General features: G+C 42.6%; 2 protein-coding genes across 5 annotated transcripts; one reads left to right on the top strand and one right to left on the bottom strand.

Annotated features, from left to right (window-relative positions):
• The first annotated feature begins 3,908 nt into the window (after positions 1 to 3,908).
• Positions 3,909 to 6,079, top strand: LOC124178025 (lysine-specific demethylase 8-like). Of its 3 annotated transcripts, none has more exons than XM_046561092.1 (6): positions 3,909 to 4,158; positions 4,268 to 4,421; positions 4,787 to 4,934; positions 5,013 to 5,196; positions 5,444 to 5,614; positions 5,694 to 6,079. In XM_046561092.1, the coding sequence occupies exons 2-6, from the start codon at positions 4,279 to 4,281 to the stop codon at positions 5,939 to 5,941; spliced, it is 894 nt and encodes a 297-aa protein (XP_046417048.1). In that variant the 5' UTR covers positions 3,909 to 4,158; positions 4,268 to 4,278; the 3' UTR covers positions 5,942 to 6,079. The 3 variants fall into 3 exon arrangements, with proteins under 3 accessions (XP_046417048.1, XP_046417047.1, XP_046417049.1); XM_046561091.1 differs by having other exon boundaries at positions 3,909 to 4,171; XM_046561093.1 differs by having other exon boundaries at positions 3,909 to 4,171; positions 4,268 to 4,465.
• A 17,450-nt stretch (positions 6,080 to 23,529) lies between these two features.
• On the bottom strand, positions 23,530 to 139,416 carry LOC124177997. 2 transcript variants are annotated; one of them, XM_046561015.1, is made up of 8 exons: positions 137,869 to 139,416; positions 117,249 to 117,284; positions 81,062 to 81,259; positions 51,884 to 51,946; positions 33,624 to 33,763; positions 31,321 to 31,680; positions 28,323 to 29,038; positions 23,530 to 27,244 (listed from the first exon to the last, which is right to left on the bottom strand). In XM_046561015.1, exons 1-8 carry the CDS (start codon positions 138,530 to 138,532, stop codon positions 26,917 to 26,919), a joined length of 2,505 nt encoding a protein of 834 aa, XP_046416971.1. In that variant the 5' UTR covers positions 138,533 to 139,416; the 3' UTR covers positions 23,530 to 26,916. The 2 variants fall into 2 exon arrangements, with proteins under 2 accessions (XP_046416971.1, XP_046416972.1); XM_046561016.1 differs by having other exon boundaries at positions 28,323 to 29,032.
• Positions 139,417 to 144,179: the final 4,763 nt, after the last annotated feature.

Below are 144,179 nucleotides of genomic sequence, written 5' to 3'. Positions count from 1 at the left end.
AACCTGAGGGAAAAAACCCAACAAAAAAAAACCCTCGCGAAGAAAACCCCGAGGAAAAAACCCTAGATGAAAAACTCTAGGGGAAAAAAAACCGTAGGGAATCAAATCCAGGGAAAACCCAGGGAAAAAACTCTAGAAAAAAAAATCGGAATAGAAAAACCCTGGAAAAAACCCCTAGGGAAAGAAAACCCAACTTCCAGAACTGTAAAAATCTTCGCGTTTGTCATCTCTAAAGCTATTTCTTCGAAAGGCGGCAATTTGTAATGTTCTCCGAGCAGGCACGAGTTCAGGTACTGACGGTCTAATCAAATTTGGAGCGAATTATCCGGTTTTTCCACAAGTACATCCGGATTCTCGAACTCTGTTGGCTCGTCTATTTGCCTGATAATTTTGTGACGTTCAATACCCTCAAGTTCAGATCGATAAGCCTCTAATACTTCAAAAGGTACCTTCGTGCAAGGTTCGATGTTCCCTATATATCCTGGTTTCATTTTGAAATCGTAAACGTAGCTGACTTAGCCGATGCCTTCGAACAAGTCTTCATTTTCCTGAATTAAACCCTTTGTTCCCTGAGCCTTATTTGAACTTATATTCGCTACTCGAGTTAACAGTTTTGACTTTACAATGCTCGGTAACCGCATGATAGGTGTCGTTTTTTTCGCAATCAACTACGTAGAATACAAGATTTTCAGTCTTACCTTCAACTTCGCACCTCGTTGAATCTTCGGTTACCGCGTCTATCTTTTGACGGCTTACACATACCTGCGCGAAGTGATTGTACCCATTGCGCGCTTTGCATTGCTTATTGAAGGCTGGACATCTATTCGCTTGATGTCGATACCCGCATCGTTCACAGGACGATTGATTCTGCTGCTGCTGATTTGGCTGTCCGTTGTTCTGCTGCTGCGTATAGTTTTGTTGTCGTCTGGATGGCTGGCCTTCGCTGCTACTCTGCTGTTGCTACTGCTGCTGTTGTGTCTGCTGCCCTCTGCCTCTGTTGCCACGCGGCTGGTTGCGTCCTCTACTGGACGGTTGTTGTTTTTCTTTTTGTTTTGTTTGGACGACATCCATTTTCTCGGTCGTTTTTAATGTCTCAATTCACTGATTGGCTAGCTCGGCTGCTCTACACAACTGCGTACACCTCTCGAAACTCAGGTTTTCTTCTTCTCGGAGGAGCCGATCCTTTAGCTGTGCGTTTCTTATGCCACTGATGATGCGATCTTTGATCAGGCTATCTTTCAAGGCCCCAAACGAACAATCTTGACTCAACTTTTTCAGGTCCGTCAAGAAACCTTCGAACGATTCATCCGGTTTTTGGTTTCCTTGGAAAAACACATGTCGGCACACACTTTCATTCTTCTTTGGCACACAAAAGTTTTCGAATGCTTTCACGACTTTGTCGTAGTTCTTCGCGTCCGCTACACTGAGCTCGAACGTGTCGTATTTTTCTTGTGCCTCTTCTCCGATGGCGTGAAGCAAGATGGCTATTTTCACTTCAGCGGCTTTGTTATTCGATTCCGTGTTTAGCAGGTATATACCGAACTTTTAGAACCACTTCTTCCAGTTTTCTGAAATATTCCCACTAAATGAGAGAGGTTCTGGCGGCTTCAGGTTGCTCGAGTGCTGTGCCATGTTTCCTTCGTCACTTTTTCTTCCAGCAAGTGCTTCATCGACTGAGCGATTCTCGTTCGTCGATTCTTCTAGATTTACCGTGACGTCTGAGGCGTCTTCGAAATCACTAGTAGTGTCTAGTCCAGACTGCGCCATTTAATAAATGTGGAGGACGCTTTTGTCGTGTTCAGCCTGCAGCCATCTTTATTTGTCTGCCTCTAGGCGTCACCGCCAGGTGGCGTATAAGCTCGATCGTGACAACCAAAGCTGCATGCTTGAATCCGAGAATTTGGATTGTCACGTTTTGTGATTTCGGCTGCTTCTTAAGTGATTCCGACTTTTTCTTTGCAGCCACCGACTTCTCTTGAAGTCTACCGGTTGTCGCTCAGGGTTGCATGTATACAATATTTACTGTCGTCATAATGTCATCGTTGTAATATTCTCTCAATTTCAATTTTATAGAACTTTCATGTGGTGTATAACCCTTGGTATGATCAGTTTATTCTTATGGCGAGAAGTGGCAATTGTGACTAATATCTGTGTAATTATCAATTATTTCTTGCCACGTGGCACTGCTAGCGCCACATATGCACAAGTTCTCGTCCGCAGCACTTGTCTACTACGCTCTGTTCGGTAAGGGTTGTGCTTGTGTTGAAGCTGACGGTACCGCGCTGCTTGTAATCCGACTTCCACGTTAGACTCTCGGTATAAGCTTGGAATAAGGTTCGCCAGAGCTTGACATTGAACGATATATACACGTATCCCTGCATAACAGGTGAGAGTCGATGTAGGTGAATGCATATTTATTATCTGTTCTACAAGATATTTCTTTAGAATGCTGTACATCTCAGCGACAATTAAGTTGTGGACAGTAAAAGTCTACATCTAACAGTAAAACACGAACCACATCTAATCAACTGTGATTGGTGTGTTACGTTCCGAGAGGAACGTTCCGAGTCGATTCTGATTCGCCGCGTGATTTAAATCGTTCTCTTGACTTACGTAGTTGGTGTATGTAGATCTCGGGAATCCGCTGATCAGCTCCTCAGATCTTCTCGTTCAACTCGCCTACAATTCTGAAAGTTCGTTAGGTAGGGCTCGTGCCAACTATCACTATGCGTGATTGAAATAATTGTTTATGACAACACTTGGGTTAATTACACATTTATTAACGGTCTTCTTCCAGTTCTCGATGGTAGGTTTACAATCGTGGTACAGATTGGTGTTAATCACTATCACAGTGATTAACTGTTACAAGTCTCGAAGGTTCTGAATGACTTATATTGATTTTATTCTAGGATTTAGGTAGAGATCTGATCTGTTCTCTATGATGTCTGAAGTTCTTCAGATCTATTCTATTTTCTGGAGAGGTTGAATTAGAGGAAAAGTAGGAGGAGTTCAAAAGGAGTTGCGATTTCTCGCGGGTCTCGGATGATTGGTCAAAGATGATGAAATAATTGAGGGTAGGATTTCTGATTCGTGCATGAGATCTCGGTGGTGGATTAGTGCGAGGTAATTGGTTTAGAGAAGCAAGCGGCGAATCGCTGATTGGTCTTGTTATCGTTAAAATAAGGGCGCTATCCTGGATTCTGGGAATAGGGGTTTCTTTATTTGTGAATTATCCGTGATTTCTCTTCCCATGTTTCCGGTGTTTAGTCTACTCGATTATCTTAATTACTGCAGGTGTTTATTACTTTGAGTTATTACGGTTGAGATCGTAAATCAAAGGTTTTATGTGAAAGCTAATGTTGAAAGGTATAACGGTTAAATGGGAAAAAATGTGCATACCATGTATGTTATGAATATGACTGATAAAATAACGGTTAATCTAGCGTGTGAGAACTATCGATATAAGGATTTGGACGTTATGATGGTAGCTATGTGTGTTAGTATTAATCTACGACTATCGGTAAGAGCACGTGAGGCTCTCTTATGATAACTGCACGCTGGTCAGGTAGGGCGCAGGGAGGGCGCCGCCGTGGATACCGGCTGGCACGTAACAGGTGTAAGCACAAAGAATATTCACGGACGCGGATTGAGAATTTAGGATGATCGATATGAGTATCCATAACGAATGCAATGCAATGTATTTATAAATGACAATATTCAATAATTATAATTATCAATAGTGGAAGCTGTTAAATTTCTAAACGCTGCTGATTACCCGATCAAAGCACTGAGAGCACCTTACCTCGAAACCGCCCGTGTTCACAGTAGAAAAATGTCGACAATTTATGACGTCACATATTTCCCTAGGATACTGCGACGGAACGAATTTCTTCCCAGTAAGAGCACTGAACAGTTCTCGCAGTGTACATCGGAACATACCCTTTATTCCCCCCTTGTACGGACTCAAAAAGCTGATTTAATACTCCGTGGAGCAGACCAAATATTTGTGTACCATTGTGAATTACAGTCTTTTTTGACAAATTAATTTTTCTTAGAAAGTAAGAGTAATATGATTTCTCAAGAGTTTCCGTCGAGTCAAAACGTTGTCATTGACTGGAATTATGTATTATTTGGCCATCTTTGTGTAGTGAAGCAGAAGTACTGAACAGCTGTTTGTATCCTGGAAATATTTACCTATAATTACATTTAGATTTCTCATTCCACGATTATTGTATTGTTTTAACATCTTTTAATCTTTATCCATCAGAATCGTTCATTATGGATATTACTTGGCTGTGTGCAAAGGATTTCCCATTATCTGAGGCTCTTTTGGTTGATATTGAGAGCAACAGCCCACTTGAAATCAAGGTTCACTTAACACTGATCTGTAGAAAATTGTGGGCTTCTATGAATTTCACCAAGTAAATATAATGGATATTTACCCGCAATTCCAATGCTTCTTCAGGTAAACGAATTGAGACGTTACATAAAAGCAAGGTTCCTGTGGTTTTCATGTTCTGGGGTACCAAGCTAGCTCGTCGGAGACATTGGCGGTACCGTATCGTTCCATTTCTTCCGCTCCTATTGGTACATTACAGTGGGATACTCTTGCGGTCTCTCTCTCGGTCGCCGGTGTGCTGTCAAGCGGCTATCAGCGTCGGGAAAAACTTGTCCCCGCACCTGCATAACACCTGTCCTTCTATGTAACATCTGAATTCGCTGTTCAGATTCACCCTATACTTGCATCATTTTGTAATGCCATACCTCTGTTCTTTCCCACCTTAAGGATTATCCTAACATACAAGTGGTTACAAGATGCGATAGTAACCGTGGAAGCTTGCCTCGATCGCACTTGGGAATCGCTAAACTCTGGTTGCTGGAAGGAAGTATCGATCCATTACAAATATTGTTACACGTTTTGTACCATTATAAAGGTATGAATGACTGATTCGTATTAGAAATTTTTTTATTATCAGTTTATTTAATACCGCATATATTTACCTCTCATCTAGTCGGTGTTATTGCTAACGCAACACAAGTGTAAGGATGTGCCGACAAAGTCAAGAATTGCACAGCTGAAAACATTTGAAGACACCATACTGCAAATTGATAAAGGTATACTACTAGGATCTCCGCCTTTATCTGATCCAGAGTTACTCACCACTGTTGCTTGCAAATTGACCTCACTTATCCATGGTACGGACAGGCATGTTGGCTTTGGTCGCTATATGTTACGATAAGTGTCACTCACATAATCTGTATAAAAATGTTCCGACAAAGTTTTATCCAATTGCAAGTAATATAGAATAAAAGGGGACTCAGAGTTTCTTGGTCAGCAACACAGTTGAAACACCAAAAATTTAGCAGATTTTACAGATAATTTCGTACAACAATCCTAGCTCAACCTTTCTGGGCTTACCTGGCTAACACGTATTAATTTTAGAACTAAAGGGGAAAAAGTGTTTAAAGGTTGAAAATCTGATGACATTTGACTGCCGTGCTCTTCAAAGGACTGAGCTTCCAGGGCTTTCTCTAGTTCTTCATTACCATCAGCCGTCCATGGAGGCATTTTATAAGGATATTTTTCATCCGAAAATACCTGCTGTTTTGAAAGGTACATTTTTTTCTTGTGACATCAATTGACATCGTCGTCATACTCGGCATTCTACTAACAGCCGTATATGCTTCGTTAGGGTGCATGGAACATTGGAAAGCCCTGGAACTTTGGAGAAATCCTGAATATTTACTAAAAATTGCCGGAGTAAGAACTGTACCAATTGAAATCGGTTCTCATTACACTGCAGAAGATTGGACTCAGCGTCTGCTCACTTTCTCAGAATTTATTGTATCATATATGACATCCGATACACCGCCAAAGCTAGGATATCTAGCGCAGCACGAATTATTCAATCAAGTTTGTAGAATATACACGTTTATCTAATTATTTATTCAACAATGTCACAACTGTCAAGTCCTATTGGAACAATATACATACATATTTCTTACTTGATGGATTAAACGTACAGACTGATTAAATATTGTGATTGATGTAATATATCATTTGTTTCTGATATTATTCTGGGGACAAAGTTAGGCTCAGTTAGGCCCGTCTACTTTTCCCAACCGGGCTTCGGAAACCCTGCCGAATCATTGCCGAAACCCTGCCGAAACTCTGCCGAAACATCGCCGAAACATTGCCAAAACCCTGCCGAAACATTGCCGAAACATTGCCGAAACCCTGCCGAAACCCTGCCGATAATTTGGTTTTCTGAAACTTTTTTGTAGAAAATTAAATTTCCTACAAATTTGTTGTACATTTTTTTTTGTAGCTCTTGTTATTTACGAGATACGGGCAAAAAGACAAGAATTTCATGAAAAAAATGGGTTTGGGTGGCCCGTACGACTTCGCCGGTGTGAGTTACGACTTCACCGCAATGAGCACTTTTGTAGAGCATTTCATTCCGAAGAAAACCTACTGACGTTCTAGACTACACCATAGAATGCCTCTGAACTGTAGATGTTTTAAAGAAAAAAATTAAAGTTTACGTGTATTTTAAGCGGGAAATCTTTACATGCCTTGGGCGAGCACTTGATATTGAGGGCTCATTCTTTCAGGGAATTTTTTTTGTTGTATTTCCAACAAAATTTCACGATGGGACCGAAAAAAAAAAAATAGTCCAAAAAAAAAGCACCCTAATGTATATGTGTGTGTGCATTACACTTTTCCCGAATAAACTAAAATCGAATTCCCGAATCTTCAGAAAGCGTCCGTTATGACGTCACATCACGGACGTAACGCTCAGTAGAAGTGCCATGATTGAGAACTGCAGACGTCGATGCTGCGGCGATACTTTCAGGGTATTCACATGAACCAGAGACGCCATCCGCCGAGACGTCCGACTGTGACGTCGGTACGGTTCCCCGTGGAAATTTCCAGATGTATGACACTGAAATCGTTCACACAGCTACAGTTAGACTAACATCAGTAGGTTGGATCACCAATGCGACTGGCACATCGGAGCAAAAACGGAACGCAGTTCGCAGTTGAGTGCGTGACGTTACGGTCGGCAGTACTGGAAGTATATTTCGGAATACACCTATTGTATAGTCCCCCCCGCCAACTATGCCTAATATCAGTATGAGAATCTCGCGGCAAATCAAAAATTACTAGATTACGCCCAGCTACTCGAATTTAACTATATGTATCGCTAAATTGTTATAGAATCTAAGTGCTTCCATAATTATAGTCTAACCTGTTTCAAAGGATTATTAGCATTGATATAGGCTGATAAAAAAAAAAACCTAGGGGAGATTTTCCGAGTGAGCATAGACTGCGCCGCATAATAGGCAACCCGACTCACACCAAGTGTCGATTGCAACGAACAATTACACTCAACTTTCAGATTTCCACTCTGATTTTGAGATCAACTGATTACACGGGTCAACATGAAATTTGACTTTGATTGCAAAGCATTAAATTTCGGTAGTTTAGGTCGTAATAAGACGGAAAAAAAATATATGGCATGAAAAACTTTGCTTTTGTGCTTAGAAGACTGATTGAACGAAATTTTTAAAAATCTCGGATTTTAATTTTTGATTGAAAATAAAACTATTGAAATAGAAATGTTTATTATTTTTATTAAGTTTTACTATCAAATTAGCTTACAGAAAAGTGGAAAATAACTTAAAAGTGCACACTTTTACTTTTTCTTTTATGTTCATAGCTACTTTCTCTCAATAAACCCCAAATATAGTCGCCCATCATGTTTTCATTGTATTGGCCTTGATAGCGTTGTTTAAAATTCATGATGTCCTGATGGAAACGTTCTCCTTGTTCTTCGGAATAGGCTCCCATATTGTTTTTAAATTTATCCAAATGAGCATGCAGCATATGTAGTTTTAATGACATCCTGCAGCCCATGGCCTTAAAATTTGTAAGCATATCCTCAACCAACTTTTCGTAGTTTTCAGCTTTATTATTTCCTAAAAATCCAGAAACTACTGCTTTAAAACTGTTCCAACTTGCTTTTGAGTACGATTCAGCAACGTTGGAAATTTTTCATCGGCGAAAATCTGTCTTATTTGCGGATCAACAAAAACCCCAGCTTTAACCTTTGCTTCCGATAACTTGGGAAAAAATTTTTTTAAGTATCCAAAAGCTTCTGAAGTTTCATCCAGTTTTTTAACAAATTGTTTCATCAACCCTAACTTAATGTGCAAAGGCGGCATTAACACTTTTTCCGCTTCAACAATCGGCCTTTTTAAAAATATTAAAATCAATTAAAATTTATGAAAAAATTGAAAAATGAGTATTATTATTATAACTATCACAAAAGCAAACTTTATACCGAAAAAAGGTATTTTCTTTTCGTTTTTGTGCATAACTAATTGGAAAATAATAGTATAAACTTTAGGACAAAGAACGAAAATTTTTTTGTAGAGTCGTGTTATTCATTAGAACTAAACCAAATAATTATACCGAATTCTCCATAAGAGCAGTGTATATTTCTCATAGCGAACCTAGTACTTATAATCTAATTCTTACTCCTGAAAATTAAAATGATCGATTTGACAACGATCTGGGAGTGATTCTTGATGCTCTACTTCTTCTCCTTGTAGTAAATTCGATGTTTTTCGCAGATATCTCTACTTACCGCGTTGGATATAATCCTATAACTTGTCAATTTTTTATTCATTGACGTTACGACGATTGTGTTACTCTTCTTCTTTCGGTCATTGCAATTTCAGACTCTTGTCTATAATATTAAAATCATTGATTCTACGACGATATTGATGTGATTCTTCGTTTTCACCTTGCGTATAGTCTCCATGGGTTAAACCTCAGTATATGTCGAACCGCTCGCACCCTTCCAAATTGCCCAAATGCCATATACTTGATTAACTCGAGCCCGCTGGTCATCGGCGGAAGATGCATCAAGTTTATAACAGTCGGCCATCGGTCTAATGGGGTAGAAAGAATTTATCCATTTCCCATTCTGATAGATTTGACAATGAGTAAAGGGAAGTAATATTTAAATGTCTAAGTCGAAATTTATTATACAGTTACAGCGTTTCTACTAATCGTATAATAATTATTTTAATAATGTTGATCGTAACAATAATAAATAGTAAATTATTCGATAATGGTACAAACTACGATTAAAATTGATCTTGCAATGCTAATAATTAAATAGTATAGTGATGATTATGCCGATGATGGTCGGATTGACGCAACTTTGTAGTATTAACAATTTTACGACTGATATGATTTTTTTATGCATGCACAAATTAATATTTCAACGATGACGTTGAAAGCGTCGTTTTTTTTTCTCGTACGGCGTCTTTTGGCAAGCGAGCGGCACGTTTACACAGATAACCCTGATTGTGTCGACTTGGTCAAGTTACCCCTTAGCAGTCACCATTGTTTTAAATGAATTTTGTTCTCTTTTACTTTTACATACGTGTATCGTTGAGTTGTGTTATTGTTGAAAATTTTTCATTTCGCACATGAGATAATTTATGCTAGTCGAATACTTATAGCTTGGTCGATGACATAAGTGTAGGCAACTAAAATGGACCGAATGAATAGATGGTCTATGTTGGTAGGATTGACCATCTGCGTAGTATACCGTTATTTAGATTACTGAAAACATTGAATTGTTCTGCTGTAAGCGGTATTGTGTCAACTATAGTTCCGCAGCGTTAGATGTTCTGGAAATGAAATTGGTATATTCATGCCTGATTGCGAAAGTGTCCCTTGATGGTTTACGGACCAGGGTTTATTGATCTTAAACTATACGCTAGACAAGTCCGATTTAAATCATGACGAATTGAGCTTGCGTGGAGTATACATACCGGGACATTACGTGGATGCGCGACATGAGGATCCTGAATTATAGGCAATCCAGGAGGAGTGTGCGTGCGCGCGCGCGCGCGCGCGCGTGTGTGTGTGTGTGTGTGTGTGTGTGAGAGAGGTATATGTTGGTCATAATCTGTCTCTTTCACTCTGCATCTGATTGAATCTCTAATATATATTGCAGGTGATGAGAGAGCTGCATTTTTCGCGAGGTTGATGGGAGCGGTAGCTCCCTTCAGTATCTAGTAGATGCTCCAAGGATTGAAGCCGCTAACGCGCGGCTGAAGTCGCCCCGGCGGAACTCGGAGCTGCTCAGAGTAGTTCTTATGTCGCACATCCACGGATGTTCCAGTATACATACGCACACGACATTCTCACCCAAGTTACGAAGATTAAGCACTTTAGGAGCAGCTGGCGAATGTAGGTATATACATACACAGATGTGCCACACGCCACTAAGGTGCTTGGATAGATTTTCTTTTCCAACCGTGTAAGATTTTGCGTAAGCATGTTCCCTTTACGAATTAAATTACCGTTCTTCTTCTGATTCCTGTCACTATCTCCACATCATTGATTCTTTCCATTACGAACATGATAAAATCATTTGTCCACAATGATATCACAGGTGTGTCGTATGTTTGACACACGGGTGACGCGCATTTTCAATACAAACAACACGGCAACTCTATGTGGTTTTTGGTACAGGTATCCTATAACATTACGATCTTTATTTATGAATAATTATTATATACCGTTTGTTTTATAAATATTGTAATGCCGTACCAATTGCCTTATATTCGATCACATTCACCATACAAGAGGTGCAGACAACTTCAGGGTATCGTACACAAGTAATTGTTATGGCGCAATATTTCAAGTTGCCCATAGTTATGTAGACCAGTCATAATACACATTCGTATTCACATAGGCGATCGAATTTTTTGAAAGTTTTTTTTGTTGTGGGATCGAACTCGGGGTACGTAATTTTGAAGAGCACGACAGAATAAATAATCTCGATATATTACAATCATACCTATTGGTAAAAGGTAGGTAAGTGGCAAGCTGATATGCATTAATTATCTGAGGGATTGAAATTCTATTGTACAATACACGTTACATCGTAGATAATCACGGCAATCTTGGTTAATGTGCCGGTTTGACCAAAGTTGCTTGGTCTGTGAAACGACTAAAATCCGTCAACTCAGCCCATAGACTTCTAGAGATAGACTGCGTGCTCTGTGCAACTGAGCCTAAGCCGTGACAAGACAGAGAGAAAATTAGCTGCAGGCATCCTTCATACTTTATTCGATGACTGGACGGGGGAAACAGATGGACTTATACAAGTCTACCTCTCCGGTCGTCTTAGCGTTTTCCCCGCCTGACGGCTCCCCCCCTCCCCCCTGCCCCCCTCCCCGCCCGACCCTGCCGCCGCCCTTTCTCTTCAGCGTGTAACAGAGAGAGGGCCACCGCAGGACCAGCTCTGTTCTTCGATCTCGGCTTCAATGGACCCGTAAGAGTGCGCGGTCTATCTCCCTAAGTAGCCTATGCCCCAGCCATGCGACACCTCCTATGCATGCATGGATGTATGTACCATGCGTTTTCACGGGTGAGCACCAGGGGACCTCTAGTTTTAGGCAATTCAGGGTATAAGTCCATTCAGAGCAGCTCCGAGTTTCGCGTCCGTGACGTACTAACAAATGAACAGCGGAGCTGCTCATAGTGGACCTCGTGTTGCGTATCCACGTAAACGCATGGTACAGAAAACCACTACATACCCAAGATAGGAATATCCTAAAAATTGGCGGTACATGTACGTGGTATGTATCGTGTATACTGCGTAAACTTTATACAAATTATACGGTATTTCTCTTCACATTTGGTGTTATACGCCGTACCTACATTTTCGTTGCACATACACTCGATGGTTGTAAGAATCATTCTATTACGGATCAAGTGTGCATTACACATATTTATACGTATCTATGCACAATGTACGTACATGCGGGAGATTCCAACAATCTTACCTATTTAGAAGGTTCCACGGTGGAAAACCCCAAATTATTTTTTTCCGAAACCCCCCCAATGTGTATTCGACAAATCGTGTCACGCGGGAAAGTATAATACGTACTTAAGAGTATGCGATAGACTCATTTTTTGAAATAAATTGGAACATCGTATCACGTTCAGTACAATTGGAACATCGAAGGTTATACAAACATTCGTGTAATAAAACAAAGAGGAATCTATGTTATATGTAATCATAATACATGTACACTTTTATATTACTTACTAAACGAGTCAGCTCCTGATGTTTGCTATGATTACGATCGTTAGAAATACTTGCTAATTCATTCTGGTCCACATCGTGCCCAGCCCGCTAATCTTAAATTAATCCGAGTACAGTTGACTCTGACACTTCGAACTTGGCGCTAGCATATGGGCATTTTCACATCGAATCAAACGATTTAAGGTGTTTTTTGACCTTGTATTTTTCAAATCAATTGAAACTTTATTACGCGAGATGTACATAAAAAACAGTACACCCGTATTTGTTCGTTGGTCCGGAATTTTTTTTTACGCTTGTTATGTATTATTGCATTTTACTGTAAAAGTAGCGCCCGAATGGCTTTGACAATAAATATCTCAGGTTTCATCTACCGTAGATACAAGCTCAAAAACGCATTTTCATGGTCATGAAAAACCTTTTTCGAAACAAATTGCTAGTTCTGAAAAAATATAGTTTTGTTGCTTTTATGAATAATTAAAATGCTTGGTAATTTTTTTACTCTAAATATTTTCCTTCGAATTAATTGGACGGTACTGCGTCGAATTTTCTGCTATACTAGATTTTATATAACTATATTTCTTTGGATTTCGCCAATTTTTTTTCCGATGTCTGTCATTATCTTCAAAACGCGATTTTGAACGTATCTCTACGGTATAAGGGAGATATTAATTCTGAAAGCCACTTGTGCGCTACTTAAACAGTAAAATGCAATAATTTATAACCGACGGAAGTAAAACAAAATTTCGACGAACGTTCAGATACATGTCCGCTTTTTTGTAAGTACATCACACGTGAAGAAAGTTGAAATCATTTAAAAAAAAAATATAGGGTCATTTCTCGGGCTATTTGAGGTGGAAACGTCTATATTCCAACGTACACCCGTTGAATAATAACACACCCCGCCGCGTTGGCGCGATGCACCACTGCCATTAGTTCAGTCACTTTAGGATTTTAAATTACAATAATTCGGAACACTAATTTTTTCTATCCGACCCCTTTAGAAATTCGTCAGTTCATGCATGTGAAGCAGGCTCGCCGTAGCGCGTTTCAGGTCAATAAGGAAGCGGGCGGACAAGGACTTTCCGCTCTCTGGCGTCGCTAGAACTGGGCGGAATGTCCTGTCCGCCTGCTTCCGAATTCGCCTGAAACGCGCTACGGCGAGCCTGCTTTACATGCATAAATTGCCACGTTTCAAAAGGGTCAGACAAAACGTACCGTTTGGACCTTATTTTCAACCTGAGACTGAAAATGATAATACCTAAACTTATTTCCCGAGGAGCGATATTTTTCGACTCAGACCCGAATAGAGGGGATGAAATTTAATTATTGCAGTTCTTCGTTTGCTGTTGACTTTCACGTGAAAATGATAATGAGTAAACTTGTAGGAAATAAAGTTTTGCTACAACTCTAACTTTCACAATTTTTACTCTAACAATAAATTTTTTCCTAACCGTGAATATTTTTCGACTCAAATCTGGAAAAGCTGGACGGGCGAGGGTGAAATTTGATTATTAAAGTATCTTGTTTGCTGTTGAATTTTACGTATGATTGATAAATTCTTGGTTTCAAGACTCGGTTAAAAAAAAAAAAAAAACCAGTCATTTTTACATTTTGTTTTTTTTTTTGTTCTTTTCTTCATGCAAGATTGATTATTATTGTTTATACGTAAAAGTAAACAGCAAACGAGATTTTTCAAGAATAATTAAATTCCCCTCGCCCCCTTTTCGGGTCTAAATCGTAAAATATGGTTCGTAGAAAAATAAACGATAACCAATCAAAATTTATTAAATTTTATTCACTACAAACTTTGCATCATTTTTACGTAAAAATCAGTAACAAATAAGATAATGCAATGATTACACTTCGCCTCCGTACAAAAAATGGTAACAATCAAAGTTGTAAGGAATAAAATTTCATTCAAGTTTGGTCCATACCATTTTCAACGTAAAGTTGAAAATAAACGGGCAATTTAATAATTCAGAAGGATGAAGGGTGAATTCCCGAAAATCTGGACTTGGACTAGCAGTGACCCTCTCCGGCCGCAACGATTCGTAAAAATTGCTGTTGCAAATTAATACAATTTTAGCACTAATTTTGGTCTAAAGTGACTGGACTACAGTAGTTGGAGACTGTCGGAGTCATACTTATTTCGGAGCCGCTAAATTTTCGGGAGTTTAGCATCAAGTTTACTCGAGTGTTCATATTTTCGGAAAAACGTTGGGCAATTCCAAGAGTGTACTACAACATCAAAGCAATTGCATTTAAACTATTGGTTTCGTAAGATATCTCTTCAACTATCAATTTATCTCTACGGGGTATCTTCAATATCATACATACCTATATTAACCACTTACATTCTATTTGGCTTTTTCTCACAGCAATATGTGCTTCGTCGTTTGCAACCGCCCACACGGGATATTCATATGGCCAATACATTACAGAAATGTAACAAATATAATGTTTCACGTTTCCGTGTCTATTCTAGTCAGGCTCTTGTAACATCATAAGATTATCACAGTGCCTTGAACCAAATGTGACATTTGAACTGATTCTTGTGAAATTTTTATTAAACTTTGGTTTGATATATTTGGAACACTTCTTCGATGTTTCCCGGGTGAAAGACAAGAAAATTTTATAAAAATTTCACAGGGCAATTCTAATTTCATAATCTTCATCGTATTATTACTCGCCGTCACATATGTTCCAAGCTTTCCGTTGATGAAAAATCAGATCAATCTTTTAATGTCTGGGCTGCAGTCTGGAGTTCTGCGGCCACTCTGGTTCGAAATCCGGCACGTTAGCCACTCGTCTAAACAAAACTAGCCCTCGTTGTTCAATGAGAAGTAAACATGGCTCACAAGTCACCGTTAACAACTTGTATTGTGATAGAGAAGCAAAATTTAATTCACGAAAGATTTTATAAGTTTTTCATCGATTGAAAGTAACTAATGAATATTTTCGGTAAAAATAAATTGGGCACTTAAAGTCGAAAATGTTGGTGCTTGGCGCGTCTTTCATCATCACCTTGATTAGTTTATCGCTTGAGTAACGATCTCGAGTTTTCAGTTGCCAAAGAAAATGTGTACGGTGATCACCCAATTCTCAAATATGAATATATGTACGTCAAAAAATTTGCGCGTGGAATATTTCTGTTACATGAAGTCCAGATATAAATAACTTTAGTAACACACAATTGAAACACTGTAATCATTTTGTGAAAAGATTGCACATATAAATTCGCAGAGTTATTATTGTATAGATGTTTTGATTAAAATACTTTTAAAATATTAAGATTGAAACATTTTGTTAATGTTACAAAATTGTGTGACAGCCAAAAAGTTTTCAATACCTCGTCAAAATATATAAAATGAAATGTTACAGAGAAAATTTGTATAAAAGCATTGAAAATTTAGTCGTAAATTGACACGAAAATCATGTCAATGTCATTGCTTCCATCATACGTGTAACATTTCGACCGTGTGAGATAATATCGAGTCACACGCGTGTGCATACCTATGTCATTAATTCTTAGCAAGCGGTAAGATGTTTTTCCCCTGTATTGACGATCGTTATTGTAAATATTTATTAACCAAAACCGAAGGTGATGTAACCCAATTGAAATCAGTAATAGCACATTTGTAGCTATACTGTTTTGTCTTTCCGAATTATTCTGTTCGTAATCCTATAACGTATTGAATAAAACCAAGGAAGCAGAAAATCGATAAAGTAATACACATAGAGATGTAAACGGATGATTAATGTTCGTACTCGAGTAAAATTATAACGGCGAACAGAAAAAAATGTAATATCTTCTAAGATAATAACAATAATAACAATAATCATAACAATGTTTATAATAGAAATAATAATGAAAAGAATGATATTGGTCACAATTTAACCAGACAAGTGATGGTGGCAACACGAAGGGTTGCGAATGTAAATGCTTGACGACATCGCGTGCAAAGGTGGGTATAAGGATTCGACGATTTGACCGTTCAATACGGTGGACAATCCGAACTGTGACAATTCGGAAATGATTGAGCCGCACCGAATATGAAGTATGAAATCAACAAGGTAAGAAAGCGAAAAAATTTGCGATTGTTGGTAATATTAGTAGTCATTGTTTAAATACCTATAAATACGGGATATCCCACGAACGTTTTCATTTTACTCATCGCAACTTCAATTTAGAAATAGGTGAAGTTAGAGCGCGCATCTCTTGCTCATGCATGGATTAATTACGTAATATATATACATATATATATATATATATATATATATATATATTTATATTATATGATAATTTTTTTTTTTGTCAATTTAGAGGCGAACAACAAAATTTGGGATTCGATATGAAATTTCTTTTTTTTTATTGAGAGTTGATAATTAATATATGAGATCTGAAGATTTAAAAAAAAAAAAATTAGTTTGGAAAAGATAAGTCAATATTTGAAGTTGTAATTTTGCATTTTGTAAATATCTTGATAAATATGCAATATATGAAAAAATCACAAGAAACTTTTTTCACGGTAAATTGAATTTCATAAAAAAGATCTTCTCAGACTTTTAGTCATATATGTTATATTTTGGGAGATTTTTAGGAAAAAGTGAAAAAAGAAATAAAAATCGATTGCGCCAGTTCGTACGTTACGTTACGGCATTTCATCGGGTAGCGTTAAGAAGAATCCAAATTTTTTTTTTCTCTTGAAACACTATTATATATATATATATATATATATGTATGTATGTATACGTATGAAAGCAGTATAGAGACCGTGCGCGTAACCGACGGGCATTTTCCCCTGTCTATGTCAACGACTCGGCCAGTCATAACCTTTTGTCATTCCGTAGCTATGACATTGCATGAAAGAATGAAACAATCGATTTGAATTGCCTTGTCGCAAGGGATAGTAAATGACGGTTTACTCGGTGTATCTCAGACTATTGAAAGATTTTGTAGCGCGCAAATTAACCTTTCCTTTTCTTACTCCGGAAGAAGGTATTTTCTGGGTACGAATATTTGTCTTTTCGGAAAAATGACTACAGATGACCATCAGACCGCCCGACACCAACGTCAGTGCAAGTCCCGTTGATAGGGAAAAGTTTGGCCACTCGTGGCGCCACCCATACTCGCGCTCGGTCCCTGTAAATCAAACACGCGATCAGCCCCCTGCAACTAGATCGAGCGAAAAAGTAAAAAGAGTAACCTAGTACGTCACATAATTTTAGTTCTTATTGAAGGCGCTAGTAGTGCAGTTGCACGGGTTGCACTCTGTAAAGGCCGTAAAGGTAATCGCGCAAACCGTGCAACTGTACTACTAACGCTCTCTACCGAGTGTGACAACATAGACTCGTTTTCTGAAATACAGAGTTGCAGGGAGCTGCACGCGATCGACCATTCTGCAATGGTGACAACGGTACAGATAATAATCGTAATCGGTAAAATATTGATATTCCCTAACGACGAAACACGCACGGAACATGATAATTGCAATAATATCGTAAAATGTAATATTGACACTGGGTATAACGAAGACAATGACTACGACGACAAAAATGATGGATATGATGATGGCCATTCTATTCTTAATAATTATAATCATAAGAAAGAAAATAATCACAACTGTGACAAGCCCCACCAAGAACGTTCGTTATAATTACATGCTGTCGACAGTGTTTTTTTTTTTTTTTTTTTTTTGTTTTCTTCTAATTAATTTTCTCATGATAATCGTATGCTGATTAATGCATGCGCGTGCTTGCCGCATTGTCAACGTGATTTAGGCGTAGGAACTTTCTGTGTTTATACAATACTTGGTCCATATTTATAATTTTTCTCCATACACTGTAGATATCGTGCACGTTCCCAACTTCCAATCATCACATTATACTGCGAAGCAGACCTTCGACACGATTCTAACGAGTGAAAATAGCTGCACTTAGGTATATAGCAAACGGTCGGCGCAAGACGTGTCAATTAGCCGCTCTAATTGTCAACAGCTTGCAGATTTCCGCGTATTGAAATGGTCGTGGTAATATATCGAACGTATAAAAACGAACATATAAAAAATTATGGTAACTTTAGTGACACGTATAACGCCGATGACAGTGATGAAACCGATTGAGCGAATGAGTGATTAATATTGGTAATTTTGTTTTATACGACAGTAAAAAATCTCCTAGGGCGTGAAACGATTGAATTAAGTTCACAAATATTTCACAAACAAGTGTTCCCCACATCTTATTTTCATGTGTCGAGACAACTATACATTATTATACAATAAGATTGCTCGTCATATTTCACTATTTACAATTACAATTTGATGTATAACACGTGGCGTGTATAATGGCACAAGGTCGTGAGGGTCAAAAATGCGATTTTAGTGGCCAAGGGGCGTATAATAATTTCTTTCACACCGTTCGCTTTAAAAATGATAAACACGTATGATTCAATCGAAATCAAGCCTTTGAAAATCCGGATATACAGAAGGTCGTAACGAACATTTTTTTTTTTTTCCCCAATTGTTCTACAAACCACTGATCGCACAGATAAGTTTGAATCTGCGAAAATCCAGAGATGTCACAAAAAATTCTTGACGATAAGAACAGAAGGTTGCAAGCGCCAATTTTTTAATTGCAAGCGTGCTAAGAACCTGTGAAACGCACATACAAGTTACATCTGCGAAAATCCAGCAATGTCATTAATAAAATTTCTCGAAGATAAGGACACAAGGGCGTGACCGTCATTTTTTTTTTTTTTTGCAAACGAAAGGCTTCTGAAACGCATAAACAATCGAAATTAACAAAGTTATAGAGTGGGGATGTCGATTTTCTGAACGTTGATCATCCAAATACTCAATTATTGAAATGATAAGAATACCAACGATAATTTTTGGCGGTTACGCCCTTGCGAAATTATCGTAATAGATAATTTTTTCAATCTTCATCAGTACCAAAAGTTCGCATCTACTGGCACATATGAATTTGTGTTTTTAGTTGGTGAATTTATACCAGAACTCAAAAAGGTCAAAAAAAATGTATTTTTTGGCAGATACTACCTTATGGAATTAATCGACATAGGTTTTTATGCTTGAATCAGTAGAAGAGGGTCGTATCTATCAGTATGTACGACCTTTTGCTCTGAATTGAACTGTTATTTAATTTCATCGTTTCTGACCATATTATCATGTCTTAAGCCTAGATGCAAAGAAAACAAAAAAATTTACGCCATTTTGCCTTTACCGAAAGCAAAAGGTCGTCATTTGGCGCATACGACGTTGTGCCATTAGAGACGGAACGTACGTGCTGTATTGCAATTACCATCGTGTGCATAATAATATGCCCATATCACTGACAATAAGTTACACATAATGGTCAATATACATATTATATCTAGATATATGCATGTATTTGATGCCGGGATCTCCAACAGTGAAATGAAACCTTCATATATATTAAGGTGATTTCGGAGTAAATAATTTGCAAATTTCCACCTTGGCAGCCTCTGAAAGAGATTGGGTTACATATTGAAACGGGACCCCGGGATACATTGAAAAATATGCGAAAAGTTGGGAAAAATCGAATGAGCACCATCTTAGACCTAACGTATAACACTCATCCTTTGAGAGAATCTTCCTGTAAGCCCAAACAAACTTTTCGGAGGGTCCGACGGTGGGGATTTGCAAATTATTTTCACCTGAAACACCCTATTGCATTTACATGACGGTACCTACATAGAATGATGTATAGGTACACTTGATCCGCAAGGTTTGGATTGAAAGAAGAATAACACTTTCGTCCCAATTCATCGTGTGGGTGGCTTCAAGAAAATGAATTGGTGTACAGGCTTGTATAACAAAAGTAGTACATTATGCAACGAGGGAACAATCAACTTTTAATTCCTATGTTACATGTAGGACTTTATTACCAACTCAACTCTGGTGACTAAAATTATAACATTGTCGAAAGTTTATAATAACACAGAGAGATGCAGTTTGAAACGAAAAGAAAGTGAGGAAACGAGAAAAACTGAATAATTAATTCGCGGAAAATATAACTTCATAGTTCCCGCTAAATTTCGAATTTTGGGAAATGTAACTTCGTATTTCCCGCTAATATGGATTTTCGGGAAATATAAGGTCATACATCCCGTAAATGCCGGAAAAAAGTAAAGAGGGAATAACATGCCACCTCCGTCCCGATTTTCGGGTCGAAAATGTGAAAATTATGGTTGGATCGGGCATGAACTTGCTTAATATATTTGGGTGACTAGAGTTGAGAAATTGTCTGGTATTTTGTTTTTTTTTTTTCGGACTTATTCCCATCGTTATTTCGTGCATTATGATAGAAGCAATGAAAACATATCGCCGTCGAGTGTTGATAACAGCGTCTAAGACATAAAATTCAACGACAAAACTGATGTTTTTCAGACGAAATGCGAATATTGGTAGCATGGTAGCCATCGGTCGAAACTCTCGAAGGAGATCTAGAATCTTATTGAAATGCATCGATATCAAACTCATTCTCTGAAAAATTCCATTCCTCATCACGTTTTCCAACGGGCGTTCATAATTTGAACGGGCAAAACTGAATCAAATGAAGACAACGTTTATGTTCCACCTCGCCCCTGTTTGAATAGTTAGCTTATAGGATTTGATAGCTTACGATTAGGCAATGATTCGTCATATCGTAGAGTAGGATTTATAAGAGCGATGAAAAATGATAAGTCCATCGTGGTTCCCCGACCCCTTTTCTGACATTCTATTACGGAATTAAAATATTTTTCATGTTCTAAAATCCGACTTTTACGGCCGAAGATCGTTTCACTGCTCGGTCACACTTTTAGGTTACACGCTGGTATACTCAAAAATGGATTCGTTGACTTTACCAAGTACAGTGATCTGGGAGGTAAAAATTTTACATATAATTTTTCACTTTCAATCACGAAAAATGCCGCGTGCATGCTTCATCCAAACAGTGACAAGCTAATATAACTGTTCGGGTCATGGAGAGAAACCCGATTCTTTTCAATCATCGATATCCTGCTTCGGCTGCATCAATACGATCGGCGTACTTCATTAATTCAACAAAGTTTATTCGTGTTTACTACGTTTGACTGTGGAAAACAGTTTGCGTGTATTGCTATGTAAAAATCTGACAGCATTACAAAAACATGAAGAAGTGAAACACATCGCCAATATTACTAGGATGAAGTGGCGAGGCGACTGTTCACTCTTATTCACGAAGCCTGAGAGATTCCCGGTACCTTCCACTACTTATCGAGAAAAGATGGGGAGGTCAAAATTAACCGCCATCGGGTGTATACACGAGGACAGTGATTCGGACACGGGTATTTTTTCGGCCGATGCGATTACGTTGGCAATGGAATCTGCCCGCAGCACCAGCATTGGCCGGCCGAAAATCTTTCCAATTTTGCATTGTAGGGTTCTGTTACGTTTAGGAATGAATGGTGGGGGCTGTTTAGTAGTTAGCCAACGTTGGCGCAATGGGCTACCTCCATTGCCAACGTAATCGGCTCAGCTGAAAAAATACCCGTCCGGATATCACTGTCCCCATGTGTATAGTCCGTCATTGCAATTTAATTGTTTAATTATTACGCACTTCATATGCTGTACGCGTTGGTCGTTGTGAACAATGGTTACATGTGATAGATAACTAGTCTGTGTTTGGAATAACCAGCAGCGTGAGAAACAAAACGCCGATAGAGGCATGAGTTTTATGCGGCCTCGTCGTCGTCGTACGAAAGTTTTCTGAATTGAAATGAAAGGGGAAATGGAACTTTTCAGAAGAAATTGTCGTAGTGAGAGTGTACAGAATTGTCTTACGAATAATATGACTCGTCGCAGAGTGAATGCGACCGAATATACCAGGTTTACCAACGCGTTTTAGAAACGTGTTGGGAAACTATTAGAGGGAAAAAATCGTTATCTGAGGTTTCGTTAACAATTGAGGATTTGTCTTGTCACATTTTCAAAAGAATCGCGGTAGCCTAAGAATGCATATATTCGGTAAATACTGAATGTTTCATCGTCTCGTGATAAAATTACGAGAAAAGTATTGATTTCCAACTAACGAACTTCCTCAACCCGTCACGGCCGACATTATTATGAAATTTTTACTACAAATTTTATTTTCTTTGTTGAAACCATGAAATAGAACATAATGAAATTAAAAAGTTACGAGTACCTATCAATCTTTGTTAAGGATAAGGTTCGTTGCTCTTTCGAGCTATGGGAAATACCGGTCCTACAGGGTTCGTGATTATTATTTTTCGGTCTTACTTGCGAACGCGAAGGACCTTCTGTCCTTCAGAACAGCCAAACATTCAAAAATATCTATGATTATTTTATATATTCTATCTTTCGACTGAATGCAGATATCATGAATCTCATGTTAAAATTTTTAGATATTGAGTCTTCATCTATGGAAACAATCGGAAGCCATGGGAAACAATCACTGGCCAGGGCGTTTTGATTTTTCGATAAAAAACTTCACATAAAAAAAGTACCCCATGGTTGATAAAAATTACGAAACTTTTGGTGGATTATTTATAGTTTATTTACTTGGTGTATATATCTCATTAAATCCATAATGCATTATTCAACGGGGAATAGGTGTGAAGTAAATGAATTATAAATAATCCACCAAAAATTTCGTCATTTTTTTATATTCGCAGGGTACTTGTTTGATGATATTTTTCATTAGATAATGTATTACATTAATATTCAATGCATTAACCCATTAAAGCCCAGGAAAAAACTGGGTCAGATAGCATCAAACTAACCATCCCATTCATAGCAAAATGGAAAAATAAAATATGGGCATTTTTTCTTGTGTCATTTGGAATTGTTTGAAAATTATTTGAATAAATTATACTGAAGGTCGTCATTTTGAGAAACTGACTGCACCAATCGATTTCACGAGAAAAATGACGAAGAAAACCTATGTAACATTTATTTGTTAGAGTTCAGTTTGTTAGTGTAAAATCATGCTGAACAAATTTACAATTCTCCATAATTTCCATCATAATAAGTGTTACGTTAACAAATTGTACCCTGACGAGAAAATGTCACATAGGTTTTCGTCATCATTTTTCCCGTAGAATCGGTGGGTTCCAACAACTGCAAGTAAATTAAGAAAAAATAGATACGTATATTTTATGTTTCCATTTTGCTATGAACGGAATATAGTTAGTTTCCTGCTACCCGATCCAGATTTTTCCTGGGCTTCAATGGGTTGATGAAAAATATGAACAAAGTAAATGAAATACGAATACTTCGACAAAAATGTTTAATTTTTTCCAATCACCGGGTACTTTTTTGATGTAAGATCAGGTGAAGTAAAAAAAAAAAAGAAGAAAATTCATGCGTCTTCTAGGGCCATTATTTTTCATAGCTAGAAAGTGAACCGGACCTTTCCCTTGACGGTCTTAGGATATCAGATTTTCAGGCAGGGGCGCAATTTCAGTACTTGCTATATGAGTTATTTTCATCCGATACGCCACTGAATGCACTTCATTGTTTATTGCCGTTCCATTACTCGCAATCAGCTTGTTTTCATGATTAGCCTTAACAACTGAGATGGTATATTGTAATTGGATTGACTGTGTGAATTTTTCTATTAATATGATACCAGTATTACGACTTGGCTACTACATCAAACCTGAAGTACGTTTCTTTTCATTCTATGCCGTAATTATACCTATTAGGAAGAAAGTTAGGCCCAGGATACTCGGCAAATAAGTATTGCCTTATTAAGTATTCGCAAGCAATGAACGTTATTGTTCTGGAACAGTTTATGAATATCACTGTCAATTTATATTTGATTTCGTCCTCTAGGAATAGTCATTTATTTTTATTTTTTTTATTTCAGTTCGTTTTTCATAATTAACAATAAATTACCAAACACCGTCACGGGTGGACGGTTTCGTGAAATTAAACCTGCGAATATGCTATGTCTAAACGTGTGTTTCAGAAGCCGAACATGTAAATCAATAAAGGTCCATCTTAACTGTTATGGAATGAATATAATCAATATCGCAATTTCTCGGGGAGGGGGGGTCGATCGAAGCGGAAAGTATATTTATCGAACATGCGCGTGTAATAGTTATTTCGCAAACTTGGATCACGTGTGCAGGTGTCTTCAAACTTGCTTTTTTTTGTATATTGAGTTTCTCTATTCGCGAAACGATGCGTGCACCTTATTGTTAATCGTACAATCGGAGTTACAGCTCTCATGCCAGGTTGAGCATCGTCTCCTGCTACGATTATCCCAACTTCAAATAGGTATCATTTGTTTCTACAACGTTTGGGATGGCCGTGGCGGGATACGATGCTCAAACTGTGAGTGCTGTAACTCTGGTGGCTTCATTAAGGCGCATGCATCGTTCCGCAGCAAAACAAACTCACTGTGCGTCCAATCAGTTAGGAAGGTTCATCACCTGTGAAATACGTTTCCTCTAATAAATCAGTCTGTTGAAAAACAGTGAACGATTAAATAAAATCAGTCCAGGTACGTCGGCAGCTGTCTCCGTAATACGGATGTCAACATTTTTCGTAGGGGACAATTTCTTTAGCTGTCAGAGGCTGTAAGAAAAATATCAATTAGTCCAAAATGGTGATAATATGCTCAAATATATGACAGCAGGTATAACGAGTATATTCCAATGTTTGTGCTCCAATTCCAACAAGCTCAGGGAAATCGTGCTGGGGTTACGAAACATTCAAAACATTATGTGTACTGTCGTAGGCGACGTGCTTCTTCGATTGCTTGCGCAATGAATTTTGCATGGGATTTACTTGTGAACGGGCACTCCAAATTTGATGTAACTTTAACGTCGACTTGTTCCTATTATGACTAACCGACGTGAGTTTTTTTTGTGAATTTTGGTTTCATCTTCACCGAAGTTACGGAAACTCCAATACTTTCACTCGTTAATACGAGATCTACATTGTCGACGAAAGATAGCGCAGGTGATTGTATGCACAATACCTATCATATTTCACGTATGGCAACCCACATTGGTGGCTGGATCGAAACTCTGATGCTAAGATGTATGCGACAGTTTCAGTAACAAACAACCGACGGTATACTATTAAAAATTGACCGGCAATTTCTCTATAATATTACGCTCTTGGATATGCTTGACCTTTTCATTATTTAGAAAGAAAAAGATAAGTACGAGTTTCGCTCGCGTATATCAATTACGTGTAGAACACTGCATGACGTCGACCGAAAATTAAATGATAATCGTACTTTGATGTAAAAGAATCCTTTTATTAAGTAACAATTTTGTTTCACACAATATCTATGTTATCACGTAATTACAGTCGTTAGCATTGACAATCATTCGTTATACTCGGACGTGCCTATGAGACTCGCGGTAAGTGTGCAGATGCATTAAGTAAATAGTGCGCGATCAGATTTTTCTCCTAAAAAAGCCTCAGTTGTAGGAGTGTCGAATTTTACTATGATTACGAATCAGCCGTGAGTTACCAAACGAGTCACGCAATGCAAGATAGTCGATTTTGTCTTCGAATATCGCTCTTACGACAAAGTCCGTTACGGGTGAACCAGAACAATTCCAGGATCACCAAAAGTAGTTGCACACACGCAAAAGTGCATCCAGATTGAAAATGCATTTCCGAAACTGGAAGCGTATTTTTTGTACCTGTGGGATGAACGTGATTCTTCTGATCCAAATGTTGTTTCACGCGAAACAGCTCGTTTCGGCTGGAACATATGTCATGTCTCAATTTAACCTGAGACAAATGGTTGTATTAAAAACAAGATTTCAGCAAGTCTGTAAGTCAAAGTATGATTCCACTTTCGCCGAAACCCCAATAACTGAGAATTACAGGTTTGCAAGTTACGCACGGAGTGCTTGCATGTATGTTTGTGCCGGTACAAGTGGTTCACTCTGCCGAAATTGATCTGGTTCCGTTTAAGAGATTGAGATGAATCTGACGGTACGAGACCTGGAATAGATAAGTCCGCGTAGGTACACGCGAGGAACACAACCGCAAACAGTTTGTCGCAGCTCAGTGTCAGCGTCTGTAGGTTGTCATTAATATATACATATACATATGTACAAATATAGTACGACATATATATGTGTATATATAACAGATACCTCAGCTTATTACTTACGCACAGTTCGGCTATAGCTATATTTACAATTACATATACATCTATATAACCTTAACTATACAACTTTCCAGAAAAAGAACAATTCTTTTGCTGTCTATACATACATACATACATACACACATACATACATACATACATACATACATCTACACATAGGTATTAATACGGAAACGGACTAGCCACTATACCCACATCCGATTAAGACGTCCTGTATCTATTAAACCATCCGCCGATCGCAACTGTGAATCGAAGCGCATTTGATGAATAAAGTTTTCGCGTTTTTTCGCGTTTATTCGCGTCTTGGACGCCTCACCTTTGTCCCGGTTGCACTGCAGGCATTCGTCGTCCGCCTAGACTGACGACCGATTGTATCCGACGCCTTCACCGTTATTTTTGTATATTACTACATAGTCATTTATTGATAAAAATCTGTGAGATTGCACAAGCGTCGCTGCCGCCGCTGCTGTTGCTGCTGCAGCTGCTGATGATGATGATGATAAGGATGATTCTGGTTCTGGTTTTGATGATGCGGGTGAGGGTGTAGATGAGAATGCTGACTTTGGGACTGGTGATTGTAGAGAGCGTCCTCCGCCTGGGAGGGCTGGTGTCACTCGTGGGACTTTGAACTCGTCGTGTGATAACTGCCGCCAGCGGTAGCGACCAGGGCAAGGGGCAGCGGTGATCCGAGGGACGACGTGCCGTGCCCGTGGCCATGACTCTGACTGTGAGGATGGGGGTGAGTGTGGGAATGGGGATGGGGATGGGGGTGGGGGTGGGGGTGAGAGCCGACATGGGTCGTCGCGTGGGTTGTCAGAGATAGGGGGCTCCCGGACATCGAACCGGCCAACGACGCGAACACAGACGGCGCCGGGGAGGCCATCGTGGGACTGCCCATCGCAGCCGTCGGGGGGTTGATCCGTTTCTCCTTTTGTCGCCTGTAAACGAAACCACTTTGGTAATTACGATGCCACTTACGTTGTGTTATTATGTGTTTTATATATATATATATATATATATATATATATATATATATATATATATATATATATATATATATATATATATATATATATACATACAGGCCGTTATTCCTCACCATCCATAGAGTACTTGGGGGTGCTACAACTATAAGATTTGGTAGCCAAAGAGAAAGAGAAAGAAAAAGTGGGAGAGAGAGGGAGAGAGAGAGAGAGATGCCGTGGGTTTGACGCAAGATCAGGTGTCGACTGTCTAACGGATCTTGCGTATCCGATTTTGGTTCTAAAGCGTAATTTATTGAATACTGTCTATAAGTGTGGCTGACGAGGCGGCCAATTTTACTCACAGTTCGTATACCGCTTGGTTCTCTCTCTCTCTCTTTCTTTACTTCTGTCCAAAACCACTGGGGTTAAATCCTTGCCCTCCTTTGAATAAAAATTATTTCATTGAACACCCTACCAGCTATCACCTATCACATCCATTATATTTATTCCCATTTATACACGTATGTACAAGTATGCTGCCTGTTATGTTTTGCAGATATTTTCCCCTCAGTCTTATATGATGGCTTGCTATACTCTTTATATTATTACAGTAATATCACTGCTTCTACCGTAATCTCATTTGTACTTATGTTCAACTAACTCTGCCTTGCGGAAGTCATACTCTCTAAACTTTATTCTTTAGGTGTCACCTTATGTGCAGTTACGCCTTGCCTCGTAATTTTTGTATTCACTTGCCTTGGACTGCCTTGGGGGATATTTCCCATGGCTATGATAAACTCTGCTCTGCTCTTCTCTACTCTACTCTACTCTCTTTTCTTTTAATCCAGGGTTGGGAGGCCGTTGTTCAATCAATGACCGTGTATAAAATTCACGGAACGGTTAGACTGTTTCTTTCGTTTGTTCGGATTCCTCGGTAAATTCCTAAGCCTCGTAGTTACCACTCGCACGGGGGACATGTCAACGGGAAATATCTAAGCGGTGAGTGAAGTCGGAACTGATTTCATCGAATTCGCGAGTGTTTGCAGTTTACCTGTTACAGAACCAGACCCGGACGACTTCCTTCTCCATGGCAAGACTGTCGGCGAGCATGGTGATTTCTTCGGAGGTAGGTTTTGGGTTTTGAAGGAAAGCCTTCTCGAGGGCAACGCGGACGCTGGTCTCGATCGAGGTCCGCTTCTTCCGTCTTCTCCCGATCGCTTCAGGGGTGGTCAGAGGGTTCGAGAGGGAGTTGGGGTTGTTGAGGGAATTGTCCGCGTCTTCTAACCATTTCTGGAGCAACGGTTTCAGCTTGCACATATTTTTGAAGGAAAGGTTCAACGCTTCGAACCTTGAGATCGTCGTCTGGGAAAAGTCGTTCCCGTAAAGTTTTCCCATTGCCAGACCGACGTCACCCTGGGTGAATCCCAGCTTTATTCGACGCTGCTTGAAAGTTTTCGCGAACTGCTCGAGTTCCTCGAGGTCCGTAGTCTCCTCCGGCGACGGCTCCAGTCTCGTCGGTGCTCCTTTAACGGCAGGTGGGGTCCCAGGCGGAGGTGGCGATCTTTGCTGAGTCAAACCCCGCATACTTCCAACACCTCCACCACCACCTACGACTCCGATTCCTCCCCCGCCGCCAGGCCCAGTGCTTACTCCTCCTCCGCTGCTGCCGCCGGCTCCACCGCCACCACCGCTTCCGGCATTCTGTAGAGTTTGCTGCTTTTGCAATGCCTGTAACTGTTGCGCGGCCTGCGCTACTGCCTGCTGAACCTAAAACGTGCAATATCACATTACTTCAGGCGTATACGACGGCCGCAGACTGGCGGAACGTTCAACAGTCAGTCATGCACATTTGTTATTTATTGTAAAACTGATTCATCTTTAAAAATCGAGAGCGTCAACAAGCAAGGAATCCAATCCATCGTACCGCACTTGATTTGGTGAGTACGGATTGAGCCGCAAATTGTTGATTAGCGGTACAAAGAACTGTTGGTTGCCCGCCATGTATTGCCATATTTCACTCCCTTGGCACAGAGCCTCGGGCTGAATCTGCATTACCATTCTGATTGACTCACTCCAAAAACTAAATGTCTCTGAATTAATGTCCGCATACGTACGTTTACGTTCGTACATTTCACGGGCAAATAAGGTGTGACTTCGATACTGGTGGCATTTAGCACGGACGCTTGTACCAGTAACGCGTTCATTTCTTACCTACTCTTCATCACCTTTGGTGATATGAGAAAAGTATTGGTTTCGGTCGAACCATCACTTTTTATAATTTAAACGAATCTATACGCTTTCGGACCACTGGACTCCGAGCAACAGGTTTTTAGAAAAATGTCAGTCTGGACGCCGGTCTGTCTGTCTGTTCGACAAACTCTCGCGATGATCTCGGAAACGGCTCTGTGGAAAAATTTGAAACTTACAGGATTTTACAACGAAACGATGAGCATGAAAAATTGCCAAGTCCCGTTTACAATTTGAACTCCCGGCTATACCGGAAATAAATCTAATTTCAATGTTTTAACGACAAAACTTTTTTCTCGTTTCCCTTATTACTTTGTCTTAAACAAATGATTTTTCCCCTTGGATTGTATATTTATTTAAAAAAATTATTGACGAATTTCTTTGGTTTTCAGGCAGTTTTTTTCCAACCTTTTTTTTTTAGTACCTTTCACTTGGCTGCCAAGTTCTATCAGTTTTGGACTCTTCACTCGGCCGTTTTCAAGATCATTGTGGACGTTCGTCGGCCAGTCCGATAGACTCTTCCCTTTTCATGGTGATGAAAAGGGAAACGAGAAAACTGTTTTTCCTGCATGTTTCAACGTTCTACGAAACAATTTATACGATTGCGACCTAGGGCTCCACAATAATTGCCTTGCAGTCTGGCAGTGAACTCGATTTTTCGTAATCTTAGGCTAGTTATAATCATCGGTGATAAACTCGAGGCCCCTCTTCACTGACTAATGGCGATTCAACTCTCGCATATACGGTCTATTGTTCACCGGGAAAGTAACATATTTTTATCAAGATTCATATTCTCGCAACACTTGACACGAGAACAGGTTCATCTCGATAGAAACACCAGTACGGATCCTACCTAACAAATCGGTGCAGGACTCTATTCTCGTTCCTTCGGTACCTGAAAGTTTTCACCTTGGAGGTTTCCCCACTAAACGACCGGATAACGGATTGACGCGTGCCGCATTATTGTAGACGGCTGACGAGTCACCCTTCAAAGAGTGGTCGCGTGTCCTTTAGACAACAAAATTAAGACGAACACCTCTGTGCATTCTAGACCTTCTAGCTCGGCATAGAATTAATGGCGGTGCGCCCTAACAGAGGTCGCGGCAACCCTTCGTGCAGAGGCCCTTGAAAGGCGAAAGCCGGTGCGAACGTCCAGGGTCGCGTGTTCCGAACGTGTCACGCTTTATATCCCGAAGAACACCGAGCTCGCGAGGGAACCTTTCGTCGATTGGAAAGGGGTGCAAGCCAGGATCAATGGAGTCTCGGAATCTTTTGTCGATTCATTACAATTCGAGGCGTGACATTCAGGGCATCGCCAAAGCAGCCTTAACCTAGGCCCATACCGTGATCATCTCAGTCGATGTGCTCAACAATACGACACGACGCGACGCGGCGAGGCACCTAATAAAGAGCGAGGAGGCATCAGCGTGGAAATCGGATCGACGAAGACCAGAGGGGTGTATATACGCGAGAAATATTTCCGTAACTCACTGTACCTGGCACGCGCTCAATTTTCTGCCCTTCGTGTTTCTTTGACACCCGGAAGGGACCGCAAGTGTAACTGTATTGCCGAATATTAAGAACCCTTCGAAAACTTTTCGAGTCCCGTGCCGGTGTTCAAGTTTCAGCTCCGTCGTATGAAAAATGCTGAACGTTATACCTTGAGAGCCCAACGACGAACGTTGTTTAATGAAATCTACTTATGACGAAAAATTTCACGTTACAATAGGCGAGGCTCTCTAGAATGCTGCTTATTCAGTTGAATCGAGTAATCGATCTATTTTCCTCGTGTCGTTGCGTACCTGATTCCTAAGAAAGAACTGCGCCTGTGCCGGAAGTTGGCCAGCAGTTGCCGGATTGGCCTGTTGGAAGAGCGCGAATTGTTGTAGCTGTTGTTGCAGGGTGTGCTGCTGCTGCTGGAGGGTTGAAGCCAGTGCCTGGATCTCCTGCGAGCTAAGCGCTCCGAAAGAATTGTGCATTAACATTTGCTGGCCAACGAGTTGAGCGGCCAGAGCCGCCTGAGAACCCGATCCATGGCTGGTCCCGTTGTTGGCATTGGTACCCGCGTGACTTCCGGTTAGCTGACTGCTGACCCCGGAACTTGGAGATGACGCGCTCCCGCTTGTCCCTCCGCTGCTGTTCCGTTGCGAAACATCCGTAACCTAAAAAATTGTCGGTTTTAGCGCTCGTAGGAAAGAGTTTTACGGGTATGCAGTTGGGTCCAATTTACGCTTACTGACGGGTTCACGAAATTATACGGCGAGAGTCAGAAGGAACTCGATCCAGATGTGATTCAAGAAATTACGATTCGCGTAGTTTGTTGGACATGCATATGACACTTGGAGAAAAAAAAATTTCAATCCGTTCTCAATAGTATTTTTGCGTCCAAATCAGCTCTATTCCTGAAAAGTTATTGTAACGTAGTTATGTTCACACCCGCTATACACCCTTACACTCTGATGTTGATACTTTTGTTCATCCACTATCGCATGTTTGATCATTAACAATTTGTCTGCGCATGTACGGTTAACGCGTCAATCAGTATTATTGTAAGAACCGTCTCAGTTTTTACTTCAAACTAGAAACACGTGTTTAGATTAAATAGCATTTTCCCTGCCCTATTTATTTTTGCCTGTTGGATCGCTTAATTGTGCTCACGACCCTCATTCATTTGCGTTGTAACTCGAGTCATACAACACTGGTGTCATAAGCATGATTTGACTTTATGTATTACAGCACGAAGGTTTATCCTATTGACTAGCATTTCGGAAGTAAGGATTGTTTCAGAATACTGAGACAGCTTGAACATTTCATAAATTCTAGGACGGAATGGGGCTGAAATTATGGTGCTGCTGTTTGCTCCATTATTAAGAAATCGGTCGTTCCAGGTAGCTTGAAATTATGTGAATTCCGAAAAATGAAAAAAGCTGGTCACCCTTGAAAGTTCGTATATCCTGTTCGCATGTAATTGTTACTGGGTAGTTTGTTGGGTTAAAAGCGCTGAATACTGCGCTGTTCTGCAATATTAGCACCATGTAATACATGAAATTAACTATGAGGAAATCATGCCTGTATAAATGTACAATATGGAAGATTCTTGCAGGTTGCATGTTTTCCATTGTATCGTAACTAAATTTTTTCACTACCTCAACTCCATCGGTTGCGAAATAACGCTCGATCACTTACGAGTGTCATACAAATATAGTCGCCTGATTATAGCCCATATGTAACGGTATGTGGCATCACTATTAACAACTTGTAATCGTTTCGTAATCGCTCGTGTACTTCTCATAATATGCCAATATTACGAGTCATGAAATTCCGTCCTTTTAAAAATCTCAGGTACGAAGGTATCCATATGAAATTTCACCCTGACCTTCTTTAATACACGTTCCTGTATTTTATAGGTTAAACGAATAAATCATCAGATATGAAATGTATAGAACATCTGGAGGATAGTTTGATTTATCCCGTCAACGATTTTGGTCATACGTACCTATAAGCGGACGTGAGACGTGCTTTGCTCGTCGGTTCTGTTGTATGAAACCATGGGCTGGTTTCGAATGTGAAAAAAGGTTTTTTTATACTCGCAGAGTATCAGAGTTTCTTCGATTTCTCGCAATAATACAGTTCGCGAGTTCGCTCATATATTTGGCGTGTTTTGCCAACTGTTCATATCGACATTATTACTTTCGGCATTTTTTGGGTATGGCAAGTTGCACGAATTGATCATTCACGGCACAATATTCAAAATTCTGAAACTGTATCACGGACATAATATTGTCCACATCCCGAGTACTCAGACCGGCTATAGGGGAAGCGAATATTTTATCAAATTATGCCGGTTAAATTACAACTTGCGGGAACGGGATCTTTCCGTATACGTGATATAATTATTATAGTCGGGTTTGTTGCAAGAAATTAAAAAAAAAAAAAAAAAATCATATAGTGAATCGTCATTATAATTATTAGGTACAGCCTTGTCATGATTTACGCCTGCTAAATCAGATACGTGCATCGCCCAAGTCCCGTGGAACGAAGGGAGAAAAGCGGGGAAAAAACATGAAGTAATGATAAAACTGTTGTAAATACTTGGATGACTTACCAAATTAAGGGCCTCGCGGTCAGAGTCAAGGGAGTCTTGATCAAGGTTGGCAGACTCGTGAACGTCGCGAACATCGCTGTCGATGCTTCGATCGTCCCCGCTTAGATCCGGTCCGTCGACGTCACCGTGAAGATCGGCATCTGCAAACAACGCGTTCAGTGAAATAACTGTGGTCACGAGTTACGGCCTGTCGACGATCGCAGAAAAAGTAGGGGATTGCAATTGAAATTTTCAGTCACGACAGAATACGCGTAACACAATAATCCGTACAATTGTTGTTGTTCTGAGCCCGTAGCTTCCGCCGGAAACGAGTTGGTGTATGTTGCGTTTTGTGCGTAGGCGTACTCGTTGCGCGCAAACGAATATCGGCGAATATCATTCTCGACTTTTCGAGGAAAACCATCCTCCAAACACGAGGCACTTTTCAACAGTTTGTTTCTTTCTCTCTCTCTGGTTTCCCGTACCTTTCGTTTTCTCAAAATCACATTTGGAAGCCGTTTAAGCCCTGGAGAGCAGCGACAAATTGAAAACTGGAAAAAATAAAAACACCACCAAACAACCCCGTTCTTAGGTGACATGAAAATTCACCCCGTCACTTGATTTTCATATTATGTACTCGAATTCGATTGTCCGATAGAGAAAAACGAAACACAGAGAAAACTGTACAAGGATACTGATAAATCGGGCATTTTATTTCCCATCCTATCGTGATCTTTGTTTCCCTCCTCCTTCCGTTAAGTAAAAAACGAATCCGATTATTTCACGAAACCAAAATTGATACGTTATTCGGTAACGATGAAAATTCAGGCGCACTAGGTCAGGCCGTGGGGTTGGAATTTGGAAATCTGGTGTCGAGACGGACGACGGTGCAGTTGATCGTGCGGCGTGCGTCAGCCGATTGAGGGCATGACGCAACGCTGCGTATCCCAGCGGATGGCTTGGCCCTAAGGGTTTCCATTTCCCCCCACCAAGTATGAAAAACCTTTCTTCCCCTCCTCAACTGGCGCGGTTGCCGCGTCTTTCTCGGCGGTTGAAGATACGCTCGTCGGTGATTGGACAGGGCTCAAAATCATCTCCGGGTTGCCCCATTGGTTGGATAGAGCGGCGAACCCTTTAGATGGCGAAACGCGATTAGGCCTCTTTCACCACCCTCCCCCTCCCCCTCTCCCCATTTCTCGTCTCCTTTCCTCCCAGCCCCAACTCTCCCCCTTCGTTTAGCCTTTAAAAAACTACCCTTCAAACATCGATCATCACCGCGGAATGCCTTCTCTGCGCCCTTATATATGTATACATATTTCGTGCAACGTTGCAAACCGGGCTTACTCTTTGCCTACCGATATGCCTATGTCGTACCACTATACACTCAGATGGGTGTTTAACGCTTATGCTACTGTGCGTTTATGTATAATATCATAGTCAACCGCCATCGGTGCCATTCAGGTGTTGGAATGCAGGGTCAAACCGTGCGTATGATATTTGCGTGTGGTCATTAGGAAATTAATGAGGAGGAAGAAAGAAGCTGATTTTCACTTTATGATCAATATCTAGCAATGTGTTGTATCGAAACAAAGCGGTTGTACGCATAAGAGGGGTAAAATCGCATGATAAATTGCATAGAGTTGGTTAAGAATTCTCATGTGCCAGCAGAGTCGAGACATTGCAAATGGAGCAAAGATCAATACTTGTACACATGGTTATGCCACAGTCGTGTAATCTAGTAGGTAGGTACAATACCTATCTATGAACTGACAGCAACAGCTAACGTGTCAAAAACTATCAAGATTCGCCGAGAGCGATGGATACGAGAAAGTTTCAAAAAGCTCTTCAACCGAATATTTCATAGTTATCCGAGGCATCCAACTCGTCCGAGCCCTCCGCATTAACCGATATTATCCGCGCATATTCAGATAAAAACTAAATACTCGAATAAAACGGACGTCACGTTTTCACGATTGTACGTCTTTTCAAACAATGTTACGTTTCATAATTGTTTACCGTATTGCCCGAGATTTCACCCATCCGGGGTAGCCTCTCCTCATATTAACTCCGATAAACGAGGTTCTATCGTACTGTCGAAGTCCTACGTCACACGGCTAATGCGTGTGTAACGATAGGTATACGTATTTAAATCAAGCGACGTGAAATTTCAGTATAAGTAGATAGCAGACAATCACTTTGCCTCGCGATCAGGGACGAAATGTAATTACAGAAATTAAGGCGAGACAAAGAAAGGAATACTTCGGTGCGGTATACTCTGGTGGAAAGATGGAGGAATGACTTGTAACTAGGATATTCACACGTGCGTACATCGTCGAAAAGCAAGTATGCTATGCGTTGTGTCCGCGGCCTATCCCCACAAAACGTTGACAGGTAAAAATTATACGGGCGAGTTTGCTAGATCTTCTCAGGACGAGGGTGTAAGAGCGAACCTGCAGGGCCGTTACGGCGGCGCAGCAGCGGCAGCGACGGTTTTGGGGCAACATCCGTGTATATTCGTGAAAGATTTTTTCCTTCGCTTTTTTCCCTTCTCCCTTTTCCGCTTTCCTACCTGGCAGATTCCCCCGAAAAATCGTAAAAAAAAAAAAAAAAAGAAACCGCCGCTGTGCTACGTGGCCAGGCTGCACAGGTATGTTTCCCAAAAGTGCATTAACTAGTCGAGCTAGGTATGGGCCGATAGCTTGAGCCCTGCCGGCAGAATGGCCATGGTAGGGTGGCTAACGTGGATAGTTCGGGTGGGTTGACAGAAGGGCCGGTTACGTACGATTTTCGAGGTTCTGCCTATAACATGATTCTACAGGAGGAACATCAAAAGCAGAAGTAGGGAGCAGGTATAACGCGAAATTTGCATCACAAGCGCTGCACCTTTTTAGAATTACGGTAACGTACGCTTTTTCGTCCTGTCTGCCTTCCCTCCTTTCATTCCCCAAATTTTTTTCTATACTTTTTTCATTTTCCTCACAGATTTCGTGAGAAACGGGTGAGAACCCACTAGCTCTCTCTCTCTCTTTCTATTTCAGATATTTAAAAAAAATTCGTCATCTTCACTTTCACATTCAATCACGGACCTTTTTTTCACAGTCGCACACTTTTCCGCAACCATTCGTTTAGGATAGAATCGCAAGGATTTCTGCATGGATCCTATCGGATGAAAGATTTTCTCCTAGCCCAGAATTTATACCCTTCGTAGAAATTTTCGTAGTACTTACGCAATGCGCGCGTCCGTGGGAGAAAATCAGAATCAATTACAAATGTGTTGGCAGACCTTCAGATACATTTCAACGCATGGGCGTCAGTGTGAACGTTGAATGGATATTTTTCTTTTTACCAGGTGTAACGATGAAGATATGATGAGGTAGAAAAACCGTTGGAAACGGCTTTATTCTTCGTCGTGTCTCGCTCTACTCCGGGCCTCGACTTGTATAGATTTGCGGCAAGTCGCAGACGGACATTTTTGAGAGAAATCCGCGATCTAACGGGCGCGGTCGATAGGTGATGGAACAGGCATATGGCTCAAGTCCGCTTACCGACAGTCGCAAATGTTGCGGGGAAATGTGTTTCGGTTTCTTGCATCACGATTCTGAATTGATTATCAGGGAGTTTCGTAATGACATCTCATCAGGTAGCCAACATCATAGTTTTGTCAGAAGTGGTAACAATCAGACACTGAAGACTGTTAATTCCTTCACACATGCCATGCACGCATGCCTTGTATACATACTCATAAATATCACGAAAACTTTGATCTGCCTCGCATAATTATCTGCGGTAGGATATTCCACGGGACGTATTTGTTTTTTCTTTTTACTTTTCATCGGCTTTGGTGATATAAGAAGAAGAGTATTAGTTTCTGTCGAAAATCACTTTTTCTAATTTAAACGAATCTTAACGTTTTCGTACCTCTAGAATTCGAATAACAGGTTTTTAGAAAAATGTCGATATGTGTGTCGGTCTCCCGGTCTATCCGACAAATTCCCGCAATGATCCCGGAAACGGCTTGATGACAAGATCTAAAGCTTACGTAATTTTTCATCGAAATGATGGGCTTGAAAAATTGCCACATTCCGTTCAATTTCAACTTCCAGTTCTACCTGAAATAAATCGACTTTCAATCCTATTACCAACAAACGTATAATTTTTTCGCCTCATTAGTTTTTCTGAATAAACGATCAGGTTCTTTTACAATTTGTGGGTGTATTTAAAAATAATGACAAATTTTTTGTTTTCCAGACAAAAAAAATTGTAATTAAAAAAAAAAAAAAGAAAACTTTTTCATTTGGCTGCCAAGTCCTATCAGTAGCTGATTATTCACCCGACCGTTTGCAAAATCATCACGGAAGTTTGTTGAACGGACCGACAGAGTCTTTCCTTTATATGTTGATGAAAAGTATTGCGAAAAAACTCTTCTTCCGACTAGTTTCACTTCTCATCGTCGCAGCTGGGCCGGCAGACTTAAATTCAGCAGCTTTACTCGTCTAAGACTGCAGTTTTGAGGCGGCAAAGTGAGAGAACGGTGACGCAGTAAATTACAAAAAATTGTCAAACGGCCGATAGATATCCCCTGCAGCTAGTTAAGCGAACGCTGCGCTTAACTGGATCGTGGATCACCATCGACGATGCTCTTGCCTTCGTGCTTCATCCCTCCCCGTGTGATTATTAATGTATTTCTCAACGTTTCCCCGCCTTCGGTGCGAGAAACCAATTCACGGCACGAGGCTGCAAAGCTGCTGGAACGAGGCAGAAACGCGCGGCGGCAACAGGCAGATGCAGTAGGCACACTGGTTGGCCATTGTGTCGAAGAACTACACACCGGCGCAAACACCTAACCGCCACCTCCGCACCAACAACATTGACACCTACGTGGCCACCCTATACTGGGTACCTGTGTGTAATACGTGTGCGTAGAATATGTATACGTCTGTTCGTTGGTATACAGTTTAATAGGTTCACTCTTGAAACAGGCGTTCGATCCGTATAACGGTACATGCAGGAGCTATTTAGATCTATACATTTCGATCGTTTCCTCGATCGACCACCAAGCCCTGCGTTCCATGCAGGTTTCTGGGATTTCGTGAATTTTCCTAACGGTCATATTTGAGGAATTTTATTAGACATGTCAGAGAGATATTTCGATGGACGCGAGTTTCCCAATGCCTAGTGTCTTTTTCAAGTAGAATTGGATTTACCGTCAAAACTATCTCACCTGTTGTCAGTCTTTATTCAGCATACGAGTTTTCACCAATTGGTTACGTTAATCCAACAGTGCAATGTCGATCGCTCGCACGCAGTATGAAAATGTACAAGCCGGGTTTTCCTCAATCTGAAAAACAGGGTCAGGAAGTGCAATATGTATCGGTGACAACAAGCGACAAGGAAGCGATTACCGTTGAGAAAAAGGAGAAAAAGCAAGTAAGTGAATCAAAATGATGGAAGTCTGGGCATCGTTGGGGTGATGTAACATACGAGGTACCATGTTTAGCCCCTGCCCAAAAATAACGGAACATTCGTTTATAATGTATCTTCATATAAGGGGTGGCGAAGGGGTGCAGATGAACTGGATGAAAACCGGAAAGAGAGAAAAAGAAGTAGGAAAAGGGAGGCTTTTATGCCTGCGAGGGGATAGCTGAGAGAGGGAGAGAGAGAGAGAGAGAGAGAGAGCGAGAGAGCTAGATACGGGAGTTAACGGCAAGGGGGGTCTTGGTCGCGTGCCGGTTTGGCGGCAAACTAAGGCCCGCTGCTTGATTCACCTTTCCCACAGCCGCCGCGGGCACGCGTTCAGGAGTTCCTGTCAAGGTTCCGGATATTCACGTATGTGTTTCCTGCGACTTGGAAAAAGGCATCCCGGATGTACTGTCCAGAAAGCTTGTGCCTTTAGACCCCGACTGGCCACAAATTAAAAAAGACCCTGTCAAATTATTACAAAAGAAGAGGCTGATGGTGAAATTTGATGCATAAACTTGGAAAATTGTCGCATTCGAAACTAATTCTATCGCAGCGGTATACGGTTCTACAATTTTTGCACTAACGAAATATAAGGTGCTTCAAACTTTCGTAAGCATCCACCTGTATAGTACAGTTCGTAACCTGCACTGACATATTTTTGAATTCTTGAGGATCAGTCGATCACAATTTCAAAATTGTCCAAATACATTTTGTTCTGTATAAGAATACTCAACCAATGCAGGATAGCGAGTGTTTATTGCGAACTGACCCAGCGGGATGCACGGAAGAACGTAATTCTCGGCTGGATTTTTCACAAACGATTATCACTCCATTTCGCAACCGTTGCTGTCTCTCCGCTGATTATTACTGGCAAACGCCCTTGATGAAGTTGGACAACGAGTGAACGATTAATCAATGAAATAAAATGATGGTGGCAACCGCAGCGAAGGCGGGGGTGTTTTGTCGGCGCTTTATCCAGTTGTCACAATCTCAGCAGTAAATTTCCGATAAGGAAATGGGGCTATGCATATAAAACAAGGCGTATGTGTATAGGTATAGGTGGGTGAATGCATGTGTATATTGGCACCATCCATCGCGGAGCCCCGAAACTCCATTTGGCAGTGGCATACATCGGGTCAATTTAGAATTTGCACCCTTGGCTGGCCGCAGGGTTGGCAGTGATGTATGGTGAGCGCGGCGGCCAAGAATACTGACCGCTTCTGCGTGCAGAGCGCCGCTTTTCCTTTCCATCTACAGGTCTTTTCCAAACCGTGTACCGGGAAGCGATCATTCCTGAATCGAAGCTTCGAATAAGGAATGCCGTCAGCTTCTTGCATCGGTCGTGCACGTAGTTTCGCAGGGGCCACGGCTGGAGAAGGGGATATCTAACCACCCCAAGACGCGACCTATTTGAATATGAGAAATTTGAAATTCGGCCAACGTAGCGGCGGACAGTGATTGCCACGTTTGGTAAGCCGGTCACGCCGCTTTCTCGCGTCATACCCGTCAAAAACCTGCATCCTCGTGCCTAGAGCGGTTCTCCCACCACCCCTCCGAAAAACTAGCAGCAGAATTCCTTCTATGGTACTTTTTCTGTGCCGGCCTTTTTTTTTTTTCATTTTGTCCATCACTACGCACGAAGGTGGATGTTTTAATTAGATTTGTCTTTCCCGTAGAGTAAACTGTAAACTGTATGTATTTTAATATGTATTTTCACATGCCGGCTTCGTCACCAACAGGTGGAAATATTACGTTACGTACTCTACGACGAGGTCTCTGTTAATAATCCATGTAAGTCAAAGTCGGATCACATTATTATCGATGGCGATAGACGAAGACAAGTTTTCAGTTACAATCAGTGGATGTGTACCTACACCTACCGAAACATTTCATCATCCACCCTGCATAACACAGCCACTCGATCTGTTCTTTACAAGCACATGCAGCGCATCCGTAATCTGATCGGAAAGGAGTCGGTAAGGTCGAAAGAACGTCGACTGTCCCGATTTGAAATGCAGTGAGTTGGATAGAAGTTGGCATCCGCTTAGCCATCGTTCGCGGTCAGAGGTGAGTGCATAGACAAGATAGGAGGAGGTATCGGTCAACTGCGTGAAAAGAGATGAGATTCGCGAAGGACGTTGCACAGCTGAGAGCTTTTTGATCAATGGTTAATGTCGCTTCCGACGAATGAGCGAACAACGAACATGCGCCGAGCATCGTCATGACCTTACAATCGCCTGTTTTTGATATAACCATAGAAATGAAATATTATAAATTATATACATATAAATAATATATATATATATATATATATATATATATATATATATATATATATATATATATATATATATATATATATATATATATATATATATATATATATATATATATATATATATATATATATATATATATTGCCGTTTGTTATTTTTATATATATACACAGACACACGCACACACACACACACACACACTCGGGAAATGGAAAGCACTGCAGGGATTCGATAAGCCGAGGGCATTTCACACTCGAGTTGAGATTCTATCGCACAGCGCGAAGGAGGCGTCGGCGCCGTCACCGTCGCGTTATTTAACCGTCTGAGTTCGCAACCCCTGGATCACACCACGCTACACCTATACCATGATACAAGAGCCTGGGCTTGGACTGCAGGGTGCTCGTCGTCCCGTAAAAACCTCTTTCTCTCCTGGTATTATATGCGTGTATGTATGTATAATACCTATGTACGTATAACTAGGCGTCTGTTAGTACACGGACGAAAATGTTAGGAGGAATGCATCACTGGACTAACTGTAGCGAGCCATTGATAGACGAAGTGGCAGAGGAGGATCGCGACACACGTTGTAACGATGTTAAACACATCTGGTATATGCATACACGCTTGTGGTGCGCGTATCCGGTTGGGCGTACAACGTTCGTCCAATAATCTATAGAGGAATGTAGATACTTTTCATTGGTCGGAATTTTTACTCATACTTGAAATTAAGACAGCTTTAATTTTGATTCTACTCATACCGCGTATGTTGAACATTATTTAAGTCGGTTCTCTAAGACGCTGCACCCCTTAAAATTGGCGATCACTGTGAATAACGTGAGACATGGATATCTTTACGAAGTCATATCACTATATGTTAAAATCGTACATATCAACGCAAATGAATAGTGCTAATTCATAATGTTAAATGCCTCTTGTAAAATTTGGGGATCGTGTACGTCAGAGAGCTGCACAAAGGGCATTCCAAACCATCGTAACCTGCGCGCCATGACTACCGCCGTTTGAAATTTTCAAGGAGAGTATCAGACCTCCGGATCATGGATTTTGCTAAAGCATCTAGGTGTGTTTTTTTTTTTTTTTTTGGCTCGAAATACGAAACTTGTAATGTCCGTCCGTTAGGCCTTCCTTTGCTCAGTTCACAAAAAATCATGATGTCGAAAATTTTAAACTTTGCTGTGGCGCTGGAATAATAATATACATATAGGTTTACACTTGAATATATAAGAGTATGTCATCGAAACCGGAATAGGGGATAATGAAATTTAATATTTAAGGCAAAACTACCCCACAGGTTTTTTCTATCATGGCATTTCGTTCATCAAACAGTTGATTTAATCAGGGGCCGTCCATTAATCACGCGAGGCTTGAAAGGGGAGGGGGGGTTGACAAAAATCACGAAATGTCACAAGGGGGAGTGGGGGTGTAATAAGATATCACGTGTACTTATTTTTTCATTATTAACCTTTCTATCTAGACATTTTTATCATGGTCCTTAATATCAGAATAAGATAAGATTATATTTTATATCTGTACTTAGGATAATATTCTAAGATATTCTGAAAAATTTTAGATTTTTTTTAGATACTAAAAATACACGTGATGTTGGGTGGGGGGTGGGGGGCTAGTCTTAAACCTCACCACGTATCACCAAGGGGGAGGGGGGGGGGTTGAAAAATGCTTAAAAAAAGATCACGTAATTAATGGACGGCCCCTCAGTGTGAAACGAAGTCGAGAGAAGCCTAATGGGTGAAAATACATATCAGCTTTATACTTTGAGCCAAAGAAACAGTCCCAAAAGTTTCAGCTGAGTCCGCGATTCGGAGATCTGACACTTTTTTCATTAGTACGCTGTAAGGCATTATAAGTTGAAAGAAAAAAAAACACGATCTGCAACGCTTCATAATTCCAAAATAATTATTTTATCTCACGGTTGCTCGGCATGCGAAGTCGTCACCGTTAGTCATTAGCGTCTTTGATGAAATTTACACACAGAATTCTTCATGTAAAAACGAAAATGTCAAGCCCAGATTGAGGGAGGGCGTGCATTTAGTTCACGGGATACGGCCGAGTTAAGAAAGACAAGAAAAAAAAATTTGATTCAAGAGGTGGAAAAAAATTAGCGGGTCAAAAAAATATTCTGCGGCGTAGGAATTTTACAGCCTGAGCTCAAGTTTTAGAACAAGATTTCGACTTGGTATTGTCATTTTGTTTATTTTTTGTTTTTATACCAGTATTCGGTATTTTAAATTACTTTTCCCGTATCCCCGAAAGTAAATGCAAGCCTATCTTTACCCTGGGCTCACAATTTTTATTGTTTTGCAGTGTTGCACGGGTCTTATCTAAATTTATTATGGCTAAAACTGATTTCCCTAATCAAGCGATTACTGGAAAAGTCATTTTTTTCTTTATAACTAAAACTTTGCAAATCATGTTTTTTCGCGACATCCCATAACGTACTAAGAGGAGAATAAAATTAAGAATGGCGAGGTTCATGGCCAGCTCAAAATGATTCTGAATTCCCTATGTCTGGAATCTACTTCCAATATGTAACAGAGGGATACAGACATACGATTCTTCGAATCATCTAAAAATTTCGTTCCAAGAGTCATTGGAACAAAAATTACGAAATTTCACCCGACACTTACCGGGTGTTTTCGGTGAAAGGTCGCAACGCGAACGATGTGTCGCCGGCAGATGGGCAACCGAGGTCATATCTTAGGTACACCCGGGTGTCCCCGATTCTGACCCTTGTAAGTTTGGGTAGTCATAAATTAAGTTGGCATCGGTAGCGTCCAATTAATTACATTGGTAGAGTCAACAGCGCGACTAGCCGAAGCGGCGTTTTAGCGAAACTTGACTCGCGATTCTGGAAACGGCCTCACGCCACACGAGTTGTAAAGATTAACCCCAACGATGTTTCAAAATTCAATAAATAACGTTATTACCGTGAAGTGAATGGGTAGACGCTACTGATGACGATGCATGATGAAACTTCGGTTGCTTATCCGCTGCCGACACATCGTTCGAGTCCGGGACCCTTCACCGAAAACTCCCGTAATGAATATTTGAGCGCCAGACGCATAGGTTCTTAATTGCTTTTGCAATTTTTACTTGGCCATCTCTTCGAGCTTCGACACCCTTCAAGGCAATATTTCGCAGTATAATACGAGTTCGAGAAGCGAGTTTGTTACCGAAATATTGTTCACCTGTCAATTTCATTGGAAAGGAAGATCATGTGTCTCGCTCATTGCTAATCGCAGTGCTAAGATTAATGATGCATCACTATGCAATTGAAGGCCAAAAGTACAGGTTTTCAGCTCAGAACCGAATTTATAGATTCCTTGATAGGGCTGTGAGAAATTTGATTTGTGTTGGCACAGTTTGCGGATGCAGAGTGCAGCTGTTTCGATAGAGAGAAATGTCCGCCTAAAAAAAGTATGAGTCTCCTGTGGCACGTTTTGTTTCAGTCGTTATTTTTCAACATGAGCCATGTATGTTGAATTGACAAAAATGCTTCCACTGATATTTTTACACGCTTAAAAACTATCCAAATTAATACGACTTACCTTCCGGCACTGAATAAACATTGAAAGCATTCTGTATTACGATGTTTCAGTGTTTCAACATTTTCGAATAGGGAATTCACAAGAATGCAAGCTGATTTGTCTTGAAATATGTTCAGAACGTGTGTTATTTTTCTAACTCCAAAAATAACAATTACACTTTTGTCGTTTGTCCGGCAAATTTTTTTATTTGATCCATACGTTACATTATGTACACGAATTTTATTTCATCTGCGGATTCTTCTCAGGAACGGCGAGCCGATGCGCCGTGTAAATGTATATTTAGGTGGGTAAACATGACTAAGTATTATGTACAACTGAAGGCAATTCGTCCTATTAGGCGAGAACCGTTGACGCTGAGTTTCCCCGAATGGCTTTACGCTTCTGCCGAAAGACCAGATCCACGTCTACCATTAGGACAGCTGCCGGCGGGACCCGTTCGTTTCTCACGTGTAATTGTTATCTTGCAAAACAAGGCTTCGTCTAGACGGGAATAATTGTGGCAAAAGAAGAACCTGACGGTCGTGGACACGAGAATTGTAAGCCCACGGAAACGTGATATACGTATAACATAGGTACAAAATTTCTAGAAAAACTTTTAGAAAGGTAGGGTATACCGTGGGTGGTTTTCATCCGATCGAATCGGCACCTGCGCGCCGATGGTTATCCGACCTGTCGACGATCTCTGTGACTTCAGCCGTTTTTCCACAACTTCATTATTGACATGTACAGTTCCAGGCGGCCGGGCTTGCATCCCACGTGAATCAATTATCAAGGGTCACCTCGTACTGCAAATTTTTTTCGGGCTATCGAATAAGTATTCGGACACCTTCGCGACCCGGTTTCTCTCGAGTAGGTACGTTTCACGTTAAACCAACAGGGGCTTTGCTTCTTGAATATTGAAGGTTACCTAAATTGAAATCATCCTAAGCCTTACAGTCTGTAGTCTGCTGCAGAAATATGAAAATCCGTACGTTTTCGTGCGACTCTACCGAAAACTAGAACCAGGTTTAGGAAATCTGGTAACTCGTTCAAGATGTACTTGTCTGTTCATAAATTTTTTCGTTTCTCACAGGTGAGTTGCGTTATTGAGGAGGCAATTGCAACGCGGCTTGATCTGCACCTTCCCCATTAATTTGGGAGAAGTCGTAGTAATACACTTGATTAGTTCAGGGTGCGCAGGAAATAATTTCTGCGTGAAAACCGCGACATACCGGCGATGGATCTAGAATCGGAGAGTCGCAGTCGGCAGGTTCAGACAATATTCGATTTTATTTGAAATGTTATTGCAGGTTCGAGTGGCTCAAGAGATGTTTCGATTAGAAGTTATCGGAATCGGATCCGTAGATACCGGCATTTCGCAGCGATCAAAATACTTGGATATCGGTAGCCGGAAGTTGGTGACTCTTAAACGCGCACGGACTGTACGAAATCGCAGAGGTATGCCAGGAATTTCGTCAAGTTCCTGTACGGTCTCGATTCCAGTTTACTCGGCTTTTCGTGCGTTTAGCGATTCGAATCAATTAACACCCCGTTATCCGTGGTCGCACGTGCCACTCGGATGCGGACGTCGATGGAGGGGCGGTCCTCATCGAGGGACATCTGCAGCCCCTCAACAATTCTGCAGTATAGGAGTGTGTTTGAGTTCACCATTTGTCGAATGCATACGCGTGTAACGTATACGTACCTGGCCTCAGGCTGCAACAGGCTGATGACTAATCATACCCCCGTCGGTTTTGTAAAGTATAACACTGCATGCATCGTCTTATACGCCAATTTCACCCAGAAAAATTCAACTCTACTCCCATTGCTCATTTTCTCAACTCCGCCTCTCATCGTCGTTGCTCTTGTTCGCAATCGTCTCTCTTTCGTGTTCTTCAACATTGCGTGTTACTGTCTTACGCTCCTTCGGAGTCTGTAAACTAGCTCGTGGATTTCAGGGGCTGCTCCTAGAAGTAGTCGACCGACACGTGTAAGCCTTTTGTGTGGTGAATTTCGGCCGCTGCTGGAACACGCAATACCTGTGGACTCGGGGAATACCTGTACGCAGTAGGGATGAAACGGTGAAGTTTCCTTTTCTCAATCAGTCCTCCCTATACGCTGAGAAGTTGTATTCTGAAATCCCGCAAGGCCACCGATAAGAATTTTTATTTTACGGGATCGAGTCTTGACGCAGTTTCTACGTGAACGTCAAACTTTCACAGTTAAAAGTAATTTGAGGTGTTATAGTACTAACAATACATGCAACTCTTGGGTCATGCGTTATGTTCATTATGCAATGTAAAATACATATAGGTATGCATAATGTGATGTATAGGAAACATATGCGAACTGAAAATTGCATTTGATAATAAACGTCTTACAGTATAATAAATCTAGATAAATGCGAACTCGGCTGCTCTCGGGTGAAGTACCTCGGATTATAGATTACAGAAAATCAGGTTACACGTAGAGCCAGAAAAAACACAACCAATTTCTGACTACCCACAACCGTATGATTCCATTCGAAGACAGTGAATTACAGAAATCCGGAATCAAATTTTTCAGCATACAGGGAAAACGACGATTTTGAAATGGAAATTTTCTTCACCCCGCTCCACTATGTAAGTAACAAAGGGGTGCAATCAAACCGTTGAAGTATATCAAGATAAGGACTGTGCACCAACTTTATCCGCGGTTCACCTACAAGTATGAATAATATGCCGAATGTAACCGTCTCCTTGGCACGTGATAAAGTATTAACATATACCTATCGGATTATAGCGCGGATTCGGCGTTATACGTATACCTATACTAGGTGGACGAGAAAACGTGTCGCGTGTGCGTGTATCCCCTTAAAATGTGTCCGCGGCGTGGGCATAAGTACGAGCTGGTAGGCGTGCGCGCGTGACGATCGAGAGTCGAGGGTCGAGAGTCGATAAAAATCCTCGAGTCCGCTGAAAGCCTCCAGCCTACCGTAACCACTTCTCTCGCGGGGTCCGAGTGGCTTCGTCCCCGAATACGAAATTTGAATTCTCACTGAACTGCGAACGAGCGAAAAAGGACGTGGCGCGGTGTTCCTACCAGGAGCGAGCCGATCGCACAGTCAGGAAGCGATCCGGGCCATTCAGAGCGGCGTTTAGGCACCGCGGGCGATGCCGAACGATTCGCTCACGTATGTATTTGAATATGAAAGTCGGTGCCCGCTTGGTTCACCGGCGTCAAGACGCCGCGTCGGGTGCACGTCGCATAGCTTGCCGATGCGAGAGGCGCGCGAGTCGCAGGGAATCGGGCTGAGGATGGAACAAGTGCCGTGGTATGCGTGCCCATCGCGTCCGGCGGAGTTTGCATTCGTATGAAATTCGCGACCGCGACCCACGCTCGGGTTCGCCCAACGCCCTCGCAGCTTCGCCCGTAGGATTATTACGAGGCGTTACAGCTAAATATTTTACTCGCTCGTCTTCGCATTAGTCACGATGACGTAACAATGCCTGCGTATCGGCTGCACGAATTTTATAACCTACGGGTGATTCTGTTCTACCATCTGACTTTTGCGAGGGAAAAGTACTATGGCCGGTTTCGAATTTGAAAATATAAAACTCGCTACTCCGCGTGAGATCACGGTGAAGCCATTCATGAAACCGTGCTCGGGAGATGCGCCCCACATTCTTGATCATCGTGTGGCGGCAGTCCGATAAATTTGTGGTGGTTCAACTTGCCAATAACTGCGCCGTTGCAGGTAGTTGGCAAATGCTAATAATGGTAAGATGAAATGATAATTACTACCACAGACGACCCTGTAACAGTGGAGAGCAATATCTATCTGCGGGTCATAATGGGGAAATTAGTTATGCCGAGAGCGTGTCGAACACCTGCTCATCGGATATGGTTTCACCGTGCGCATCGCCCTCCATCGGTCCCGATACACCGACCCGCAACAACGGATGGACGGTATTGTATGACATATAATAATTCTATGCATATAGATGCGGTGGAAAACCTCCACCGCTCAAATCTTGGATATTCAAACCAAATAATATAATCACCAATGGTCCGTATTTTTACTCTGCATATGTCAATGACGATTATTAACGAGGCACAGCTGTGCCACAATTTTGTCGGGTGGATTTCGAAGTGAAGATGTTCATTCTCGCATGATCATCGGTATATTTCGAGATTTTAATACGAGTTCTGTTCTCGATTTTCCCATCGTTCGTATTCACACCGGGTCTTCATCGAGACCCGACTTCGTCTACGAACTACGTCTCCACAGAGACGTTTCGCTAGTCACGTTGCATTTACTTTATGCAGGGTAAAAAGCTGTTGCAGAAAATTCTAATATCATTCCCAATTGAATAGCCTATTTGTAATAGTTCACGATAATATCCCAGCAATCAAATTGTACGCGCATAATGCAGATGAATTTCTTTGTCCATTTTTTGAATCCTTCGCCGATTTACTATTGTTTCGTTACAGAGGTCGTATCAACCGTTAGAGGGATGCACTCGAACGGAAATGTGCGGTAAAAAGTTTTCTGTACTGGGAAAAGCTTCGAAGAAAGATGGGCACCGCGGCGTAACAAGGAGTAAGTACCGAATATTGAGCCGAGTCTAATGAGAAGTCTTAGATATATTTGTTCGCAGGTCGCAAGCGTGTATCTCGAAAATCGATACGGTGATACAATACGCCGCGACTGTGCCGGACCGATTATAATTATCCGCATTAAAGCTGGTATATCGTGTCCTAATGTTGGAAATGTATATTTGGCAAATTGAAGTGAAAATACGCAAGTGGGGCGCGAGCAAAAAGAGTTTTCGTCTGGCGATGGCGTTATACAAAGGTGGTGGCAATATGCACCAGCGATCGGAACTGTGTCAAATTACAGAGTCCCGTGATATTAATGACTCCTAATGACGAGGGATGGGGACTCGGTCCTTTCGTGTCCGTACCTCTTCCACCTCGGATATTTCTGTTCTTCGCGGAGTACATGCCATGGTCACTCAGCGACGCGGTGTTGCACGGACAACAAATCCCAGAGTGGAGCAGCAAGGTTCGGACAAGGGAGTATAATATCGGAGACTCGGAAGATCACCCCGGGATCGGTCAGCCGCGACGAGCGAGAACCACGGCGCCGGGGGGCGGGAGGGGGAGACGAGGGGCCGAGCCCCGGCTTCAGGGAATACGCATTAAAATGAAATTACTAATTGAAGAACGCTAATAGCAATAAAACAAACGACCGCTGAATGCTATAAAGTAAAATACAGGTTCGCCATCCTCTCCTCCCCCTTCCTCCTTCGCTGCATTCTCCTTCCCTTGTCACTCGGTCGTTTCAACCTTGTTGTTCGGTTTGGTCTTGCCACGAGCCTGAGGAAATTGACGCGGCAACGGATGAACGCCAAACGATAATAAGTGTTGAGAAAGAATTCGATTTCTTTCGGGAGAATGCATGCAACACGTTGTGTAAATTTGTATACAGTTATTCGTCACTCCAAATTACTCGGCGAATCAATCTTACAATTTCATCGTCCCGTTCAAGTGGGAAATCAAGCTCATCCAGTATATACCGCGGGAGGGCACGAACGTAACAACACTGCTAACCTGGCTGATCCGTCTCCGTGACGGAGTGCCTGATTCAATAAAGAGAAAACAATAGAGAAGAATATTTCCAAGCCTAGGCTTGGCCAGCCTAGGATGACCCATACAGTTGACGAGTATTCAATGTTGGCCCCCTTCCAATTTTCCATCCCATAACTGGAGAACCGAGCTCGTAAAACGAATCACTAGTCTCGGCAGCATTCATGCGGCGGAGTGCCTTGCGCCAACAATTTGTCATTCGATCTGCAGTCCTTCGCGAGTGTTTCTAGCCGTTTAAGATCTGGACTTCACGTTTTCAGCTTAATCCCAGCTACTCCGTATGCAAAGCTTGGAATTTAGTCGGTAAATTTCTTCAAACTCGAATGACTACCTACGTGTAATTTTCTAAAATATATGAGTGTATCCGTAAGCAGCGATATGACGGTGCCCGAGAAACGCGGGGGGTGGGGGCAAGAATGCTCTATCGTCGCGAAAATGATCTCTTTCATGCAATTAGTTATACACAGATCTTTAGGAACAATAATCTCCTGCCATCACGATGATTATTACATTTGCGGTTGTCGTCGTTGTTTCTCTTCTATTTTATCGCTTCACCGTTCTTTCGCATCTTCTCTTTCCCCGTCGTATAGTCTTGAAGGTATGTGAATGGGATATCCAATTTCACGTCTGAAATTATTTCGTTTCTTTGTGCGTACATGTCGACTATATCATCATTTCGAGTTTTATATTTCGAGTTTTATATTGATGACTTTTTTCAGAAGTATGAAAGTTCGCGGTGGGACATCCCTTACCAGCGCGGACCTTGTTTCGACAAATTGCTGTTCCGGTAGTTTTATGACTGACACGTGTATTTCGCTATAAATGTAACAAATACAAATGTGACGATCCGAGACGTTGTGCTGGAAGCGAAACTATGCAGCACATCCTGTTTTTGCAAATTTTCTACTCAACTCTGAGAAAACAATTGATGAAAGTGTGGTGAAATCACAGAATGTAAAATTAATCGAGTTTTATAAACGATGATCATCATTTCTACTGAATTTTCCGGATTTTTAGATAAAATGGAGTCCAATCGCAGTTCAAATTTACGTGCAACATCATTTAGCTTCAGCTGTCACGTAATTGAAGTGTCAAGTAAATTTGAAAGCTCATTATTTCTGTAAAATTTGTACTGCTCGTTCGGGCTCCTTTCCCCATTGTACTGACTAATCGGACAATTCGATTTTGCAGAAGTGAGTCAACAAACGTGATAATATACTTATACAGCGCGGGTTCCCAGTTCCGTTCTCAAGTTTATTAAGACGTCATTGGACCTACCGCGATAAAAAGTGTTCAATTTAGACAAGGGCCAACGAAAGTTTAAGAAATGAATAAAGAGATCTCAACTCACCTTCAACGGACTGCGGTGACGCTGGTTCTGGCTCCTTATCGATCCGTCCTAATGCGTCGCTGGCTGAAACAAAAAATGTTAGGGTTTCTATACTTACAACAATAATTGTTGCTCTACAAGACCGCTCCGAGAGACATAGATAATACTACACGTACTACGCGGTTTTCTTCTAATTTTGTCGAACTTTCGATCCGCGATATCTCCTAAAACTATGCAATTCGTTTTCTTTGCGATCTTTTTCCTGCAATTTGTTCAATAATCCCAAGGCAACGATCATATTGATGTTCACTTTGATATTTTGTCGGTAGATGTAAATGGTATCAGGTTTACCAAGTAACTGTAAAACATCGATAGAGTATGTGACGAGGTGTAAACCAAAATTTATCATTGCACAGTACCATGAGAAGGAACCTGGTAGCGGGATGCTCTACCACTGCTCACAATATATCGCGAATGTGGCGCTAGAAGGGCGTAACTGAAAACCATCCTGCTGCCAGACGGGTGTATTATGGATTTTTAACATTGAGGCTCCATAGAACAATAATTCACACGCATTGTGCCAGGAGAGCGTATGCTATAGTGTACAATTGCAATGATACTTGCTACCAAAAGGGCGTGAACAAAAAAAATTAAAAAGCGATGTTACACTCTCAATTCAGATTATTCATCACCAATGGACGTGCTATGGATGTTTAGGCTGGATATGCAACATCTTTTCTGGATGCGCATTTCAACTGGAAGCAAATTGGAAGTAATTCATTAAAATTCGAAATGTTCGCTAGCTGTTCATATACTAGAATTTTACTAGTTATCCGCGTAGACCTCCAATAGAGATCCAATGAATTTCGGGGTAAAGAAATCTCCACCTTCGGTACACAATATATTGATATCATTTATCCCTGTGTGGGAACAATAGAAAATATGAGAAATCACTATGTGCACATTCTTTTCCGCGGACTCAAACGAAAGGTCTCAGACCTGGTAATGTACACTAGGCTCTTGAAGACCGCCAAGTACTTGGATACCGAACGAATTCTAGAGCAAACATGTAAGCGATAAGAACTGAATCGCCAGGAGGTTATATAACAGCTCTGTTCTGACTAGCGAGAGAGGTGAACAGCCACGCGTCGGCTGGTGGCTGGTTGCAATACGACATACGTATTCATGGACACCCAATTAATATTCTTCACTGGTTTTGTTTCAACCGCGGATTCAGCGTAGATTTCTGTGAATGTCCTCTAAAGAACCATCGGGGACACAGATCTTCCATGGAGGTGTCAATCCTGTATGGCCCTCTCAATAGATAGGGTATTCCATGTGGAGAACCTTTGGTATAGCGAGCGCTTCATGTTCTATTTGTTTTTTCAATCACACTTCGCGCAGAAGGACGTAACATCACTTTTTAATTTTTTCGGCCTACGCCCTCTTGGCAACCGGTGATAGTTCGATTCTAATTTCGCCGCTGAGAAGTTATATCCATGTATGTCTCGACGATACGGCAGCTAAAAAGTAAGTACGGCGCACGGCCGTTATTTGTTTCATGGTTTCTTAGTTTTCATTCTGGAACGATGGCAGTTTGACGGTAGAAGGAGGGGGAATGATGAAGGAAGGCACGTTCTGAACGTTCGTGGTTTTTAACCAGTTGTAATCTGGCGAACGGTACCGTGCATCACATCAATCGGTAAGATATGGTATTGTCCTTATTCGGGGTCGAGGTGGATGGAGATCCGGGATCGCCGCAGAGTCCGAGTGGGGATTATCTTAGGCCGAAGCGGTAATAGAGTCGGAGGGGAAGGAAGGTTCCCGAGGTACGAAGGAGAGTCAGAATTGCGAGCCCCTAGGGCGTCGTAGCCGGTAGTCCAAGGATGTCGGGCGTCGCGGTGACGTATGACGGTCATCTCATCTCCAAATTACCCGACGGCCATCTCGGTTCGGAAGCTGCAAAGCGACAGAGAGAAAGAGGGACAGAAGGTGGCTGCTGAGCAGAAGTGGGAGAAAAGGAAGGAAGGTTAGAGGCAATAGATTATTTGAATATCGAGTGACCGGGACAAAAGGGCAATGGGGTTTCAGAGGGGAACTGGATTTTTCAACGCTGGCGAAGAATCCGTAGTCCCCTAATACAGACCCATCGTCAGCCGTGTGGTGTATAGCAGGAAATTGGTTGAGTTTCAGCATAATTTAGTCTCGATCAATAGAGATCTGGTTTCTCCGTATAGCTCACCTCTAGCCACAATTATACATTCTGTCCTATATTATTCCCGTGCATCGTAATCAGATATTATCCTCTATCACGCCATTTTCCTATTGTTAAAAAGTGAGAATAGTTTTTATGCGATATTGTATCCGCGTACGGGATCTTCGTCCCATTCGTAATGAACAAACTAGTGGAAAAAAAATATCATCATAAACGGTAACGGTTGAGTGGAACTAATGTCATTTGAGCACGGAATTGTATGCGGGATACGAGCATTTTACCCGGAAAAATACGAAAAATGCGTGAGATAAAATATTTTTGCCATCTGTAAGCTTCTGTAATAAAAGCAGTACATCACCGTCGGATGCCTAGCGAAGATGCCGTGGTTAAATTTGAAACCCAATTGGCAAGGAGAAAATATTTGTCGCTGCCGATTTTCAGCTTATTCTTTAAGATCTTCACCAAAGTAGAGAAAACTCGATGCCCAACTTGAAGAGGTGTATGTATGCGACAGACTCGTTTGAAAGGTGGTTTTTTTTGCTGTAAAATGTATATAGTACATCGTCTTGATACTCAACAAATAGAGAACTTTCGTAAACACACTCGTCTGAAGCAAATCAAGAGTTTTGCATGTAATTATTCAAACAGTTTGAAATGGGAGGGTAGGTTGTAACCAACCACCACGGCGACAAACCACGAATCCATTCTGTTACGAAAAATTCGAACTGACCGCCATGCTCGAATAAAAAGTGGAGTGGAACGACCGCAGAGGCAATCGATGTCTCCGGGGGTTGGGGCATCGACTCGCTCTCCCAAACGAGATTTTAATATTTGACTGGTATGATAACAATACCGATAATAACTGACCGCAAGGGGCTGTGGAGGGGTGGCGGTATAACTCGGTTCGCTGCAAAAGTCGGCTAAAATATTAACGTCGACATTTCTGGTTTGCGGCGGGACATCACAACGGTTCCCAAACCAAGCCGTTGCATAATATATTGTAATCATAGCCAATATATGTATTTTCACCCGCTATGAATACCAGATGTAGTCTTTGAATCTTGTTTGCGTGCGGAGCTCAGCGTCATCCAGTTTTCAAAGGTTACCCGTGTGCGCACAGCTGAATGCGCAAAATTTTCAAGTACGATCCGAATATTCTTCTTCTCGCGATTTTCATTATCGTTACAAAATCTCCACCGCTGCAGTCAACGCTGCGACTGATAGATCTGATCTGGGCTTGAATAGATACGGGGCGGTTGCACTCAAAAACTCGTGGCGTATTAATTACCTCAACAAAACCAAACATATTTTGAATTCTCGTTTCATTAAATTTTTTTTTGTCTCTTTTTCTTGGGTTCTGATATCCTTTGTCGTCAATCCCTGCATCAATTTTTCGGATATGTATGCGATTCTTTCACCGTCACGCCGCAACCTTTGAATTATTGTTGATACATGGGCATGTCAACGAATTCAGTAGAGATAGACTGACGTACAGCACTGCATCGCGTGTCCCTCATGAGTTGCCCTACCCGCGAATCTACCTGTACGCGTCCGTACACGGCCTGGTATATACCATGCGAATAGGTTAGACAGCGTTGTAGAATTACTGTTCTTATCATAGTCAGTATAGATATAATACTCCACAATACGTTAACGCTGTCCATTATTATTTTACGATCTACAACGATCCAATTTCGTTGTCGGACAATTCGTGCATCGTTACTCTTCGAAGCTTCTCTGCTGCACACTCCAGTAATACCAGCTGCTAATAACACAAACGCACGTGCCGCTGCTTGTCGTGCGCTGCATTTTCCGACTTTTCTGACGATTTTCATCTTCTGTACAGTAATTATTGGATATACCATTTTCCGCATGAATTTATTTTTTATACATGCTCACGGCATTAGATGATAACACACGACGAGGCACATTTGAGATAGCCGTGATACGAATTGACATTTACGAAACTTCCCGAACACTTTTATCGCTTTAATGAACCCATACTATACATATCCTAAGGTATGTGATGAGTCGAAATATGATTTCTCATTCTATCCGAATAAGGCGTAGATACCCTATTAGATCAATCGGTCTGTAATAGGTGAAATAAGTGCAGTGCAAAGTGAAGTGCGATTGTGGGGCAGAGAGGGGGGGGGAGTGATAATCGCGAGCGTTATGAAGAAATCACCGAGATGCCTCCCTCTGGCCCCTTATTTTTCCTCATTCCCCGCTCCGCCGCGAGTCGGCTGCAGACGAACTCTTCCCCGTCGCCATGACGACCGCCTTGGTTCACGGAGCAAAGAAGGGGGCGGGAGTCGAGCCGGGATGGTTCAAGACAGCAGAGTTCTCTCATTACCGAAATAAAACTCCGCGCACCTCCTCCGCCTCCTTACTCCCGAGCCGCCTTTTTTTTTTTTGTCACATCGCGTTTGAAGTGTATAATAGAGCAAATGTGTAATTGAAATTCGCTATTTGGCACAACAGGGATTTCTTGGCGCGTGCGTACTTTTCGATAACTTGATTTCACGCACGAACCTTACGCACCGCCACTTACGTCATTGGTCTGAGCTCAACATGAAGTTTTGCTCGTTTAGCTTAGGTTTCACGAAGTCGGGCTTATGTCTCATGACCACTCGATTACCTTTTATCTAGTTTATTTGAATTATTCAGTCAGCTCTTTTGCTTCTGAAATTAAACTTTTCTTTGCAGGTGCTGGAACAAAGAGTATGTGTCACACATGAGGATGGGCGATATCCGACTCGTGCATTTGCAGCGCTCGCTTTGGCTCGTGCCGCGTTCGCGCAATTAATCAAGCGATTGCAGCACTCGTATTCGTTTGAACAGAGCGCTTGCCGTTGTTTGTCACACATTGCAAACTGCACACTCGTATGAAATCACCTACTTTCCGCACTTGCAACACATAATATACTATTCTGTCATGTGCGTGCAATACGTACACTCTGCGGCGCGGGTAGGTACATAACTCGTTTAAGTTGGACCGTATGGCTGTGAACTTCCATCGGGGTGTCAGTTATACCTGTCACGAAGTATAAATAATAAATCCGAATAGTGGGTCTGATATTTTAAGGAGGCCGGTTGACCAAAAATCGATACTTATTGATTATTTTATTACAAGCTATGTAGTTGTACATCAGGTATTCCGATACTTGAATCGTAAATTTAAGCTTACGATTAATTATTAGTAGCAGTATTAGTATTTACTAGAAAAGTAAAAGATATTGTACTCGTTGACAAAAATTCAATAATCAATGCTTCATTTTACATCGCTAAATAATGGTTATAAATTTGGTGAAACCGTGTTATTTTATTCTGCGATGGCTCATTTGATTGCGATGACTACATTTTCAACAAAGACACTGAAATAAATATTGTTTTTTTTCAATGATCAGTTCAATCATCTTGCGATTTGTTGTTTATGAACAATTTCGGTGCGATGTGGTACTATTAAATATTTTACAGCGCAAACATTACGAATAAAAGTGTTTCAGCGAATGTGTAGCAAATGTAAGCTTCAAGACAAAATGAGCAGTCGTTGAGTAAAAATTGAACGTATTTGTCAGATTCATAACCATTTTGAGGCGATTTGAAACAATCCAGCGATATCTAACATTTTCGTTGTAATTCCAGTATTTTATATTTTTAATGTTAAAGAGATAGCCGGAGATTACGAATACGTTAATACGACTATCTCGCGATAAGATTTAAAAAAAAAAAGTATAGTTTTTTGGCGAACTAAACTTCCGAAAGAGCTTATTATGGAACGACAACTCTCACATATAAAAAAGAATCTGGGACGACTTGTTGGAGTACGAGGACGAAGGGGGTTTCATCGAAGAGAGGTGTGAGTTACTTCACTCCGCAACCCTTCATCATTATGGGGATGGGCTGGCACGCGCCGCATCCCACCGGCTCTCCTACCCGAACGAGCAGCATCCCCCACCCCCAACCCCGTTTGGCCCCCGCAACCCTCCTTCAAAATCTAACCACTAACAGTCATTGATTCGTTTTAATTTTCATCCCAACGTATGAGCTCCGCGCGTAGGAGCCTAGATGGTAACTCATCGTTGGTAAGGCGCCGCAGGGCGGTTGCCGTTCGCATCATCGGCACCTGCCGGTGCACATTATAAACTTCACATGTGTACGAATATTTATACACTATAACATAAAACTAGCTCTAAAACCCTCGTTCGCTAAAGCTCGCTCGGGGTCGGATGCCTATAGAGTAGCCGGTTTTTGAGCTCGTGCGCTCGCTGCGCTCGCTTACTCGTTGTCAGTGTTTTACCAAATGATACGAGATTCACCAGATACCTCATGCCCTCGGTGCTTGAGGATTGTTCAATGCAGGATCCATGAGGTAGAGAACCTGATACTCGAAATCTGCGGAGCGCGATTCTCATACGTCCGCTCTACTGCGCGGTTGTTTCCGGACTGAGGAATTCGGCAAGCTGATTTTCGTCGCCGACGATTACTATAGATCGAAGACGTCAAGAGAGAAAAATTTTGGCTGACGTCACTTTCTGAACATCCAAACATCTGAATATCCGAACACTCAAAATTTGGTTTCGAACTTTAATACTATGTATGATGTATGATGTACGATAGTCTAAAAATTCGCCAAATTTTACATAATAGTTACAGCCTAATCACCACGTTCGCAATCCGTGGTATTAATTTCGATATACATGGGAAGGAGTGTACAATTCAAGAACTCACTCCCTGGCGAATCAACTGTACGGTGCAATCCAAATCGGAGCAATCATTTCGTACAAAACGAGAAGAATATCTGAAAATCTCTATCTGTGCTGCGTAGTTCTCGATATTCGCTACAGTCGTCTTCCTACATAGAGTTCGGCAGATAGTACTTACATCAACTTTAATTTTCATTACATTATACGAGTGACGTTTCGGTTATGTTGAAAGTGTTACAGATACAAAGTGAGGAAACGCTAAAAAAAAAATTTCGACAATTTTGGGTTTTAATCCGTCAACGTTTGTTTACCAAGCAATTTACGACGTTGGACAAACGCCGGGAATTTTTCGCTTAACGGTTGACTATCGCACTGTTCAAAGGCTGAAATTCGGACACCACAGGTGCGGAGCGGAGCGCCGCAGCGTCGCTAACATCCCAGCGCGTAGCGTCAGGCTGAATTCGAAGGGCGGGGAGAGCTGGGAATTCTCTACTGGTCTAATGAAAGCTGGCTCCATTATTTCGCAACACGAACCACTTAGACTCGCCCCTCATCCATTTGCCGCGACATTCACATCCACATCCAGATCGCTCTCGCTGCCGGCTGCGCGAATGGCGGATTCGTATAACCTTCTATACATCAATATGTGCCTCTATATATTTATACTAATTCAAAGGTTATGTCAAGATCTTGAAAAAAGCCCAATGGATCAGGTTACTTCGAAATAGCGGTTGGTAGACATGAGAGGTTGAAGCTTCATTAGGGATCGCAATCAATTATACATTGTGGGACAAACCTTGCCCGTGTTATTAATTTTTTTTTGTTTTGTTTTATTCACCTAATAAATAAAGATTATTTTGTGAGCACGAAATGTGTATTGCATAAACAAACCACTGTCGTCGGATGAATTTAATTGATGACGCATAAATCATTCGTTGCAGTCGTCATTATCGTCGGTAGCTTGCAACACGATTCACATATCAGCCGAATACTCTGCAGACTTTTCAATATTGTTTATAGTGTTCTGCAAAGGCTCAAATACTAGATAACAATCATAACGTAGCGTAGCATCGAAATGTAGTTCGACCATTCTTAGATTGACAGCAGTACTCAACGTTATTGCCCAAGGTCTTTGTGTCGTATAACCTGATTCAACTTTGCATCGTACTATTCAAATATTTGTGGACTACCACACTCTGTGTAAAATAATGTAGGTACTTGTGTACACATTCCAATTGAATTCAATATAACAGAATCCTCAGAAGGTGCACAGCGGTAAAAAGTTCAATTTCCAACTTCGGGATAGCAAAAAATAAATAGAACGTATCATTCTTCGCTTTTGTTGGTTAATCCAACGATTATACATTTCCAGTTATCTGGGAAGAAAAAAGTTTTCGGCACCCTGCAACCAGGAACGGGGGGAAATCCACTGTTATATATATATTGCGCATAGCCCATCGCTCAAGGGCGGCGGGGGGGGGGGGGGGGGGGGGGGGGGCTCAGCTGTCTGGGCAGCTTTTCTCTGCAATTAAGTTATAACTATAAGGAGAGGTAAAGAAACGAAATATCTGCTTGGCTCGGCAGTGGGCGAGAGGAGCAAATGGACGCGGTGGCGAAGGAGATGCAGGGGGCAGAGTGGAAAACAATAAGGGGCCAACTAATCCTTGCGATATATTATACCCAATGAGAGTGGTTCTGGCAGGCGGTCGGAAGCAGGGGAGAGAAGGGGAAATACAGCCGAAGGATAGCGACTGACTGATGTACTATATCGAATTAGACGTAGCTCTAGATTCAGCTTTGGGCGTGGGTGTCGCCAATTGCGGCTACGAGCCAGAGTCCGAGCATGAAGGAAAGATGGAAAGAAAGAGAAAGTGAAAGGAATGAACGAGAGAGGCTGCCGAGGCGGGGACGGCGGGCTGCATGGGCGGAACTTGCGACCATCGAGTTTGTCGATAATTATCGTGGGGTGCAAATATCGACAATAACCTGGTCGTGTACGCCTGACGGAGAATCACTCGATTGCGAGAAATTGAATCAACTATAAGCGAAGGAGCGGGAGGAGAAAAAGAAACGCGGCCCTTCACCGAATCGAGAGATGTAATTAATTAATTCTCCCACCGCCATCCCGGATCTAACGAGGTAAGGGAAAAATATTGCTACCGTACACGTATAGTGCAATTTGATGCTAAAGATGTGCTTGACATGTGGTTGACCGGACCGTTGAAAAGCATAGGTATACAGGTACCGGCATTGTTACACATATACGAATCTATAGTGTACAATAGGTATAGTGTACATACCAATGCGTGTTGCCTCTGTTTTGTCACATCATCCCCTAAGCGCTTCGTTCGGCCATGCGTTTGGTCCCTTCAAATTGTGAGTGAGATATTTACGATCTGTAATACGTATACTGGACATTGATCGAAAATTAATAAATGACACACCTTCGTTTTTCACGAGATATGATAGGAAAAGAATGTACCTAATCGGTAGCAACCGACGATTAGAACGTTGGCACAAATCGCAACGATGTATTCTTTGCGTCGCTTTGAGTGTCTTTTGCAAATGAATGATAGGAGTTTCGGCAAGTCGCCCTTAAGGTCTGACCAATTTCCAGGCGAACAAATGATTTTAGTAGGTAGGTACCGTACGTACAAGGTACCGCGTATGCTTCGCGGCTGCTTCCCTCACCTGTCAGCTACGAGATACTCGAAACCGATTTCGAATCTCCAAATAACACAATTAAGGTATACGGACGACCCTGCATCCGTGCACGTACGGTAAATTGTACTCCGCAATGCGGTACAGGCAATGGTTATAGCTAGGAACATGCACAATATGTTGGAGCACGGGCGAGTTGGTTAGCCGCTAACGAGGAGGCCGACTCATAACGTTTAATTAAGGTCCGGTACCCGGCGATCCCGGACGATCCCGGCCGATCCCGGGAGGTCCTCGGCGCCGAGATCGTGACCGGGATTCCCCGCAGGTAGATTCTCTGATAGGGCTCCGATAAGCCCGACCCCCCTTCCAAAGATTATGCCTGGGTCCCGATGGAAAGCTCCGTTTACCGCGAGAACAACGCGATCGGGAACATCGAAGCAGGCGTTACTCCTCAAACTACAATACAAGCATCACCTGAATCGAGACGCGAGCAAAACCTGATAAGGTGAATCGGGAGGAAATTATCTTGAAATTGGATGTTTATTCATTGTCAGTCATATCAACTTTCCAGCTATACACGGTAGGGAGGCAGCGCACAATAACAGGTTTGGTCGAGAAGTGCAGCTTGTGCAAGGAAACACCTTGTGAATGTTCAGTTATTGTGCCGTTCCGAACCCTCGATAAAAATTTAACACAGGTACGCATATTCTTCTTCCCCATCTTGACTTATAAACCTAATTTTACGCCGGTATTCCGATTCCTAAGTACTAATTGTCGGATCACTAATGTCGATCAAATTTCTTCTATGCTTATGCAGGGTATGCAACTGTGTGTACCGCGTCACACCTGACAGCTCCGTAGAATAGTGAGGGTTGTATTAATGGGATAGCTATTACCTTGATGCCTGGTTGCCTGCGTGATGTTCACGCTTGTTGCAAGTATTTCTTCTATGTACAAACGCGTTATTCATTTGCATCTGGTGCGCACGCGGAGCGAACAGGTGACTCGCTCATGCAAGTTCGGTGATGACGCTCACAGAAAGCTGAGGAGTGGGAGATGCAATGCGGCTCTAGGTGTAGGTCACGGAATTATTTTAGTTATCCCTGTTCGTAGAAATTTGTTGTTAATTTCTGCACATCACGAACCCTCACGACGTGACATCGGCTATGTATAATAATGAAAAATATTTCTCACAATACGTTCCTTTCACACCAAGAAGGCTGCCTTTTCTATCAGCTGGATGTATTAATATTTGAAATCGAACGTTGCGACTACGGGGTCCATGAACTCGTGAGAAAAAAAAAAGAATTTACTAGTTTTCGTATGATTGCCACCAGTTACTGAGCATCGATTAACGAAAACGAATCTCCGACAGTTTCGAATTTTATGGGTTTCACTGATTCTTTCACATCATGTAATAAAAGAAATTCAACTTCTCCAAAAGCAATTGGAACATCAAGGAAATATTAAATTTTTTCCATTTGTCATCGTTGTAATAATCTCGCATAATTACCGAATATACGGGTATACAAAGGATTCAATAAGGGGTAATAATATTGGGACGAACCCATGCAGGGTAAAATATTTCAACATACTCGAAAATACTCGGGTCTAAACACTTGGAACGCAATATTTTCTGCAAAATGATGCGCGCATGAATTTCGGAAACATTCCAAGGTGGATATTTCAAATGAAACGTTTTCTTAATATTTTGGAAACATCCGACGCTGCGCAGGGTTGTATAACTCGTTGTAATGAGTTTTTTTCTTACGCAAACACTCGGGAATGTAATTTTTTTGAATAAACTGCTATGGAAACAAAATGTAATACAAAATCAGGATAGATATCTGAAAGTCCGAAATTTCGACGCGTGTACTACATTGACGTTCGAGAGTAGTTGAACCCGTATCGCTGAATTTCGCTGACTCGGACGGAGATGACGATGGATTTAAATCGATAGGTTCGTGAGTAACTACGCCGTGACGAAACTGACACGTTCGACATCTGACCCACGGCAATGCAGGCTAGATAATCCCATTTTACGCTCAGCCACTTTGCAAGAGGATGCGCAGAAGCACTTGAAGTGTTCCGCATTATCGATATTTCGCATATACCTCGACACGACCGATAAGTTTTTAATCCTTATTGTTAGTGAAATACTTGTATACTCGAGCAACCTTGCCGGCCGAGGGTTCTCGTCACTTGGCGTAATTAGACTCGTTTGGCTCGGAGCCACGGACCATGGCTCATCGTTATACCTACAACCATCGCCTCCCAAGACCGCAGGATACCTACGCGACTACCGTGAAACGCGCCTCTTGATCATTAATATACGGCGCGTGTGATACAGTATACCATTATGGTATACTCACTTTGCAACTGTCTAATTCGTATCGATATGCGTGTGGAAATCTCTTTGTGAGTTATTTACCATGATTCGGGGATTCGGCAATGTATCAGAAACGGTAAGGCTTGGGCTGCGCTTCGCGGTACATATTTACTGTACTTGAAAAATTCCATCTTTTCACCAGAAAACATCATCCCTTAAGGTGAAACTTCGATCAAAGAGATCATCTCTAAGTGTTTGGAAAAAATCGTGGCGATTGCCAAAAACGCGTTTGTTCATAGAGGAACAAAGCAATTAAAGTCTTCGCGTTGTTGCCATTCGAATCGCGAGACTAACAGTGAATTCATCCTTTTTGCGACAGTCGGGAAATACTGGAATAGAACGATAATCAGCAATTAGATAGATCGAATGATGAAAAATCATAGATAGAATAAATTCGGGGCGGGGGCGGGAGGGGGGGGGGGGATTAAATTTCGGGGTATGTGGCGGTGGGGAAAGGCAGGAACGGGCGTCACGTCATGGTAGTAAGTTAAGGGAGTAGCTGATAGCGATCGGGTTATAGGTGTAATGAAGTAACACCTCGAGTATTCCTAGCAATCGATACTATATATATCTTATGCATAAACCGAAGCAGTATATTAGATGTATCCCGCACGTCGAAACGGAACTCCGAGGATGTTTCTCCACCATGTGAGCCGGGGCAATTTAGATCATTGGGATTGTAAGTTACGATGTTGCTGTCCATCCATGCCGGATCACTCGCGGCACATAGTTAAGAATGGTCAGTCTTCCAACTTTATGATTCATAAAATACAAACACGATGCATAAGTTCGAATAGTTTGCGGATAGCTTCATTCGTATTCAATCGCTTTCATGCCAATTCGTTTTCAATATTATTCGTACGTGAAGTCTTTTCACACGTACGTACAATGATCTCTGTCATTGTCCGTCGGAGAATCTGCAGTACAGGCCGATATGCAAAAAAATATAAGACGTTACATCGAACGATGAGAAATGACACCTGACACTTTTATCTGCGTTACATATACTTATCGGAATACTCACTTATACGAAAAGTGTTTCTCACGTCTGCGTGCATATTTTTCGTGGGGCGATACTCTGCACAGTTCCTAACAACCATCGAAAAAGGTAACACTTGTAGGTCGTATGTGATATCTGCTCCGGTTCACTTTTTATTTAAAATATTTTACTTGAAATCACTGAACTCCCGATATATTATTCGTTTATCGCTACTCGCTTTTCGTCGTGTATTGCACATTTTATTCACACAGATTCAATTTTACCACTAGATTATTTTCATGTACTCGAAAATAATTATTCGGATAAAAATAAGATGAGATAAGACGCGAAAATACAGCATGAAAAGGAGAGGAAAAGAACATGGATGATTACAGAGTTGTTTTAAAATTTCATTTCGTTTACATTACAGAAAGAATTTATCCATTTATTCATACTTGTTAGTGTTGTCGCCCTTATTAAACTTTTTACCCGTCTAGCCATCAGACACAGTACCTCTATATGTTCACCTTTCATGCAGCTTATTTTTCACAATTACATTTTTGTTTATTATCTTCTGCCAATAAATATTGGCTTGATGATTAAAAGATTTTATTCTGGGTTTGATTGACAAATTTTTGGTATAATCAATATATCGGCTTGGTTGCGCAGTAACGATGACGTGAAAAATAATCACGAGAACGTGTGTAAGTTGCAATGAACGAATGTTCGCGCAACGTATAGTAGTAATTATTGTATAAATAGTGCAAACAAAGTGAAGAAGGCGAGAGAGTGAAAATTTTTCAAAATATAGATGCCTGGGGGTGGAGTATGTGAGAGGAGGAGGGGGAGGGGCAGGGGGTGCCTTTACACGATCCTGTTCCGAACGAGTTGACTACTGATGTGAGATCCTTCTCCGAGCTTCCCGTCTGACAGACGCGTTTTGTCCACTCTTCTCTCTCGTCCTCGTTGGTCAGTGTAGCCGGCACATCTTACTGGCCACGCTTCTGCTCACTGTACGAGACTGAGCACATCTCTCTCTCTCTCTCTCTCTCTCTCTCTCTCTCTCTATCTTTCTATCTATCTATCTATCTATCTATCTATCTATCTACCTCACTCTATTCCTTCCTTCTTCCATCGCTCGCACGCGCGCACATACACACACACACACACACGCGTGCGCGCGCGCGCGAACGTTCACTCTCGCAATCCTCACGCCCCCGCCCCTTCAACCCACCTACCCCTCTCGACCGCGGAGGGTACATACATTATTTCCCCCACCTCCGACTTTCCACAAACTGAATTATAAATCAGTCCTCGACGCAGCTGTATCGATATGTTTATGGGCATCTCCATTGGGACTGTTGAAAATAAATTAGAACCAGTCAGGTGCGTTGGAAAAGCTTCCTGCCTCTTGCGTACCAGGAACAATCACAACAAGGTCTGTCCAAGCCCTTCCATTATTGTTGAAAAATTGGAGAGTCAGTGGCACCTTTCGTAACGGAGGTATAAATAATAGCCTTAAAATTTTCACATCACACTACATATATTATACTATCGTCCGATCACTGATCTCTGGTCTGGTATCGATCTGAGTCCGATGTAAGTCCGATATAACTCGATGTTTTCACTACCGGGCTCGAAGATTTGGAAAAGTTTTAAAAGGCTACGGGATGCTTGAAAACAAAAGGAGAAAAACAAATTTTTGGTCCTCTACCATCCTAATTATATACACGCTGGTGGCACGAATTCAGACTATCATGAGAGTGCGGTAAGAGAAGAGGAAGATCGAGCGAACAAGAAGAAGAAAGATGAAGGGAGTGCCGGCGTTTAATTTGCGGGCGCAGAACCGTGAAACCTTTTTTCTTTTTTGTTCTCTGCGGTTACTACCCTCAGTCAGGGGTTTTTGGATGCCCAGGCGTCACGTCGTTTCGCCTTTTATTGCAGCCAAAAGCGGCTGAGAGGGTGGGCAAACCCTAATGGCAATAGAAATTCGACAACTCCGTCACCCCTTCAACCCCTCCCCGCCCCTGCATCCTCCCCACCGGCATTACATGTATTATACGTATGTGTTATATATCTAAATATACGTGATATTACATGCCAAGGTGACTATCAAGTGCTAAATTAAATTTAACGATGGCGCATGAGAAGTTTTTGGTTCTGTTTAAAGTATACGTTTATTTCTCTACACGAATAGCTCTACTAAAAATATTTTCACTCATATATAGATGTCGTAAATGTTTACGAACTACTTGATAATATTTGTCGGAGTGAAAACTTTTCAACACCCTCTGAATTCGATGTAAACTTTCTCCAAAAATTTCACATAACCGAGACCGATCAAATAATATGTCATTCAAATCGTCCATTCTTCCTAATCTCGAGCATAGTCGCTGTGATTTAAATTCTGGAAACATATCGGGATATATGTATAGAATTGAAAAAAAAAAAAAAAAACAAAGTAAATTCGGTCCCGTGGAACAAGCACAATCGCCATAATTTCCGTGGAGTGTGGGTACTCGGTGTCAAATAGATTTCCATCGAGACCCGGCGCCGAACTAGGATGTAATCAGCGAAGAGGAGGGAGCATTGAGTGTTGGTGGATAAAGGGATTGTAGTTTCCACGTTAGTTTGTTATACGTGAGCGTCGGTAATTGGGGGGGGGGGGGATTAATTAATAATAATTGGTCTAATAGTTTGATACGTCTCGTGGCAAGAGAACATCCAAGTTAATTATTTAACTCGATGGGAACAAATGCGGCACTCGACGTGAACGAGCCATTTCTCAATCGCGTCCACAGCCCCGGTGCGGGCAACAATTAACAGCAATTGATAAATTAAATGAATTAGACAATCTACTCATCGATCTCTGACTCGATACCAATTTACCGCTCCGCTTCTTATTCGACAATAAATTCATCTGCTAATCCGCTAAAATCGATCGACATGTATACACGGGCATCCTGCTACATCTTAATATTACGATATTCACACTGAGGGGACGAGCACCGCAGTGTTGCGTCACCAAATTCCTTATCGCGTACTTTTCTTCCACACTGTTTCATCATAAGTGCAAATTTGTCGGCAAATTGGTTCTTCCTCTGTTCGAGAGTTATCACGTGAAGTTGAATCCTAACAATTCACCTCTGAGCGTACGGGTCTTGATCCTGACGTTGATTAAATTTGTAATAGGTGCATATTGCTTGAAATTCATTTCGAAATCTGTCATCGGGCGATAGACATTAACAAGTTTTATGGTAAGCCAGGATTCACGTCCATTGAATACACACCATCGTGCCTATGTATGGTTACAGACGTTCCCTGTATAACGAGGCGTATTATACGTATGATGAATAACGTTACGTTGCAGGGCTACGAAATTGACCTTCGAGTTTGGCTGACCTCGGCAAGCCTCGGGTCAAACCCGAAGTGAACCCTGCTTTTGAAAACGCTTTTATAGTATTATTATGCGTGGTACAATGGTCAATAATCCCTCTGTGACATATCGCATATACCCATTAGCTGGGCGGTACACCGGCAGCTATACCTGCGTGGGTGCGTCGATTTGTATCGGAGTACTCTCTCGCTCCCGAATTTGTCCAAAACCGATTGGCAAGTGCACTGGAATCAGCCGATTCATTCGCCCCGGCCGCAGATAATGGCTCAGCAGGTAGTAACATTCCGCGCATCAAGCCGTCGCGTCGTAAATGATTGTGAAGCAACATGATGTCGTCGCAGGCAAGTACAAATGAGAAACTACGCTCGCAAACCATAGTCCTTCCAGATAACCGCTAGAACTCGGCCGAGGATTTCATGGAAAATACAAATGATCAGCTGGTATACAATTAGTGTTATTACATGATCGAGAAAGTAAAATTATTATGACCATTCGAAAAGATCAGTCATATCAACACGGGTTCTTGTAGATTTTCCAAACTCATTTCAGTTTGCTGGATATTGTTATCAGAAATCAATAATGATTACACATAAAAGTAAAGGTCGTATCATCGCCCATCAGTTTTCATTCTAAAAACCATTTGGTTACCGACAAGTTCCAAATTCACAGTATGGCTTCATTACAGGGTACTCAAACTCAAACTTTTAGAGAAAAGACAGGTACTATTCACGCGGAGTAAGTGGTTGAATAAATTATCGTCAGGCTGATCATAATTTTTCACCTCATATCGATCAGGTCTTTTTCTCGCTACGCATACAAAATATCTTTGTCGAAATCAACATATATTCAAATCACAAGCAGTGATTTTTTAGATTGCTCAGGTGAGTGAAAATGTACGGAGTTATAAGTTTTTGCAGGAAATCCATGTTTTCAAATTCAACCGCGAGACTCGATCGACCGGAGAATAACGGTGAAAATGTTGAAGAGACGATTGGGAGTAGGCATCAGGAGCAGGCGTCCTTATTTTGGAGCCTCATTTCGCCTTCCTTCCACTCCCCCGCCGTCGTCCCTCGACCACCCCTTCGCTTGACCAAGAAAAGCATTGTCCAACCGAATGGACCATTGTCGAATTGAATCATCGTCCCCCGCCCGCCGGTACGTGCGTATACCACGTCGGATAGGTCCAGGGTATGTATGCAGGATTCTGAATGCATAGAGAATATACCGCCAGTGCTGCAGTGGTACGAAACACGACTGTGCGCATCTGCGTATCAACGCTCCACGTCGAACAGCAATGGCCGCCGCAGTACCAGAAGCGTTGTTATTGTCGTTGCTGAGGTTGTTGTTATTATTATCATTATTGTTAGCATTGTTATTGACACGCGTAGCGAGAATCGTGCGTGCAACAGAACGGCGTGGGAGTTGGGGCCGGGAATCGGGTTGCTGCTCAAATTCGGATGCAGGTATTGGAAATTGGTCAGAGGGAGAAGCATAAAGTTGCGCCGAACTGTGTACCGTCCGACTGATGGACGAAAATAGAGAGAAGAGAAGCGAAGGAGAAGCGCGGAGAGTAAATCGAGAGCCTCGTGCCACGCGGTAAGAACCATTTGTTGCCACCGAGTGAATTATTGCCATTGTCGGGATATTAACGAGAGGACTCGCCTTGGCACAAGAATGGTGAAAAATTTTCAGACACCGTCTGCTCGATCTACGTGAAACTAATGTGCAGTCGCTGAAACGACGGATTCCCAAAAGTTTCGGGATCCCTGCACGGTCTGGATTATAATGTGCCCCCTATCAACGCTGTCGCTCGCCAATCGCATATCATTACCGGAATATCAAAGCACTCGGGGATGGAAGGGGGTGGCTAAGAATAAGTAACCAAAACAAAAGTAGAATTTGCATTGTACAAGTTTTAAGTATATACAGCCGCCAATTATCATTACAGAGCAAATGCGGTAATCCTTGTTGGGAATATTTCATAAAAGTGACCACTCACGTTTGAAGCGCGGGCCATCAAACGTACTCCCGTGTCTAATTGTAAGCGATATCGCACGATACGGAGTTACCTCGGCTGGCTTGAGCACGGCCGGTTCCACCAAATGTTTCCTGGAAGAGAATTGGAACGCGGTAGGCAATATTGATGCTATTCGAATCCTTCCCCCACCACGTGCCGGGGTCTTGGATTCCCTGGACGTGGGCTCTGCGAGCCCTTCAACGAAACTCCGTCCGAGGCACCGAGCGCCGCCGCGCCGCCAGGCTGACCCCACGGTTAGCGAGAAGGGCCCGTTCGACCGATCGAAGCCTCACGGATAGGACCCGTTTCGGCTGACAGTGAGTAGGTAGCGCGATGATATTTGACACGTAACGAAGGAACCGGGTGTTCGGGATAGTACATTAGCATTGTTCCCTCTGCGTACGACAGTTTCTCACGAGATGCCAAGAAACCATGCGAATCTAACAGGTACTTACAAAAGTGCTCGAGTGACACAGCATCGACGTTTACTTCGACTTTCGATCAGGCCAAGAATTTTGTAATTCTGAAAATTTTAGAATCGGTCGCTTCGACGTCGACTACAGATTCCCAATTTCCAAGAAATTATCGATTCGCGAGAGGCAATTTCATTCAAGCCAGTGACACGTCGTGCCACGATATTCCCAGGCTTGTATGCATTTCTCGCCAAAGTTAGCGATGCCCAGCACTGGGCTAGGATTCTGTCGATCTACCTACACTGCAAAGCCGTCCTAGAGGGTGGGAGGTAGAAGTATAGGGAAAAGTGGAGCCCAGATGATAAATCACGATAGGTGCTGGCAGCTGGTGTTCGGGAAATTGCCCTCCATTGTCCTCGCCAGGTTATTTTGGAAAATCATCTTTCAGCTTTTTTCTCGCTAATTGCAGGGCTGCTTAAAATTACCAGCCGCTTCCTGGCCTACAGGGGGCCCCACTTGAAAATTTGAAACCAGATCCAGAGGTCCGAGGCTTCGAAAGCATATGGAATGCGGCACAGGGATTACAATACAGATTCACAACATCTTCGCCGTATTCCTAAATGCGCAATTTTCTTTGAATTTCTTGCTTTACCGTTCCATTTTTACGCTAGGCGAAAGGTTGGCACACTTCGAAATGAAAAACGTCCATACATGAATTGAGGACGAATAACCCTTGGAAATTTTAAGTCGATGCAACGGCACGTTTTGCAATTGTGAGTCAGAGTCTAAGAAAAGTGTTGGGATGAAGGGTTCCCAAATTTCGCAGAGTAAGGAAAGACTCGGAAGAGACGACCGTAAGCATCTCTCTACGATTTCGAAAATGTTTCATCAACAAAATCTGACCCGAGCATAGCTAGTCCCTGAGTTTCCCTGTTCTCTCTCCAACCGTTTTCTTCGCTGCATGTCCTTTCTTCTTTCGGATGGGTCCGTCCCGCCTTTAACTCCCTGTTATAGAATACTTTTCGAATAGTTCCGAAATTGACTAGCCTACCTCCAGGTAGATGCTTTTAAATTATATTCCTTTCATTTGTTTGGCCTGTACAATACTGACTTGGCGAAGAGAAGGTAAATTTTTTTAATGAATTTAATCTTAACTATAAGCATCGTCCGCTTATTTGGGAGGGGTGATGAAAATAGTTATAAGAAATTAACGATGGAAAAATGGTCAATTTTCTCCTAAATGCCGTTTCGTATTTATAAAAACAAGCCATACAGCCGATCCTGGCCCCTCACGGATCACAAGGGGATTGGATTCCATAAATTAAGCACAAAACAATCAAGTATCATAAATTTGAAACGAAAAATTTTTCGGTACCAATAACTGAGAGTGCACACTAATTGCACTGCACAGCAAAAAATACTTTTTAACTTGACTTGACAAAACGCAGATTTGTCTGAAAGGCTTCGGCATGGTCAATAAGTCTGTTGCAAGAAAAATGGCATATTACGTCAGGATTTGTAGACATTCAAATTTTAAAGTTCGAGCATCGAGACTTTTCACTATTTCATGCCGTTCGGATGTTAGAAACGAGATGTCAGGCAGAAGTCAACTTATGCTCGAGACAAAGCTCAAATCTTCACCTTCACAAAAAATCAATTCGTTGGAGTATGTATAGTTGATGTGAAAATAAGGTTTGAGTCGTGATCGTTTTGTAAAGAATACCTACTCATTTTTCATTTCAGTAATAACTCTGAATTAGATCATGCCTTTTTTTGCTCCAGCCTTCTACGCGAGGCCGTGGAATTTGTGCAATTTACTTCCAGCAGGATCAGCCGAATTCAGAGTGTATGCAATAGTTGCGTATTTTTTTTTTTTTTTTTAATGCACACGGTTAGCGAATTACAGATCCGTTGACGTCTCAGCGACCCGAATAAATTTTGTTACATTCGGGGAGAAACCCAGAGAAATTCCATAGAGCTGTTAGAAACGAAAATTACAGAGAATAACATTTTGGAGAGTTCGTGTTATCTTTAGAAGTAAAAGTGATTTACAGTACGACTTGGAAAAAACCTACTCTTTTGTTGGAAACTCGAGGGTTCAAACTGAATTCGAAGCCCTGGTAGAATCCGATAGAGTATTACATTCCTTGGAAATTGAAATCTAGAAATCCTGACCACATTCACCGTTTTCTCTACGGAAAAATTTGTGGTATATTTGTGGTTGCCAAAACTACCGAGCGCTTACTTGAGTCTTTACACAAACTTCTCGTGACGAAACACCGTCAGAGAATGATAACCTTTCAGCATTGCTGACGATATTTTCCTGCACTTTCGAATTCCTCAGTTTAGCATAACGTTGATCTTCGTTTTCCACTACCTACAGTCCCGAGCTCGCGGCTGACTTGAAAATATAGGTATATCGTGGTTTTGGGGGTAGGAAGAACGGGGGTGTTCAATCGGTTATTGATTGAGGGACGGGGGGCGACGGGGTCTGCACGTGGCTAACACGAGAGGAGAATTCCCGATGGGGGTTGGTCAGTATGAGGGCATACCGGCAGATGGCTATGCCGACCATCGGTCAGCGCCAGCTAGACCAACTTCACTGTCGCCGGGTGGCCGAATCCCCAGTCCCCCCCGCCCGTCGCCCCGGCACACGATCATCCGAGCGTTCCCCGGATCTGTGATCCCCATCTCTCGTGAAAACTATGCTAAAAGGGAAATCAACTATTTCGAAGTAATATTATCGCATCCTTGAAGGACAGGGGAGCGGGGGAGGGGGGGGGGGGGGGGGGAGGATACGCCGAAGGGCGACGGATCGGGAAGCGATACGACTGCAGCAGTTGTAGTCAGGAACCATCCGCAGCTGCGAGGAGTCTGCGTATTGAACTTTCGATGCCTCAATTTACCGTTGCAACGTTCGCTATTTAAACCCGAACGCCCGAAACATGAATGGAGAATATTACCGGGCCCGTAGAGCTAACGTGAATGATGCCTTTTATAATCAGAGCGGCTTGAAATTCAGTGGAAGATCGTACGCTCGGTGGATACGAAATTGAAATTACGTCAAAGAGAGAGAAGGACATTTCAACGAAGGGGATATATTTTTAATAACCCGTCAAAGGGTCGGATACTCTGCGTTTGCAGAAGTGATCCGCGTGATTCCAAACATTACATTTTAGAGTTTCATCGAAGCGTGTACCGCCGCAACCACCTCGGCGGTGGTCAGCAGAGTTGCGGCTGCAGGAAGAGAACGGGAGGTGACAAAGGGAAAGGGAGAGGATGAGGAGGTCAGAGGTTAAGAGGCGTGATCGAGGTCCGCTTTGAGCGTCGTTTATAGGAGGCACCGCCCTTCTATGTATACACCATAACGTAATACAACCCGTGTAATACTTGACTTTAAATTGAAAAGATTGCCCGAGGGACCTGGTCGAGGGTGACGAGGGGGAGAAACTGAGAAAACGGCGGCGGGGGCTAACGCTGGAAGGCAGGGAATTACCCACACGAGTTAAGACGCGGGTCACCACTTCCTTTTCGCTTCAAGTATTCTGCCTCTTCCTGCGAATAACAAATACCGGGGGCAGGAGGCGACGGGAAAAGCGACAAAACCGGTACCTGTGATATGATTCTGGAGCCGGTGGAACGGGGATGCGAGTGGCAGAGCTGGCGGGACACTCGCCAAGTTTAATCTAAGAATTTCCAAGGGGTGGAATTACTGACCAATCGCCTTTCTAACAAGTAATTTCCTTTAATTAATCGATTACGCGGCCGACAGTCGGCAGGGCTCCGGCACGGCCTTACGGTATGTAAGCCCGCGGTTCAGGCATCAGCGGGCCAGCGTGCACTCAAGGCTCACCAGCGTGGCTCTTGAGATCATAATTTTAGATAGGGCGGACAGCGGCGTATACGCAAATTGAGGTGAGTTCTGAGGTCAGCAGCTCGGCGAACGAGCGAGCGCCCCTCGTACCCGCTATTCCTACTTTATTCTCATGCTCTTCGTATTCCTGTTCTCTCTCTCATTTCTAATCCCATTCTTCGTTTTACACGTCACATTATCATGATCATTATTGTCGTGATCATTGTCATCATTTTCACCATTACCATCGTTATCGGCATGACAACTATAATACGGTACAATGTATGAACCGTGGAAGTAATAATTAAGGGGATATACTTCGTTGGTGAAAAACGATGGAATACGAGTCAATTTTGTGCGAAATTTGAAATATCACGCACTGTCTAAATTCGTAAAGGATATCCTGACGCGAAATCGGTGAATTAACTGCCAGCATTTGGGTAACGAAAATCAGCTTCTCGATCATTCGCTACGATACCGGTCGGTCCGAGTTGGCACGTCGAAACGGGTGCGTGGAAAAACTGCAGTGTCATTTTGGCTAATGCTTTCTCCTCCCTTTTATAGCTACATCCAGCTAGGCTAAGTGACAACGTACTTTATATTTTGTTTGATTTTTCGTTATTATCTATTATCGCGTATTTTACATTTTTTTTTTTTTTTTTTCAACACATTCAACTTTCATTTATTCGTACATTTCTAAAATTCAATTATATGCTTTGTCGTCCAAACTCCAAGATATAGAATCAGGCATTGCAACGCTGGCGTTACTTTAACTTTCAGTATTATTTACACTATAGTTTTTGCATGTCGAGAAAACACAATGTTTCTGGAGTACATCGGGGACATCAAGAATCCTGAAACGCCGATGCGTCAAAACTCTGCCCAACTTTGTTGAAGATCATAGGACGCGTGCTGTTCGTTGTGACTCCTGTCGTTACCTTATATTGGCTAAATAGTGTCTTAATTGTGTCGAGGAGTAAGTTTCCTTTTATACGGCACTCGGCGCGTAAATTATTTTAAAACATGAACAGAGTCATGTGTAACGATTCAAATATACCCGCCTGAATTTCGATATGACAACAAAGTGAAATTTGACTCTCAGTGTCAATCACGGGGTGTATCCACCTTCGCATAATGTCTTCCTCCTTCTCGAGGAATGAGAAGGAGTTTTTCGCTCTGCACCTGCCTTGGGTGCAGGACATGTTAAACATACTTTGTTAACGAATGTGAACGCGTATTTGGAAACTCAGTTTAAATTATATAAGTTCATCAGAAAACTTGTCTTTAAAAAATAAAAATCTCGAAGAAGACATCGTAATAAAAAGTTGGACGAAGACAACGAGTGGCAGCTCATGACGATGAATATTATTCAACAGGTATATTTAACGTCGACGGGACGTCATGTACCTACAAGGTGTATATTACAAATTGCTAATATCGAACAAAATGTGTATGTTCAAGTTTTTTGCAATCAATTGTAAAATTGTGAATTAATCAAGATACACTAATTTTGAAAAACAAACCCAACAGGTACAGACAAAACACAAATGAAACCATTTTAAAATATACAGACTTAATGAATCAAACTGTTTTCACCAGAGAATCGTTACATGTTCGACATTATATACGTATATGAATAAGAGGGGGACGGATGAATAAATGGCTTATAAAATAAAGATTGATTGGAATTTATAGCAATTGACAGATTAAATAGACAAGCGTTCAAATTTTTTGCTTGAATATATATGTGCGTTAATTATTACATAAATCTGGGTAGATTACGAAAATGTTAATATTAATAATAGTAATTTGTTTTACAAATATAATCATCACGTATGTTTCATGTGTAGCGACGAGAGCATAATAACTGTTCGTGGTAACTGCAGGTGCAGTAGATATATGCGCATGATATATGTGCATGCACGGAATGATGTAAATATCTGAATCAACATTCAATTTGAGCCGCAAGATCAGGTATCTCGATATCTTATCGGTGTAGATCTGTTCTGTGGCCTCTTCGCGTAGTTTGCTCCCGATCTTATTCAAAGGCATAGGTGATACAGCGCGCGCGCGCGCGTATATGTGTGTCTGTGTGTATGTATACATGTATAATGTATATATTGTATATGTACTGTATTTGTGGTGCGCAGGGTGTTCCAGCTAGCTGGCAAACTTTCTGGGTGAAGGCAAACGAAGCAACCCTCGGCCAAATGTTACGACGTGTTTTACAGCGGGTAATAATAGTACGAATCTGCTCCTGCCAATATTTCACAGTCTCACCCTTTTCAACTCTCTATTGAACGCCTACCGTGCAATAGCGCCAAGCCGGATGGCATTAGTCAGTTATTCTCAATGTGACATTTACTCATAACCGTATGTAGAGGTGTGAAAAGAAGTCAAGGGTTGTTTTTACTTTACTTAAGAAACTGCCCTTTCGTAAGAAATCACCGTCTCGGCTTTTGTTTCTACAGATTTGGATCAATAATTTGTTAGAATAATATATTAGTTGGGCACCGATGACGGAGAAAAATAACGATCTCCGTTGACCGGAGGCGCTCGGAGCAAGGCCTTCAATGTGACGATAGTCGATTCTCTGATAGAGGACTATCGTTGCTGGGCATCGTGTTGCGAAGGTGTTAAAGATTCCTCGAGATCGTAAGTTACCTGTCGATCTGTGAACGTTTTTCTAGTTTGTCAATTCGAATTAAGCTTGTATCCAGAATTAACCCAGTTGATTAGAATGAGGTGAACTCGAAAAGTGTTTTATTTTTCTTTGTCGTCTTTTTCTCATGCGTCAAATTCGTATATATGGGACATTCCACGTGTAACGGACCTGACCAAAGCTCTGACATTTTCAGAACAGGTTCAAGCAATTGTAAAATGATTCATTTCGTTGATAAGAGCGTGGGTGAAATTTTGGAGATGTTTTGTTCGAAGCCGTCTACATGTCAGCGGTTGATAAAATGTAAGTTAAAACTGACAATAGTTTCCATAAATTATGACTATAAAAAAATATATGCCATGCAAGTTAAAACATTGGGGCAGGAACGTTTCAGCTTTAAGTGAACTTTGAAGTTGTAATATGCTAAAAATATCGAGGTGTCTGAGAGTCAATGAAGACGTGAAAAAACTTCAGATTTCCAGATTTCTCGAAGAACATACATTTTTCCCGTCCAAAGTTTGAGAAAATACTTCCGTGTCAGTGTGAAAAATATTCTGCAAATTTCACTTGCTTCCATTAATCTTGTATCCAGCTTAGAAGCTATGGGTGTTTTCCTCTAGTCGTTTTTAATAAAATGGATAATAGAATATATTCAAAATTAATTTTCCTATGGGGGTGTATACTCTCCTGAGACAACATTGCAGAAAAGAAGAAGAAACGCAGATGAAGTAGAAACGACTTCAACACTACGTTGACTTGACAAGAATGTGTGATACAGTCTTCAGCGCAAGGTATAAATGTAATTGCGTAGATAATAAAAGAGAAAATAAAAAATTGGAATCAAAAACACCAAGAGATTAAGAGCGAGAAGGAGGGGGGAGGGAGGGGGGGGGGGGGGGGGGAAGGAAGAGAAAGAGAAGAGATGAAACGGAAAAGTACCGCACGCTTGTCGTGAAAAACGGCAAGTTCCCCTCTGGGGTGACTTGACTGCCGGCGAGGAACAGGCTGATATCAATATGTTGCTAAACATCAATTTTACGAGATTCGAAGGAGGGCAAAGGGGTCCCGGTAATAAAATATCGCCAGCACGTGTAAATTCATCGATTTGTTCCTTGCTTCTCCTTCGTAATTTTCTTCATTTTTTATTTTTTCCTCCCACACTCGCGTGGCTTCGTAGATATCGGGAATATTAATTAAAAACATCACATATACCGCACAACGCTACTATATTCTTTGCTATAATTTATTTTTATTTTGATTTTTTTGATCTCTGAGTTATAATTGCTGGTAATGTGCGATGTGTGGGTGATGTGAGCTATATTGTGTATGTAATACTACACTATATTTAAGCCCTGTTTATAGTTTTACTTATGTCTGTTCTTTATATATTTATACTGTACTTCATTGTTCTATATATTGTCTTATTGGACGGCCGCAAGGAGTCTTGGCTCCACGGCCGATTAAATGAACATTATTATCATTATTATCATTATTATTATTATTATTATTATTATTATTATTATTGTTATTATTATTGTTGTTGTTGTTGTTGTTATTGTTATTGTTGTTATTATTATTATTATTATCAATCTCAAACTGACTTTATACGCATTTTATTAAGCGATTCAGCAAACGCTCTGCTATAACTGCAGACCGTATGAGATTACCCTCTTTGTTCAAGCCCCGTTGAAAAAATTCCTTTTCGCGCATGTAAAGCGGGTGCGACATTGCGGCGGTTTTCATGCCGGGTGAAGCGTCCGGAAAGTTGTACGTCCGCTCGCTTGCGAGTGTGCATAAAAACGGTAACTTTACCCTCGCTTCACATGTGCGAAAAGGCAAATTTTAAAAGGGACTGGAACAAGAGAATAAAATGAAAATAAAAATCATGAACTTGTTTAGAGGAAAGCAACCTTACTCGTAATTGCCTTCATTCCGCCCTTGATAATGTACAACATACAATTATCGTAACTGATGTAATCTGATTTTAATGACATTCCAGAATAAACGAAGGTCCTCACACCGAGTATCCAGGAACTTCTCGTCCCGCGGCGCCAGGTTCCTGAATAAACTGTTCCTGAAATGGAGCTCCTCGCCTCCCACTGTAAATTTGGGACCTTCGGGGCGGAGGGTGAATATCTTTTTCATTTGGTTGAATAAATATTGAACGCACACCCGTATAGAGAAATTACGTAGGCGCACAAGGAGACGGCTAGCTCCGTTTGCGATCTGAATATTCTTCTGAACGTCGAACGGCAGAATCGGACCAAATGGCAAAGGCCAGCCTTAGCTCTACCCTGGCAATCCTTCGTCCACCCATCCTGTCTCAACCATGTTTAATGCATCGTCCGACATTTCCACGTCAAACATTGCTTTGAGTAGCCGCGGTGAAATTTAGAAGCCCCATCGCTCCGCAACCGAGTCCCGGCATGTACGTTCAATAGATACGTGTACATACGTCGACTGGTATGTAGCTGATTCACGATGTCCCGTTTCATCCGGAGATCAATCAGTGTCATAAGCTATTTTCAATGCACATGCATGGGATGTACCTGCTATCTCTTCCACAGACATCAACCTTTTTTCATCATTGTCCTGAGATGCTTACAATCGGGACTGAAATGCTAGTCCGCTTGCAACTTGAACATTGCAGTGACAAGAATCTTGTAAAAACTGTATAGCCGAGCTTCACAAATATCGTTGCATTTCAAGCACGCTCTTGTTTGCATGACGAACCGTTGGGGTAGCGCGTCTATATTGAAATTGTAGGGACGCTGGGGCGAACGAGGGCGGGGAGTGTCTTTCTGGCGATAAAACAATTCACTTCAGTTGGCTAAATAAACGGAATTTTAATACTCGAGGGAGAGAAAAACGATTCTTTTCCGAAGAAGGAGAGCCTACACGGGTAGGGAGTGAAATTTATTTCACCGCTAGGTATACACTGTGCCACACGATGCAAGTTCCTCACACACCACACTGGCGGGAAATATTCTATGAGGACTATTAACGATAAGATGATCTTGTCGGATTCACGCGCGAAATCGGATTTTTGAAACAATTTTCACGCAAAAGCCGCGTACCTGAAATTTTTTCCCAGCTTAGCAATTTGCTCCTCAAAGGAAAACGATTTATCGAGAGGTGTGAAGAGTGAAGAGGGGTTTTGCCGGATGGTCGGTAAAATTGCATCACCCTTATTGCATTATTTAAAGAGTAGGGGCTGATGCCCACCCCCTTTAAGAGCTTTTCAACGGGGAGGAAACCCCGTTTCCAAGAGTGCCACTTGACCAATCCCGCGGTTCTCTAGATAGGGATGGAATTCAGAACTTCATGGTACCCTCAACGAGCTTCTCGCTCCTCCTAGCTTCTACGTGAACCGGCTGTCTGGTGTTCCGTCTACAGTCTTCAAGAAAGTCTAATCCCCCCCCAGCTGACCCTGGTATTAGGGATTACGTTGAAATGCACGAAACGACGCTCATACTGCCCGGAATAACCACTAATTTTGTCTGTATATTATACCTACTTTCCGCTATTACATTTCAACACAATTAAACGAACAGAAAACGTCCCCGCCCCCCCCCTGAAACTGGACACTCAAGGTGAGAAGTAACGTATTATCGATCGATTTCGTAAAAAACCCTGTCATCAACATCAATAAGCTAAGCCTATTTCGAGTGATCCAGGAAAAAAACATACCTATGCGAGCATACTGTTCTTTGAAAAATAGAGCAGAAATTCGAAAAATAAATATTGTACACAGGTTTTCTTGACTGATCATTGGAATATCACTGTCATTTTACGGCATTTTACGGCACGCCAATCACGCAAAAGCCCCGAGTAAATGAAAATTGCCAGAGCCTGGCAGTTTGTCCGTAGTGCAAATATATTCTAGATCTGGTTTTTTTCTGACCTGGCGAAATCCCGAACTTGGCGTGAAGCGTTGCGGACGTTCCGAGATCAGGACTGCTAACAGGAGCAGCTATAGGTGGCGACAGAAGAGGAAGCGGGTGCGGTGCACCACCTCCGCCCGCCGATATGAGGCTCGGCATCCTTTTGAAAGCAGTGTCCGTCCTCCACGTCGTTTCGTTGTCTCCCAGCCAGACTTTCCCTGAACATGTCAAAACAAGCGGAACTGGTTATTATTGTTCTTATTTTATTTATTTTTTACTCATTTGGGCAGAAACACTATAATTCGTTGTTTTTCGGGCAGTGTAGGCAGTTTCCAATGAACTGGAAAATTAAGAACTTAGCCATCCGACTTCCGTGACATACGCACAAGACGTGCGAGTGTCGAAAAGTACTTCTGCCGACTCTTGTCCCGTTCTCGGCGTCTCCCTCTTTCTCTCGCTCTCTCGCACGCTCTTTCCCTCGCTGGGGTTTCTCGGACGGCCACGAAGAGCCTGACCGAAGTCTCAGGGCATGGTTTGAGCCTGCACCATAGCCTATACATATAATAATAGGTAGGATACGTGGCCTGCATAGTGGGGCGAGCTTGAGACAATATTGATGGCTAACGCAAATGAGAGAAATGAGGAAAAACGGTACAAGTCAGGGGTGGTTTGCAGATGGCGTATTAATAACGCTCGTCCCTTTTGCGAAACGCGAGACTCGTTGCACCGTCAGTTCACCCTAGACTCTTTCCGCCACTCCCGTGCTCCCCCGAACTCATAATTAGCTACGTTTGCCCACCCTGCAACGCAGATATTCCCGCTTTTCCGTATTCCCAACTTTCGTCCCTTCCCAAGCTTCTGGGAACAATGCGACTCACCCTTATACAGGCAGCTACCACCCACGGCATATCACAATTGTCGTATCGACCATTCTCGCTGTACGAACTGAACTCTATCCCTAATATTTTTTCGCGGCTAAATTTCATGCAGTACCTAATTAGGCAGGACAAAGCCCTGTGCTCTCACTTCACGAGCACTCGTCTCAATTCTTCCTCGAAGCTCGTCGGAATTCGAGAAGTTTCGAAATTTACTTCCACGTAAATATTTGATTTCTTTTCCTTTGGCCTTCGTACGTTCCAGCCCCCCTCCCCCCCCCCCCCCCCGCCCCTCTCCCTCACTCGTCACTTTCATCGGATTATTTATTGTTTTTTTTCGCGAACAAAATCATTATTTCTTTTTCTTAACATAGCATTACATTGTAATATAAATAATTATAAATTTGTACAGCATATGCGACTCTGAGGGGACTAAGCCCCAGAGTAAAATGAGCTTATCTTTGTTATTATCTATTAGCAATATAAATTTTTCGCAACCTTGTGCCCCATGCATTCTGTGGTACCCGGTATCGCACCCCTTCTCTCTTTCGTTCATTTTCTACGCCAATGTGTACAAGAAGTAAACCAGCCTCGGTATTTGCCTGATGAATGATTTAGCTCAAGATGTGCCATCAAAGAGAACAGTCAGAAAGGGGCGTTTGAGACAACAGGAAAGAGAGCAGGATAGAGTGGGCGAGAAGGACAAGGGGGGGGGGGGGGGGGGGGGAGGGACGAAGAGCGAGAGAGAAAGGTGCGATGAGAATAGAACTGCGGTGAGGGCGAAAAGGGACGTGGGGAGCGAGAGGGACAAAAGAAAAACGAACCCGGCATTAACTGAGGGCGTCGGCTAATCAATATCATCGAGAAATGGCTGCTTCCAATCTCCTTGGACCATATGATATAGTCGTTTACCTAGCTCTACGTCTACTCGTAGAGATTTTCTCGCGCCATAAGATAGCGAGATGATCGATTCCGTCATCGGAAATATTTAAAATTGCGAATAATGGGTGAAATGTAAATGAGGGGCAAGTATGTTTTAATCACGGTCTGTTATTCACAAATATTATTAACATGAAAAGAGCAAATTTAAACTTTCGGGCACTTTAGATACCTCGAAATTCAAATAAAATAACAAACAGGACTTCTGCTTCAATCTTCGTATGTACATGTACAAAAATGTATGCGAATAACAAGTCAATCACTTGGTAATATAGTGTTTGCCTAGGCTGTTCGATTCCGGACTTGTTTCCCCTCCTCTCTGTTTTTGTATATGCCTGAACTAGACTTTCGAAACGGTTCACCAACAGGTCGAGCGTATTTCATTGGCAATCAGTGCCAGAACCATAACAGGATGAGACATGCGATGCAATTCATACTCCCGTGAGTTTTAACCAATTTTGGTGAGCAATAAAAATAGTGAAAAATAAATAATACGAGAAGTGACAGAGAAATGAATCAATCTCTCCGATACCATTTCGATTATTGTTAAGCTTCGATTGTTCGCTGTCGCGAAATTACGTCGATGTATTATTCAAAATAATTGTTACTAGCGAATTACGTGCTGAGAAAAAAAAAAAAAAATGTTTTCGCACAGAACCGACTCTTAGGAGCCATATCCCACTAATTGGAATCCCAAAAACTGAGAAAATTAAAGCAGGACACTAAAGACTAAACCAATAAGAAAATCCAACAACTTGTCGTTTCTTAGCCGGAGGTATCTTTTAAACCATTGACCGCAGTGACTTGAAACTCGTTTTCTCTCTCAGCATTACGTCGGCACAGCGTGTAAAACATTCAATTTCAGCATTATCCGAAGTAACCCAAATTTTTGCAAATAATCACAGGGTATTAGTTGAACGTCGATTTTTTTAAACTTCTTTCCGCTAAAGATAAGTAACAACCCAGGAGCTCAGAAAACAGTATTGAAATGCGGATTCAGCTGCTTGAGCGAGTTGTTACAATCGTTTACTCTCGTAAATTATGCGGATGTAGCGTATTGCACTGTACCTACATATTTTGCAGCGAGTAAGGTATACGTTGCCGATTTCTTACAAGTGTGAAGTTTGAATTTACACGAGTGCAAAATGCTGGCCAGCACAAGAAACAAGTCCTATTTTTTGTAAAACCTGTGATGGGAAGTCCAACTGTAGAAAATTGAAATTATATAACTGGAGTTAAAATAATACTGAATAAAAAATGAAATGATTAAAATAGTTGTATGAGAACCAAAAAATCCAATTTGAAAACAGTCATTATTCACATATTTTGATCCAGAGAAATGTTTTGTAATATAAAAAAGTATTGTCTTGAACTGAAATAAATGTTGAAATCGAGAGGGCTGAGAACAACACAAAACTCATTTATCATAAAAAAAAAAAATAAAATAAATAGATCAACAAAATTATGAAAGCCTTCTTGCAACTCGACCTTTATCTCACTATTTTCTTTCCGTTTTGTAGTAATATCAATGTTTTTTTTGTTCGGACGTGCTGAATTGTGCCAATGTCACAATTATGTAAATGAAGAAAGAAATATTTGTTTGGAATTAATATCCTTAGAGATAATTCTAAATTCGTTTCGGTCGTGACAAGGTCAATGGTTTTTTTTTTTGACGATGATGAGTCAATATTTACGTCATGCGTACCTACTCGTCGCTCGATTATCGGCAATTGTTCCGAACTCGAGGTTTTCGTTTCAAATAGATTCTTGAGGCATTTCTGATTCTGCAATTTGCTTGCATATTTTCTCCTTGTTTTAAACTACTTGTCCGGTCTACTTTTCCGTAACCTTGTCAGATGTCAATCCTCCATGGCGGTTCAGTATCGTGCTATCAGCCCCAGAATGAGCAAGTAGGTAATGCCGTCGAAGTTCGAGGGAAACTGCAGTGAGCCGTATAAATTTGGGGTCCGGCAAGTTGAAATACACGGCGATTTGTTTAGGCCTACTACATTAACAAGTCGAAAAGATGGGTTTTTTACATTTCATCACCATGAAAAGAAAAGAGTCTATCGGTCAGTCCGATAAACTTCCGCGGTGTTCCCGAAAACGGCCGAGTGAAAAATCTGCAACCGATAGAACTTGGCCGCCAAATGAAAAAGGTTCGAACGGAAAATTAGAAAAAAAATTTCTATAACCAAATTTTTTTTATTTATTTAAAAAAATATATATTCAAAATTGAGAAAACATGATCGTGTATTTGGAAAATGTAGTATGTTTCTTGGTAAAATATTCAAAATCGATTTATTTTCAGCAGAACCGGAAGTTCAAATTGAACGGGGTATGGCAATTTTGTCATGCCCGTCATTTCGTTGAAAAATCCTGTAAGCTTTGGATGTTTTCACCAAGCCGTTTCCGAGATCAACGCAGGAGTTTGTCAGCACAAACCGATAGGCCCACAGACGGTATAATTTTTTTTTAAACGAATAAATAAACTTAGACAAACATGATTATTCTTATTGAATAACGTAGAAAGAATTCCTTTTTCCGTTATGAATACATGTAGAATATGTACACGTATATAACAGACGTGCAGTTATACTAATTGTATTCAAACCACGCGTGTGAACAATTATAGTAAATGTTTCCACGCGTGCGAAAGTAGGTGTGTGGGTCGATGGGTATGCGAGTCGATGGATTAGGTAGGCAGATAGGTAGGTAGGTAGGTATAGGTAGATATATACAACGTGGACAGATGAAAAGGGAATAAGTAATGTAAAGCTCCATTATGCCGAAATGGTGGCGAGGAGGGTCAACCAAGGGAGCGTACGGGTCAGCCAATCCCCCGGGGGGCCGTTAAAGTGAAATACTCCCGAACGCAAGGTGGCCGGGGGTGCTGCCTCCCCTCGTATCAAGGGAGGGACGGACGGGAACTACGGTGCCCCGCGGAGGAAAACCTTCCTTTAGAAAGAGTCGCGGAAAACGAGAAAAAGGGAGAAAGGGCGGAATGCAAGGGGGTAGGTAAATCGTTGTTATCCCTGACAGTGATAAAAACCAGCGAACGACCGAACCTTTGTATATAGTTGCAGCCCGTAGTTAATTCACGGAATGCAAAACGGTATTCTCATTTCTTTGTTAACGTCAAGTTCCCGCAGCTGCCCGGTACGTTGCGCAATCTCCGATTTGCAACTTTCAGCAATTTATCATAATTGCTTAACGCTTACGAATCGAAATCATCTTACAGCAAAGAAGGATCGTGACGCAAGACGAAGCACGTCGTCCAGATTCGACGGAGATTTTGAAAAGTGCTGTAAATAAACTAAATTGATGAAAGTTGCGGGGAGATGAGCTAAAACAGCAAAAAGGCCATCGGAAGGAAAAAACGAGAAAACGTAGTACGCAAGTAGGTAAGTAGTAAGAATGCGAATGAGGGCTCAGGCCGCTGATGTATACCTCTGGTAAGGCGTCGTGAGACTGCCTGTAAGCCGTCGCAAGATTCTCGATCGTAAGTGGTCGGAGGAATTCGGACCGCTGGTTCCTTTAATCTCGTCGTGTTTGCATACCACGTCCCCCCGTACGAGGCATCGTCCCTAAGTCTCCCTCTTCTCCCACACTACCCTCTCAATTTGCCGGAGAACCTGAGTTCACCCTGCAGGCGAAAGAAACAATGAATCTATACATAGCCGTACACTATAGCCGAAGGGATGGACTAGATCCACATCAGGCCGAAATTGACCACCCGCATATTGTGGCAATGCACGCGGTTACAGGAACGGGACGTGTAATGAGGGAAGAGCCATGATCGGATGACTAACAAATTCAATGTCATACATTTCTCCATCCGTAGTGTGAAAACAAGAGAAATATTTGTCAACGTGCTCCAATGCCGTACGCGTTACTCACAATCAAGATTTAATGCGAACATCTTTCCATCATTTTCTTATCACCCAACTCGAAGACTTCAGAAATGTATGAAGAAACCACGGCCTCTTGAACAAGAAGTTATCAAACACTTAGCCACGCACTTTACCTTTTGCTTTTTACGTTATTTTTTGCGTCCGTTCTCGCGAAAAGAAAGGTGGGAGAGAGAGAGAGAGAGAGAGAGAGAGAAAGAACAGAAATTCCAAATTTCCATGGACTTTGAGGAAAAAGAGAGTAAAGACAGAGTATACTGACGGACCAAGGTACGGAGCGCAGGATGCGAATAAAGCGAACGATATAAGATTAATAGGGAACGAAACGGAGGGCTGGATGGAAAGCTGCAGGAAAGAGAAGATCCGACTCGGGGAGAGGGACGGAGATGCTCCGGTCTCTGCCGTCCCGCAAACCCCTTGGTAAGAGACTATGTCGGCTCTTCTCTTTGAAGATGGACCACGGATAGCGGATAGTGGCCAAATTGAATCCTGTTTAGGACGCGGGAAGAGTCGATAGAAGTATAGAGGGCTCCCCCTACCCCCCAACCCCCTCGCCACTCGCCACCCTTCCCTGCCTCACCTTACACTATCCCACCACTCCCATTTCTACTCTTCGCTCCTTTGCACATTTCCCCTTTCTCACTCTCCGACGTAAGTAAATTGTGGTCTCCCCCATGTACCTTATACGCGCTTCACACTCCCATTCAAATCCCGATCTACTCTATGCTGTTAAAATATTATTATAAGACTGCAAGCAAAATAACCGTCATGAATTTAACAGTACGTAGGTCAAGCATTTGTTACAGGTGGCAATGGACAGAAATACGGTTACATAAATGTTTAACAGGTGGCTTTCAAACGTTTCATAGTGTCAAAGTACTCCGCCCATAGTACCAATAAAATCCCCATTTCCTATCCATGGTCTGATTTCCTTCAAATTCCTTATTGTCACCCTTTGTATTTCTTGAAACTTCATTCCATCCAATTTTTAAGTTCTTATCGAACAGTGAGCTGTCCTGTGACCCGTGCGGTTTGTAATTATGTTGTAAACACCCTGCCAATATTGGCGAATAAACCTCCAGCTAGCATTATGTGATTCGTATCGCTCGTCACGATTATCCTTCTACCTGCGGAAGAAACTTAACGGAGTTACCGAAACATCGTCTAGATACAGACAATTTTCTATTCACATATCAGCCGAAACGGTAAAGGGTTTTGTTTCGCACGTCGTGTTCACAATAATCTGGCACGCACACGTACATACATACATCCACTTTTTAAAATCGCGGCGAATGATTTTGCAGCTGACAGTACATGTCTACGATGTAGATTCTAGATTCAGTATGTTTTCTCAATTCGGGATTCGCGCCGAAGGAGAGAAGACCGAAGGCTGCTTGTATTTGTAAGAATTATTCGCATCGGATTAGCCGACACAGATGCTACATACTGCGAGAGCTGTTCGTTCCTATTCTGATTCTGTTTCGGTGCAGATCGCTCGTGTAGGCACTGATGTCTCCTCGCTTAATGCACACGGGTACACATGTAGCACAGTACGCGGAAAGAGTCGATCAATAACCCCCCTTTCCAATACCACTCCGACCTTTCCGACCCCCTGCACTATTTTTCCCGAATTATGTCGACCGAAGGTAAGGCTAGATAGGTAGGTCGTTGCAGAGGTTGAGCATAGGTATATTTATTCAGGTAAGTATTTAAACGGGGTGAATCTAAGAATTGCTTATCGAACTACCGATGCATGCCCTGCACGCGTTTGAGTATCCGGGTAGACGCGGCGATTCTTCGAACTTTCTTTTCATTCTTCCAGCCTGTCCGATGATCAATTCAAAATTCATCGTACAGAATTCTCGTGGTCCGTTAGCTGCAGAGATGCAAGAACTTACTTCACCTAGCAGAATGTGAACGGTGCTCCTTTTTACAACGAGCGTGGTACATTCAGGATTACCGTATGAAAACTGTGGATTTTATTCTCAGATCACGGCACAGACGATTCTCAACTTGCAGAGCATGATTTTCCGAAAGGCATCTCGTGCAAACAACGAGATATGCAAGATCAATGATGCGCCCGACGCGCGACGCAATCAGTTACGTCGAGCGAATATACTGTATTGAAACCCACATCGTACGATCACAAAAAATGACTGCAAATCTACCATCCTTTCAAATTCAACGAACGCATGCGCACTACGTGGGTGTAATTCAAGTGTCAGTGCTCAGGCATTTGCAAGAATTTAGATATTTCAATTATTTTGCGCATTTTATGGCAAATCACGTTTGGCTGTATCGAACCTATGCTACAAAAAATAATTTAAAATCACGGGATTAGCGAGAAATGAAAATTCCTACATCAGTTGAAAAGACCGTAGTAACGTGAATCCTGCATATATCTCCTGGAATGCGCTGTATTTAGTACCAGGATATTCACACGACGACCAATTACCGAAATTGCCACCACCATCGAGAATAGTGATACTTGTGATAATGTATACGGTAGCTTGAACACGGGTTGACTCTCTCGTATAATAATATAGACCAATCACATCGATGGATCAATGCGCATGCCGCCACGGTGTAGTACGGCCCGGAACATCGATTCGTACGTAAGGTAAGCGTACGTGTAGGTGTATGAGTAGGTATCCTTCTATCTGCGAAGACTGGTATTGCATCGGGATGTCTCCGTTGAATTTGTCATGGTTCTGAGTGCACTTAATTCAAACGAACGCCGATGAAATATTTATTGTGGCATACGCGAGTTCAAGAATAAACTTGGTCCGTTTATGCGCCATTGGATTTCAGGTATGAGCCTGCGGTATACGGATACCTGTGCGTATATAAGGCTTCAACCTTCTCCGCACTTGAGGCAGCCAATAAAACATGAATAATAAAAAGGCGCCGGCTCGCTCCCCGGCTCGGAAGGGTTGCGCTTGCGCGGCCCGCCCCTCCGACCCTGGAAAGAACCCGGTGCTACCCCTTGCGACCAACCAATCTGCATGTCGGTCGCGCTTGGCGCTTGGTAACGCCATTTTGGAATCTCTGGTGCACTTACACATCCCCTTCCCTGTCGGCTCGTAAGCAGAAACCTAGTCCGAGCGCCCGGTGTCGGGGTCACACCACGGGGTCGCGTGGTCAGAAGGTTACGTATTGTATTCTCAGTTCCAACACCGATGTACAAATGATGAATGAGTCGTATTTATACTGAAGGTGAACCACCGCATTCTCTCAAAAATGATGCCCGTACCTTCGTGCGAATATCGGCGATACGGGAAACTGGCTTATTTACAGTACCTACCTGCTCGTCGTCATCGAATACGTGTATATTACTTTATTCATTGATCATGTTTGTTAGCACGTGAACTACTCTACCCTATTGCTAGGATAGCGGGTAATAATGTAATGCATGCTACACTCCTACGCCATCGTTTCAGTCACCGTAGATGTATCCTTAGCTGGCTGAGTTCTGGCTATTGCAACTCGGTGTTTTCCACTTCAGAAATAGTCAAAAACCCACCAGTTCAATTATCGATACAGAGTCTGATCTGGTCTGCTTAAAACGCCACAATCTCATCTTATACTTCGATACACTCTGGCTTAAATACAGATCTGTACAATAATGCATCTGGTACGCTGGCTCTTTGGGATAGTGATCGGCGCTGGATAGATAGCAGAATTCTGAATCGAAAAGACACGAATGATACTAGCCGCTGAACTAGAAGAACAGTATATAATCGTCATTGAAAGTTAAATTTTTATCGAATTTCCGCAAACGTACAAGCTATTATATGCAGGGTGTGCAGGGGTTCGAGACTACTGGAAAACAGAGATGTCGAGACTAGGATTCGTTATCCACGTGCCGAGTATATTTACTTTCAACGTACCAGTCACATCTCGGGATTAGTTTGAGATTTGAAAAAATCAAATGTACAAGAACTGCACAATATGAGAGCTATACGAACGCGGACGTACTTCGTACACTGCAGAGTGTATAAGTACGATTATTCAGCAAGAACACGTCGGATATTCCGTTATGTTTTGTTATAGGTTACGCAGACCTATGCGAATAATATCGTTCCGGACTAGCGACGAGTAAGTAAACGATACGAAAAAAGGGATGGAAGAAGGGGAAAAGAGAAAAATGGAGAGGTTCAGAAAAAATTATTATAATCACAATAATAACAATGAGAAGTTTAAAATGTTTGAGGAAGGGTGGAGGTTACCGATGCAATGAAGCGGTGGATCTGTCCAATGGTTTTGTCAGTTTCAGGCCGACAGAGGGGGGGAGGGAGAGAGAGAACCAACGCGTGCGGGGTGCGTGCCGGGCAGGCGCAGATGCTAGAAAGTGCAGACAATAACTCGTACGGGCCTAAGAGGAGAGAGCGCACGGCGGCCAGAGGTAAGCGTAAGCGAAGGTGTGGTTTGAAAAGTGGCGGGAGCGAGATAGGTGTAGCTGGGTAGATAGATATACAGACGAAAATGGAGAAGGATAGATGGATGGACCCGAGAGGGGAGAGAGAAAGAGTGGGGAGGGGGGGGGGGGGAGAGGGATAGAGAGTGACGCGTGAGGGTAGGTGAAGCGGCGCACGCCGTCTGGCATTGTGATTGGAAATTGAGGAAACCTAGCCCAACCTCGCCTAACCCCTTGAAAGCCTGCAGTGCTATACACAATATCAATTCGTTGCTGTGCAGCGTTCCCTTCCTCATTTCACCCCCTGGCCGTATACCTAGGAGAGAGGGGGGTAACTCCCTGTCCCTTGGAAATGCGGATGCAGCCGTTAAAAAAAGTCGAAACGAAAGAAAAAGGGGAACCGACAAAAACCCGAAATTAAAATGAAAATAAAATCTTCTCGCATACATACAAAGGTACGGTGTGTATGATAATTCACACTTGGTACGAGAATCGCGCGGTAAATAAAACCGTTGCTCGTTCGGTCGCTTCGCTTGTACCCCAGAGGGAAATTCAGCCCGGATCGAGGTGGGAGAAGAAGGTGGATTTTTATTCAGATTCGAAACCCGATTGGGCGAAAGCTCTCTCGGGGAACTACCAATGCAAGAGAGTTGAGAAGATGGATTGGTCTTGAGCTGCAATGCACGCGCGTCTGCCTACGTCTGCCGTGTTCGTTCTCAGCCGGGTATGCCTCTCGGGAGAGAAACCGAGGAGGGTCGAGAGGGCGAAGAGGGCAAGAGACGTAACGGAGAAACTCGCTGACGTTTGCGCACCTCGCATCATGCGTCTATCCTCTACTTCGCGTCCTCCCTATGGGTTATTCATCGTGTGGCGGCGGGAAAAAGGAAGGAAAAACTGGTTGCCGTTGCCCATGACCCGGACGATGCCGCATGTCCATCCCGGGTCTGCGCGATCCTGCGTGCCTGTCCGCTTATCTAATTACGACCAAGTCTTTGACCTCTCCGACGCTAGACGGACTTCGTCACTTCCGGCAGGGTGAACGGTGTGAAATCACCTTTACCAGCTAGGGGTATGTCATTGGATTCGGAAAATCACGAAGCACTTTTGTTACTTTATAAAACCACGAGTCTTGTGGATCAACTGAGAAAAGAAATCGACCAAATCTCTATAAATGAAGGACTTTCAGCCGTTCCCATCTTCCGTGATACATTGGAAATAGTTCGGATCTTCATTTCGTTACAGGCTGACCCACGTTATTTTTACATCTCTTGCCAAAGTCCAGTTGTGTGTCGGTTTCAATGTGGTGGAGGCCTCTCCCACCAGGAAAAATTAAATTACAATACCCCCAGCCCGTGATTAAATTTATCGTATCCAAGATAAGGAGCAGAAGTTTTCTCGAAATCGTATTTGAAAACAGACGTAAGAAGCGACTCTTTATAGCCAAGACTTGAAGACACAACCTACTCAGGGCCATTGGCAGAGACTGCTACCCAAGTAGTAAGGACTACGGCAGGCCCCCCCTCACGACATTCATTCAGACAACACTAGACATTTTCCAAGTCTCTAATAGATTCACGATTCAATTTGTACTCAGATCGGTTATAAATAAAAGCTTTGCAAATCTCAACACTGACATACGGTGAAGTTTTATCAAGTTTGACGAAACGTATGGGCAGAATAAATAAAATCTTGCCATTTAATCGAGAAAAATAAAGAAACACAATAGCTAAATGCACGAAGAAGTATGAATAATGGCAGGGTAATTTTAATATCTGCAAAAATAATACGCATGAGAGAAAAGAAACCAAAAAATGTTACATTCACCATGGATAAGCCGCGCTTCTAAAGTTCGGTCACCTTACCTGCACGGACAGATTACATTACCTTGGGGACTCGTACATAAAGGCACGTGCCGGTGGATTGGAAGAAGACACAAAATTGTTTGGAAATGAATGAGTGAACCATACCTCATGTACGATGTGGTGGGCTTGGAAGTGTATCTTTAGATTAATGTTGAACGTAAAACCAAATGTAACATACAGGATTAAAATATTGAACGTATAAACGTACTGGGAAATATATTAATTGAAACATAAACCTGAAATTGGATTAAGCCAAAGTTGGAAATTCGCGATTTATATGGATAATGTACGTAGCGGAAGTACCTTAAATCAGAGGATCCGTAAGCTTGACTACAATTCTGACTTCATTCGCACTTTCTCCCCCCCCCCCCCCCCCCTCTCTCTCTCTCTCTCTCTCTCTCTCTATCGCTCTCACTCTCTCTGTCGTAAACTTTTACGGAAGTTGCAAGAACTGGCTTCCGTAAGAACCGAATTTCAGGTCAGAAAATATCCCGGCTACTTGTATTGTAGGTCAAGTTTTCAAAAAGACTCGTCACGTGGAACGGGCGTAATTCCAAGAAATGACGAAAATATTCGTATCGTGAATAAATATACACCCAGGCAGGCCAATATAAGTCACACAGGTGGGCCATGGAGGGGACGCGTCACATCCAGGTTACCGATAGCCGAGTTTACGTTGGTGATATTTGATTTATTATACGTTTCCCGTTGATAATTATATTGACCGTTGGACGTGTAAAACTGAGGCGCGCCCTCTCTTATCGCAAACTATCTGGCCTCGTTTACCCAATGTTTGTAAAAGGAGTCGTGCGCCTCATGTGGCCACACTCTTCGTACACGTATAACGCGTTATGCACGCAGCCGGGTTAATTGTAATTCATATATTGTATGCAGCGAAATTATACTCGAATACATCTATCCACGTTCTTACTCCTAAGCAAGCACGGTAAACAAATACTATACATATACACTTCAGACATATACGTGTAATGTATATTTGGACTACACACATGTTATAACGTTGACTCGAAGGAAATACTACCAATTACGGAGCGTCTTGCTCTTAGACGATTTCGTAATAGCCGGCCGGACGCGCTGATTAAAAGTCTGCAGGCAACTTGCTAATAATAAAGCTCTATTGCCGCTCGAGTTTCGAGTGAAATAAACGCTACACGTCTCATCGCATATCAATAAAAGGAAAACCATCCGCTCATATATCACCTTGTGCTAGTTATAAATTGGTTGTCAAGCACGCTATACGCTTGCAGTGAGCAGATTTTCCATCATTTTGAAATAAAAAAATATCCAGTGTATTCACGATTGAATCGACTCAACGGTAGATGCATATTCTTCATTAGAAAATTTTCAATCAGCGAAACATTTTCATACGTGATTTACCAAAAAATTAGGCGTCTCAATTGAAGCCACAAATTATCTTTTGTCTGGATCTGTGCTAATATTATCTTGAAAAAAATTATCCGAAACTATATTTGATTTCCTCGTTTATTTTCCGATCAAGCACCGTTATGTAGATTTTATGTCATCAAAATGGTCGCTTACTGTACAATGTAGATCTACAAATTACAGGTTTGAATAAGGATGAAAGGTATTGCGGAGAGGTGAAATTGAACGAGGATATAGAAATCTAAGAATAGAGAACGTAGGTTTGAAAAAATGAAACAAGTGTCGGAATTATACCTCTACGCAAAGTTCTTTTACCTTCTATGTTGTTTGATACTGCAGGCTATCAAAGCTTGTAGTGAGGTGGGAGGAGGAAGTGGTACAGCAGGTGTAGGTGACTCTGTTCGACAATATGGTCCGTCACTCGATCGCCGTGTATTCGAGTCGATTTACAATAGATTAGCTGTGGTAGCACGGTTTTACCTGGAATTTTCCGAGAACGATCGGACAAATTTTCTTCGGACCCATTATCCAAAGATTTGTTCGAAGAGAGAAAGAGGAAGGGGAATTACTGATAACCGAGAAACACCAGGGTCGAAAATGCATGGAAGATATTTTTACCACCATTTTCAAACCAATCTCTTACCCGCTGTGGGAGCCATGCAGATAGGGATTACCACGAAGCAACGGATTCGATTAAAAAGGGGAGGATCGAGTCCGCGTTTACAGCGTGCGAATGATAGTCTGTCGTATAAGCAGCACATTTAGGGGGCCCGGACAGGGCCTGAGAATTTTCGTTGAAATTTGTACACATAATGTGAAATTTGGGAGAAAAATTCACGTTTTTTAATGCCCCATCCCGAACCGGCACCCCTCGATTTCAAATTCGCATAAAAACGGTTCGCTTGCCAGCGGCGGGTACGTCGATCCAGCCGTCCCACATGCGTGGCACATACACACCGGAGCCACCCCGTTTTTGATTCCGGGCACGTATGTGTATGCGTAAAAAGCGTTACTTAATATTTTACGTATATGTAAGTAGGGGGTAAATCCGTCGCTCGACGGCTTTTTTCCCTCCTGTGAACGGGTTTTACCCCAAAGAAGAGAAATGAGAAAAAGAAGTGTAGCTACAGGTAAATTTCACGAATCTAGAAAATCAGGGGGGTCGCTGGGAAGGCTATTCACGGTATATTCGACAAATTTTTCAGAGAAAATTTGTGAAAGAAGAGAGAATAGGGGAAAAAAACTCTCTATGGAATTTTCTCGACCTGCTCGAAATGTAGAGAAGCATCGAACCAAGCAGGGTGGCACGAGGGTTCGTTCCCTGTTTTTTCATCTTTTCTACCGGAAAGTAGGTATTGGGCAGCAACCGTTTCTTTAGAATTCCGAAATATAGGTCATGGGAAAGCACGTTGACTCGTACATACATGTTATCCCGATGTACGCTGCTATGCGAGCAACGCCTTTACCCACATCGTGGAGGAAAGAAAGTCGCATCGTAAAGTAAAGAAGGAAAGAAAACAGAAAAATGCTTCCAAGTTTAAAATCACAGTGAGCCAGATGCAAGCCTGTTCACCGGCTTCTTACGCTGACTGCAACCGCTACGAACGCTGGAAATAATTTATGAAACTGCGACGCGAATCTCTGTCGCCCGAGGCAATGCGGAGAAAACGTTGTTATTTCGTCAATTTTTCAAGTACGAGGCGATTAGAATTGAGCCCTTTACCGGCAACGACAGACTCAGGGTTCGTAAGCCTGAATATCTTCGAAATTGGACACTTTCGAGATGTTGACCTCGGATGATTTCGATTTCGCGCGCTCACCAAATGCGTTTTGACGAAAATAATCAAAATGTTGTACAATGTGGCCAAATAACGTAATACGTAAAAGCTACAAAATTGAATGATAAGAACATTTCATTGTAAATATGTTCGTCGAGTTCATGCTTTCGCAGATATTGGTCATCAGTTTCGATTTGAATAGTTAAATTACTGTAAAATTTTCTAGACGAAATAGTAGAGATCTCTAGTCGCAGAAGGGGGTCGGGAGGGGACGAATAAAAATTGAAAGAATTCCTTTGCCGAATGTGAAAGACGTGCAGTCAGGGAATACGTACCTTATATACCCTTAAGACGTTATTTCAGAACGAACATCATTCATCGTGCAGCCGCCGTCTTTTGGATTGGAAAACCTTCCCCATTCTTTCTTCGGCAGCTAATCCCTAGGTAAGACGAAACAGTATTACGCTTATAAAAATATCAAGATTCTTGGAGCGTGGCATCGGCCGTTTATAATGCCGGGTCCCGGTTGACGTGATCCGAGGTTGGCGAGGCCTGCAAGACGCCATGTCACGGCTCTCCAGATTAGAGGGTGGTTTATTTTCTTTATTCATTTTTTTTTTCACCTTCCCCCCATCCCCCTTCCCCTCCCCCCTACCTCGCCCTCTTTCACTACCTCTCCCGCCCGAAGAGGGTGGCGAATAGCAGCCATACGCAGAATGGGGATCGCTACGAGTGAATGACGGGACAATGAGGACAGCCTAATGCACGCGAACGTTTCTTATGACGATTCAATATGTTTACTTAGAATACGCCACTGCGCTTCTCTCAATGCAGCCGAGGTTCGGATTTCTTTCTCTGCATTTCAATGACGAAGGCAAACCGAGTTCAGGGCCAATGTATGTGGCGTGCAGCGAGGAGGAGCTCGGTATACCTCATCGTTCGATGACTGCAGGCTGTACAACCGTTCATTACACGGTCTAATTGATAGGCATATTAGTCGTTTCCGAAATTCGATATCGATTAGTGCCGACGTTCGATCGATCGCCCGCATATTATTTTGCCCGCTCCGTTGTGGACCAACCGTTAACGACGGGCCGTCAATTGTGAGAATTTTTCAGTCGTTTAATCCACGGTGGTTACGTCGGTCGACGTAGCTCTGCGCCGTTTGTTCGATTTGAGATATCAATGATTTAATCGAACAGTGACGTCCAGTTGCAGTTATACCATGTAAATTCATACTTGGCTTGCTGAGATTCGATCGATATAGGACCGACTCTACTTTTGGTTCCGTTTCCATATAGGTAAGTATAATGTATACGCGCTGCGCCTGAGTCCTGCAGCGGGTTGCGCCTGCGCAGCGCGGGAGTGAGACGATTGGCAAAGTTAATTTAAACCCGCGGAGGACATTGAACGAGAGGCGCCGAGGGTTGCGGCAGTAAGAGTTTGCGTGTGTGAGAAAGAGAAAGAGAGAGAGAGAGAAAGAGCTGGCTTCAAAAGTGTGTAAATAAATATATCGCAGCGAGAGAGGGCAGGTCGACGGGCCGAACCGCTGGCGCCCAGGGTAAGGGGTGAAGGTCCGGTGGTTTGCTGCGGTCCCCGACGTTGCAGAGATTCTTCCAGGAGGAAGGATAATACGAGGCCTCTACCCTATCAGCGGATACCGCGCTCCTCGGGGGCGATGTCGACTCGGGGCGTGCTCACCCCATACATCCACGTGATAATCTAATAAAAGGCCTTGGCACCCTCGAGCCAACCCCTCCGAAGTTCGAATCGGCATATCTTCACCCGCATTTCAATGTCCGTCGTAGGTACACAGCGGTAAATACTACCTTTTAAATGATTTCGAAAGAAAACGCCCGATGTCTCGCAGCCCGTAATTAACGATACGTGACCTCCACCTACGTAGGTTAACTTTTTGTAATGGAGACTGTATTTCATTTTGACATGACTTTGAAAATTCATCCAGCGTGTTTGTTCGATGCAAAGAAAATTTTGTCGTGAGCTCCTTGTCGGAAGCTTGGAAACAGTCTCAAGAAAGAATAACGAATAGTTAGATAATTATGATGTACGGTTCCTCAAGGCCAAGTCTATATCAGAAGATATATACGAAAAATTTGTCGTCGCCAACTCATGTTCGCGATTTACAAACGCTTCGGAAGATTCAACCCCGTGATACAAGGCGGCCAACCAGTGGCGGACGAGAACGAGACCCAGAAAGAAGGCACGAATTTTGTAAACATCCCAATGCGGATGACATCCTGTTGACCGTGACGATAAGAGAAAGACGGTTGGACGGAGGTGGGGCAACGGCCAATTCAATTAGGCAGGGCGAGAGAGGGGTAGATGCTCCGTTGGTCCATGCCTTCCCTTTTCATGCAGCTGTCACGACTTTCGTGTACAGCTCTCATACGCGCCCGCCGCCTCAGCTGCTAACTCGCGACACTGGCGTGACGTACAGGTACACAAATGTTTATGTAGGCACATGTAGCTGTGTACATAAAAAAGTGTACGACGCCGCGACGCTGCGATCGGGCTAGTTTGGGAAAACAGTTGCGTCTCGTGCTCAGGTCTGGGACTAGCGGAGATTGAGTAACAGCGTTGAATACACAAAGATCGCGGGAACTTTTCGTGAATAATAAAGCCGAAGAGATATAATGGCTGGTGTCTTGGGAAAAATGGTTTCTCGGCTGTCTGTAATTGGTAAGTTCAAAGAAAATCGAAGGAGTACAATGTTTCGCATTTATAGACCTGTACGTATGCGATAACGTCGTGGTACACACGCTCAGATTGATTCTGACACATTTAAGCCCACGAGTGGCGTCTGTTTTTTATGTTAACAACAAGTGATGGCAGACTAGACCGCTGGCCTTGAATATCTCGAAATCAGTCTAAGGTTCTGGACGTTCCTTAAAATTAAAACATACCCTCCTAAGATGCGCATTAATATTTTCCCACCTATAGTAATTTTGTCTTCCAATCTTCGCTGTGCCTAACGCTCCGCGGTCCCGCACGTGGCTGGCCTGCCTACTGTGATTAAGATTTCGACACCGAAACGTCATCAAGAAGTGATACTCTATAATTCAGCGCCGGCGAATTAAGAAACATCAGTGTACGGAATTATTATATTATCAGTCGATACAGGGTTATTCCACAGTTTTTATATATCGAGGTTTAAAATACTGAATTTGTACCAAGCCCTTTAGGGTGTTGTATCCACACAGTGAGTCATCAGGCTGTGAAGGTATCCACGTCCTTCGCACAAAAGTCGCCAGCGCTGCAGTGGCATAAAAATTTCGAAAATAAAAATTCCGACGAATGCAATTCCTGCACCCTCTCTTCGGGGAAGCTGAAAAAAATTAAATTTTGCTTTTTTGTTCAATGAAAAAAATAAAAAAATAGTGGCTTCCGTGTATAAATATTCCTGCCTGTAGGGATTTCGCATACGAATTGTTTCACACCCTCCAGACAAAAGTCGTCGGGCCTGGACTCTATACGTACCGTCGATAAACCAAAGGTTGAAACCTGCAATGCAAATCAGGGCCCGAAATTAGAAATTGTATTTATCCCGGAAATACGCCCTTGAATGAAACGTTGTCTCATCGGAATTGCGTCGCTTCTGAAGCGATTAAGGGGTTTACGTTGTGAAATATGCCAACGGCACAAGGCGGACCTGTTATTTTCCGTACGAGTTGGCATCCGCGCACAGAATCACACAAATAATCCACCGAGCCGGATAAACGGAAATTTTCCCTTCTAAAATTCTAACAGGCGACCCGAGCACTCAATAGCAGAACGGCCGACTTCCTGTCTCCGTGCCCCTCTTTTCCCCCAACGCTTGTTTCGCTCCTTCTCTGTTATATTCAGCTCCGCTGAGGCTAGCCCGGACGATCCGCCCGCCGACACTGTGAAACCTCTCGAGTTTATACCGAATCGTTGACCAGCCTTCCACAGAATCCATTTAACCTAATATCAGCAAGTATTATTTAATTCGGAAGTCGGACCGTGCGCGTTAGCCGTCGACGGCCGGATGGGCGGATTCCGAAAAGCACGACCCTCCGCGTATCGCCTCGGGCATCGCTCCTTTCACCGCGGCCAGGCGGCCCTCTCACTCACTCGCCGTTCACCCCGAAACCAGCCCGCTTTTCCATCAAGGGAGAACCTCAATTTCAGTCGGCCTGCACAATCCGTCGATCTATACAACTCCGTACGCCCCGGAGTACCGCGAGTAATATCTGCAGTCTGCTTATTTGATTGTGAGAGAAAATGAGAGAAAGCATAGTTGCTGCTTCACTTTTCTTTTCTTAAGTACGACGCGAATACACTTCAACTTTCTATCTTGAATTTTACTGATTGGATAAATAGCTAAAGCAATTCACAATTATTAAATCGATGTAGTGATACCATCTTTTACTCTTCGCTTCTCGCAATATAGTATTATGCACTTCCGCTGCAGTTCCAATCTCGTTACAAGCTAACGAATTTTTGTACTTACCATGAATTAGAAATGATTGTCTTCCTGCACCATGAACCAAGTTCCGCTGCCAGTCCTCGTTGACTCCGCGGATCTGTAGCTGGGCGAAAGGGGGGCGCGGATGGACGGGGGCGGGGGCGTCGGTCGTCGAAAGGAAACCCGGTTGTCTCTCATCAGCGAACAAATTTCGACGTTGTTTGCGTTGTTTGGCCCCCTGACTTGAATCCAGCCGGTCGCCTCGAGTGGAACAAGTCCTTCCTCAGCCTCCTGCCTGCGGACGAATCTGCCGGTCGAGTTCGAGCCTAGTCTCGGTCCAATCTCGCACGTGACGTTGTTTCCGCTCCGGACCGTGATCGCCTCTTGTTTATTCTAGTTATTTTATTACAACGACGGTGGGGTCCGGAAACAGGAGTAGGAGAAAGCAGGCGGGAGGTAGGCTATGAAGACAAAAAAAAGAGAGAGGGAGGGAGGTAGATAAGGAGAAAGACGGCGAACGGGAGAGTCAGAGTGAGAGAGAGTGAGTGGGGGGGGGGGGGGGGATAGAAATAGTAAGTTATTACCGATAGACAGAATAAGACGATCCAACAGGAAATCGGGCGATGGTCAGCGACCATGTGTTGTACGCCTCATCTTCTCACGTTAATAAATCCACGATCGGTCGAATCTTGAAAATCTCGCATACATTGTCGTGCATTATCGTGTATTCATTTACTTATAAGCTAAATGATCCTTTTTTCGCTAACGATGAGAGGACGAGTGAATTTGAAAACTGATAATATAACGGGTCGTCGTTAATACCTCACTGATAAAGCTTATTGTGAGTCAACTGGCTGATTGGAAGAAGGATGTTGATAACTTCAGTTACAGCCGATTTCACTTTTGAAAGGAGTTGCGATTTTGTAATATTCTGCGTAGGTACGAAATCTGAAGCGCCACCTTATTATTATGATTACATTCTTCGGTAGCAATGCTTCGACATTCGGAATCGGCATGCCATAGAAAAAGGCTAATATGTTACATTTACATATAAATGTGTGAAATTATTTTTGGTCCAAAATCGATAACGTTACTTTATTTAGGTAACCCGTCTCGACGGCCTCGCACGAAATGTCACACAAAACTACCTACCTTACGAAGAACAGACTTTATAGCGAATGCAACGAGAAATAGTGATCCCTTCTTTTTACATTTAACCCCGTCAGCGTTTGATAATTTTGATCACTGATGCGGAAAAATCAGAAGTGTACATACATACAGCGGTTATGAATATTCAAGAAATGACGGTTATCACAAAATCCTTAATCCCCCGTTTCAGCCGTTTGTCGCGCATGCGATCGAGTACTCGAGGAAGAAGAAAACGGAGAAGCGGAAGAATGAGAATAGGATGGAAACGATGATGAAGAAGACCGGGAAAAAGAAAGACGTGGCGATGCCTACGGAAACGCGAGGAGTGGCGAGGTGCGGTTCGGCGTGGCCGCTGGCTATAAAGTATGAAGCATAAACCGTAAACCATAAAACGCGAGCCGTAAAGCATCGTCTTGGTAAATAAACCCCGTTTGGTTGCGAACCGAATGCAAAGCTATAGCAGAGATGATCTCTCAACGCTGCGGAGGACTTTCCTGGTGAAAAACGTGGGTAAAAAAGAAGGGCGAAGGGCAACTCCAGGCTCACGGGATATCATCTCTGCAGGTGGGAATTTCGCTCGACGGCTGATTTCCTCAATTAGTGCCACGAGAGTAATACAATATCGTCTGTGAAGCATAACGTGTTACAGTGTTGTTCAAACTCCGAAAGAATTACAAAGTACTGTATCTACGCGCAAACAACTCGAACGATATTTGTAATAAAAGTTATACCAAAGATTGAAAACAACCTTTTAACGTGGATCACTCGCGTTATTTACCGTTAGATTTCTTGCCATCAAAGCACAATCCATGGTTAAAATTAGCACTGAATTTTACCAGGGCAAAATTAATCGAAAACTCAAGGTTTCCGGCATCTGGCAGAAATGAACAACTCCGACAAGACGAAACGTTCTCATTTAGTGACTCCCGACGTACACGTCACAAAGCGCAATAGAAGGTTTTCTGCACGTCTCTCTGTAAAGCCTGTGTTCCGAATATCGACTTCTCGTGCAGCCTCTTTGAAGTTGACAGTGAGTTCTTCCGAAACACCGAGCGAATTATTCTTGAAACGTACTAGGAGTTTTATTAAATCTCAAACTTCTGTCTTTACTTGAGCTGGTACTGATACATCTTACATGGAACATGTTGTACAAATTGGACGGGCCTAAGATTGTACAGCCGAGGAGGAACGTTTGATACTCGGCATACGTCGGACCAAGGCGTCCATAGGCGGCCAAGTATTTAGTTACGATGTAGTAGATTACGTGTTTAGTTGCCTAGTTTAGGAGCGATAACGCGGGATCGAATCGCCGCGCGGGTATTAAGACAACTCTGCGCTCTCTTTGTCGTGAGAGTCATGCGTTTATGCGACACCTGCTCGGAGTACTTCTTTCCGTTGTAAAAATTTTTAAGAATACTTCGTGGGAGATTTCACAGAAATGAAAGAAATTTGTCGAAATATCTTAGATTCAATCGTGAAAGGTTGTGCGTGGTCTACGTGTTTTTCTCACTCTTCTGCAATTACACCTATTGTAATACTTAAGTTTCTCGCATATTTACATGTACGCCAACAGAGGTAAATTCTGACCGATTCGAGGCCAGCCGCCCGTGACCTTTGCTGTACAAGTTGAATAGATAGTTGAAACTGATGACACCGGTGGCCTTGAATCAATAAGAATCCACCTCCGTAGGTAGGGGAAAGGCGAGGAAAGTGGGTGAACCTGAAAATTTTTTAAAATAATTGAATATTTTCGCGAGGTCCACTCGCCCGGGATTCTTCAACATTGCGGTAAACGCTCGTATTCGGTTGGGTTTTCGTTTTTTGGTTACGATCACAAGATTCAACTGTTAAAATCCACCTCGTAATGATATTTATTTAATTTATTTAAGCCCACTTTAGCCGCCCTTCCCCTATACCAAGATCCTGTTATGCACATAACAATAATTAGCGAAGTGAAGCATACCTCAGACGAGGAGAAAGAACTGTTTTTATTCAATTTTTTATCCTACAAACGTGTAATGAGTTTAATCACTTAAATTATTCAACACCAATTCCGGATGAGATGTTCCGAAAGACGATCCAATAATTTTAGTACCCTTCCATCAACCAAAAGTTTGAATAAAAATCAAACGAATTGTACATGATCTTTGGGTTTTTCTAGCGCGGCTGGGCGCATTATACCACTACAAGCATAAAGTGAACCTGGTGTGGTTGCATACTCGCGTGTGATTTACGAGACCCAAATTTCTTACTACGCGCGGCTATAGGCGGCGCTGTTTTTGCGTTGGAAGGGAAAGGGGTAAGTTTCTTACCAAGGTCACAGGTCGGGCCGACAAGCGTGCATGTGTAACACAAAGTTTCACACACATTGACAGTGCGTTAGTATAGGTTACGCATGCAGCGAATATGCGGCACAGCGTAGAACATACAGTGTCGAACGAGCCGGGGGGCGGCGAGGCGCACCTGTCCGCATCCTCGACTCACCCCGATGATTTAGCGACCGTATATCAGAAAGCCTTTGGCACCCACCAGTCGGCCGGTTGGTGGCTTTGTTCGACGGTATCGTACGCTGTCCAAGTTGTGAGTGCATAGTTATTCCCTACCCCAATGCAGTTGGCACGTGGATATAGGTAAGTATAAGACGCAACCGCGGGAGGGACGCCGGCGGGAGCTAACGTAAGTAAGCGAGGCGAGTCTGCCCTTTCTGCGATCGCCTAACCGAGGTTTCTTCATCTTGCTTATTGAGACGTCTCTCGACGGACGTCTTGCCTCTACTTTATCACCTGTGCCGATTGCTCCTCCGCACTCCTCCTTATCCATACCCCCGAAAAGTCGTTTCATCTATGCACCATGTATTATATCATCCACCCAGAAATAATGAGCATGAAAAACGCCACGCAATGACTCGATCAATATTGGGTTTCACTGCCGAATGATTGTTTGAGTTACACCTGTGCTTACAAACATGGGTTAAAACCCAATTTTCCACAAGTCATTTGACGATCCTTCAAAAGGAAAACTGCATTTTGAATCTTACTTTTAGCGTCAATGTTCGCCTCGTCGTTTTATGTCCTCTACGTGGTCATTTATTCCTTGGGCTGAATGCTAGACTCGGGTGAGAGAGAGCCGCTTTGGCGGGTACCAGGTGGAACGGCTGCGTGAGTCGCACTTGTGTTCAGCAACGAATAAATAACCCTGCACTTATTTTCAATTGACGCCGATGATCCGTACGATCGTAAGTACAAAAATTTTCCAATCAAGAGAATTTTTTTGAGTGAATTGAATAACTTTATTGAAGTACAATGTGCTTACGATATCATACGATCCGTTAATTAGGAATCACGTTTTCTGGAGCTTTAACCAGTTTTTTACACTTCCAGCTGTGGCATCAAAGGCAGCTGTAGAAAATGCGGATCGAAAATAACTACAAGTATAACGATTTATGTCAGCTGCAAGAATCGGCGATAATTATTGGCGTGAACTGTAGCGGAGGCGATGAACTGCTCTGAGGAGCCGAAGAGGATGCGATTCTCTGCTTCCTGCCATTGGGAAGAAATGAACGACTGAAGCGAGACACACGCGAGGCTCAAGGGGGCCTATAATTAAGGAAATTCAGGCAAATTGTTTTTTGTTTTCTTTTTTTTCAGCATCATTTTTAATGTTTTTCAAAGGTTCGACCAACGGCGCCGCGGCGTGTGGATTTGCGTGTAGTTATCAGATATTCATACACTGCGAAGTATATTGTTAATTAGACCTGCATTCTGTTCAAGATCTGAACAGTGTGATCATGTAGGCGCGTCGGGACTAGGGTAACATTGTCGGGTAACCGGCGGTTTGTTTTACGACACAACCATTTTTCCTCACGTATGTGTACAATGGGCAGTCCGTGTAGTTCTCTGCATCATGTCATGCATGACGTTGAGATGTAAAAATTCGAATTGTAGCTAACTGCTCAACTGACGAATATCACCAATAGCGATAATTACAATTAGCTTCTGATAACTCTGGGTAGAATCAAACGATACGTTAGTGATCACGTTTTTGTATCGTCCAGAGTTTCACTCGTCATGTTCAGATAGGCCTACCACTAAAATAATTGAAAACTACCTGCTTTCGTCCAGAAAGACTCACTTGAATGAAAACGAAGGCATTTCATCGGTCCTTACATCATCCGATCTAACAATCGAACTGCTGGATCTTTTATTTCCTATTTTTAGGCACGTTAGTTTGTAAACGGAGGGCTTTATATATTTGCATTCGCAAATAACGTTGAACTGAGAACTTATTCTAAGACCACGTTCGAAATATATTGTCACCAGTAAAGTCGTTTACAAATATTTGTAAAAACGCGGTGGATTTTTGTGAACGTGATAAAAAACGAATCACTCGACTGACTTAGCTGGAATTTAATTAAACCTTGTCCTGGATCGGTTCGAGGAGGGTGGAGGTTCAAATTTTTGCAAAATTTCTATTCTCGATATTCTTCAACGTAATTCGTTATACTTTGAAATATAACTCCATCTCATTAAAATACGCATAGAGATTTTGTTCTATAATTATCAGTCACATATATCACTGTACAATTCCTTTGTGGGCAGCATTCCAGACAAACTATTGAACTGTTTATGTTGAAATTCGGTTGGAAATGAAAATGTACAAGTGAACGGCACAGAGACGGTGCACGGCTATACCAAAAAACGAAGTTTTTGGGCCAGATCGCTGGATTTTTTTTAAATTGTTATCGCATATCCTTGTGAATTTTTTCTACACCCTGGAACGTTTGACTATCGTTATAGGTATTCGATCGCATGCAAGTTTGGAGAAAAACTGTAAATGTCGATTTTGTTATATGATGATCAAACTGAGTATTTGTAGATCGGAAAATGATGTTGAAATAGAAAAAAAAAATATTTTGGGAAAGATATTCCATTGCGGTGGGGCTGAGTTAACAAGCTCCCTACAAAATTCGGACAACTGGAGTTTTTAAAATTCCTCAAGAAAATAAATGAGAAATGTTTTTATTATATGTATATCTACCCACCCGTCCACCCATCGATCGTTCAATTCGCACACGCGTTAAGTGCATCAAGTTCAGGTTCGAGACGTACGTTGTAGGTGAATGGGAAGGATTCGCGAGGCTTGGCTTTGAGTTTCACAGTCAGATGGCACTGGATAAAGTTCCCACACGTGAGACCGAGCATCAACACGATAAAACACGTGTAGATAATTACCGACAAGCGCTACGGGCTTGCGATATTAATCACGATTAACTCGATTCAAGACATCCAAGTCTGCTCTACACTTTCTTTCACCTGTGGCGCGGTCGGCACAAGGTAACAGGACCGTGGGCAGGTGTAACTGTGTGTGAGGAGCTGCATCTCACGCACAGGATATTACCGTGCACGTCTTTACGGTAGACGTACAAGATATGCACCATTGAACTCACACCAACGCGCGAACCTTGTAGGTACTCAGATTGCTCCGATCACCGATGTGCTCTCGGACTCGAGGAATGAAGCCGGAGCCAAAGCCGACGAGAAACGAGATGCCTGTATATCCCCCCCCCCCCTGACTCTCTCTCTCTTTCTGGCTTGTTCTTTCGGGCTCGTAATTGGTTAAATTCGACCTCTCTCGTCGAAAGTTACGGTATAAATCAAACGCACCCGCGCGGAATACCAGACTCCGTGTACCGCATCTCGTGATCGGGTCATTTGTATTGGTATGGATTTTGGGATGAGAAACGTTTCAATCATCCCGCTAAACAAACACTCGCGCATACTACAAAGTCCATCATCTGCACTTGTACAAGCCCAATGAACAATGGGTGCACACAGGCTTACTTGTTTGGTCCGTCCTGTAATTAGAATCAGTGACTGTCATCAGCAGGTGTAATTGAAATCGGTACCTCTGAACTTGTAAGGTGTACCTGACTAATTTAAGTTGCGTCTGTCATCCTGATCCATACCCAAGACTCAACTTTTTGTTAATGTGATAAATGTTAACTTGATATTCAACCAACCAGGTTCCGAATTTTTCAACCAGTATCGAAAAAATGGATTATTTCAACCTAACGTATCTGTAACTCAACTGGATTAAAAGCTAAAATATACGCCTCTTATCCAGTGTAAATGCCCCGATATTGAAACTGCTAAATTCCCCGTCGTTTTTAACTTTTGTACCCCATTAAGTAACGGTCATATGCGGTACTCGGATAGGCGAGTGGAATTTTCGAAGTTAATCGTATTACCATATAGCAGCGTGACTTCGAGGTTGGCCGAAGCGAGAGGAGCTTCTCATCTGAATAAATATCGTATTATAATTAAAGGAATCGGTTGGGTCATAAATCAATGGAGTTCGGTTTATATATCAGTTGCACCTATAATATAGTCCAACTCCTGGACTGCACCATGGGGGGTCTTTCCTCCTATGCTAATGGCACCCTCTCACGAAGAACCCCCCTCCCCCCTACTCTCACTCCCTCTCTATCTCTATCCCGCGGTATGGCCGGCTCTCTTATTTCAAACTTGACCCCCTCGCTGCCTTGGCTTCCCCGTGGTCATAATCTTCCTATGATCTCGCCGCTCTCAGGACAGCTTATCAATTTGTTACGATTAAAGTTTGTTGAATCAAATGAAAGGGTAATAAACATTGGGGTGGAGTGCCAGTCAATGCCCCTTTATGCTTCCAAATAGCGAGCCACCGTCGGCATTACCACAATGTTAACCTGCAATTTTCATGTACTACACGAGCACTTCTTATCTCCTGCAAAATGGTGAGCACATAGGGTTCAGAAGCTGGGCAACTTTTTATTCGTCAGTGCCACCCCAATTGACATCGGCACTGTATGTCGCACGATGCACGAACTTTGCATGACTCAAATCTATTCATCACGTTAGGTGTATTACAGGTATACCCGTTCTAACCTGTCTCAAGCATCCCTCGCCCTTCCTTCTTTTTATTTTCTTCTCATTCTGACCCACTTTCAGCACCAACACTACGGCAATGCCCATAAGTGCCAGTCCCTCAGGCGATTTAATCTAATTTGTATACTCCTTTGTTGAGAGCCTGCCATCTTACCTACACTCACACATCTGTACCCACGGCTGTGATTCACCCGACATACCGATTGTCACTACGAAGAACAATATAACGGTGAAGAGGATGGAGACACGCAAGCTTCTAATCGTGCAGTTGGCGTTCAATATGTAAATCCTGTTCTCAAAATATGTATTGTGCAAAACTATAAGATTCAAAGTAATACGACATTGACAGTTTATTGATATTGAAATACAAGAATGAAACTTTTTATATCCAGCGTACGTAAAGTAATTGTATATAGGTTCGTCGAAATGTTACAAGATTAATGATGCAGAACACTTGGGTAATGATGGTTTGTAAAAAGCCCACCACACTAGAACTCGATACAGCTTACCTGAGAAGAGATCGCAATAGCAATAGATCGATGGGAGGTGAAATACTTGATAAACAGAGGATCATGCGGAAGCCTAACCATATAAGTCAGTCAGCGATCCAAATTCCCAATGCACAACCAGCTGGCTCGTTATCGATTCTAGATATTTTCACGTGCATTTGATGAACACGACTGGTTTTCATTCGAACATGGAAACTCGTTGACGTGAGAATTTCGGTTTTCTATATCAAACATAGCCATTGAAAAGGAACAAAATCAGAATCTAACTCAAAGTGCACTCAAGATTCAGCCTTTGTTTTGACGCTGTACGGCAAATTAGAGCTTGAAGGTTCAACCATTGAAGGTTACAGAATAGGGTAGTCACCCGCACAGCAGTGTTGGTGCAGGAGCAGGAAACGAAAGGTGGAGGGTACCGCATGGGTATAACTACACGAATATATGTTATCTTATTTTTTCTAGCCGTTCAGAGAATCAATTAAAATTTTGGTCCGGTTGTTGGCAAAACGAGGGAATAATGATAGAGTTGAATGACGTGTGGTCAGGATTTCGGGATTTATTATTATTATTATTATTTATGCCCCCGCTGCAGGCCGCTGTTGGGTACCAGGGCCGCACGGTCATGGACTGTATCGCAGGGCCGGTGATCCACTGACTTTCGATCCCTTCGCCTGTCTAACTTCGAAGCAATTTTTGTGCGAATGATGAATTCCGGCAACGAATTCTGATCGAAAACTCTCTGGGACTTGTTTACGGCGGTATTGTTTGTGCCAAAAGCGAAAGGAAAAAAGAATATTAATAAGTTAACAAGGAAGAAGAATACTTGCATATTAGAGGTATCTGGGACAAGTATTATATAGACATGCCTTGCTTAAATGCATTAAGCATTTTCGTATTCATCCCTTAATCGCAGACTGAAATCTATAAGTCACGCGGAAGTGTGACAAAAATTAAGTTGAGAGCCAAGGAGGGGCAGGACGACTCGGAAGCGGGGGGAAGTTTGGAATTCATCCTACGAATATACCATGGAACGTTTGTTCGTTCCAGTCGAGACTGGAAGCGGCTGATCGACCAGGCAATATTTAATTACAGATAATTACTGGTTATAATCTGCGGCAGATCGGCGGCCTGCCGTTTAATTGATTGGCTTTACGGTCTGATTTGTGGATCTCTTGTTCGGAAGATCGGTATCCATTCCAATGATGCTTATTATCCGTGGTGTAGAGCACACATTGCCGATCCTGTATCATTATTCGTATTATATATTTATTACGCAATCCACCCACTAAACCTTGATGAACCTCGCCCGGCTCATTGTCAGTGAGTTCCCTGCCGAAGATGACTGGCGTAGATTAAAGCTTAGCTAACGTCAGCCTACCAATGTCTCTCAACTCATCTGACCACCTATAGTTGCGTCTGCGACATATGTTACAGACATTCCTAGAATCTACATACGTACGTCGGTACCAAAACATAGAATTATCTCTTAGTTCTCGTGGTCAATCGTCTCCATTACTCGACCAGTGCCAGGAATCCTCCAAACCCTAGTCACACAGGGAAACAGGTAGAGACAAGGATTATTCCGAATGATTCCGATTTTTAGGACAATTCAAAGAGTTCTGTTCATCGTCATCACATGCAGTATAGCTGAGAAACTGCTGATTTCCAACGTCTGTGTCAACATAATCCGTACTTCGGTGTGATCGCAAAAGCTACCGGTCTGTATCAGCGCAAGTAGAGATGCTGTTCTACAATTTGATTTTGGTACTCCTAAGACTGAAATTAATTTTGTGTTAGTTTAGAGGTAATTTATTAGTGGCGGCAATGATTGGACTTGATGCCGAAGCATCAAGGCTTGCGAGTTTTTTACGCATAAGCGATTTTGGAGCGTGGATCAAGAAACGTTTTAAATCTCCTAGTGATACCTCTGAAATTGGAGCTGCGCACTTGGACTTGATCAGCCACACTGGAGAAGATTGTTTCGCTCTGCGCACGTACGCGTCGAGCATGCAGATCCAACACGAAATATTACTAATGGCTGTTTACCGGATGATTGCGCCAAGTAATGGGTTATGCTACTGCGGTTCCCCGAGACCGCAGCGCCCTTTAGTAGGGAATAAACATATCTTACGATGGTCAAGTTACCGAGTGGAGTATGATTAGCTGGAGCACAGAATCGTAGAACTTGTTAAGATTGCACGTGTCTGATGCACCGATCAAAATTTTTACTGCGTTCCAAAGACGAGAAAAAATTAGCACCAATTGAATCATCGTGAAACGTTCGACCTGAACATAGGACAGAGTTACCAGGGTTCACGCGAGTATTATATTCAACAGTGCATCATACGCTCTGACAAAAAATAACGATCTGTAATCAGTGCTAGCGTGCAGCTCTCACAAAAAACGTACGGGATAGGTATACTTTAGAAAGTTATTGGCCATCTCGAAATGAAGTCTGAAGTTGTCGACGCGTGGCACAAAGCGGAATTGCTCATTACCTCGTCTATGGAAACAGGCAGGTCAAATAATGATCGTTGGAAATTTGACAGATACAGTTTTTCTAGTTCAACCCGTAGAAATCAAATTTTTTTTTCATTTCAAAGAATCGTGGGTGATTTACAAAAATTTTTTCAACGGTTAAACAAAATTTATGGTGTTCATTGTTGAAACCTCCATCCTTGCGTGAATTCAAACGACCTTTTGATGGGAGCATGTCTGCCAGACGATCCAAATGCAAGCAATTAAGTTTCACGGAATGAAGTACACGAATGCACTTTGTGGCTGTACATTCTAATGGCTGAAAAATAATTCATCTCAAGTTCCAGAGCTCGTAGTTGACCTAATCGAATTTGAATTATCATAATGAAGCTTTGGAGTGGGTGCCGTAGGTTGGCGGCATGAAGTAGCGTCCATTAGTAGCGTCCGTCGTGAAACAAGGTTATGCTAGATATCCAATCCAACTCAGCGGACATGGACGGCGCGTGCAGAGTCATCATTCGTGGAGATACAAAGACAACGCCGCCACGACCCAAGGTAGCTCGACGAGAGAGCCGCGGCCAGGTGGAGCAAAAAACTCGGTATGCTAAATGACAGGTAGATACAGATAGGTTCGAATTCATGCGTACAGTTCTAAAAACTTACATATACACAACTGACTTGGACGCAGACGTAGAAGGTGTACTAAAATGTCATATTCCTCACGGACAAGGCTCCTCCGCAATTAACAATTGCCTACAAAGGAGGAAAATAATCGCAATAAGTATATTTCCATCCTCTAAAATTATTCGATGACTGTTTCACGACATTTAGCGACAGTGTCTGGGTCTGGAGGTGAGGTTTTTTTCTTTTTCCGTTATTTTCGTCAGGAAAAAAATTTTTTCAAAAAAATCGTCAAAAGTATAAAAATAATATTCTGAAACTCACTATTAAAAATTTCGACAGTAGAATTTCATTGATTTTTGAAAATTTACGAAAATCGGAGTCGGGGCCGAGAAGGCGGCGTAACATGATGTCAAAATCCTCACCCCACTACATCACAGACACAATTATTAATTTCAAATTTACTCGTAATATCCTTAAATCACCCAGGCCAATACGGAGTATACGGGAACGCGGGGATTAAATTCCGTATAATAGGAATTTTCTTCCTTTCCTCGTTGCTTAATCTCGCCAACCACGATTGCGTGTTTTTGAAAATGTTTGTATCCCCTCGTTTCGTCAATATCCTTCTTCCGTTCGGTAGAAAGTTAGTGAGGGAATCCAGCTGCATCTACGTGTTAGTTGCCGGTGCCGGCAGATCATGTATATTATAATCAATTATTTTATTTTCTTTCGTTTCTTACAACATTTGATCAAGATTATTGGTAGGTACGGGTGTAGTCTTTCACGAGCTCATGTGCAGGGAGGGACGGAAAATAGAGACAGACGGATTCCCTTTTATCAATTGCATAACTCCCGCATGAATGATAGTCGGGAATAGACGAGAAGAAAAAAGACGTCGCTGCCGTCTCAACGTCCAGGAACGATTCTCCGTAAAGAATATTCGTGAATTCTAAGGCAGAGGAATTCTAGAAGTAAAGATCCCTCTGCTGCATTAAAATACACTTTCGGGTCCTCCCTCCACTTGCCCCTATATCCCCCGACACCCCTCACAATCCACCGAAGGGCGACCAGGAACAAGAGATCGAATCACTATTTACACCCGTGAAAATGAAATGGCTTCATCCGTCTTATCGGGTCTAATCTCGCCTAGAGTTTCTTACGCTAATGTCGAAAATGTGTCGCCGCGTTTAGCTACCTGATATCTTGGCAGCCACCCTACTATCCTTTCTCTCTCTCTCTCTCTCTCTCTCTCTCTCTCTCTCTCTCTCTCTCTCTCTCTCTCTCTCTCTCTCTCTCTCTCTCTCTCTCTCTCTCTTTCCGTCTCTTCCTTGGAACCGTGTGTGTAGGTATGCGATTCCGTGTCTGTCGGCCCGGTGATTCACCCTGCGTGCGAGAAGGGTGGTAATGGTGCCATCCGGGTAGTCGAAGGACCATTAAGTCCTACCTGGGCCCCATCCTAGGATTTTTTTTCGGTGATGAAACGGGTGCAAGGGAGAAGAACGGACGAGAAGAAGGAGGGTGAAACTGAAAAGAAAATGAAATAAAATGGAGAAATGGACGGAGTTATAAGGGCACGCAAAAAATTCTACGGGTTCGTTCCCTGTCCGGCAAACTGCATTCAAATAACTCCATAGATCCTCAGATCCTTCCCTTCACACTTTGTAGTGGTAGGTAGATGCACCCACACACGCACTCGCGTCTACCTGCGCTGCTGCCGACCGTGTGAAGCTGAGCACGTTTTGCTTTACAAGCGCGCTGTTGACTCGAAGACGCCTCGATGAAATCCCAAGACCAATTGCGCAAATCATTTCTTTGGTAAGGTGAACGAATAATTGAAAATAATTCGGGCATTGTGCCGTGGCTAGAAATAGAGGCAGAATCCGACTGCTGCGTTTAAGTTCGCGGGGATATTTTTGTCGGCTTAACGTTTACGCTCGTCTCATTATCTATGCAGGCATTCGAGAAAAGCTCAGAGTTGCGACAGAGTCAGGATTCACGAGTAATGCCAAGTTTCGCGACTCGGACGGCAAACAATTGGAAACCAAACCCCGGGGAGCTCAACTTGCTATGAAACCATGACCGGATATTCTTCAGAACGGAAGACTGGACCGCTCGAAACAAATCGCGTACTATAATAAGATTTCGGTAAGCTTTAATTTCTGAAAATACTCGGATTATATTTACCGCTACCGCGCAGATTCACGTCCGTAAGTCCATATGCAAAGTCACGACAAGGTCGCCGCTCGTGGTAAAGACGAGAAGGTATGCCTGCGGTACCTTGTGGAGGGATCCTCGCCTTGGCGGTGGCGAGGAACGTGGGGAACGGGGGGCCCAAGGGCCTCGGGCGAGGTCATCCGGCACCCTCGCCCCCGCGCACCCTGATTACCCGTGCCGGGGGCGGGACTCGTCGTAATGAGCGTCAAAGTGGCGCTCAACTCCGCAAGGAATGATCAGAGTGCCCCGGGGCGATACCTGTAGCCCCGGGTATGGGTATCTGTCTCTCGGCGAGCGTTGCCGTTGCCGGTGCGGCTTTCACTTTTACGTCCCACCTTTCATCTCCGCTATCACGGTGACTAACTACATCACGCTTCGAGGTACCGATAATCCGCTTTACACGAAGGATTTGCTGGTACATTTTTAATCGAGCTGTAATTACTTCGTCGAATTCATAGACAAAATCATCTATTCAAATAAAAATATTTTGTCGACTCGCTTACATGGAGTGTGAGCTTCCTGGTGGAAAAAAAATATGATTTTTTACGATAATTTCGACAAATTTTCGGGAGTATGGGACGCGGTATAAAATTTTGCGGGTTTTCATAAATGGTTGCAGAATGGTCTGCTCTTTCGCAATCGATTTTCGAGCATCAACCCTTGAAATAAATACGATTTGTTTGGAGAATATCATAGAATTCCGGGTTCAGAGAAACAGTTAATGTTCAAAACTCTTCACATGACTTATACCAGGTGAGTTTAAACATATACGACAGGTTTTTCACGAAAATCCTTAAGGATCATACGGAAAAGATACGTGAGAGGTTGTTGAATGCAGACCCACTATTTACTAGGTACTAAAATTGTCTTCGGTAAGTTTTCCTTAAATAATAAATGTTACATCTAGCGGTAGTTCATGAATAGTATTTCATGATTTCACGTAAATATTCGTACTATTGTATGGATTCACAGCTGATAATCGGTATTTTTCCTTAAAATATAGATTTTCATATGAATTTGTGCCATTCTGCAAGAGCTCGTGGAATTTTATTTTACATTCTTACGGCGAGAGGAGTTCTTCATTTCTGCTATGAAAAACTGCTTCACAGAATGCTGCGCTATGTTTTGTTTACATTACTTACCAGGCACACAGGCTCATTTCACGCGGCTTTGGAACAGCCACGAGACCCTAAAGGAAATATTCTTGCCGTACAATTAGTTGAACTCGTACTACAAATTATGCACATATACTATATGTCATTCTACTTACTCGCATAGATACGGTTTTGTAATTATACTTGAAAAAGTCGAAATTATTGGTATCCTGAATTCCTTGACAATGGTCTCGAACCTTGCCGTAACGTAAATCGAAATGATGCACTTAATTATTCGCCGAAACTGCCGGCAAAATATCCAGGATTTTCACTCTCGAATAGCATAAGAATCAAGGAACTACCCAGCAATGCGACAGTAATCAAACGTCTGGTGGCAGCCTTCGTTTGTGTCGGAAAATACTTCGAAACTTGCTGAGATTCTGAGCTGCGTTGACGTTTCACGATTCGTGCGGGTATTTCGCTAGGTTAAGAGTCATCAAGGGTACGAAATGCTCGGCAAGGCCGCCTCGGCATGCCCGAAGATGTCCTCGATGACGGGGGCGAGGGTTGTCAGGTCGGGGGCGTAACCGACGACGAGGGGAATACGAAAGCAGGCTGTTCACTGTCTGTCCTGTCGGCAGGCAGCAAGGCCCTCGGCATGATTGAACGATGTTATTTTAAGTTTTCCGCCGAGGGTTGCGGTGCTCCCGTCTTGCCCTAATCGGCTGTCGACTGTCGAGGATTCCCAACCCTCTTGCACCCGCTTGCCGAGCAACTAGATTCACGCCTCGGAGGATTCCTGTCCCTTGAGGGGAGGGGTCACGGGGGGTCGGAGAGAGGGAGGGAGAGGAACGAGGACTAGATTCAAAACGATTTGGATCAGTTCGAGACGGTGGAGAAGGGCGGAACCTGTTGATCCCCGTCACTGCAGGTCATGTCCCGTCGTCAGGGGGCTTGAACTTGAGGTATCAACAAGAACGAACACTCGCGTCACGGATACGCGCACTCTTAACAAAATGCTGTGGTGGGAACAAATCTGCAGTAGACGAATGTACATTTTCAAATCAAAGCGACAATCCCCGACCATCCCACAATGGATTGCAAATGCACTCCACGCATTCTAGCTCGGTTGGACGCGAAGTGAAAAGCGAGTGAGATAACTGTGTCTGGGGTTAATACACATGATGCGTCGTAGCTTTTGATTCGTTTTAAAAATCACCAGAACCCAAACTGACATGACTGACCGCACATCCTCTGACAATAAGATTCGACCGGCGCTTGGTTTTCTCAACGGGTCATCTCACATTGGATGAAAGTGTAACAATGTTAGGCATTTCAATGTTACCCGATTTTTTAACGATTTTTTTTTAAAAACGCACAATCTTATCCCAAGCCAGCAACGCGTCTAGTCAGAAAATCATGCCGGTGCATGTAACCTACGTTTGCGGAATATTGCCAGCTGCGATCATTGAAAGCATGTGAAACCTTCGACGACGGTCATATTATGCACGTCGTTGATCTCTTTTTGCACCTCGGATGAGAATAAAATTCTTCCAAAAAGTTTAATCACCGTGAAATAAACTCACCGTAGGGCCTTTCCAGCATCGGGTCACCGCACGGGTCTACAACAGAGAAAAAGACGCAAATGAGTGACAAGAATAAATAGTGGATGGGATTTTAGGACGGCCGATGACACCCGACACCCGGCTGTCGACGCGCGGAAACGCAGCGCGACCGAGTCAGCCTGCTAATTGGCTCATTAGCTAGCTGCTATACGCGCACGGTACTTGCGCCCTGCCTAGAGGTATGGTTATAATTATGCACCTCTCCGTGCGCGGCTTTTTCTTCTCGCTGGGCTATATTTCTCGCTTGGACAATGTTTCAGTTTCCTTGGCTCTCTTCGTTACAACAAGTTCGTACATATCCGTTTTGTTTTGCGCTCCATCCCCGGCAACCACGAGTCGGAAGTTGAAACTCGAGATGATAGACGGGACCGCCAGCGACTCATAGTATCTGGGACGGAATCGTCCTTTCGCATGACGAGTCTATCTCTCCGATTGTATGGGCAGTATAAACAGCCCTGGGTCGAGTAAGCTTTACGTGCGAGCTGGCTATTATGATTATTATACTTACTCGAGGCTTGTCACGCCTCGCTAATTAACATTCAGTCATCTCCCGTACACCTTGGGTTCGGCACAAGGAGTCGTTTAATATTTATTATATATCGTTTGCTCCCCCTGCTGGCCTGTAGCTGCAACGCGGCATATAGTATGTGTACCCAGTATTCTATCCTCAATTAGAATTCTTCGGACACGATACACTTGCCGATTCATGGAAAATATTACAATATAACAGACCGGCGGCAGTGGGTAGGAGGTGGGTAGGAGGTGGATCGGGTAGCCGAAGACTCACGGGCAACCAGTAGAGAACCGTAAACGTTGTAGGTAAACAGCTTGAGCGATCCCTGGTCCAGATAATCCCCTTAGAGCTTGCAAGAAAAACCAAGGCTGCAAATTTCTCCAATTTCGGTAGCATAAAAGTAAAGGTGTTTCGCTTTTATTTCATTCCGCTCCAGGCAATGGGAATGGTACAGAAATGCAATGAAAGAAAAATAGATTTAAAAAAAAAAACGGACTCTGATTGTAATTAAATTGTTGGGAGATTTGAGCTAATCGGATCGGCGAATTCGATGGTACATTAAAATTTCTTGGAATAAGTTGATAATCGCGATTGAAAGAGTAGAGACAACGACTATGGACACAGCCTGTAGCCATTGCGATACATTGACCCCCCCCCCCGTTTATAATCGTTACAACTTAACCATTACTAGATCGCGATGTGACGATTACGAACGCGCAAGGATCGTATCGAAACGGTTCCATTGTTTGTTCTTAATTAGCTATACAACTGATGTACACGAAGGATTATTTATACACGCGCTTGGTGAACCGAGAACAATGTCTCGATGTCTGAACAAAATTATCCTGTCCTCTGTCAGGGTACGGTATACGTGGTTACGTGGAACCTGTATCCAATCGTACGAACCTGACAGTAATTAACGTTCACGGTGATCACGGAGAGTTTCAGTTCCGTAGCGTCGAGTTTCGTTCCGGCCTCACCGATGCATCTTCGCAGGCGTTGCACCCAAAGCAATGCTACCTCCAAGTATATATTTTCGATTATTTCGCACAGATCTTTGAAAATTTTGATTTAACATCCTGCGCTTCTTGAGGCTTTGCAAACAAATCGTGAGCCGACGAATGCCACACCAAATCTTTGTAATATATAAAGCTCTGACTATTACAATAAGCTCGTATTCGAGGACTATTTTTCGAGTTCTTGTATAACTTGAATTCCTAAATCCCGACCAAGCGAATCTGCATCGTTTTGTAGTGACTGCACGTTGTCGTGAATAAATGACAAACAAATCAAGTATAATACAGTTTTCATCATACATTTGCCCCGTTATCTACGATCCGGCTCGAACCCAGTTTCGCGGAATAAGTTGCATATAGAATGTTGACGCGCACAGACACTAATCATTTAAGGGACCTATCAAAGTGATACTTGGATCTGACCGATCCTGGTCGTGAGTTTTTTCTTCCGCGTGGTTTGATATTAATGAATCAGTCAAGCGGTACGTAACCCAATTTTTTAGTGCGGCCGGACGGCGCGTATACATTTGATAACAGAAGAGAGTCACGAAAGACTCGTTACCAATGCCCGCACTCTGATTATCCAATTTTGCCAACTCATCCCGCGGCCCTCGAGGATCGGGACCACCACAGTCACAGATATACGCAGGTTATAGAGATAACGCGTCGTGCGGCACCTTGTCTCGCAGTCATCTATATACTTATATTGACTGACGATGATCGGACTTATTAAACGAGAGTCACTGTAGTCTTAAAGTTCGATCAAAGGATTCAAGTCTCGAAATCTCTGTGACTCGGTACAAATAGTCAATCGTATTTATACTAGTATGCAATTAGCGATCGTTTGTCGCGGTTTTCAGCTCTGCGTTGCGGAGCCGTTGATTCACAAATAAGAGAATACAACAACGTACTTTATACGCGTGTCACGAAGCGATTACCACTTTTTCTTAATTTTGACAAGTTGTCATGTTGTGAATATTTCGGAGCTTCAACGGGTGAATGAAAGTCTATTGACTCTGATGATTGAAAAAATTATTATCGTTATTGACAAGGAACGAGAGCAAGTCTTCTGTAGGATACAAATTATGGTGAAATATCAAAAATAATAACCTTTGGATTAATTGTAGTTACTTGCCCGAAACATTTGAACGAATTTCTGTATCGTGAAATATTTTCCATACAGTTTCAAAACTTTATAAAGAAAAATAAAAACATCCGAGTTATACAAGTACTAACTACTTGTGAACCAGCGTCTCACAATGAAGGGTCAGAGGGGATACAACTTGTACGGTCTAAAATCATACCTATTTTGAGGAGATTTGTTTAAAGAAAATGAAAAAACTCAGAACAATTTGAGGGCTTTATTATTTATTGTTACAAGATTATTTTAGAATTTTGTCATTGAAATTAATACCACAATGGCGGCATGGTGCATATAAGTAGCGAATGACTCCGAACTCGAGTGCTTTTGCAGTGGTGCATCTCACGACATCACTGTCCAATTTCTAACAGATCAAAATTTTTTTTTTCATTTCAAAACACCTTTTCGGGTTCGAGCTCGTAGCACAAATGTCAAAAAACTAATTTTTTTCAAACGTATACGATTATGAACAGAAAATTTTATTTTCCAACCAAAGTTTGTTAAAAAAAATGGTATGAAAAAAGTGTAATTTACCGAAGTATCTGCGCCACCGCATTGAAAACGTTGTCGTTCGCTACTTATATACTCCACGCCGCCATTTTGTAATTAATTTGCTTGAAAAAAATTCAAAAATTTTCTTTAAACTATAAATAATAAGGCCCTCAAACTGAAATTGCTCCGAGTGTTTCCATTATCTTTGAACAAATTCGAAAAATTGGTGTGATTTTAGACCGTCCAAGCTAGACCCCTCCCCCCCCTTAAGCACACATATAATATACCGGTGATTACAAAAATTTTCCGAGCTCTCGAGTCTTTTTGACCCTCTGCGCTTCTCTGAAGACCGAGTTAAAGATACGTGGGCTACGGGTAGGCTTGGAGGTAGAAGGCGTACAAATGCAGTGCGAGAAATCGTTCGTTTCGTCGCAGCTGTGCCTAGAGCGGGTCAGGATGCCGCGATGCCGGGCCGGATGGAAGGACGCACATGTGAGTCGCGGGTAGGCAGCAAGACTGTTTCGCGTGCAAGACACGGCCCTTAGGGTCACTCGCGGCGTGGCGCGGGATGCCATCCTCCCTCCATACACGCGCAACGGACGGCTTGCGTTTATACTCCAACATGTCGGAGGTACAGATGCTGGCGGGAAACGGGATAGGAATCCGTGACGTGGGAGTGTGTGGGTCTACACCTGTTGTCGTTCACACCTGCGTGGGCAGCCGAGTCAACTGTTGCGGGACTACTGGTAAAAAGGGAGATTATAATAAGTTGAATCGGGCATTACGCGTTAGTAGCAGCAAGGAGACCCTGCTGTTTCGGGAAGAAAGGGACTGGAACGTCAGTATCATCAATGGGAAGTTGGCTAATTTCTTGCCTATCCCCATCACGACAAATTAAATATAATATTTGGAAAAGTCATGGTAGGGTTAAAGGTTAGTCAAACAGGGCCCATGTGGACATTAATTAATTAATTAATCAATGGAAATGTGGTACATATAATTGTATGACAATACGATGCGGCAAGCTGCTCTAGACAATTAAATGAGACGACGCGGCGTGCGTGCGAATATTTCGCCCAGCTTCCACGTTCCGAGTATCGCTTCCTGGCCCCGAGGCCTAATACAGACGCCGACGATGATGGATTACTCCCACCAGGTGTTGGGATAGCGCGAGGGACGAGACTGGATGGTTTCACACTTTGTCGTAGCGATTAATCGCCTGCGCCAGCAAACAGGCGACGAGAAGTATTTTACATGTTGATATTTCGATTGCTTCTCTCTCCCTTATTATTGTTATTGTTATTGTTGTTGTTGTCGTTGTTGTTGTCGTCGTCGTCGTCGTCGTCGTCATTATTATAATTACTATTATTTTCATTATTATGCATGTTACTATTATCTTTGTATTGCTCAAATTTTCTCATGATCTTCTCTGCTCTCTATATCTCCTTTATTCTCTTTTCTAGATTTACTCAATTTTCTCTGTAAATTAGCGTAGTTAGTTATTAAGATATCTGATCGTGTATACTGTTGCTCATTTATACCCAAGGGTCTCCGCCCTAGTATAATAAATAAATGTTCTATTCTATTCTATTCCTTCTCTCCATTTCTCTCGCTTTCTATCTCTCGCTCTCGCACTTCCCCTCCCTGCCTACCTCTCTCCTTCATATATTCCTGTTTGAATTCAACCGAATCCTTCACCAGATGTGAGTAATTCTTTGTACATAGTAGTCCTCGAGCGTACTTCTTTACTACAAGTCTATGTGATGAAACCGTGTGTGCCAGAGAGGGCGCATCATGTTCTTACCTTTCTCTGTACACATGACTGTTGTCCTTAGGGGATGCTTATTCCATGATGTCTGATAAACGCTTCTCTCTCTTCCTCCCCCTCTCTCTCTACGCACCCCTAGCTCTAGTCACTTACCCTTTATAACTATCCTTACTAATGCTGAGAATTAGTCCTAAGTTCTTTCTGTACCTAGCTTCTAAGTTCGTTCAATGTTGCGATGGATAATAATAAATTCCTATTCTACTCTCCCTCTCTCTTTCGCTCTCTTTTTTTCTTTTTTAATAGTTATTTGATAACTACTCTCGGTTTTTACTGATTAATTCACCTATTTTACGCATGGCTTTATTTACTTGTAATGACGTATCCTTAATTTGTTTATTTTTTGTTTATTTTCTTTTTTGTGTAATTGATGCGTAGTCCTTAGGGGATCGTAGTGACTCAGGACTTACAATAAACCCGTTTCTCTCGTCCCCCCCCCCCCCCCCTCACGCGCTCTCTCTCTCTCTCTCTCTCTCTCTCTTTCTGTTCTCCAATAATTTCTAAATTCATTCATTTTCATACCGATCTCCTTTAAATCCAATTCATTCGTTGTTTGTGTAATGCAATACGTCCGTTGCTGTATTTTAGAGAATGGCGTGTGGTTTTAATTGGCCGAGGAGGAACGTTAGAGCTCATCTGTCATGAGGAGGGCTTCCGGCACCTACCGAGTATCACTTTCGCAGTTCTATCGGTCTTGATGTTAATGCTACGAATGTAGACATTAAATTTTGGGCCAAAGTACCTAGTTCCGGCCGTCGATTCGCGATAGCAGGTGAGATAAACCTAGTTGATTAATGATTTCTTCACTGTTCGGAACACTTGTGTGAATTATGTAATTTTCATGTTGAAAGCAACGCGTATCTATATTACTTGATTTTCATATGCATTCCAGTATTATCCTCTTTTGTGTGTAAATCAAACACGAAACTATGAGAATGCCGTGTTTCGCCTATTTCTCCCGGGAGTGAAGAGTACGCGCAGGCGTAAATGTCACGACGATATTTTCCGAAGAGAACATTGCTCTCACAGCGCACATTCGACGCAGGTGATTCATGCTGGCGTTGAATCAGCGGTATATCTATATCTATAACACTCAATTTTTCACAATATTATACGTGAAATGCACGGTACAGGTATCACCGAACGATAAACGTTATACGGCCAACGAAACGATAAAACCAAACAAATACTTACCGCACTTCCCACTCCTGACGTACAACATTTAAATTGTATGTACTGTACAGCGTCATGCTGATAGTATTTTATATCTACATAAAATATCCCAGTCTTATCGTAATTCCACGCGGGCGACGATCGATGTATCGTACGTAGTGTGCTTCGTAAAAGCTGAGTCAAGCAGGGATACGGCCTAAAAGATATCGTAATTATTCATTATATCGATTAGCCATTTCCATGCCCCGCTCGGTCGGAAATCAGACGGAAATGAAACATCAAAGATTTGCGATAATACTCCCGCAAATATCGTCGATTACAAAGGATCAATGCCGCCGGCTCGTGGTCACGGTAAAGCAGGTTATACGCATGTTTTATTTCAACTGCCGTGGCTTTTTTCGCGATGTCGAAATGCGATCTTGATTCCATAAATTTTTAATAGATCAGCCATTTCTGCACCTATTCCAACGGGACTGATCTTATTGCTCGACACCTTACCTCGTCAGAAATTGGATCCGAGTGGCATATCGTATCGATCATATTTAGGAACGTTCTTAGTCTCTACAAGTGCGTATGTGTGAGGTGAGCAAGAATGATTGTATTATACGCAACGCAAGATCACAACGATTTTATGCTTCGCATGTACTTTTATACTAAGGAAGAAAAATTCCTAACAACAAGTGACTACATTTAAAGATTGAGTCAGACATAAATATTGTTATTGATGATTACAAATAAAATATGTTTCACCCTATATAAATGAAATTATTCACTTTCAAATATAATCTAATGTTTCATAATCGCTGCGATATTTCCAATTGAACCTTTACGCAATCGTATCCTTTCGGACATTATCGTGTCCAATGAGTTGGTATTTCTCCAATAATGGTGGTACGTTGGTTGAATCCACAGTATCGTCCATCACACGCTGTTGTATTATTTTCAAGTTATTAGAAAATCTAGATGTGATTCTTGTTATCAGCCATTTAAATACCACTGTTTAAATCTTTTTGCAGAGATGGTTGGTTCACAGAAACGTTATGGTCCTACGACCTTCTTAAATTGCGTTCGGTCAGCACTTTTTTAGTCGACTTATGAAGTCAAGTATGGAAGTTGAGTATTTCATTTATAGGCATATGTAATATCGTCTTAAAGTCTACGTGAAGTTTGTACGTATCATTCCCATGGTACTACAAAAATGAAAAAGATTTTAATCAATAATCCCATCGATTATCTGCATATTATTTAGAACCAGTTCCAGTTCACTCGTATACAGAACGAGGCTTGGTAAGTTTCGAAGAGTTGAATGAAGCTGCAAAGACTTGAGATAGAGCAAACCACACGTCATAGGATACAAGGCAAAGTAATTGTGTAACGGCACGCAGTACAAAGCTTGGCTCTTGAGTTTTTACACTCACGCAAACGATGCCGGTACCGTGTGCCGGTATACAATATAGCTACAATTACGTCAATTGTTTCATCCTCAACTGCTTGCGTTTTTAGCATTTATACATAAAAATTATCCTCACTTTTACGGAGCGTGGCCCGATATACCATGTCAGTTCCTCAACATCTCTCAAGCCCAGAGTTTTTCTTGCACCTCCTCATCCTCATTCGTTATAATTTTCATAGGAATCGCGTGACTTGGCGAGTAAGTTGACAAGTTCGAAGACCCGGAATAGATTGACATGACTTGATGTAAGCTCCATTCGTATTAAAATGACTTGGAGTCACTTGTCACGTCGTCAAGCGGTTTCATATGACTTCAAGAATTTCGAATGCCTTTAAAAGACTCGACTCGACTTCAAGTGGTAACAATTACTGAAGTTATGCAACTGCTGTAAGCCGTGCATATCCCTGACATGAAGAATAGGTAACCGCTTGGGTAAATCGCACGAATGGCATCGATCACCCCGTTAAAATGCAGCGATAAGTAAATAGTCGGATATACATCAAATTGTCGTCTATGGCGTTGAATGTAACAACATAAATAGCGAATTTAGCTGTCAAACCGATCAAATTCACGATTATGCGGTACAATGTAATTTTATTTTTAATTTGATTTCAATGCAATAAATGATTTAAAAATAGTCTAAGTATAGCGAGTATATTTCAGAAACCATGAACTGCAGGTAGGAGCGCTAGCCTTCTGCCTCAGCCGGGTCTTGCTGGCATTTAGGGTCCGTAGATAATTGGACGTGGGCCTTAATGTTGTTTTAATAAGTGGATAAATAAACATAAGCATAAGCATGAAACGTCATTTGAATCCGGATGTACCCGCGATGAGTGGGCTTTGATAACTCAGCAACCATACTTGCTTTTCAGCCTGTTAGGTGCAGGTACTTACCGGTGTGTCTATAACTCACGTTCTACTCTTCACTCTCCACGATCACGTGCCCCCTGTCGCTCTGTCTCTCTCTCTCTCTCTCCTGCTCTGTGTTCGCTCCCCTTTGTAAGTGTCTCTATACAAGCACAGTGGTATGTTCGTGAGCATGCTATACAGACGAACGTAGAATTACCGGCGCATATACCTCCGATATTCTTGTGCTGTTATGTGGTATATCTATACCTACGTGCACCGCCGTTGTTCCTTTACAGTTCCAACGAAGCGCTTGTATGATAATTATGCGGTAAAACGCGGCTCGTAGACCCGCCGTGGAGGAAGCCTTCTCACGAATATCTCATAAATTAAGAATCAAGAGCGAAGCGAGGATTGAGACGTGCTCAGGCCACGCACAATCAACATCGGACAACCATTTCTTGCACCAGTCATGCTACTTGCCATCTGCGTATATCAAGTACTAATTACGTCATATAATACGGACCTAGTCCTTTTGTCTGCACTCGATAGCTCGCTAACGATTTGTGGAAACTACAGATACCTACTTTCCTTAACATTGACACGTCTTTAAGTAATTTCAAATGACCATTACTTCAAGGGTCGAATTGACTTGCGAAACGTGTCGTTGTTACGGAAATAAAATTTTGAATCAGTCAGATCGGTACTCGAACTGTGCTGGGTCAAGGTATCCCGGAATGTGAAGAAAAACCTTATTTATGAGCGTAACAATGAAATTGAATCATCACTTTCATAAAACTTTCGTAACCACACTGTGATGAATCCGAGTAAATCATTCGTTGGCATGCTTATATTGCTTGAACAAAGATGATGAATTCAACACCTTTGGTTGACTGAATATAATTGCCGCATAGGTAACTTACGTAAGTAAAAAAGTTCGAGCATTTCGGAGCATCCGGCATTTCCGATCTCCGGTATATTCTGAGCAATTCTTTTACAATATTCTTCGGTTGTTTTGCTTTTTTTTTTTTTATTTTTTATTACTGACAAGGGAATGGGTATATTATATGGGAATTATCTATCTATATATATATATATATATATATATATATATATATATAATTATATATATATAATTGAAATTTCAAGTTTTTCTTCAATTTTAATTGAGAATAACTTTTGAAAAATTAAATTGAGGCAAAAATATTAAGAAATCTTTTTTGTAGAACATTAAATTTCCTTTAAGAATCTGTCATGATCTTTTTTATACATTCATTGATTCGTTAGTCACGAAATTCCAAATTAAAAAAGTCAAATCGAGAAATTATATCAATTTATTAAGCTTAATTACTCGGAAACGGCTTGTCTGACAAAAATCTATAATCAGACCTTTTTTGTAGGGAATTTAATTTTATAAAGGGATAAGTGAACATAAATTTTTTCACTTCAATATTTCGACAGTTCTGACGTAAAACATCAAATTATTACTAAAAATCAAAAATAGCGATGATGGACCTCTTAAAGTTAATATTAAGGGCTTAAAATTTCATGAAATTTTTTTTTTGCCATACTGAATGATATTCTCAATATCTCTCTATCTATTTATATTATAAAAAAAAAAATAGTCAATTTTTTTGGCCCAGTCTAATATATATATATATATATATGTTCGCGCGGTTGGCGAGAGAGGGTTTGAATCTGCACGGTTGGAGGAAAAACGCAGGGTGGTAGATAACTAATTTCACCTTCGGTATTTTCGTAAAAAGAATAACACTTTTATTCACAAAGACTGATCTCGATTACAACGTGTGTTGAGTCCGCAAGCGATACGCGTATCGTCGCGTAGCCAGACGAATCGTAGCTAAACGGTGTTGTACTCCACCGAGGTACCAACGAGGCGAAGCGTACGCACAGAGAGTGGAAACCGAACTCTGCTATCCAATGTATTCAAAATATCGGCGCACGGCTCGAACAATATATATATATATATATATATATATGTGTGTGTATGTATGCATACGTATAAAATGTATGTCGACGTGTTTGGGGCGTGTGAAAGGAGATGTAAAAAATCTCTGATCATCCGGCTATGCTTACGGTGCCTGCGTGGATAACTTATATGTATATACGTGTGCCTGAGTATGGATATGTGTATTTAATACATGTATTGATCGTATCCCACGATCAATTACGAAATTAATTGGCTGGCGGGCATCCAGTAAATCAACGAGAGTATACTTGCCTGCTGTAACAGCTACTGAATTCGCTAATTGTCATAAGTCTAGGGGACATAGCGAAACGATACGTGTCAAATATTTTCAATTGTTTCCACTCGCATTGGAAAAAAAAACTTACCAAAAGTATGCTCATAATGTAAAATAGTGGCAATTGTTTAAATTCAAAGACAAGAGAAAGAGAAGTGAACAAATTAATGATTTTATCCTTAAAACTGTTAACAACATCAATATCAATTTCAATCGATCGGCGGCACGAATTACAATAAAAATCGAGGTTTTCCGAAGCATCGAATAGCACGTCACTCTTGACCCCGAAATCAGAAAAAAGTTTCACACCTGCGCGGGCATAAATTAGGAACTGTGAGTTGAAATTTCTTCAATTAAGTACAATATGACGCGGCCAAGTGATAAAAATAATTGAAGATAAGGTTCTCGCTTATAATTGGCCCGCGGGGTTAATAGTCAGCGGCAAGGAACGCAGGCTATCCTGAGAAAGCCTATACGTATTACACCTACAGCACGTTGGCACGCAATCATTGAGGTGTACATGCTTCGCTGTGCATATTCAAATTAAACTTTTTATCGCAAATCGGACTTCCCCATTAGGACATTATCTATGGAGTTACGTGAAGATTTATCGAAACGAATAGACAACGCCAAATTATAACTACACATGCTCGGTTGGTCCGATTTACATAGATGTAATTATGCATGTTTTTAACGAATATATGCATGAAATCAGGTGTAATAAATATTCTATCCATGACTTCAATTACTGCAAGATGAATGCGGTCACTTCTCTTTCTCTCTCACTCTCTATTTTACTTTTAATCTCCCCCGTGCTGCAAGATATGAATTGTTGACATATTTATACGAAACGTTGCGATTACGTAGCACGTAGTGCGTAATTATTTCCGGATGAAAATGGAAATTAGATCTTTTCAATCGCAATACACTTTAGACAATGGTGTACTATGGCGAATTGAACGTGGAACCAGCAGTCATGGCTATTCGCCTGTCGGTGTATAGGAAGAAATACGATAACGAAGTGATAGAAAAACAACCGATAAAGAAGCGAGGGGTGGGGAGACAGACAGATAGACAAAAAGATAGATGGATATATGCATGCATTACCGAAGTAAGAAACCAGAGATAAAAGTATAACCTTCTCGGATACCGAGGATGGCGAACATCCAAGTAGTTTGTGAAATATTACTTTATGCCAAAAGTGCGATATTCCGTCGAAAACGGCGTCCCGCTACTTCCCGAAAGTTTCGGACCATGGAAGGGCTAGCTATCACTTTGTCGGCGGTAAAAACCACGGGTCTTACAGAGCTAGCAAAAATATTTCATGCAACGAGGTAGGTACGGAAATCGACAGGCACCCACCGACTCTGATTCTTTCTTTCTTTCTTTCTCATCTCCACGCCTCTCGACTCCCTGCCCGTTCATACCCAATTCTTCTTCTCTCTCCGGTATAGGTAGGTACACACATACAAATGTAATTGCATTACTTGGTACTACCGTGTGATGAACACCGCACGCCATGTGCTTACTTCTATGCAAATCCGTGCCAGCGAACAAAGGCTGAGACCTCCGAAGAGCACCGTTCATTTACACTGCTTTTAAGACGTCGACCAAATGTAACGTCCTCGTTGTCCCACTGCCATAATCAGATGCCATGCATTCATTGGATATGAGATAGGTAATTGCCAGGAATTGTCAAGAGGCTGCTGTGCGACAAGACATTTTTCGTACCTACGTACCTGTGCGGCGGCAAGAATATGACGTTGTTATACGTTTACGAATAATTCGATCAAATCGTACCTCGGGATAAAATTATTAAAATATAAATTTTCAACTAGTCACGCATAATCCGTTATTCTAACAGAGCTACAAGTTTTCATAAAAGCAACTAGAAATTCTGATTTTTCTTCGTACATACAGAATATACGTAAGTTTAAACATATGTATCGATGCGTCAATAATTTTTTGTGCTTTTGTTTCCGTGTCACGCAAACGTAGCTTACAGATACGCATACCCGAATGGGTGGATAGTTATTCCAAGAAATGATGATAAATGTGTCAATATAAATGTGCATAATACCCGCATCAATTCCCGCTAACCATAATTAAGTACGTACAAAATTTATATCGTGGGTGTAGATACCGCGGCTATTCCGCATAAGATAAGCGGATAAGTATATATACGCTTGTTACTACAGACTCAAGCTGTTAGTCATAATATCAAATATGCAGGTTTACCAAAGAGATACCAAACCATCTAAATACAATATTTTTCAAGATTCAGGCATTTTCCGATCACGATTATCCACCAATAGTTGAGATCCTGGGCGCGAGAACGGTTTAACCTCACGATCAGTCGAGTTTTACCCCAATTTGATCAAAATGAAATCAGAAGACTTTGTGATAGGTAAGGATGACCAGAAATAATCGATTTTCAATCAAATCTATTATTTTTGTTTTGATTAATCTAGTATAATCGATTATTTTTCGAAACTTGATCAATCGACCGACTCGATTGTTTTTCCTCGCGATCGGTTCTCGTTTTTTTACTCCCATGAACGACGCGATGCAATATCAATTAATACTTGTGATTAGAGTATCAATTATTATCATTGTCTTACTTACTAATTGTAAGTACCTAGTTGAAATAACAAGTGAAAGTGAAGAATTTACACCTGAAATTGAAAAATATCTTGAATGAAACTATCAATTATAAAAAAAAATAAAAAATTCCCGCTATTAACACCACATACTGAAATTTACGAAATTTTGGTTTCATAGGAACCGTTTCAAAAAAATACGAAATAATCGATTAATAGATTAATTTTTACCTATTCAATCGAGTTGTGTTCGGTTATTTTTTTGGACTTGATTAATCGAAGCATCGATTATTTTTAGCTTAGTGGTCATTGCTAGTGATAGGTACTTTGGGTATTAAAAATCAAATACTGCATCTTCTTATTTACAGATTGGATCCACGCCAATAATGGTATTTCACAATTGCTCGATAAATGTTAACACCTTTCTGTGAACACCTTTCCATTTGAAGGGAGATTTGAATCGTTTTGCACGATTGAGTGAACTTTATAATATTTCGTTCCTAATTGTCACTGAAAATTTATTGGATAAATTTTTTACATATTATTTTACTCCAATCAGGCCTACTATAATGTTTCAGTATGAAAACTGAAGTAATCAGTGAAGTCTTTTCAGCTTCATTGTTGTAATATCGAACTATCATTTGCATGCGGTATAAACAACATTTGCAGACGAATACTCGTGCATAGCGTACCTACTTGTTTCACGAATATCACCAGTTTATTCAATAAAATGACGAAGTTTCATGATTTTCTTTGCGGAGTTTTCTTTGCAAGTTTTTCCAAAAAGTCGCACGCTGGAATGGAAAGAAGAAAATTAATTGTTTTTAAAATGCCGCTTATTCTTCTTCCGCTTATACGCAATAGGTCGCAAAGGTCGTGCGCTTCTAATATAACCCTATAATAATAACCCTATGTGATTGCTCAGGAGACGCTGCCCATGGGACGGACAAAAATACGGGTCTAATGAAATTCGATCTAGTTTCACCGTTTCAAATTTTATCAAGATCCGTCACCCCAGATGATCGTCCTCCCCTTGCTAGTCCGGATTAAATCGTTCTTGCACCGAGTCTTAAATTTTTTATAAATATCGCTTTGTATACGTGAATCGTCATTGCGATAGAGCTCTCGACCGACGCGATTGACGTTCGATTCCGTCGCCGTTGAACGCAAGGATGCAGCGGGTGACCTCTCCTCTTATATCCTGACGTACCAATATTGGGAACAGGACGTTTACGGAAGTAAATGCACCACGGTTATAAGATTCTATTACAAGATCCGGCATAATTTTTATCCCCGCAATAACAGTCACATTTTTTGATCCGTTCCCGACGAAATGAAAAATCAATTAGATTCGCGGGTAGATCAACCCCCGAGGTGAAAGAAATCGTCAATCAAGATCGTTTCCGGGATCGTAAAAGTCATGAGATGCAGGACCAGGAGAAGAAATGAATACCGAAAGGGGTAACCTAGCAGGTGAAATGTACCACGCAATCCTGACGTCTTTGTTGCGAGATCTTCAGAGATTGAAGGCAGCAGCCTGGCCGAGGTACAATACCCCGTACACGCGCGGTTGAATAAAAAATAAGAGTGAAAGGGTTATACCGCACCTTACCCACCGCCACCAAGAGGAGCAGACACGCGCACTCGTCCCGACCGACGAATTCAAGGGCCAAATCCTGCCAAGCACCTTATATAAGAACTGCAGCAACAACGAGTCGGAGAGCTAGACCGCGAGCCCCGATCGGGCCTCGAACGAAGGATCAAGGGGTAAAGGGGCGCGCAGCACGTGTCAGACCCGACCCTTAACCCCTCCCCACCCGCCCTGCCTTTATACCTTATGGTGAATCTTTGAAGAATCCGGTACGCGTGTCGCGGCGATTTAGATGGGCATGACAGGGGCAGGTAGACAGGGTCGGTTCTATCGGTAGGTAACCCCTGCATACCCTATCGCAAGGACGGGGCAGAGCCGAGTCTGCGGCAAGGAGGGAAACGCACGAGGCGGCGGAAGGAAGCCAGGTAGAAAGGGTTTAACCTGGTACCTGCTGCCGTGCCGTGTGGTCACGTGCCTCGAAACACTATCGCGGCTCAGCTTTATTCGGCGGATACTTCAACCTCTTACTTGCACATCGCCCCCCCTTCCCGGCACACGCCGCCGTTACCCAGGTTGACGACCTACGCCCAGGGACAAGAGGAGGGAGGAGAGACCTACGACCCCCGCGACCTAGTCTCAAAGCCGACCGCGGAGAATTCGCCCCGCGAGGTGTCCTTCTGTTGTGGCCTACCTAGACGTAGGCACGCTCGGCGTAATCGAAAGCCTTGAATCGCCGCGTCGCCTGGGCCGAGCTATGGAATAAAATTAAACCCTGTAACTGCGTATCGCTTCAGACATCCGCTCATATCATGTGGCATACACCACCCTTTATACAGAGGCACTTATAACACCCTGATTACATCCAGCCGGATAAGCTTCATCTTTCACCGTCACCTTACTGCACCTGCAAAACTGGAATGTGTGATTTCAAATTTTTTTCCGTAATCCTCCACGCAACCCTGTCAGATCAGATAAGCAGTTCAATTTTATTTCATTCAATCCCAGGAATTAAACTGTTACGAAAAACTGCCGCCTAGTGGCTGATAAAAACGATAACAGTATTGTTTACTGTCCAAACCTGAATCGGCGGACGGTTAATCACGATTGTTGCATATTTGAATTTAACACGGGTTAAGCGATGCTGGTCGTTTGCGCATGCCAATAGATATATGTATACCTACCTATAAGCAAGTGGACGAGTGAGTTCATAAGTGAGCGAGCATCCGACTGTGTGATAATGGTCAAACTTTATCGCATGGTTTGCTCACGCTTGCCAAATACAGATATGGCTAAAATTTTCAACCTCAGTTTAACCATATGGCGGGACCTCGGAAGATCCGTCAGAATATCTTAGCGTCGGTGAAACGTGACGATGTATAAGGGCTTAATCGCTGTATCGAAAATTGCAGAATATTGGTAAGTGTAAGATTTTTGAAATGAAAATCTATAATACGAAATAAAAGCCATCGATGCATGCCTTGGATATAATTTTTCCCGTATATATGTGCCGGCCACAAGGTCCTTGTTATCGGGTCGTTGGGCGACTCAACGCCTCCAGCGTATACGAGGTCTGCGTCCTAATGGGAGGAGGGTAATTTAAATACACACATCGTGTCAGCGGAAAACTGTCGAGCGCGATAAAAGCCGTTGAATTACGGTGAATTAAACCCTATCGATAAAAAATGCGTCTGCACCATCATTGTCATTACTTTCAAATCTGCTGGGGAAAGTTAAATGGAAACATCGGCTGCAATGGGCACTTGCTCGGTGTTATAAAGGTACGGGCGCTCGCATCTCTAATCATTGAGTAACGCACACATATGTGTTCATTCGCTTTCGTGAACTTTGGTCCATATAAATGTTATAGGTAGGTATAAGTCTGTCTCCTGCACAGGGGTTTTCACACGAACGATGTCGGTGTAATAGTATACCGAAAACAATCATATTATCACGAGTATCGCAAGTGAACTCGTAAAAACTGGTCAAGGTCAACAACGGTACTGCATGAATCGACTCGTGTAATCATATTTTTCGTTTGATTGAAAATTGCTTTTCCGGTTTGTCTTCATTTTCATTTTTCGGCACAGTGATACAGATAATTGCTAGCAGGATGATCCTCAAAATAGAATTCGACAAATTCGAATTCAGCTATCCCGTTAATCAGTTTAAAATAAACAAATAAATATAACTTACGAAGCACCATTCTCTTTGTCACGTCTGACCTCTCACGCAAGGTGTCTGAATTTTGCAATTTGAAAGACATTGGTTATTAGGTACAATATTTCAAGTTACCTTTTACCTCAGGACTAATTGTTTGCTAATAAATTTGTAACTCTGAGAAATGAGTCACCATTGATACTACTATTTGGTTAAAGTCTCGATAAAATCATCCATAGGGCATTATGTCGCAGTTGTACACGATTTGAGTTGACCTTTCTTTCTTGGTATGAGGAAATATCGTAGCGAAAAATTGTGAATCTTGAAAAATGTAATTAACACAATACCTACAGCTACCCGTGTCCTATGACCAGTATCCATAGATAGATTATTTATTTTAAAGCAGCTGTGAAATGAAGTTACCCGCTGCAGGTTCCTGGTATTTTATTCCATTATTATTACATATTACGGATGCAATGTTGAATCTTTATCAACTCGACATCGTTCGGCCCTGATCGAATTTCTTTCTTCAATTTTGAGATGATAATTTGTCACCTTGAAAGAAATCAGATTCAAACGATGTATTATTATATAATTGACAAATAACGTCTGTTATACGCCATAACTATAACATATAAGATTACGCTAATTTCTTTGCCAACCAGTACTATCAATGCACACTAATTTCTCATAGAGATTTTTTTGCAAATAATAGGTAACACATCGAAATGTGTGCTGAAAACGAAGTGAAACGAACCCATTTTAAATGACAAGGTTCACCCGTATTGCGCAAGGATTTAAGGTTGAGGTAGAGAACTGTGCTCTGGAAGAAATTTTTATTCCTTTAATTGAAACTGATTTAGGGTGCGGCTTGATCGAGATTCACTAGAGTAAGCTACAATTTCCAAGAATACCTTGATAACCGTAACGATCGCACATATCGCAAATGCATACCAGAAGACTGAACGTACATACTAGGAAAGCACGATCGTGATTCGACTTCCGCCGTGCGTTTATTGTCCCAGTGATCAAAGGTACGGGGACGCGGAACGGAAGAGTCAGATCGTAAGCAGGCCTTGTAGAACGAAAAATCTCAACGATCGGTTTCGATAATCGGCCATCGGTAGTAATAATAAATAATAAGTAGTAATTAAAAAGAATTCTTCCGAGTAGGTACGAGGTAACAGTGATATGCGTCAACACGCGTTGTACGAACTCGGAAAAGATAGTCGTTTATTCTTATTATACGTATTTGTCGCGTTTACCTCTTATCGATAATCGACTAATCTTCTTTCAAACTATTGCGCCATATCTTGGACGCGTTCATTCGAGCCGAGGCGAGCCGGCTATCAGTTCCCCTGCTGTTTAACATCTACATAATTATCATCGCTTGTACATTAAAAAAAAAAAAGAATGTAAAAGGAAGAAAAAGAAGAAAAACGCAATTGTCAACATATTGACACAGCGTACAGCTAGTGTCGATCATGACGAAGATATACCGACTAGGCCCTCTCCCCTGCTCCTCCTCCGCTCAGCCGCCGAGCGATTCAGGCGCATAAGCTGGGCCCTTATCGCTCTTAACTTCGTTTACTTAACTTTGTTTAAAAATCAGCAGATACCGACCACCTATATAGATAGGAACGCGAACGTGCACGCCACATGAGCTGATCAGGTAGAATGTCGTGGAATATTACCTTAATCTCATGGTATTCCAATATTAAAAATCCAATCTATTGTTAAAAATCACTTTGAATTCGACGTCTTTATTTTTAGTGCAGTCTCATCTTGTATTGAATGGATGAGGCAAACTGCGGATATCTTAGCATCTGAGTGACTCTCGACCTCTCATTTTATCCCTTTTCCTTACTTTGCAGTGCAGGTATAGCTTATAAGTACCGTTCATGTTTAACGACGTTTCACTGATTCATGAAATATTTTTTACTTCCGAGTCCCAGTGCCATAATTTCTAGACTTTAAGTTATGGCTGTCGAGACGGCTGTAAAGAGACGACTGTAATTCGTTATGTTTCATCATTCCATTCATATACTTATGAAACGATGCACTGTTAATCCGACTCATATGACTTTGTCAACAAAAATTCCAAAGAAATTGACAAGGGATCGTGAAAATATTATAAAAACGTCAATTCCAGAATACGGATTTTTGGCTTCACTTTTTTTTTTTTTTTCCATTGGCAGAAGTTTGGTTGACGTAAGTATTTGATGATAGTGAAGCGGTAGCACCAAACTGTTGTAAGCTCACTCCGACTGTACGTGTCCAGAGTCCGCGAGACCGCATACTCATGATAGGTGTGGTAGAGCAGGTGCGACTCTGGTATAAATTTGTGAGGTGATTTGCCAATTCATTTGGCAAAATGACTACTTTCAAAATAAGGTTTATGGATAACTTTTCGTCGCAATGTTGAGTGAAAGAGTTCAAACGCCGACTTGTATTTTGCTATCTCGCATATTATCAGGGTGAAAGGGAGTAAAACGAAAAGCATTGAAACACGGTTCAGAAATATTCAACTACATACGACTCCAGATATTGCAAAGTTTAGTCCTGAAGTGGACGCGAGAAAGATTGACGAAATCGGCGACAGTAAAGAAACTCTGCAATTCTTGAACTGAAGACAAGTTAGGAGGGCGGGATTTGAGGGCTCTTAGCTTCTCTGACCGTAACATTGATATTCGAAAAATCTTTGCTAAGATTATGTGAAAAATTTCCGGGATGTTGAATTCACGTATATCGGACACATTTTTATGAGAAAATGGAACTTATGTAGAATCATAATAATCGGTATTATCTGCAGGCTTGAACCCCTCTTCAACAAAATTGCACGAATTCCCCATGATGCAGCTGCACATCTTTCTCAGTCGTATTCCCTCAGTTTTCTGTAACGAGTTTATACGCGAAGTCAATGAAAAAAATTCGCCCAAGAAATCGACGAACGTAGGTCAAACTGAAACATCCTCAACTAAAGAACTTGATTCGAGGGGTCGGATTTTGAGCGGGACAGATTCGATGTCACATTATTCAACGTAAGGATGTGTTGGGTAGAAGAGCACAAAAGCACCAATTGTTGCCACCGATATTTTTTCACGCACCATCCTAATATACCTGTACACCTACGCATATGTATCTAACCTTTGTGATCCAGGTAAATAAGATCGGACCGCTCATACACAAACGGTTCCCTTGGTGCGTAATACTGTGTGTTGGGCACAATGCGGTGGATTTGACAGTGGCACGGCGTTCCACCGGGCGGAAAATGAGGGCGACGATTATTACGGCAGGGGGGGGGGGGGGGGGGTTGGTAACGGCCAGAGCCTCGCAACGCTCCGGTAGAAGAGACGAGAAGAGAAGAGAAGGGAGAACGAGATGTGGAATAGAAGAGATACATACCTATAGAGAGGGAATAGAATAAGAAAAGGTAAGAAGCCGCCGTCGGGATGAACAATTAGCTGCCGAGGGTTGAGAGAATGGTAAGACGGATAAGATCGACTCACCGGTATCGGTTCCGTGAAGCGGTCCCGTCGGGCTTCCGCCGGTCGAAACGCCTTCGTCTTCGCTTCCGCTGTCGCTCCTCTCGCTGGGGCTGTAGCTTCTCCTGCTGACGGCGCTGCTGCCGCTATTGCTGGTCAACTTCTGTCGTCCACCGAGGTTGTTATTGTTCCTACGGGGTGTCACCGCCCCGCCCTGAAGCCGCTCGTGCATCATCCTGACGGCGGCCTGAGCCGCGACGTGGGCCCTCGCCTGGAGGTGGACGGCTCTCTGCTGCTGGAGCGAGCCGACCGAGAAGTCGAGGGGCTGCTCCGGGTGCTCCTGGGTCCGGGACCGTGACCGGGATCTGGAGCGTGAGCCGGCCCTCGCCAAAGCCGTGACCGGGGTCGCGGGTGGTTCCTGATGTTGGACCCCACCGGGGGGGTTCCACCACTGGTGAATACCTCCACCCTGGGCGGACCGCCAAGCCTCGATCGTGTTATTGTTCGTCGGGCTCGACTGGAGCTTCTGCTGGTGAGTGAGTCCCGGCTGGTGCAGATGGTGCTGCTGCTGAGGGTGATGAGGCTGCTGATGGTGCTCCTGGTGCTGCTGGGCCGTAGGTTGGCCCGCCGAAACCGCCTCGGTCATGTTGTTGTTGTCGAGCAGGTGCATGTTCGGCGTTTGCGTCATCGGCGGGGTTAGGCTCGACAGAAATGAAGCGGCAGGTACGAGTACCGGAGGCGGAATCTGCCGCTGGACCGACCTCGCAGCCTCCGCGACCCACCGGCGTACCGCCTCGCTGTCAAGACCCGCCAGCCCTGCACCGACACCGTATATCGTACCTTTCACACCGGGTGTGTTGCCCACTCCCGGTAGAGCGAGAATCTCAGCGCCCGCCACGGCGAACTCGGGGTCCGGACTCCCCGCAAACGAAGCCGCCACCTCCGCTAAATCCACCTTAGACTCGGCGGGACTCGTGTCCAATATCTCTTACGTTTCCTCGGCCCCTCTGAGCCGCACGCCTGCCGATCACCCTCGATAGTGTCCACCGATGTCGAAGCTAGACCCTGTCTTCGCCCTCATCCGCCCCGGTTCTCGGTTTACTCGCCGAAGGTATAACGGGTGACGATTTTCTTGTTCGTGGGAGAACTCGTTCGGCACCGCCTCCTTCCCGCACTAGTTCACTCAAACCACCAGAATCAACCAAAACCACTGCAGGTACAAACGGCCGAAGCCCAAGGCGGCGCACTGATCGTCACTCGGCTTCTGCCGGTCCTCGCGGTGCTGGAGAACGTCACCACCCACGCGCGTGAATAATACTTGTTCGCAATGCGGGATTTACCACTGAACCGATGTTAGCCGGCCACCCGGGCCGGTTGTCACTCTGGGAAGGTATTTAATGTCGGGTAACGCGTTGCGCTCGATCCTTGAGGTGCTGGGGCCAAGACGCCGTCGCGTTCACTAACCCGCGGGGCGCTCTGTTATCGTTACCGAGGGCGCGAGCGCGGGCGCGTGCACGAGCGAGAGAGCGAGCGAGGTGCGTCGACGGGGATCCGGGAGTCGGTGCTCTCGCTTGCATGTGTGCAGCAACACTACGGCGCCCGAGCGGGATCCCGGCGTCACAGGGCGACGGGGGCAACACCGATGGCGAGGGCACCGCCGATCATAAGGTGGGGGAGTCGCTGGGCAGGAGGAAAAAAAAGAATATTGCCGAACCTGACCGACGGACGATCGCCGAGGTGGGGGAGACGCCCGTCTCTCTGACACACGGCGGGCCGACCGCCGTCGGCTTCCCAGATTCCCCTGACGGTGGGGAGCTTCCGGATGGAGGGGAACCCGGAGACCAATCCAGCGCCGCCGCCGTGCCACGGCAGCTCCGCCTAGGAGTCCTCCTTGGCATCCTCCTCCTCCTCCTCCTCCTCCTCCTCCTCCTCCTCCTCCGCCGCCACCGACGCCGCCGCCGCTGCCGCTACTACCGGGAGGTGCGGGCGTACGCCGATGCCCTCCACCTTCTGCATAATTCCTCTTCGCCACGATTCAGCCGCATCGCCACACCGCTGAAAGATCTGAAATGTCGCGGGGAGCTTTGCATGGTACACGGCCGACGAATCGAGCCTCCACAGGTATAAAGAGCCCGCTGGGTGAATAAAGGACCCCGGGAGCCACAGCCTTCCACCTGATTCCGAATGCTCAGTCACATGTGACAAGCCACAAGTAGCTGTGAAAAGAATGTCCGTCGTTTCGATTATTACGTACTGGAGTGGTGGGCTTTGCTGCGCGATTCGTTTCGACGAGTTAACCGTTCATTCAACTCCTGTGCGATGTCGATGCGAGCCTTCGCCCCCCCCCCCCCCCACACCCCACACCCCTCTCGGTCGCTCTCTTGATCTCCGTTTCACTGTTTCTTTCACTCTCTTCGACGAAGATTTTCTTACTGATGAATACGATGGACCATACGGCGTATAAACGAAAGTCCTTCAATTACGAAAATCAATTTCTGCCTGCAGAATTTAGCGATATTGAGGCCTTTATACACCAGCTATAAGGGGGACGAGGGTGAAGGCGAAGGCCGGACACCAAGCGCTAGACACAGCATCATCGCTCTGTGTGATGCAGTGTCTCCTGAATGGCCGTAGTATACGCGACGTATACGAGAGGACGAAAACGGCACCGGCCAGATATAGTAGGATTAGTGCCGAGACGAATCGTTGAAGGCGCCCTTGCCCACCACCCCCGCATCCGGCCAGCCGCCTGCAGTATAAGCTTAACCCTCTCCCCGGGTTACGTCTCTCGTTTCATTGAGACTTCTCGCGTCTCTCTGCCGAGACTACCCTCTTTGCAGAGAAACGTGTTACCGAAGGTTCTTATCAGCCCTGATACTCTCTCTCTCTCTCTCGTATATGACGAGATTATAGATAGCTGCCGACACGTGAATATTTTTGCTCAGGTGTTATTTTTGATAATGCGCATTAATTTCCCTCAATGCATGTATGCGGCCAAGTTCCGTAATGAATTTTAGCGGTTGTTAATAAAAATAGCCATTAATCCGTGCAGAAAAATAATCGTGCCTTTCGTAATACTTTTAATGTCTATTACTATCCAGGCGTTACGATGGTAACAGCAAACGCTATGAAATTCAATAAATACCCTGCCGTATGTTTGTCAATTAATATAACACATGCGTAGTGAAAAACTTTCTTATCGGTCAGATTAACGATGGATTAACGAGGATGCAGTAGGCCACATATTTGACTGCACAGCAACTAAACAATCAACCCTCGAATGCAATTTCCTGAACCTTTTTTACCGTAGATTTTATCTGTTGGCCTCCACCCCTCCTGTACCGGCATGTTCATTCATCGAACCGTGTAACTGCAGTAAATCACTTGAGTTGCAACACATATCGGGTCCAGCTTGCTTTAACTTGTGTTGTATTTGGGGATAGGTGCGATTGCAGCGCTGGGGTCTCCGCATTTGTTGTTGAAGAATAACAAACAAATGGACAATTCCGTGAACAACGCGATTGGTTACAAGCATATGACGATAACGTATCGCGCCACCTTGCAAGTGTGAGAATCAGCTCGGGATAGACCAGCGTTATAACAATAGCAAGCTGAGCCCTGGCGTAGCCGGGTCGTCCTGGTAAGTTCGTCAATGAAGCAAATTCCTTGTACAGGTTCTACGTATAGTCGTAATATATATATATATATATATATATATATATATATATATATATATATATATATATATATATATATATATATATATATATATATATAATATAACGCAGCACTGCAGGTGCAAGAAGGTGACAGCAGTCCCTGTGATTTTATCTCGCATAGCCAAACTGAACGCATGTTATAGTTATGTCGTACTGCAGAGTTGCGTTTGTTACCCTGCTCTCTCATGGATAGATACTTGCCACGTTTAGTGGGAGGCTGCCCTTCCCTCCCCTCGATGATCCTGCGTAGCTGTGCTCAAATTCATCGTCGGTCTTCACTTCAAGTATGAAATCCAAAGTTACGTTACGCGTGTCTTCTTATTTTTCTACCATCTGGTTGGACCTGTTCCGTCGGCTTACGAAGCAATTATAATTTACTAGCATTGTGAATGCTATAGCATACTGTCGATCGGAAGAAAACGAACGTCTGTATTTCGAACAACTGAACGAGCGTAAACTTGGATGAAGGAAGAAGAAGGTATAGATCAACCTTGATCAAGGGGTGCTAAACCGTAGTTGCGAGACGATACGCTTATACCTAATACGCGTGACGGAAGATACGAGCGATAAGGGAGATTGAACTCCGAAGAGCTAGCTATCGCTGCAGGTACCACGCACCGCCGAGTTCTCGGTGTTAAACGTCCCAGCGGCGCTATATTTCTACGCAACTGCGTCGGGTCGTCCACTACTCTTGCACCCAGGAGGCTCGGGTTCGATTCCCTGGGTGGATAAGTGTATAGGTGCAGTAGCGGTATGTAAGGTGGACGTCCATTCGCCGGTGAAACGAAGGTAGGTATGCACGGTGCAGACGTACGAGGGTGTCCCGAAGATTTGAATTCAGCATGCGCAGTGTCCACGTAAAGATGTTTTAAAGTGGTTCTTATTGGTCATAGCGCGACGCCCTTCCCTATCTACCCTATGCCACCGCGGGCCCCCCACCGCGAACCAGCCACCCTCGACTTATTCCATACATGTAGGTATAACCTGCCCTGCTTGCGGGTGGGAATCCCCTCCACGCGGGATCGCTGCACGTACCTCCGCGTTCCTCTTTTCAACCTCATTCCACCCTCCCGAACCACCAAGCTCGCAGCTCCTTCCTATTCCTTCTTCACACTCTTCTTCGCGCCCCTGCTTATCGCAAACTCGCCCTCCCCGATGACTCCTTATTCCTTCCTCTCATCCTCGTCCTCGTCCTCCACATGCTCACCTCCTCCCATTCAACCACCTCCTCCTCCTTCACCTCCTCCTCCACCACCTTCTTCTCCTCCTCTTTTTCCTCCTACTTCCTGCCCCGCTCCGCCAAGCGGGGAATAGCTCGACTCGAGTCGCGTATTGATTTTAATGACGCCCCTCCCTTTCGAAACGCTTGCTCGCTCGTTCGCTCGCTCCCCAGCTCATCCAAGAGAAGAAAGCGCAAATTATATCCTCCAGCGAAATACAAGCTACATCTGTTAGCCTGATATCCACTGCGAGCTAAGTTTCATACACAACGAATTCTGGCTTGAGATGTTACCGAAAGCCATTTGCAATTACGACATGGAATATTCATCATATTCATTTTCATTTGCTACAACCTGATTTGAAATGTATAGATGAATTTTGAAACTGTATAAATGATTGGCAAGGAATTTTCTTGTTGTATACAACGATATATCTAACGGGACAACGATGCGCTTATTTGCGTGCAATACGATTTCAAGAGATCCGGAATGAACTGATACTGTTACCGAAGATGACCATGTCGTAAATATGCATGACGAAAACGCATCTTATATTAGAGCTTAGAAATCATGGTTCATGAATCACATGGTTCATGAATCACAATTCATATTTACTGTCCATGGACTACCACCGATTCGTTTGATTACACTCAATGCATGATCTCAAATGAAAACAGACGTTGAAATAACCTCTTTGTACATAATGGTTAAGCTGTAAATAGCTTTATCGTTAACCGGAAAATTTTGATATGGAGAATGAACCGCTTGGCTTAGCATCACTCAGCGTGGTGTAAGGCTAAAGAAAGAAGAGTCGGAGGGAGCGGGGGAGGAGTCGTCGTGTTAGCAGCCTGAAAGACCTTGCCGTTTCCCTGCCACTCTATAAGTAGATTTGGCACGTGATTCCAGGTAATGATTAATTACATCGTGGCGTTATTCTAAACTTGATATTCATACCTCAGCTTAATTTCGATTAGCTATCCAAATTTCCAGTTCGAGTCTCGACGCAGTAGTACTTGAGAAATTGCACGGCAGGATTGGTATTAGTTATTTTGTCTCCGTATAACTTTCAGGCCCATCAGCTTGTTTCAAGAGTAACCCGATATTCGTTGAGCATTTTCATGTTTTGGTATTTCTCGTTATGATCTTTGTTTCGTGAATATTCACGACTTATCTAGAGAATCCAGCACGCATGGGGAAATGATCTTATCAGCTGGTCGTACGCGTATCGACTTACAAATTGTTGGAACAATTACGAGTTACATACAAAATTGCATCAAGAAGCGATACCACCGACATTTATTCAACCAGAAAAAGAGGAAGAGAACAGAGGAGAGTGAAAGATTGAGTGACGTTAGCGGATTTGGTAGACCTGACCTAGTTTCCACCGATCGTAGAA

This window comes from Neodiprion fabricii, chromosome 3 (assembly GCF_021155785.1).
Source record: "Neodiprion fabricii isolate iyNeoFabr1 chromosome 3, iyNeoFabr1.1, whole genome shotgun sequence".
Lineage (NCBI taxonomy): Eukaryota > Metazoa > Arthropoda > Insecta > Hymenoptera > Diprionidae > Neodiprion > Neodiprion fabricii.
The sequence above is the reverse complement of the archived record's forward strand: the minus strand, read 5'-3'. Positions and strand labels throughout refer to the sequence as shown.

What these genes read in the sequence shown, in the direction of transcription:
- LOC124177997 (XM_046561015.1), bottom strand. Translation starts at nt 138,532, where the DNA reads ATGACGCAAACGCCGAACATGCACCTGCTCGACAACAACAACATGACC. An exon ending in GTCACCGCAGTCCGTTGAAG is followed by an intron (nt 33,764 to 51,883) that starts GTGAGTTGAGAT and finishes CGTTGTTTGCAG; the next exon opens with ATGCCGATCTTCACGGTGAC. An exon ending in CGGGTCTGGTTCTGTAACAG is followed by an intron (nt 27,245 to 28,322) that starts GTAAACTGCAAA and finishes TTTCGTTTACAG; the next exon opens with GCGACAAAAGGAGAAACGGA.
- LOC124178025 (XM_046561092.1), top strand. Translation starts at nt 4,279, where the DNA reads ATGGATATTACTTGGCTGTGTGCAAAGGATTTCCCATTATCTGAGGCT. An exon ending in GCTTCTATGAATTTCACCAA is followed by an intron (nt 4,422 to 4,786) that starts GTAAATATAATG and finishes TCCCACCTTAAG; the next exon opens with GATTATCCTAACATACAAGT. An exon ending in AATACCTGCTGTTTTGAAAG is followed by an intron (nt 5,615 to 5,693) that starts GTACATTTTTTT and finishes ATGCTTCGTTAG; the next exon opens with GGTGCATGGAACATTGGAAA.